Source organism: Asterias amurensis, chromosome 17 (genome assembly GCF_032118995.1).
Source record: "Asterias amurensis chromosome 17, ASM3211899v1".
Taxonomy (NCBI): Eukaryota; Metazoa; Echinodermata; class Asteroidea; order Forcipulatida; family Asteriidae; genus Asterias; species Asterias amurensis.
The window spans coordinates 13127779-13271957 of record NC_092664.1 but is presented as its reverse complement, the minus strand read 5'-3'; the positions used below and the strand labels follow the sequence as shown (position 1 = coordinate 13271957).

General features: G+C 37.1%; 8 protein-coding genes across 12 annotated transcripts in view; 5 read left to right on the top strand and 3 right to left on the bottom strand.

The window, feature by feature from the left end:
* The window catches only part of LOC139949643 (phosphatidylinositol 4-kinase beta-like), a 36189-nt gene extending 16318 nt beyond the window's left edge, over window positions 1-19871 (top strand). The window contains exons 4-15 of the mRNA XM_071948096.1: window positions 1-96; window positions 1683-1861; window positions 2704-2794; window positions 3306-3445; window positions 3898-4131; window positions 4732-4893; window positions 5624-5806; window positions 6422-6553; window positions 7310-7443; window positions 7837-7969; window positions 8813-8933; window positions 15824-19871. The exon at window positions 1-96 is cut by the window's left edge and continues 164 nt beyond it. Of these exons, the coding sequence (XP_071804197.1) occupies window positions 1-96; window positions 1683-1861; window positions 2704-2794; window positions 3306-3445; window positions 3898-4131; window positions 4732-4893; window positions 5624-5806; window positions 6422-6553; window positions 7310-7443; window positions 7837-7969; window positions 8813-8933; window positions 15824-16011 (1793 nt within the window). The 3' untranslated portion in view covers window positions 16012-19871. The remainder of the gene's footprint in view (window positions 97-1682; window positions 1862-2703; window positions 2795-3305; window positions 3446-3897; window positions 4132-4731; window positions 4894-5623; window positions 5807-6421; window positions 6554-7309; window positions 7444-7836; window positions 7970-8812; window positions 8934-15823) is intronic.
* A 4695-nt stretch (window positions 19872-24566) lies between these two features.
* Window positions 24567-30207, top strand: LOC139950067 (uncharacterized). The gene is made up of 2 exons (XM_071948699.1): window positions 24567-24907; window positions 25713-30207. The coding sequence occupies exon 2, from the start codon at window positions 25809-25811 to the stop codon at window positions 26985-26987; it is 1179 nt and encodes a 392-aa protein (XP_071804800.1). The 5' UTR covers window positions 24567-24907; window positions 25713-25808; the 3' UTR covers window positions 26988-30207.
* A 953-nt stretch (window positions 30208-31160) lies between these two features.
* On the top strand, window positions 31161-43809 carry LOC139949952 (60S ribosomal export protein NMD3-like). Its single transcript, XM_071948541.1, has 12 exons — window positions 31161-31347; window positions 32245-32379; window positions 32900-32993; window positions 33910-34119; window positions 34617-34786; window positions 35645-35741; window positions 36404-36521; window positions 37812-37966; window positions 39732-39893; window positions 40548-40687; window positions 41169-41239; window positions 41587-43809. Exons 1-12 carry the CDS (start codon window positions 31304-31306, stop codon window positions 41742-41744), a joined length of 1554 nt encoding a protein of 517 aa, XP_071804642.1. The 5' UTR covers window positions 31161-31303; the 3' UTR covers window positions 41745-43809.
* Window positions 43810-49096: 5287 nt separating this feature from the next.
* LOC139949880 (uncharacterized) lies at window positions 49097-94719 on the bottom strand. Of its 3 annotated transcripts, none has more exons than XM_071948440.1 (4): window positions 94445-94719; window positions 79024-79421; window positions 57666-58009; window positions 49097-55909 (listed from the first exon to the last, which is right to left on the bottom strand). In XM_071948440.1, the coding sequence occupies exons 3-4, from the start codon at window positions 57934-57936 to the stop codon at window positions 55641-55643; spliced, it is 540 nt and encodes a 179-aa protein (XP_071804541.1). In that variant the 5' UTR covers window positions 57937-58009; window positions 79024-79421; window positions 94445-94719; the 3' UTR covers window positions 49097-55640. The 3 variants fall into 3 exon arrangements, with proteins under 3 accessions (XP_071804541.1, XP_071804543.1, XP_071804542.1); XM_071948442.1 differs by having other exon boundaries at window positions 57750-58009; window positions 94445-94708; XM_071948441.1 differs by lacking the exons at window positions 79024-79421; window positions 94445-94719 and adding an exon at window positions 59044-59165.
* Window positions 94720-94962: 243 nt separating this feature from the next.
* Window positions 94963-99880, bottom strand: LOC139949878 (uncharacterized). 2 transcript variants are annotated; one of them, XM_071948439.1, is made up of 3 exons: window positions 99635-99880; window positions 96157-97225; window positions 94963-95605 (listed from the first exon to the last, which is right to left on the bottom strand). In XM_071948439.1, exons 2-3 carry the CDS (start codon window positions 97214-97216, stop codon window positions 95517-95519), a joined length of 1149 nt encoding a protein of 382 aa, XP_071804540.1. In that variant the 5' UTR covers window positions 97217-97225; window positions 99635-99880; the 3' UTR covers window positions 94963-95516. The 2 variants fall into 2 exon arrangements, with proteins under 2 accessions (XP_071804540.1, XP_071804539.1); XM_071948438.1 differs by having other exon boundaries at window positions 96157-97219; window positions 99635-99879.
* A 151-nt stretch (window positions 99881-100031) lies between these two features.
* LOC139949876 (schlafen family member 5-like) lies at window positions 100032-110608 on the top strand. The gene is made up of 4 exons (XM_071948436.1): window positions 100032-101231; window positions 103028-103150; window positions 106092-106839; window positions 107848-110608. Exons 1-4 carry the CDS (start codon window positions 100184-100186, stop codon window positions 109442-109444), a joined length of 3516 nt encoding a protein of 1171 aa, XP_071804537.1. The 5' UTR covers window positions 100032-100183; the 3' UTR covers window positions 109445-110608.
* Window positions 110609-111571: 963 nt separating this feature from the next.
* Window positions 111572-128795, bottom strand: LOC139949877 (signal transducing adapter molecule 2-like). Its single transcript, XM_071948437.1, has 13 exons — window positions 128669-128795; window positions 127341-127425; window positions 125413-125488; window positions 124595-124690; window positions 122589-122668; window positions 121785-121860; window positions 120857-120935; window positions 119508-119718; window positions 119019-119113; window positions 117942-118124; window positions 117164-117402; window positions 115758-115873; window positions 111572-114665 (listed from the first exon to the last, which is right to left on the bottom strand). The coding sequence occupies exons 1-13, from the start codon at window positions 128709-128711 to the stop codon at window positions 114383-114385; spliced, it is 1662 nt and encodes a 553-aa protein (XP_071804538.1). The 5' UTR covers window positions 128712-128795; the 3' UTR covers window positions 111572-114382.
* Window positions 128796-131406: 2611 nt separating this feature from the next.
* LOC139949968 (protein ABHD13-like) lies at window positions 131407-143922 on the top strand. 2 transcript variants are annotated; one of them, XM_071948569.1, is made up of 9 exons: window positions 131407-131487; window positions 132747-133094; window positions 133850-134052; window positions 134424-134655; window positions 135799-135899; window positions 137162-137415; window positions 138260-138364; window positions 138989-139096; window positions 140244-143922. In XM_071948569.1, the coding sequence occupies exons 2-9, from the start codon at window positions 132844-132846 to the stop codon at window positions 140346-140348; spliced, it is 1359 nt and encodes a 452-aa protein (XP_071804670.1). In that variant the 5' UTR covers window positions 131407-131487; window positions 132747-132843; the 3' UTR covers window positions 140349-143922. The 2 variants fall into 2 exon arrangements, with proteins under 2 accessions (XP_071804670.1, XP_071804671.1); XM_071948570.1 differs by having other exon boundaries at window positions 131421-131479.
* Window positions 143923-144179: the final 257 nt, after the last annotated feature.

The window sequence follows — 144179 nt, the reverse complement described above, 5'->3', positions numbered from 1 at the left end:
GCTCGATGAGTAGTGTGAGTAACCCACCTCTGAGTCCTACTGTCCTCTCACCGACGAAGAAGACTCATTCCAGATCAAGATCAGACGCTTCTTGTTGTGAGTATTCAAAACTATCTTCAGTAAAGACACTGGACACTATTGGTTATTGTCCAAGACCAGTCTTCTCACTTGGTGTATCTCAACATATGCATAATGCAACAAACCTGTGCAAGTTTTAGCTCAGTCAGTCATCGAAGTTGCGAGATAAAGATGAAAGAAAAAACACCCTTGTCACTTGAATCTGTGTGCTTTCAGATGCTTGATTTTGAGACCTCAAATTTTAAATCTGAGGTCTTGAAATCAAATTTGTGGAAATTTACTTTTTTCTTGAAAACTACATTACTTCAGAGGGAGCCGTTTCTCACAATTTTTCAGACTATCAACAGCTCCCCATTACTTGTTACAAAGTAAGATTTTATGCTGTTCATTGTTTTGAGTAATTACCAATAATGTCCACTGCCCTTAAGTTGTAATAGATGTTAAATTTGCATCGGGGATAAAGAATATTAATTTTGTTTTTTTACTCATACACCGATGTGTGTTAGCACTGTTTACTCAGTACTTTCCCATGTCCTGTGAAAAAAATATCACAGGCATATTACTCGGGTGGGATTCGAACCTATGACCCTTGCACTGCTCTAGACAGTGGGTCGTGGGCTCAAATCCCACCCGAGTAATATGCCTGTGATATTTTTTTCACAGGACATGGGAAAGTACTGAGCATACAGTGCTACCACACATCGGTGTATGGGTAAAACCAAAATTTAAAAATATTAAGTTGGTTCTCACCCTTACTCCAATGTGTGTTAGCCTGTATACTCAGTACTTTTTCCGAGTTCTGTTTTGTTTCCCAAGTATTTTATGCCTGTGATTTATTTTGCGCAGAACTTGGGGGGAAAGTGCATTGCAGATGCAATTTCAATATTTATGTTTTAAATTGTTGCGGTACCCCTGCTAAAAAATATAGCTTCTCTCCAGTCAGCCGTCACTCTATGCTTGGTCAATATTGGAAGTCGATATTTACTTTCTATTCAAATTTCCTTAATAATCAGTTGTAATTATTTTGAATTTGTGCTTAGCTCCTGTCCAATCAGCGGTCATTCTACCCAGTGTCAATATAGGAAGTCGACATTTAGTAGTTATTCAAATTTCTCTAATAATTAGTTGAAATTTTTTTGAATTTGTATTTAGCTCTTGTCCAATCAGCGGTCACTCTACCCAGTGTCAACATTGGAAGCCGAAATTTAGTAATTATTCAAATTTCTCTAATAATTAGTTGTAATTTTTTTTGAATTTGTGTTTAGCTCTTGTCCAATCAGCGGTCACTCTACCCAGTGTCAATTTTGGAAGTCAACATTTAGTAATTATTCAAATTTCTCTAATAACTAGTTGTAATTTTTTTGAATTTTGTGTTTAGCTCTTGTCCAATCAGCGGTCACTCTACCCAGTGTCAACATTGGAAGTCGGCATTTAGTAATTATTCAAGTTTCTCTATTAATTAGTTGTAATTTTTTTGAATTTGTGTTTAGCTCCTGTCCAATCAGCGGTCATTCTACCCAGTGTCAATATTGGAAGTTGAACATTTAGTAATTATTCAAGTTTCTCTAATAATTAGTTGTAATTTTTTTTGAATTTGTGTTTAGCTCTTGTCCAATCAGCGGTCACTCTTCGCCGGGTCAGCAGCACGACCTCAGCAGCCTCAATGGGCGATCTCTCCTCGGGTCATGCCTTCGATAGTGGCTGCACCTGCTTTGATAACACTGCCAATGTCTTGAACGCCATGAAGGGGAGGTCAAAGGTCAAACTGGAGTGCCATTGTCAGGTGACTATTGTAGATACCATGTGACCATTGTTTGTCATTCGGTAACATGTTAACATTTTTACGTTTCGGCAAAACGTAAAATATGGCAAATATGACAGTGTTCAAAATTGGCTTCAATTCAGGCCTGATACTCTTCCTACTTTAATCTGATTTCCGATTGGTTTGTCCCCAGAAAACAAAATCAGAAAAATTGTTATTTGAAAAGCTCAGGCTCAGTGCCCATAAACATTTTCAAACTCTTTTCTTAAGGCCAAATATCAAGCTGGGCAACATTTGTGATTTTCTCTGCCTAAAGCAGAATGTGGTTAATTCAATCAGTCAATCGTTACGTTTATTTGCTGCCATATTCCAATGGTCATTGCTCATGGCAACGTTCAGTTAGCTCTTGTAAACGGGTGAGATTTGAGTGACGTCTTAAAAATCTGTATTGTAGGTGATTGTCTGATGTTGTTAGAAGACTCTTCCATTTCCTTGGGGCCCAAACGGAAGTTTGGCTTGGTTGGCATGATTGGTTTGTGCGTAAAGCCCTTGCCTCTCACCAAGGTGAATCTGGTTCGATACCCGGCCAGGGCCATATGTGAGTTGAGTTGTGCGTTGTTTTTTTGCTGTGCCACAAGGGTTTTCCAGACCATCCGGTTTTTCTCCCTCGGGAAAATTCAAACACTTTCGATATCTGGCTGTGCTCCCTGGTCATAATGGGTTGATGTGGCTGGCTGCAATAGGTGCCCTTGCATGCCTACTTCTCGAACATGTTGTAGCCGCGTCCTACGCAATTCAGCTCTTAGTTGCGACTAAGGATGATTAGCCTCCCAAATTATATTATTTTATGTTTCTCTGTGTAGGCACCAAGGCTAGCCGTTGAGGTTCAGTTTATCAGTGCACTGATGGCTATTGGCAACAGACTCCAAGGACTACCTACAAGAGAAATGAGAAGTAAGTACAAGTAGAGTCTTAAGAGAAAAAGGAAAGTTAGGAATAGTTGCAAAACTTTTTATTAACGAGAGCAGACAAACAACTCTCCAGACGTTCTTTTAATAAGGAAGCAAAAATAAAGTACAATCTTGTCCCGATGTTAATCTGGACACTATTTGTAATTACTCAAAATAGTTCTTAGCATAAAAACGTACTTGGTAATGAACAATGGAGAGCTGTTGATAGCATTAAGCATTGTGAGCAACGACTCCTTCTGGAGTAACGTGGTTTTTTTCCTACTCTAATAATAAATGGCTTTTGGCCTGAAGTCTGTTTTCTATATTTTTTTAAGCAACTGAAAGCACACATATTTGCGGAACAAGGGTGTTTTTTCTTTCATTATTCTCTTGCAACTTCTATGACCAATTGAGTCAAAATGTCCACAGATTTGTTATTTTATGCATTATATGTCGAGGTGTCCAGTGCCTTTAAGTCTTTTGATTTTTAATCTTTGTGTCTTGTTATTTTTCAGCGAGCAGACTACTAGCAGAATTATCAATGCTTAATATGAATCTTCCAGCTAGGATCTGGCTCCCGACTCACTCCGACTTTGACTATCACATAGTACGCATTCCTCATGCGTCTGGAGTTGTCCTCAATTCCAAAGACAAGGTAAGATAAAGCCCAGCTGATCCTGTTCCTCTACCCGTCTGTGTGCTCCATTTCTTTGGAATAATCTCCCTGTGCATTTTTTGCCAGGCTAGTGTCAATTCAATTTTAATTCAATTTTTTTTATTTCATCACAGTTCTTGTGTGATCTAGCTGCACGCCAAGTTTGCTCGAAGATAAATACGTTATCACACACACGCTCGATGAATGCGAACAAATAAAGCGCGTCTGCGTCCCATATCCAACTCCGCCTTGGCCTTCCGCCTCACTAGATATGTGACGCAGAAGCGCTATATTTTTCTGCTCGCGCTTGTGTGATAACTAAGCAATTGTTTGTTCAACACCCAAAGTCCTTTAAAGATTTGCGCTGTCAGTTTCTCTCGTGGTTGGTATTGATGTGTGATAATATAAATACCTTTTTATCATTAATACTATTATTCTTACCAACCTCTTAGGCTCCATACCTTATCTATGTTGAAGTCCTTGAGTGTGAGAACAAGCACACCTCCCCACTGCCTCAGAAGATCCTGGAGAACACGCTCCGTTACACCAAATCCGAGGAGAATCTTCAGAAGTATTTCCACAGTGACAATCAGATATCGCAGACACCGCCGGGAACCTTCTCTGTCTACCATCAGAATGACTCTGATCACGATTGTTGGTCCCAAGAAGATGATGAGATACTACAGGTGAGACAAGCTCCACACGTAGCTGTCTTGAGATGTAGTAATACAAATAATAATCAAATGCATTTATATGGTGCCTTATTTAAACTACCTTAAGAGGCACTGGACACTATCGGTGAAAATTTGAGCTCAATTGGTTGCCAAAATTGCGAGAAAATAATGGAAGAGAAAAGCGCCCTTGTTGCACAAGTTGTGTGCTTTCATATGCTTGATTTGGAGACCTCAAAATCTTATTCTCAGGTCTCGAAATCAAATTCAAATATTTTAGTGAGAAATTACTTCTTTTTTTTTTCAAAAACTGCATCACTATAGAGGGAGCCGTTTCTCTCAATGTTTTATCTTATCGACAGCTCTCCGTTGCTTGTTACCAAGTCAGTGTTTTATGCTGACACTTATTTTGAGTAATTACCAATAGTGTCCAGTGCCTTTAAAGCGGTTTTGTTAATAATTTTTTCGAATTTCTCAACTGAATTTGAAATTCTTTTGGTATTCAAAGCAGTTATGATCAATCCAGCCTTTTAAAAAAAAATGTTTAAGATTAAACCATGTTCAGAAAGTAAATAAATAAATAATCACCACCGATTTCTCTTTATGTTCCTCCAGTCTTACCAATATTCCAAGAAGAACGGTTCAAGTGATACCATATCCCAGATGTCACATGACAGTATTACGAGTACCGATAGCAGGGAACCAGTGTATATCGCTGCCGGAGACGTCAGACGTAGACTAACTGATTACCTGACAGCACCAAGTACTTACTTCAAGGTAAGAAGAAGATCAGAGCATACTGCAGCCGATTTCACAAAACGCTAGGATTAATCCTATCTCAAGTTAGGACCAGTAGCAATGCATCCTAACGTCTATGGAAACGGAACTTTACTCGTCCTACGTCCTAATATTAATCCTAAGTTTGGAGCATCAAATTGTTGAGTTATCAACCACTCTTGCAAACTTATATTTTTGCACTGCACTGTCTAAAATATTGATGTTGTCTTAAAGGATTTGGGTACTTTTTGTTGGACACAGAACACAATGTCAAAAAATTTACATTGAACTTGCACCGTTTGAAGATATTGATAGTAGAAAGCGTACCTTAAAATATTACTTGCTGGGGTGCTGTAGTTTTTGAGAAACAAGTAAAACAAAGTCACGAAAATTTGTTTTACATGCTAAAATAATTGTCATGACTAGTTTGAATAATTTCTCAAAAACTACTGCACCTCAGCAAGTAATATTTTAAGGTAAGCTCTTTACTATCATAATCTTCAAACTGTGTGAGTTTGATGTAAATCTGTGGACATTGTGTTCGGTGTCCTACAAAAAGTACCCAAACCCTTTAACTTCTTTTTATATTTTGTTGTGTGAGATGGTTAAGAAATTTTAAGAGCTTTAATCAATTTAAGACATGTAAATTTTCCGTTTTTATATTTTTCAAAGATTGGACAATAAAGATTTGAGTTGATGAAAATGAATATTTCCATTTGAATCTTGACAGCGAGATCCTGAGGATCCATCAGCCGCTGCTCTGAAGGAACCTTGGGAGGAGAAAGCTAAGAGGATTCGAGCATCTTCACCTTATGGTCATCTTCCTAACTGGCATCTCAAGTCGGTCATCGTTAAATGTGGAGACGATCTTAGGCTGGAGTTATTGGCTTATCAGCTTCTTAAGCAATTACAGGTACGGTGCTGTCCATTTTATGCAACCGGACTTAGAGGGCGCTTTTCTCTCATTGTGGCATGTCTTGGTCGGGCGGTCTCATTCACCGGACCAAAGCTCTGGTGTTGTCGGCAGTAGAGTGTGGGTTCCAATTCCTGGTCATGACACTTGTGCCCATGAGCGAGACACTTAACCATAATTGCTATGTGAAAAGCCAGGCTCCTAGTGGGTGATACCCAAGACTACATCCTTACAGATTTTGAAGAGGGTAACCCTGTTTCAGCCCACGGAGTAGGAAGCAACCGATGTGTATACTATACACTCAGTACCTTCCCAAAAATGCGTAAATAATGTTTGTCTCATTAAAGACACTGGACACTATTGGTAATTGTCAAAGACCAGTCTTCTCACTTTTTGTATCACAACATATTCATAAAATAACAAACCTGTGAAAATTTGAGCACAATTGGTCGTCAAAGTTGCAAGATATCTATGAAAGAAAAAACACCCTTGTCACATTAAACCGGTTAAGTTTAATGTAAATCTGTGGGCAAATATGTTTTGTGTCAAACAAAAAAGTTTGCAAACCCGCTATCAATTCATTAATTTCTTTGATTTTGTTGTATTCTTGTGTAGAACATCTGGAAGCAGGAGCACGTTCCTCTCTTCGTTCGTCCTTCTCACATCGTTGTGACGTCAAACAACAGTGGACTAATTGAGCCAATCATCAACGCTGTCTCTCTACATCAGATTAAAAAGAACAGCAAGGTCAGTGACATCAAAAACTCTCAGTTCGGTTTCTGAAAAGATTTGTGTGACCTGGGGTCGATTTCACAAAGAACTAAGACTGAATGCTTTTAATAATATTAATACTAAGCAGTTACGTAGTAGGATGTAGTGCTCCAACCCACCAGAAAAAGTAACACAGCGCTAAATGAGGGTTGACTGCATTAGTATCTGAGTTGTGAAAAAAACTTGCTTAGCATAAAACACTTTTGCTTAGCAAAAATAGGTAACCAGCCAGAACACCATACAGTTGCCATTGCTGCGACTGATACCTCGGTTATTTCTTGCTTAGCTAAGAAATTTGCTAAGCAGAATTTTTTATAACGACTTTTAGAAACTGGGCCACGTTCAGTTTCTGCACTGCAAAATTGTCCTCATTTGACCGTTTGATTTTTTAGCTGATGGATTGTTTGTTTGATTGATTGATTGATTGATTGATGCCCCAATCCTTTGGAACAATCTTCCTTGCTATTTCACTTTCTGATTTCAAAACATTGCTTAAAACTCACCTTTTCCAGACTTATTTTGCTTACTAGGCTATTTATTTCATTCTCATTTCTTTGTATTGTTAATTGCTTGATTGCTTGTCATTTTTGTTGTAAATATTGTGGTACCTTTTATGTGTAAGAACAGTATATAAATGCTTATATTTTTATTTCTAGATTATTACTGATTTCATTGAGTGATTGACTGATTGATTGACTGATTGATTTGATTGATTTGATTGATTGATTACAGGTGTCATTGCTCCACTACTTCTATAGTGAGTTCGGTGGGCCTAGCACAGAGGGGTTCCTAACAGCGCAGAAGAACTTTGTACAGAGTTGTGCAGCATACTGCTTGGTCTGTTACCTCATTCAGGTCAAGGATAGGTAAGAATCTTGCACCTCATCAAGTAATATTTTAAGGGAAGCTTTCTACCATCAATATCCGTGTAAGTTTAATGTAAATCTGTGGATGTTTGTGTTTTGTGTCGTACAAAAAGTACCCAAACCCTTTAAAGGTAGACCTTAAAAAATGTAAATGGTCAATGGACCCTTCCCATGTAAATTGCACGTAGCACAGGCGCTCTTACATTTTGGTTAGCAAAATGAGGGAACATCGCGCTGTTTTGTACACCGCTTATGGTTGCGTGACGCCTCTGCTTAGTGCACAACTCTATGACGTTTGCCAACCAATAGGGTCTGTACGCATGCGTGAATTTAATTAGCATATTTCTTGAAAAGGGTCCGTTGATTAATAGTTAATGTTCTCTTGACTATCAGACACAACGGTAACATTCTACTGGATCCTACTGGACACATCATCCATATTGACTTTGGTTTCATCTTGTCGTCATCACCGAGGAATCTTGGCTTTGAAGCGTCCCACTTCAAGCTGACTGCAGAGTTTGTTGAGGTGAGTAGTAAACATTGATCGAGATTAGATGATAGAAAAGGAAATCAAGTTAATAATATCAATCAATCAATTATGTTTATTTCCTTTTGGTAATCAAAGTGATAGAATATAACAAAGTCATAATTGATAGATTAGACTGACTTATTATAGGCTTGAAAAAGCATAGGAATTAAACTGTAAGGATGCCGATTTGAAAAGCCGCGGACAGAGACAAGACTAACAGAGACAAGACAAACGGACAAACAGAGACAGTATGGAGGCTGATTCGAGAAGCCGAGGCTTATAGTAATCAGTCTGTGTCTATATATTGCGTTCCGTAAATTCGCGTAAATGAGCTTTCCGCCTAACACGCGAAGCCAGCCGGTCATAAACAGCTCCAGCTATGTCTTTATCAGATGTTTAAACACCCAATGAAACATGTTCTCCATCAGTAGGAATAGCGAAAAACTGCAGAGGATTGTTTTTATCAGCTGGTGGAAAGACAGAGCCAAGACAAACAGACAAACAGAGCAACGACAAACGGACAAACATAGACAGTATGGAGACTGATTTGATAAGCAGAGGCTAGTAGTAATCAGCTTGTGGACGAACAGAGACATGACTAAAGCACGGTTCATACTCCCTGCGATTGCAAATGCTATGCGAATTTGACGTTAATTTGACGTCACAACTCTGTTTTTGCTGCGATACAAGTCAACCCTGTGAATTGTTCGCTGCGAATTTGTGACGTCAACACTCGTATCGCATTCGCATTCGCAGGAAGTATGAACCAGGCTTTACTGACGATACAAATGTATGAGTGAAAATTAACATGTGTCTCCTGGCTTGATTGTACCTGTGTAGGTGATGGGTGGTCTAGGCAGTGACATGTTTGAATACTTCAAGATCTTGATGCTACAAGGACTGATAGCTGCCAGGAAACACCAAGATAAACTGGTTCAACTAGTAGAGGTCTTGCAGTCAGGTGAGTTCATTAACCACTTAACTAGTAATTGGTTTAGGGCTGATAGCTGCCAGGAAACACCAAGATAAACTGGTTCAAATAGTAGAGGTCTTGCAGTCAGGTGAGTTCATTAAACACTTTACTAGTAATTGGTTTAGTACTGATAGCTGCCAGGAAACACCAAGATAAACTGGTTCAACTAGTAGAGGTCTTGCAGTCAGGTGAGTTCATTAAACACTTTACTAGTAATTGGTTTAGTACTGATAGCTGCCAGGAAACACCAAGATAAACTGGTTCAACTAGTAGAGGTCTTGCAGTCAGGTGAGTTCATTAACCACCTTACTAGTAATTGGTTTAGGACTGTTAGCTGCCAGGAAACACCAAGATAAACTGGTTCAACTAGTAGAGGTCTTGCAGTCAGGTGAGTTCATTAAACACTTAACTAGTAATTGGTTTAGGTCTGTTAGCTGCCAGGAAACACCAAGATAAACTGGTTCAACTAGTAGAGGTCTTGCAGTCAGGTGAGTTCATTGACCACCTTACTAGTATTGTGCCTTAATTTTGACTGAGTGAGGGCGCTCTCAATAGCATTTTTATCACTTCCCGGGGTATAGGCGATTCGTCCTGCACAGTTTTAAAGGCGTTTTGTCACTTCTGTTGCGCTGTAGTTTAAAGTTGCTTTAAAGGTGCATTATAGGGCTCCTTTAAATATCTTTTTGGCCATGATGGAGGAAGATGTCTGTGGTGGTAATGTGTTCCAATCTGTAATAACTGTTTGGGGGTATGAATGAATATTTCCCTGGTAGTGATTGAGAGCGCCCTCACACAGTCAAAAATATGGCGCGGTGGTTTATGTAATTGCTCGAAATAATTGTTAATATAAACACTTGTCATAATTTGTATCTGCAAAATGACAAGTGTGGTAGACAGGATCCCATATGACATCGATGCTGGAGATCAATACATGTGATTTTTCGCAGGTGACACTCTGGAACTCACTTCCGGAATACCTCAGACAAATACTCAACATCCAGCAGAAGTTAAAACACACTTGTTCATGCTTGCTTTCCAACATCTTGACAAAACATTACCTTAAGCTTTTCGGGCGGCTGGGAAGGGGTCTTGGGAGGGTGGTTTGAGGAAGGTGGTTGGCTTGGTGGGGCTGGGTGGTGGTGGTGGTGAGGTGGTGGTGGTGGTGGTGGTGGTGGTGGCTGGTGGAGGTGATGATGATGATGATTATGATGATGATGATTATGATGATGATGATGATGATGATGATCGATGATGATGCATGATCGATGCATGATCGATCATGCATGCATCAGATGCATGCATGCATCATCGATGCATCGATGCATGCATGCATCATCGATGCATGCATCAGCATCGATCATGCATCATGCATCATCGATGCATCATGCATCGATGCATCATCATGCTGTCATCATCATCATCATCATCATCATCATCATCATCATCATCATCATCATCATCATCATCATCATCATCATCATCATCATCATCATCATCATCATCATCATCATCATCATCATCATCATCATCATCATCATCATCATCATCATCATCATCATCATCATCATCATCATCATCATCATCATCATCATCATCATCATCATCATCATCATCATCATCATCATCATCATCATCATCATCATCATCATCATCATCATCATCATCATCATCATCATCATCATCATCATCATCATCATCATCATCATCATCATCATCATCATCATCATCATCATCATCATCATCATCATCATCATCATCATCATCATCATCATCATCATCATCATCATCATCATCATCATCATCATCATCATCATCATCATCATCATCATCATCATCATCATCATCATCATCATCATCATCATCATCATCATCATCATCATCATCATCATCATTTTTATCATTTTTATCATTTTTATCATTTTTATCATTTTTATCATTTTTATTATTTTTATTATTTTTATTATTTTTATTATTTTTATTATTTTTATTATTTTTATTATTTTTATTATTTTTATTATTTTTATTATTTTTATTATTTTTATTATTTTTATTATTTTTATTATTTTTATTATTTTTATTATTTTTATTATTTTTATTATTTTTATTATTTTTATTATTTTTATTATTATTATTTTTATTATTATTATTATTATTATTATTATTATTATTATTATTATTATTATTATTATTATTATTATTATTATTATTATTATTATTATTATTATTATTATTATTATTATTATTATTATTATTATTATTATTATTATTATTATTATTATTATTATTATTATTATTATTATTATTATTATTATTATTATTATTATTATTATTATTATTATTATTATTATTATTATTATTATTATTATTATTATTATTATTATTATTATTATTATTATTATTATTATTATTATTATTATTATTATTATTATTATTATTATTATTATTATTATTATTATTATTATTATTATTATTATTATTATTATTATTATTATTATTATTATTATTATTATTATTATTATTATTATTATTATTATTATTATTATTATTATTATTATTATTATTATTATTATTATTATTATTATTATTATTATTATTATTATTATTATTATTATTATTATTATTATTATTATTATTATTATTATTATTATTATTATTATTATTATTATTATTATTATTATTATTATTATTATTATTATTATTATTATTATTATTATTATTATTATTATTATTATTATTATTATTATTATTATTATTATTATTATTATTATTATTATTATTATTATTATTATTATTATTATTATTATTATTATTATTATTATTATTATTATTATTATTATTATTATTATTATTATTATTATTATTATTATTATTATTATTATTATTATTATTATTATTATTATTATTATTATTATTATTATTATTATTATTATTATTATTATTATTATTATTATTATTATTATTATTATTATTATTATTATTATTATTATTATTATTATTATTATTATTATTATTATTATTATTATTATTATTATTATTATTATTATTATTATTATTATTATTATTATTATTATTATTATTATTATTATTATTATTATTATTATTATTATTATTATTATTATTATTATTATTATTATTATTATTATTATTATTATTATTATTATTATTATTATTATTATTATTATTATTATTATTATTATTATTATTATTATTATTATTATTATTATTATTATTATTATTATTATTATTATTATTATTATTATTATTATTATTATTATTATTATTATTATTATTATTATTATTATTATTATTATTATTATTATTATTATTATTATTATTATTATTATTATTATTATTATTATTATTATTATTATTATTATTATTATTATTATTATTATTATTATTATTATTATTATTATTATTATTATTATTATTATTATTATTATTATTATTATTATTATTATTATTATTATTATTATTATTATTATTATTATTATTATTATTATTATTATTATTATTATTATTATTATTATTATTATTATTATTATTATTATTATTATTATTATTATTATTATTATTATTATTATTATTATTATTATTATTATTATTATTATTATTATTATTATTATTATTATTATTATTATTATTATTATTATTATTATTATTATTATTATTATTATTATTATTATTATTATTATTATTATTATTATTATTATTATTATTATTATTATTATTATTATTATTATTATTATTATTATTATTATTATTATTATTATTATTATTATTATTATTATTATTATTATTATTATTATTATTATTATTATTATTATTATTATTATTATTATTATTATTATTATTATTATTATTATTATTATTATTATTATTATTATTATTATTATTATTATTATTATTATTATTATTATTATTATTATTATTATTATTATTATTATTATTATTATTATTATTATTATTATTATTATTATTATTATTATTATTATTATTATTATTATTATTATTATTATTATTATTATTATTATTATTATTATTATTATTATTATTATTATTATTATTATTATTATTATTATTATTATTATTATTATTATTATTATTATTATTATTATTATTATTATTATTATTATTATTATTATTATTATTATTATTATTATTATTATTATTATTATTATTATTATTATTATTATTATTATTATTATTATTATTATTATTATTATTATTATTATTATTATTATTATTATTATTATTATTATTATTATTATTATTATTATTATTATTATTATTATTATTATTATTATTATTATTATTATTATTATTATTATTATTATTATTATTATTATTATTATTATTATTATTATTATTATTATTATTATTATTATTATTATTATTATTATTATTATTATTATTATTATTATTATTATTATTATTATTATTATTATTATTATTATTATTATTATTATTATTATTATTATTATTATTATTATTATTATTATTATTATTATTATTATTATTATTATTATTATTATTATTATTATTATTATTATTATTATTATTATTATTATTATTATTATTATTATTATTATTATTATTATTATTATTATTATTATTATTATTATTATTATTATTATTATTATTATTATTATTATTATTATTATTATTATTATTATTATTATTATTATTATTATTATTATTATTATTATTATTATTATTATTATTATTATTATTATTATTATTATTATTATTATTATTATTATTATTATTATTATTATTATTATTATTATTATTATTATTATTATTATTATTATTATTATTATTATTATTATTATTATTATTATTATTATTATTATTATTATTATTATTATTATTATTATTATTATTATTATTATTATTATTATTATTATTATTATTATTATTATTATTATTATTATTATTATTATTATTATTATTATTATTATTATTATTATTATTATTATTATTATTATTATTATTATTATTATTATTATTATTATTATTATTATTATTATTATTATTATTATTATTATTATTATTATTATTATTATTATTATTATTATTATTATTATTATTATTATTATTATTATTATTATTATTATTATTATTATTATTATTATTATTATTATTATTATTATTATTATTATTATTATTATTATTATTATTATTATTATTATTATTATTATTATTATTATTATTATTATTATTATTATTATTATTATTATTATTATTATTATTATTATTATTATTATTATTATTATTATTATTATTATTATTATTATTATTATTATTATTATTATTATTATTATTATTATTATTATTATTATTATTATTATTATTATTATTATTATTATTATTATTATTATTATTATTATTATTATTATTATTATTATTATTATTATTATTATTATTATTATTATTATTATTATTATTATTATTATTATTATTATTATTATTATTATTATTATTATTATTATTATTATTATTATTATTATTATTATTATTATTATTATTATTATTATTATTATTATTATTATTATTATTATTATTATTATTATTATTATTATTATTATTATTATTATTATTATTATTATTATTATTATTATTATTATTATTATTATTATTATTATTATTATTATTATTATTATTATTATTATTATTATTATTATTATTATTATTATTATTATTATTATTATTATTATTATTATTATTATTATTATTATTATTATTATTATTATTATTATTATTATTATTATTATTATTATTATTATTATTATTATTATTATTATTATTATTATTATTATTATTATTATTATTATTATTATTATTATTATTATTATTATTATTATTATTATTATTATTATTATTATTATTATTATTATTATTATTATTATTATTATTATTATTATTATTATTATTATTATTATTATTATTATTATTATTATTATTATTATTATTATTATTATTATTATTATTATTATTATTATTATTATTATTATTATTATTATTATTATTATTATTATTATTATTATTATTATTATTATTATTATTATTATTATTATTATTATTATTATTATTATTATTATTATTATTATTATTATTATTATTATTATTATTATTATTATTATTATTATTATTATTATTATTATTATTATTATTATTATTATTATTATTATTATTATTATTATTATTATTATTATTATTATTATTATTATTATTATTATTATTATTATTATTATTATTATTATTATTATTATTATTATTATTATTATTATTATTATTATTATTATTATTATTATTATTATTATTATTATTATTATTATTATTATTATTATTATTATTATTATTATTATTATTATTATTATTATTATTATTATTATTATTATTATTATTATTATTATTATTATTATTATTATTATTATTATTATTATTATTATTATTATTATTATTATTATTATTATTATTATTATTATTATTATTATTATTATTAATTATTATTATTATTATTATTATTATTATTATTATTATTATTATTATTAATTATTATTATTATTATTATTATTATTATTATTAATTATTATTATTATTATTATTATTATTATTATTATTATTATTATTATTAATTATTATTATTATTATTATTATTATTATTATTATTATTATTATTATTATTATTATTATTATTATTATTATTATTATTATTATTATTATTATTATTATTATTATTATTATTATTATTATTATTATTATTATTATTATTATTATTATTATTATTATTATTATTATTATTATTATTATTATTATTATTATTATTATTATTATTGAATAACCTTAACCCTTTGACCTTTAACCCTTGACAGGTTCCCAGTTGACGTGTTTCAAGCAAGGAGCGAGTACAGTCCGAGCCTTCCGCGATCGATTTCACATCAACCTGACCGAGGAACAGCTTCAACTATGGACCCAGAACATGGTGGAATCTAGCATGCATTCACTCACCACTAGACTGTATGATGGATTCCAATATCTCACCAACGGAATCTTCATATGAGTGTCTAGGAATGACCCGGTGAATCATCATTGGGCATGTATGCTTTGTTTTTTAGAGGGCAAGGGCACCAATGCATTTTTTTCCTCGGAAAGGGGAAATGAGGAAATTGTAAATTTCTACTGAAGCATTTCGAGGCCACCAAGGCAATGACCAGGGGGCATGGAGGCAACCAGTGGACGCCCCAAACCACTTACTCTTAGCATGACGCCTGGCACATCAATCTTATCAGAGTCAAAACAATTGGGAGTTGAGTTTACATAGAGTGGGATATTTTGATAGATTTGGCAGTGTACGCCAAAACCACCCACTATTAGCATGCCGCCTGGCACACCAATCTTATCAGGGTCAAAACATTTGGGTGTTGAGTTTCCATAGAGTGGGATATTTTGATGGATTTGTGATACTAAACCCTCTCAACTGCCTATTCTTAGCTTGAGGCCTAGCTGGCACATTTTTGTGTTGAAATGTTGAGTTCCTGTAAATTGGAGCATTTCGATGGAATTAGGGCCGTGCCGAGACACTTTCAAAGTCAACTTCCTCTTTCATCATGAATATTCATGTATTGTAAATAATTAGCATATTGATTACAATTAATTTGCATGTGTATACAGTGTATAGAATGTACAGATATACAGCTACTGATATTTTATATGATGTTATAGGACCCCGTAGGCAATGGGCAGATGATCTTAGTGAATTGAATTTCTAAAAACGACTGGCGGTTTACATCTTCTAGGGGAGTCCACAAAATGCATGGCTGTTCTAAATCCATTTCGGGTATCTAACCACATTTATAAAGAATGCTATTTCATGTATGCATGGCTGTTCTAAATCCAGTGGGGTACGCTTCTCTTTTCTAAAATGTATGCCTTCCTGTTGTTAGTTAATTTTCCTTTAATTGAAAAGGTGTAAATTGTCTGTTAATGGCTTTTCTCAATCCAGAGGAGGGTAGTTTTAACAGGGTTGCAGGAGTGAGTGGATTTAAGAATTTACATGACCACCATGCATTTCAAAATCTGTTATTTATTCTGCAAATAATAAACAAAAGAGGGGAACATCAAACCTGGGCCCAATTTCGTAGAGCTGTTTATGTATAAAAAGTAGCTAAGCACAGCAATACTACGCTTACCAGATTAAGGTTACCAGCCAAAAATACCATGTCACATGTACAATTTGTGATTGGTATCCTGCTCATTTCTGCTAAAACAGGAAAGTGTTAAGCAATTTTTGCTAAAGCAGCTCTATGAAATTGGGCCCTTTAAATGGAGCAGTTAATTGCCGACAATGAAATTGGGCCCTGGAATGGGGCAATTCATTGCCGACAAATGGACTCGACTCCCTCTAGAGTTTGAACTCTCCCCGTCAACTTTGGATGTACAATGTTAAAAAACTAAACAGTGCACTGTTAGTTTTCCTCACACTGTGAGGAAAAACTTGTTGAATTTTGTCAGTTAATTATTCGGTGTCCAGATGGGACAATAATCATCCTATTGGTATTAAATGTTCTTATGTCGGCATTAAATGTTCTTATGTCGGCATTTATGATATAACGGTCCAAGTTGATCATAATATTTGAACATTCTTGATCCGATTTAAACATTTGGCCATCTGTCATTTTATGAATGCACTGTAGATTTGGTCAACTTTGTTTAATGTGTGCCTGTCACAAAAATCAATGAAAATATGTAAAAACAAATAAGTAGTTATTGTAGATGAAAATTGGCAAAAACAATGCAAGAATTTGTGTAAAGAAACTTGAACTGTGGCGATTTAGACGGAGAAACTTGTCCGTCATGATGAGTTGAGATGTTCATTTCTTCCATGTGAGGATATGTGGGTGTAATATCAGATGTTTAAGAATGTTACTTGTAAATCTATGCCCAATTTCATAAAGCCTGTAAGCGTTCAAAAAAAACTTGCTAAGCACAGCATAAATCTTGCTTAACAAGAAGTGGTTACCAGCTAAAATTCCACAATGTTTACATTGTTGCAACTGGTGGCTGGTGCCCTGCTAATGTTTTGCATGTTTACATTGTTGCAACTGGTGGCTGGTGCCCTGCTAATGATTTGCTTTTAAACAAAGACATTTGCTTAGCAGTCTTTTCTGCTTAACAGCTTTATGAAATTGGTCACAGGTCTCATGTTGAGTGGGTCCAAACTTGCCCTAGGCTAGGTTTTCACAAAGCACTTAGATTCCTCTTAAGATGAGTTGTTATTATTACCATAGTGATTTGTATTGTGACAATACATTTTGCTTAGCGATTTAGACTGACATGCAGTTAAGATCAATCTCGGTTCTTTCTGAAATCAAGCCATGAAGTCTTCTAATCTTATTAATTGGCAATTTTGTAAAGTTGGTGAAGTGCATCAATGCAAACATTGCTTGAAAGTTAAGTTAGACAACATTGCAATACCTTTTTATTGCAAGAAAATACGTGATTTTTGTGCCCCTCGATAATTCCCGTTTATGCTATGTCATATTTTGATTTGATGTGACCTTAAAAAATGACCTCCCTGACCTTTGTGAGGGGTCGTGCGAAGGAATGACTTGAGAATGGTTTCAAAATGACCTTGGAGTTGTGATATAGATCAAGGAGGAGTAGACCTGGGTGTATGTGGTCTGAGAATTGCATGTTAATGATTGTCAGGAAAGTGACCCAGGTGGTATGACCTTAAACTGACCCCTGACCTCTAATGATTAGTCTCCTTATGGCCCATCCTTTCTGGTGTGTATTTGTGTTGTGTTTGATAAGTTGGCCCATATTGGAGACTACTTCAGTGGGGGTGTGTTTAGTAGAAACCTTGATCTAGCTGCGGCCATTTTGTTTTTCTCTCTAACCAAAACGAGGCTGAGGAAAAAATAGTCTGGTCCTTATTTGGTACATTGATCCATGTCTGAAATTGCAGACACATGCTCATTTTCATAGCGCTGCTTAGCGGCTGATTTTGTGCTTACTGTGTGATTTCCATTTCATAGCGCTGCTAACGGTAAGCACACGTGGCATGCTAACCTTCCGATGCTTACTGCACAAAAATAAATGACGTCACAATGCAAATCCACGGTGAACCTTTAAGATGGCCGCCTAATTTCCAAATTAACCTGTGAAATACGGTTACACCTTAGCAAACTTTTCTGCTACAGTAAGCACGAAAATTTGTTTACCGTTAAAGCAGTGCTGTGAAATTGGGCAATTTAACTAGACTTAGGAGGTTGCAGCTATATTAAGGTCTTTTTGCATGATATAAAAAAAACAAGTGCATGATTTGTGTTATTGTTGTAGGATTTCTGGAGAGTGTGAAATCATTTTCCAAAGTATGGAATTATAATTTATTTTAGGCTTATGTTAAAAATCTGCAATCTTGTGCTCCGATTGGTCGAGTGTAATTTATTATATTTATCATTTATTTTGTTATAGTGTTATTTTATTTGTGAAACCAGCACAGCTTCATTTTTTTCAAAGGCTAACCAACACTGTATCCTTAAATTTTTATTCTTCGCAAACGTCAAAACTGTTGCCCCAAACTTCGCTTTGCACTACACTTTGCAATTTTTTTGAAGTTCCAGACTCTGGTATAAAGCGGAGAGAAAAAATGCTGATAGGAGATTATGGTTACCAGCCAAAACACCAAATAGTTTACATTTTTCTAACTGGTACCTAGCTACTTATTGGCTAAGAAAGAAATTGTTCTAAGCCTTAAAAAATGGTTTTGGTGTTGTGTTGCTTATAATTTGAAATATTCAGTAAGCTTTTGAGCTGAATACTTGCTGAGCACACTTATTTCTAAGCAAAATGTTGGCAGGCCACCAGTGACAAAGATAACTTCAATGATATTATACTTTTTTTGCTAAGCATGATTTTCCCAATAGTCAGGCAGCTTATGACCATATTTGAGATGGATGTGGACGTTCCGGACAAAAGCACCAAATTTTGTCCACGTGTTCCTTAATACCTAAGCTTTGCATTTTTGATAGGAACCACCTCACCAAGACGTATTATGGCGGCCATCTTGGATTTCCAAGATGGCCGCCATTTAAAAACCTGTTTTTGCCAGTATCTCACCTCCTGAGTCACCTAGGATCACAATTATGGTGTCTAGATATACATTTCCATGGTCAAGGAATACATCTTCACCACTTAGCAAAGCAACAGTGCTTTATTTCCTTTGTATGGCGGCCATCTTGGATTTTTAAGATGGTAACCATATGAAAAACCCATATTTGCCGGTATCTCGCCTCCAAAGTCACATAGAATCACAAATAGTGTGTCCAAATATATATTTCCATGGTCAATGGATCCAACTGTACCACTCAGAAGAGCAGCAGTGCCTTCTTTCTTTTATATAGCGGTCATCTTGGGTTTTCAAGATGGCCGCCATATGAAGAAAACACATATTTTATCAATATCTCACCTTCTAAATCACTTATAATCACAATTATGGTGACCAAATATACATTTTCATGGTCAAGGAATCTAACTGTACCACTCAGAAGAGCAGCAGTGCCTTCTTTGTTTTGGATGGTGGCCATCTTGGGTTTTCAAGATTAACGTCATGTGAAGAAAACCCATATTTTTTATCAATATCACACCTAAATCACTTATAATCACAATTACAATTATGGTGACCAAATAATATACATTTTCATGGTCAAGGAATCCAACTGTACCATTTAGAAGAGCAGTGCTTTCTTTCTTTTATGTAGTGGCCATCTTGGGTTTTCAAGATGGCCGTCATAAGAAGACAAAAACGTATTTGCCAATATATCACCTTTAAGCCACTTAGAGTCACAATAATGGCTTCTTAATATATATTGTTATGGTCAAGGAGTGCAACTGTACCACTTGGCAAAGCAGGCCATCGATCACTTTCAATATTGCTGCCAAGTATAAACCCATTCAATATCTCACCTCCTTCGTTCGTTGATCTGGATCACAAATTTGATATTTGACAACTTGGGTCATACCCCACCTAGTACAACTGCAAAAGGTTAAATTTCATAGCACACTGGTCCAGACGTGGCAGGTGATTTGATGGCATTGTCTTGGCCAGATAATAGTAGATCTGGGCCAGGTATGATGTTAGATCTGAGCTAGGTCTGGCAACACAAGGTGAGATGTTGTTAGATCTGAGCCAGGTCTGGTTACACCAGGTGAGCATCTAGTGCGCATTCTTGATTGGCTGTCGAGAGTCCATGTCTCGGCTCCTTACAGAAGTACAGACTCAACTGTGGCAACTGTTGATGTCACCGTGGAGACCTCACTCGCCTCATGCCATGAAGTGCCTTCCATGCCAAGACTCTCCTTACTCTTAAACTACTTATTGTACAGTATGATACGGCTAGTGACCTTAAACATGTAAATGAAACAAAAGAGGGGTTGAGCCAGAAGAGAGGCAATGGAGATCCCCAGATTATAAGTTATTACGAGTTGCCTAAAAGATTGGAGTGACAGCAGAGTGAAAAAACCCACACATTCCAGTGACTGAGGATGGACTCTCGTTCGAAATATTGGCTGGAGTTCTGCAAGGCGACACGCTGGCTCCATTTCATTGCACTTGACTACGCCCTGAGACGAGCCCTCAAAGAACACGAGGATCTAGGCTTCACCATCACCCAAGAAAGTTTAGAAGAATCGACCCAGTGATCCTCTCCGACCTAGACTTCGCAGATGATATAGTCCTACTGTCTGACAACATCATAGAGGCGCAAGAGCTACTCAGCAGAGTTTAGTCGAAGTGTGAGAAGGTTGGTCTCCATCTCAATGCCAAGAAGACGGAGTATATGGTATACAACATTGGGGATCATGCTCCGCTAAAAGACCTTAGGAGGTTCATCACTAAAGGAGGTGGACGACTTCAAGTACCTCGGCTCCACGATGCAGAGAACAGAGAAAGACATCAAAGTCCATAAGGCGCTTGCATGGAAAGTCCTCCATGCCATGAAGAAGATCTGGACATCTCAGCTCCCAAATGGTTTAAAGCTGAGATTCTTTCATGCGGTAATAGAAACCATCCTGCTGTACGTGTGTGAGTCTTGGACTCTCAACAAGGCGATGACCAAATCTATCAGTGGTTGCTACACCAGGATGCTACACCAGGATGCTACAGATGGCACAGAATGTCTCCTGGAGGGATCACATCACCAACCTTGAGCTGGTCACTGTCTACGGCACCGAGAGCTACCAGCCAATAAAGTCATCATGTGGGAGCCCACTCACGGCAGGTGCGGCCCTAGAAGACCCACCAAGACTATGCTAAAGACCCTGTTTGAAGACGCAGAAGTAATCAACAAGGAGGAGCTATTATCAGCTGTATGCAGGATAGAGTTGTGTGGCGTGTCAGACATAGAGCCTGACTCAAACATGCTGCAACGCGACAACTTGGGTCGACTGAGTGAGTGAGTGAGTGAGTCTCGATGATGACAGCCAATTATTGGTTCCTAGGGGACTTTTTTACCTGGTGCTTTCAAGGCCTTCATTAAAACTTAAAACTCCCAGATAGCCACCATAAAAAAGAAAACATTGCTGCTGTTCTATTTGTATGCATTAGCCATGCAAATGTATGTATTTGACGTGACTTATAAGTTACATGTAGATCTTGAAAACCCAAGATAGCCACTATATATAACAAAGAAGGTACTGCTGCTCTTCTGAGTGGTACAATTAGATTCATTGACCATGATAATGTATATGTGGTCACCATAATTGTGGTTATAGGTGATTTAGAAGGTGAGATATTGATAAAATATGTGTTTTCTTCGTATGGCGGCCATCTTGAAAACCCAAGATGGCCGCTATATAAAAGAAAGAAGGCACTGCTGCTCTTCTGAGTGGTACAGTTGGATCCATTGACCATGGAAATATATATTTGGACACACTATTTGTGATTCCATGTGACTTTGTAGGCGAGATACCGGCAAATATGGGTTTTTCATATGGTTACCATCTTAAAAATCCAAGATGGCCGCCATACAAAGGAAATAAAGCACTGTTGCTTTTCTAAGTGGTGAAGATGTATTCCTTGACCATGGAAATGTATATCTAGACACCATAATTGTGATCCTAGGTGACTCAGGAGGTGAGATACTGGCAAAAACAGGTTTTTAAATGGCGGCCATCTTGGAAATCCAAGATGGCCGCCATAATACGTCTTGGTGAGGTGGTTCCTATCAAAAATGCAAAGCTTAGGTAATAAGGACCACGTGGACAAAATTTGGTGCTTTTGTCCGGAACGTCCACATCCATTCGCTAAGCTGCCTGACTACAATGATAAGCAACTGTTGTGCTTGTGAGCTTTTAGTAGATTGTCAACTGATTTAAAAGACCACACTCAATTCACTCAATCATGGTTTATTTTGTAGTTTGTGAATTAATGTGTTGCTTGTATAGCATGTACATGTAATGCTATTTTGGTAAGCCTCCAGTATGTACAAAAGTGCATTTTTTGTAATAATAACATTATTGAAAATATTAGAAATTGTACATTTGGATTCATTTATTTCTGGCCTTGAACTGAATCGCTTAAAATTTCTAGGGTTCGGTTAGGTTTGATGGCCTAGTACCCCCTCTTTAAACTTCATGGTTAGGGTTGGTGGCCACTCCCCCCCCCCCACCTTGATGAGTACCCACCCCCTTATTTCTTGGAAGGGTCGGCCGGGTTGCAAAATGATTTTTTCCAGGATGGTAAATGCCAATAGATTTGCATACACGCTCCCATTGGCTGCCACTCACTTGACGCTGAATTATTCATCAGTGGGAATACGTGTACAATTGGCCTTTACCATCCTGGGGAAAAAAATCGCGGCCGGGTTGGCTTACCCCCTCTTTTAATTTGTTGGGTTATAGACAATGGACAATATTCATTGGTAATTGTCAAAGACCAGTCTTCTCACTTTGTGAATCTTAACATAATATGCACAAAATAACAAACCTGTAAAAATTTGAGCTCAATCGTTAGTCGAAGTTGCGAGATAATAATGAAAGAAAAAAACACCCTTGTCACACAAAGTTGTGTGCTTTCAGATGCTTGATTTCGAGACCTCAAATTCTCGGTTACGATCACCATTCTCCCTATACATAAGTACATACGAGCGCCAAATTTATGGACTAGAAGTGACACTTTAACTTTTCTCCCTAAGAAGGATTGGAACTTTGAGAAAATAGTGATTTTCTGACCCCTCTCAAAATCGCTAACTTCTGCTGTCAATTTTTGCGCACACCCCACTTGAGTGGTCTGGTGCTAATTTGAACTCCCTCACTGCTATATCTTGGGTGTAATTGAGGATTTTTTTGTCAAAAGGATGACGTCATTGTTTATTTTGAAAAAACAAAGTTCCCCAAATCTTTCGATTTGGGCCAAGTGAAAAAATACACGCTCAGTTTGTAAATCGCCACAGCGCGCCCTCATACGGTATGATTTAACCAACTTGCTGTCCCTCACCTTTCAACCAATCAGCGCGCGATCGTAGCAAGGTGACCCCCATAGAGTCCCCCCGCCTGGTGGTGTCAGAGAGTGTAGGGTCATGTTTACACATCCGTCCATGCTGTTATCACATGGCTGCTAGTTTATGTCGATGGTTTGTGTAACTGTGTAAGAGCGATTTTCACGAGAAAAGAAGAATTGCCTGTGTGTGTTTTGAATGATTTGATAAATAACTTCGTCTCTGAATATAGCCGGGATAGATTCAGTCGTCATAGTTGGTGGATTCAAAGACGAATAACTCAACTGAGGAAGATTGCATTGGCAAACAATTCCGACCGAGGTCCTTTTCTTGCAGCCAGCCCTTTTTCCATACATAGCAAAGGACAAGCTGAGAATTTCCGCACTTGGACTCGGCGCGCGTACTGTCGTCGTGTATGCGGCTATTCATCGACGAGAGTCGTTTTATCACAAAGAAGTGGTGAGTCGAGGGAATCACATTTGTTGTTTTCTGTGTTATTTGTGTAAATATACTGACACTTTTTTACTGGCATTTCGTTCAATCTTTGTAATACTATATATAATAATTAAAAGGCTTTGCTCCCGTCTTGATTTTTATGCAAAAAAATAGTTAAATGATAATGGAATAATGGCCTGACGTTTCGACCCCAGCACAGTTAGTCTTTCCATGCTTTCTCCATGGTCTTTCTCGAAGGCTGATTAATGACAACATAATAATAATTATAATAAAGCGCATTACAAACAGAGTCCTGATGCGCTGTCATGTGACTGTGTCAATTGAGTTTGAGAACATACAAACAAAATTATTCAGTGTTTAACCAATGAGTTTTATTTTGAGAAGGCGTTTAAATTGATCCAGAGTGTGTACATCTTTGATGTTGCATTGCAGGGGAGTTATTACTTCTAAAACTTCTAGAAACTAATAAGGTTCCCCCCATAGTTTCTAGAAGTAGGGAGTTATTAACTGGACCCAGTTACTGGGCTGGGGTGATATAACGTAACCCTCCTCCCTACGGCCGAGGAGGAGGGTTTCGATATGGCAACTAGTGCGCTGTAATTCTTTTAAATTTGTTATTATTGGTCATAGTAGGACCAATAATTCAAAATTTTGAAGAATAAAAAGGATTTCAGCACCCAAGTATAAACTAACTGGGTATAGTTCTATACTGTTACATTCATTCTTTTCTGTTTACATTTATTTCTGCAGACGTGCAATTCTGAGCGTTTTTTTTTTTTAACATTTATTTTAAAAATTCTCTTTTCAGGGGCCCGTTGTCAGGAGAAACATCAACTTTCAGTGAATTGAATGCCACGTTGTTGCTGATCTTCTAAGTTCACTTTAGCCTGGAACTAGGATAGCTATGATGGCTGCCGTGTCAGATGCCACACAAGTCCGTGAAAATATCAAGCATGTTGTTTTGAAAACAAAACTCAAAGATGTGGAAAAGATCCTTGGCTGGCTTGCTGATGATTTGTGCAGCAGAAAGGAAAAGATGGAGCGTGTTATCGTTTACTGCCAGTCTAGAGCAACTTGTGTTGAACTTTACTCTATTTTCGACAGCAGGAATCCACCTGTGGATCCAAAATTTTTTAGTATGTTTCATGAAAATACACACAGTGATGTCAAGGAAGAGGTTCAACACAGTTTTTCAGACCCCAAGGGAGCTCGTCGTATTCTCTTTGCGACAATGGACTTTGGACAGGGGACTGATGTAAAAGGGACCCACAATGTTGTTGTTTTGGGTGCACCAAACGAACTTGCCGACTATGTGCAGCTGAGTGGGAGAGTAGGGCATGATGGGCAACAGGGTTCATCAATCCTCATTAAGTACGGGAGACACAGACAAACACCACTTCAGAAGCAGATGGAAGAGTTCCTTGACACCTCACAATGTAGGAGAGGCGTGCTACATGCAGCATTTCCTGTAGCCGCAGGCTCACAAGAAGTAAAAGAAATTGTGCCGCATAACTGTTGCGACAACTGCGCATCTAACTGCAACTGTGGGGATGATTCTTGCTCTGCCTGTCCAAGCTACTTGGAGGAAAACTTCATGAAGAATCTAGAGGCGGCTAAAGGTTTTGAAATAGTTACTCGTTCGGTATCAGAAGACCAATACACGTCAGTAGAAAAGGGTCTTCAAGAGTTTAGAGATGAACTGATTGGACCTTGCACGCATCTATACACAGGAGTAGATCTAGCTTGTGGCCTGGCAACCTACACAGTAAACCAAATCTTAGATGAGCTATCTTTTTCATTTTCTTATTCTCAATTCTGTGACAGATATTTCTTTGGTACTAAAGTAATAAGAGAGCAAGTCTGGGAGATTGTTAATACCAATCTAGTCGGTTCATCATCTACAGGCAGTGCATTTGTAGCAGCTAGCGACGACGACTCTAGTGATGACGAAGATGAGGCAGACCAGGACGAATATGCCAAAGCATGTTTAGGATACACTGACAGCGAGACTGACAGCGAGAGTGATAGCGAGGCTGAGAGTGATAGCGAGGCTGAGAGTGACAGCGGGGCTGAGTGTGATTAAGGCATTTCAACGTTGATCTGTGTTATTTAAAGGATTTGGGTACTTTTTCAAAATGTCCGTAGATTTACATTAAGCTTACAGGGTTTGAAGATAATGATAGTGGAAAGCTTTCCTTCAAATATTACTTACTGAGGTGCTGTAGTTTTTGAGAAATTAGTAAAAAATGTCATGAAAATACGTTTGTAAATGATTAAAATAATTTTCGTCTCATGAGACGAAAATTATTTTCATGACATCGTTTTACTCATTTCCCCAAAACTACGGCACCTCAGCACGTAATATTTTCAGGGAAGCTTTCTACCATCATTATCTTCAAACTGTGTAAGTTTGGTGTAAATCTTTGGACATTGTGTTTTTTGTTCTACAAAAGTTACATAGACCCTTTAAAGGGAAGGTACATGTTTGGTAATTGTCAAAGACCAGTCTTCTCACTTGGTGTATCCCATCATGTGCATAAAATAACAAGCCTGTGAAAATTTGGCCTCAATCGGTTATCGAAGTTGCGAGAAAATGATGAAAGAAAAAATAACCTTGTTGGACGAATTTGTGTGCTTTCAGATAGGAATAAAAGACTTCTAGCTCGAAGTCTTTTATTATTTAAGTGAGAAATTACCTCTTTGACCTACATACTTCAGAGGGAGTTGTTTCCCACAATGTTTTATACTATCAACAGCTCTCCAATGCTCGTTACCAAGTCAGTTTTTAAGTTAATATTTGTTTTGAGTAATTACCAAAAGTGTACCTTCCCTTTGAGTCTTTGTGCAAGACGTTTCTCGTTTACCTTTCACGCACTGCCTGGCCGACCCGCGCATTCAACTGGCCAATTTGTGCTCGCCACGATCCTGACCTCCATTAACACTATTTGTTTTACTATTTTTTATTTTTGTAGAAAAAAAAAAAATCATGTGTAACCATGTGTTTCATAAAACAATGTTAGTGAATGCCTGCCAGATACCAGCAAATCTTTTTTTAGTGTAATAATCCAACCCTGTTAACACAGGTCCTGCATGCAAATAGATATAAAATAACTTTGCGGTGTTTCAAACTGAAGAATTTGTGGCCTGTTTGATTTCAAATACTAACGGCCATCTTGGGAAAAAAAAAAATATTAAATAAAAATGCCCTTATCCCTGTTTTTTAAAATTTATTTGGGCTTAGCCCACGAACCATTATTCAAGGGGACGGTTCGTTGGCTAAGTCAGGGTGTTATGGACGGTTTGTGCACTATACACCATAAGTTTGTTGTGTGGTCGGTCGCACTGTGAGGAATGTCTTTAACCAAGACTATTATTCAATGAGACAACATCATGATTGTGATGCGATCAAGCTTATAGAAAAGGGTCGTTTGATGAAAATGTCAGTGTTCAGAAACAAGCCAAAACAGTTATTGCCAACAGGGGGTAAATTTTAATTTCTACAACAAATATTTTATTTCTATTGTCTACTTTCTTTTCCTGATAAATAACATTAAAAAGAATTAAAATTATCATTGAAAGAAAAATGTGCCTACTGCAAAATTTTCAGTAAAAGACTTTACTTTTAACCCCCGTTTTGTAGATTATGTTCTCTCACATCTCTTGGTGGTTCTACTTTCACAAGTTGTGGACCAAAAGTCATATCAAAATGTGGTTAAATAGTATTTTTAAAGCAAAGATTTTGCTCTTTTCAAATAAACATTGGCCCAGTTTCATGGAGCTGCTTGAAGCACAAAAAGTAGCTAAGCACAACAAAAGTATGCTTACCAGAATAACAGGATTACCAACCACATTTCCACTTGATTTTCTGGATAACAAACAACAGCTGAATGTCAGCAATACGCTACCAATTACCATTTGGTTCGTAATCTTGTTTTTATCATGGAAGAAATTTCATCTTAAGCATATTTTTTTGTGCTTACAGGCTTAATGAAATTGGGCCCTGCTCATTTCCAATTGGCAGACCTGCCTTTAATAGCAGCTCTATGAAATTGGGCCAATCGAAGTAGTTTTTGCTACATAGCTCAATGCTTTTCTCTTTATAAATGAGTTTGTCTTTAAAGGCAATGTACCTGTTTTGGGTAAAACTTGTGTAGTGTTCACAATTTAAACTAACCTTTGAAAATTTCATTTTAAATAGTGGCTGCGTGTTTTAGATGTTGCCAAAAATGAGAAGAATGATCTCTATAGGAATAACACAATCTGAAAAGCAATACAGGTTCAAATTTTGGGGCAGAACAACATCTCCTTTCATAAGAACCAGGTTACTGCGATGCATGATGTTTTTCCAAAAGGCTTTTTTTTATCAAAGGCTGCTGTTGGCAGCTAATCTATTAAGTGCTAAGTACTGTTTTATAATTTATTTTTAGACACTATTGGTAATTGCCAAAGACCAGTCTTCTCACTTGGTGTATCTCAACATATATGCATAAAATAACAAACCTGTGAAAATTTGAATTCAATTGGTCGGTTGAAGTTGCAAAAAAAAAATGAAAAAGAAAACACACCGCTTCCAAAATTTGCATAATAAAAAGCTTCAGCTGAAGTCTTTCATTATTTGAGTGGGAAATTACCTCTTTCTCAAAAACTATGTTGCTCCGGAGGGAGCTGTTCCTCGCAATATTTTATACTACCAACAGCTCTCCATTGCTTGTTACCAAAATAAGTTTTTTTTTGTGCTACCAATTATTTTGAGTCATTACCAATAGTGTCCAGTGTGAATAATTTATTCTTACTATTTCCTTCTTACATATCTTTGGGGGTGGGGGTCCAGCATGAAGTGATGAATTAAACAGAAAAAGATGCCTCTTTTGGAGAACGATCTTGGGCAGATATGTTGGGGTTCAGTTTTAGAAAGATATTTTAAAAGTAGAATATAATGATCCACACAAGTATCACTCGAAATTGCATGATTTCGACTAACACAATCTGCCATTTATGGGAATCAAATTTTTGACCTCAAATTTTTGACTCCCATACATGGCCAACTGTGTTAGTTCGCAAAGTAAAAGGAAAACCAAGGCAAATTTTAAGGCAAATTTGTGTAGATCATTGTATTCTACTTTCAAAACATCTTTCTAACCATACAACAAATGGTTACAGACGCTTTTCAAAGACCAACTCGATCGATCCAAGGCAACGTGTTCTACGCTGCTCTACACAAGGAAGAAAGTTGGTCTTACGCAATGTATTGCCTGCTTATTAGTAAAGTTCATGTTTTGTTTAACATTGAAAAGTTCTTTTCTTGTTCGTATTTTGTTGAAATAAAAACAAAATTGTACTCCTTTTTAATGAACAACAGCTTTGTCGAAGTGTTTCTTTTTTAAATGATGTTTCCTTTTATCAGTTGGTTTAGCTAAATAATTAAACACATCAATTAGAATTGGAAGAATGAATATTATGCGCTGCTTTAAACTCTAGTGCTTTTCATTTTGCAAACTATACTTTCAAATCAAAATGACTAGAATTGTTTTTAAATAAATTTGGGCTGAAAGTGTGGTTGCAGGTTCAAGTCCTGCTCGAGTCAATGTGACTACATGGTTCAACCATGGAGGCCATTGAACTTCAACCAGTACACCCAGTAACTGGGGCGCTGTATTCCTTTTCGAAATGTTGACATTCTAGTATGACAGAAAATGTCAAAACTTCGAAAAAGGAATACAGCGCCCCAGTTACTGGGTCTAATCAACCAGCATATCCATGGTTCAGCCGTAATGTTTGTGAACCAAGGCAAGGCAAAGCATGCACAAACTCAGTGTATTGAGTAGGGATTGAAGGAATGCAAAGAAGATAAATAAATAAATAGCGGGTTTTTTCCTTTAAAAAAAATGACGTGTATGAACATTTTCTGCAGAAACACCTCCATGCACAGACCATGGACTCCATGGTCGGTGCAGATCAAACGCTTTTTTGTGGCCCCAAAAGTTTCTTCAGGGTTCGAGGGTTGGATGCTGCAACGAGGTTGCATTTATGCTTGTTTTGCCCATCGATTGCAGCGTGTTGTAGTTCCTAAGTATTTATCCAGGGGTTAGTGTTGCACTGTCGCGTGCTGCATGCCCATGGTAGCGAGGTTGCGTGCCACTAGTGTTGACCAACTCGGCACCATCCAATGTAGCCATCTAATTGTACATGTATGTCAAACTCGTCTGGCAATCTTAACGAGCTGTTACTGAGCTGTTGCACCTTACTGACCAACTCGCCCTTGCTTTTAAGGTCGAGTGATATTTAACATTTACACGTGTGTGGTTGATGACCGAAAGTGTTGCACAATCATTTTTCCCCAATAATTTAATAATATCGAGATTAAAACTAGAATAACAGAAAACAGGTGTATTGTTCAACATGGAGTATTTAGATCAACAACAGACGAGTACTGAAGGAACTATGTAAGTAGAAGTATTGGATTTCTCAGATATGCTAGACTTGGTTTGGTCAAAAATAAAACCGCCCCATTTCTTCATCCCCAACCAAGAAGTTTGCCAAATTTAAGGTGAAAGTCCATCCTTCCTCTAGCTAGCTCTACCGACACATGTTTTTGACATGTCAGGAAAATACATGACATTCCGTAATGATATATTTGGGATAACTTTCCGTATGGCGCCACCACCTTTTCACTCATTTTTACAAAAAGGGATATCTTATTGAGGTAAATTAGATACTATATTATTTCATATCGAATGAAAAAGTGGTGGCGCCATACGGAAACTTTTCCTATATTTGTAAGACAAAACTTATTTCAATACCGGATAACTTTCTATATATGGACTCTACTTAGTCTTAGTCTTACTTACTTAGCCCTAGCCCCATAAATCGGTCCAATCCACTCCGGGAGGGGGAGGATGGATGGAGGTTTACGACGTCATGATATTTTCACTCACGCTTTACTCTTGTTTGGTGAGATGACAGTGCCAGGCACTAACTAAACTACATCTCTGACCGCACAAATTTTTATTCACAAACAGATGCCAACGGTGCCAACCCTTGGACATCTGAGAAATGATTCATGCATGAAGCGATTCTCAGTTTAAATTGTTTTTATAAATTTCTCATCTACAGGGGCATTCTAACCAAATTATTTTGCCGGCTACTTCCATAACCATTTGTAAGCTTTCTGATATAAATTACAAACAAATTTCCCGGGTCAAAAACCAAATAATGACCCAACCTTCTAAGAGCAAGGTCTGGATACGATGAGAGTACAAGTACATGTAGGAGTCCATATTAAGTTCTTTTTTTTTCATTTGACAATGTTTGAATTGTAATGTCTTCTTTTTTCTTGATAGTTTGTGTTGCCAGTGCGGTACCCCAATCCAGCCCAACCCGGCTAATATGTGTGTAGCTTGTCTACGAACACAGGTTGATATTACTGAAGGAATCCCAAAGCAAGCTACCCTCTACTTCTGCAAATCATGTGAGAGGTTTGTATAAACACCTTCTTCCACTTTAAGGCACTGGACACTGTTGGTAATTACTCAAACAACTGTTAGCATAAAAACTTAGTTGGTCACCAGCATTGGAGGGATGTTTGTGGAAGTGTCGACAGTCGTGGTCGAGCGGTTATAGGAGCACCGAATTCAAACTCTGGTGTTTCTGATCAGCAGAGTGTGGGTTTGAATCTCCCAGTCGTGACACTTGTGTCCTTTTAAAGCAAGACACTTGACCATTGCTTAGTCGTAAAGCCATTGGTCCCATGTGTTGTGTTACACATGTAACACAACATAATTCATAACTTTAATTACCTATCTTTCTGTACAAATGTATGTATACTAAGCGCCTTGAGTACCTTGTCAGTAGATACGTGCACTATATATTATTAATAAGAACATTGAGAGAAATAGCTCCCTCTATTTCCCCCCAATTCAAGCCATGACAATGCATGAATGTTGACTTATGTATTATAACTGTTAAACCTCATCTTAAACTGTGTGTTGTTTACAGATATCTTCAACCTCCTGCCCATTGGGTAAAGTGTTCCTTGGAGTCGAGAGAACTTCTTGCTTTATGTCTCAAGAAGCTCAAAGGCCTTAGTAAGGTATTGTAAGAACAGTCATTGAGTAGCGTATAATTTGTTATTACCCTTACACCGATGTGTGCAGGCCTGTATGCTTCGTTTTTGAAAGGGCAAGGGCACCAAGGCATTTTCTCTTTGGCAAAGGGCGCCCTATGAGGAAATTGTAAATTTCTACTGGAGCATTTCAAGGGCACCAAGGCAATGACAAGGGGCAACGGAGGCAATCGCCTCCGTTGCCTCCGTGAAGTATCAGGCCTGTGTGTATTAAGCACTGCACACTCAGTACATTCACAAGTTCTGTGAACAGTCACTCGGGTGGGTAAGGGTAAAAACAAATTATGTTCTTTATCCTGATGGGAAAAAAAAGATCTCGGCTGGGGTTAAAATGTCATGCCATTAACTATTTTTTGCATATAATACAACGGGTTCTTTTTAAGCAGTTTACAACAGCTGATTCTACTTTCTCAAGAAACTAAATTGTCAACATGGTTGGACCAACTTTGTTCCAGATGTTTGAATACACACTATGTGGAACAATTCAAAACTTTGTCCCTAATGAGCATAAATTGCAGATATTCAGAAGTGCAAATAATTATATTACATGTGTACATTACCAGATTACAGGAATCCTGAGGTGCAATTTTGAATTTTGTCAAATATAACCACAGATCATTTTCTTACCCAGCACCATTTCTTTGGAATAGTCTTCCTGTGCATATTCGCCAGGCTAGTTCTTTACACAGTTTTAAATCTCCGTTAAAAACTCTTGTTTGAAGCAGCTTATTTGTAACCTGCCTGTATTTAATCATTTTTTCACTCATTGTATATTTTATTGTTCCCTTTATGCGCTCAGAGGCTTTTGCATGAGGCGCTTTACAAATGACTTAATTTTTATTTTGTTTAATAACCTTTAACCTTTGACCCGCCATACCTACAGGTCAGACTGATCGATGCTGGTTTCATCTGGACTGAGCCGCATTCTCGTCGTATCAAGCTCAAGCTGTCCATCCAGATGGAGGTTATGGGCGGGGCCATCTTAGAGCAAGTCTTCGTCGTGGAGTTTGTCGTCAGCACTCAGATGTGTCCTGATTGTCATCGAGTTGAAGCTAAAGACTTCTGGAAAGCTGTTGTCCAACTCAGACAGAAGGTGGTTATCATCTCTACTCTTCTTTAACCTCAGACATTTTGTCTCCTTGTGACCACATGCCTCTTCCGTACAGACTAAGGTCATGTCCGCAACAGCAACTTCGGCTACAGCTACCGCTATATCCTGCGCATCTGCCTATTCTTCTACACTAGTAGAAGTGCTGATCTAGCTGTGTAGCCGGTTTGGACACAGCCTAGAGCTGTTTGGCTAGAGTGCGGCCAACATCCTTGAAAAATGAGTGTATCACAAAACAGAGTTTTACCCTTGGATCCCTTATTTAAAGGGTTTGGTAACCTTTTGTACAACACAAAACTCAAACATCCACAGACTTACACTAAACTTACACGGTTTGAAGATAATGATGGTAGATATCTTCTCTTAAATTATTACTAAAATGAGGTGTTCTAGTTTTTTTAGAAATGAATCACAACAATAATTTTCTGCAGGCACTTCTTTTGAGAAACTTAAATTGATTCCTGTTTGATTTGATTTTCCAGACATCTCACAAGAAGACCTTTTTCTACTTGGAGCAGTACATCCTGAAGCACAGCATGCATGTCAAAACGCTCAACATCAAGCAACATGACGAAGGACTTGACTTCTTTTACACTACTAAGGATCATGCTCGGAAGATGGTGGACTTTCTTATGAACGCTGTACCGTGCAGGTTAGTAACATATATGTGATTGGAAGAAAACTTGGATGTTTATATTTATTTAATTTCTCGCGTGGATAAAGAAGTACAGTCATTTTAGTACAGCACACTAATTAGGTAAAAACATTCAAAGATACAGCAATGAGCAATTAAAATACAGAGGAAGGAAAAGGATTCAGCTTGCCCCTGAATGATTTCCTGAAAGAAACACAGTTTCTGTCTAGAGGCTCTCCTCTTCAACAGGTCCTCAAGAGAACAACTGTATATTATTAACATACAAAAACATACATGTGCATATAGATGTGATTGTAAAATAAACTAGATGTTATGTTAATGAATTTGGGTACTTTTTGTAACACAAAACACAGTGTCCACAGATTTACATCAAACTTACACCGTTTGAAGATAATGATTGTAGAAACCGTACATCAAAATATTAGTTGCTGAGGTGCTGTAGTTTTTGAGAAATGAGTAAAACAGTGTCATAAAAGCACGTTTTTACATGCTAAAATAATCTTTGGTCTCATCACTGAGACGAAAGTTATTTTTATGACATTTTTTTTTCCTCATTCCTCAAAAACTACAGCACCTCAGCAAGTAGTATTTTCAGGGAAGCTCTCTACCATCACTATCTTGATACTGTGTGAGTTTAACGTAAATCTGTGCACATTGTGTTTTGTGTCAAACAAAAAGTACATAGACCCTTTAAGAAACCATCATAGATTATAAATTGTATGTATTCAGTGATGTGTTTTCTCAATTTTTAACCTGATTTTTATTTTATTTTAAACTCATCACCCCTACCCCCCCCCAAAAAAAAATAGAAAATGTATGTTTTTAAATAGATGGTCTTTCAAATTTATTTTTCAGATACAAGACAGCACAGCAGTTGATATCTCATGATATTCATAATAATACATACGTCTATAAGTACACCTTCTCTGTGGAGATTGTGCCAGTATGTAAGGTAAGACAACTCCATGTAGGGGCTTGACTTTCTTATTTCCATTATCCCTTATAAAAAAATACTTGTTTCATGCTTAAAGTAAGGTTTGAGTTAAAATCTCTTGTGTGAGAAGTGCTGATTCTGGTTCTGAGCAGAGTATACTGTTCGAAACTTTGTGACCAAACTGGCTCTTCAGAGCCAACTCCCTCAAAAGAGAATTTTTAGATGGTTCTACCCACAAGTTTACTATTATTTATACTCTATTCTTATCCTTCACACCATGCAATGCTTCAAACATCACTTCAACCCGGTTCATACTTCCTGCAAATTTTAAGCAAATATTGACGTCACAACTCTGTTTTTTGCAAGAGCTGAGCACAGCTGAACTGCTGCAAATGTTTTGTTGCGATCTTGTGATGTCAAAATTTTATTCGCACTCGCAGGAAGTATGAACCAGGATTCCAGGCCTGGAATTACATGAAGGCCATGGAGGCTTTTGCCTCTGTTGCCCCTGGTCTTGGCCTCGGTGCCCCTTCAAAAGTTTCCCATTGATTTTAAGAATTTCCAATGAAAATGGCCTTACCCTTTCAAAGATGAAATTCCAGGCCTGAGCTTTAGACTCCATGGTGTAATACAGATGTCATTTCATGTCTAAAGCGTGATCTTGTATTGCTTTTTTGCAGGATGAGATTGTTTGCCTGCCTAAGAAGGTAGCGAGGTCGCTGGGTAACATTGGCCAGCTTGTTCTCTGCACCAGAGTTACTAGTGGCTTACAGTTCATCGACCCTCTTACATTACAAGGTAAGACGGCCCTTGATTCAACCCTGAATCAATCAGGCCTGAAAATAACCCTCGGCACTCACGTCAAATGTCCTGCCAAAAGGGAACAAACATTTACTTTTTTTTGGAAGCCTTAAGCCCGGTTCATACTTACTGCCAATGCGAATGCGAGGCGAATGTGACGTGAATTTGACATTACGACCCTCCTTTCGCAGCGATATTCGCAAGTGAGTAGAGCAGAGTTCAACTGCTGCCAATTATTCGTTGCGAATTTGTGGAGTCAACATTTGTTTCGCATTCGCATGAAGTATGAACCAGGCTTAACCCTGCTGGCATCAGTAATGTTTTGATCTTTTCATGAGATGGACACCTCTTACCCCACCCAGGCCTCAAAATAACCAACAGCACCCACATCAATTGCTGTGGTGCCCTGTTCTTTTGTTGTGGTGCCCTCTTGTTGCGATTACATTTTTCCTCATAGAAGTGCCCCTTCAAAAACGAAAATTCATGGCCTGCTAAATACAACCCTCCCCCCTCTAATTGGAACTTCCACTACACTGTATTATACAGGATTGGTAGAGCTGACAAAATAGTCTGAAAGCTTGCTGGGTTCGAATTCATGAAGTTGTTAAGCAGAAAACACTGCTTGACAAGTTTCTTTGCTTAGCAATGCTTAGCAAACATTGAGTGGGGCACCGGTCACAGCATTATAACTTAAACCTAATTTTGGCTTGCTAGCTGTTTTCTGTTAAGCAATACTTTTATATGTACATGTAGTAGCTTTTCCTGCTTACAGGCTTTGTCAAATCGGGCTCTGATTATGAAGTTCAGACAAGAACCATCATTATCTTGGAAATATTTCTTTCTGAATTTAAGTCGTGTACAAAAAAATAATAATCTGAAAACTTTTTTTTTTTTTTTTTAAAGGGAAGGTACACGTTTGGTGATCGTCAAAGACCAGTGTTCTCACTTGTTGTATCCCATCATAACCATAAAATAACAAGCCTGTGAAAATTTGGGCTCAATCGATCTTCGAAGTTGCGAGAAAATGATGAAAAAAAAAACACCCTTGTTGGACGAATTTGTTTGCTTTCAGATAAGAATCAAAGACTTCTAGCTAGAAGTCTTTTATTATTTTATGAACTACGTTACTTCCGAGGGAGTCGTTTCCCACATAACTATCAATCAACAGCTCTCCAATGCTCGTTACCAAGTCAGTTTTTAAGTTGATATTTGTTTTGGGTAATTACCAAATGTGTACCTTCCCTTTAATACTGTTATTTTACCTGATTTGTCATTTCTTGTCAATAGTCGCTGATGTTTCTGCCTCCTCATTCTGGCGTAGTCCTTTCAGTAGTTTGTGTGACAACCCTAAACATTTGACTGAATTCACCGTCCTGCAAGTAGAAAGGATTGAGGAGAAGGAACAACCCCATGTGGCTGGCCATGGGTCAAGATCAAACAAGGTGTGATAGGAAAATTATTCCTGAAAATGTTCATTTAAAGGAACATTACAGAATTGGTTTTTGCTAGCAAGACAGTTGCTGGCAGTATAAGCACGTTATGTAATCCACCATATACATAAACTGACAAACCTGTAGAAGTTTGGGATCGATCGACCATCTGGGTCACACACAAAAAAAGTGAAAAAACGATTACACATTTTGCAAGACATCGATTTGAAAAAATTAATAAAACTTACTGAGCGATTAACTTCAAATGGGAAATAATTTTATTTATTTCTCATCAAGTATAACATTTTAGACAGAAACGTTTCAAGGGAAGTTTTCTACTTTCGTCATCATTAGACCGTGTTAGTTTTATGTAAATCTGTGATCTTAAGACAATTTTGTTTTCTTACCAATTCTGTAATGTTCCTTTAACCACCCTCTGACAGTTCTGAAAAGTCTTTCCTGTGTCTCTGCGCAATTGTTTTTTTCTTCTTTTTTTTTCAGAATTTTTCAGTATTTTTTGTAAAGAGAATATTGTGGTCGCAATGAAACGCTGGCTAAACAAAGTAAAGACAACAAACGATCTCCTATTAAATGCACCTGGATTTTTGTTTCTTCTCTTTCATGAAATTGTAGAATGTCTTGCATGTACCATGAATAGGCTCGGACTGTCGCTATAAGCCACGATTGATAAATGGCTATTGTATATTGGAATCCGAGTGTACAGTGATTATCACAACTTGGTAATAATCTTGGTTGCACCATTTAGGAGTCAAAATCCCCATGTGTTATACAAGCCCACTCTTCTCTTACCTCTTCAGTCTCCTGACGATAGCTAGAGCAAGCTAGTCGAAACGTTGAGACCAATTAAAGAACTGACTCCACGGTAGTACAGTTAATCATGAGCCTATAAGCTGAAGAAGTAGTCCCAGTCTATTTTCTATACCATCCGCCCTGGTAATAGTTAAAAAGCAGGACAGTTCTTTTCAGATCTGAGAAGTCTCCCGAACCCCCGAACACCCCAGAATAAAGCAAGACAGTTCTCTAAGAACAAAATCTACCTGGCAAGTAGCTACACACATGGTGTACCGCATACCAAATATATATTGATACCTCACCATGCAATGCCTCAAATCCTATTATCCTATACAGTGCTTCTGCAGAATTTAGGTGATGTGGTGTTTTCATGCGTACATTAATATTGACCTGACATCATCAAACTTACTGAGAAACCAGTTTCATTGTGCAACTTTATGTACTTCTGGGTACATATCTTTTTGTTTTAAATCCTTTGTTGTTATTTCATTGTGTTTTCTTCAAGTTGTACAGTTTTATTGTTTACTTGCAAATCGGTTGATGTCGTGAATTGTAAATGTTTACAAAACCATGAGTAAGTTGATGAATGAATGAATATTTATGTGCAATTTCGTTCCTGAAGTGGCAAGCGAATACGATTCTCCTGATGTGTCAGACATTAGCTGCATGTACATGTATGACATTAATGCAAAGGGTAACAAGCTAAAACACTCAAACTGTAGTGTGAAAGTTCATCTGTGTTGGTAGTTAGATACATTAGGTAAACTCTTGATCGAAACACTGAAAATATTTTCATATGGTCTTGGGATCACGTGTCCGCAAGGTCACGGGTTCAACATCCTGCTGATGAAGACAGAAGTGTTGGTCGAAAATTTCAGGTATGAAAATATTTTCAGTGTTGTGATCAAGAGTTTACCTAAATTGTACACTCAAACTTTGTTTCATTTTTCTTCCTTCTTTGCAGCATTTACTGGCTGATGTGTGGGTGATGCGTACTCAGGATATGGGTGTATGTGATACTCAGTATCATTGCCGTAGCCATCTTGGGCACCTGCTGCGTGCCGGGGACCTGGCAATTGGCTTTGATTTCACCAGAACCAACGTCAACAATTCGTACCTTGCAGAGGTAAGTGGATCAGGGCTCAACATTTTTTTTTGCTTAGTAGAAATGAGCAGGATACCAGTCACAAATTGTGCATGTTACATAGTACATTGGCTGGTAACCCCTTATTTTGGTAAGCATATTTTGTGTGTGCTTAGCTACTTTTTGTGCTTAAGCAGCTTTATGAAATTTAGTCCAGGGGGGAGAGTCACTACTGACAAAAAAAACTTTAACTAACAGCCAAATATTAGGATTTTTTAGATTTAAAAAAAATGATATTGCCTATTATGTCACAAGGTCCCCCACCCAAATTTTGTCGATCCGTCTAATTTTATACAGGATTTGAGGCATTGCATAGTGAGGCATCAATATTATTTGGTTTACGGTAACACCATGTGTGTATCGACTTGCAAGGTAGAGTTTGTTTTTAGAGAACTGTCTTGCTTTATTCTACTACCGCGGAGTAGATTTATCAGAAAAGAACTGTCCTGCTTTTTTAAGTATTACCCGGGCGGAAGGTGTAGAAAATAGGCTTGGACTACTACTGTAGCTTATAAGATCGTATTGCACTACTGCACAGTAAGTTTTTGAATTGGTCTCAACGTTTTGACTAGCTTGCTCTAGCTTGCTCTAGTCAACGTCAGGAGACTAATTTTCTTTCATTCTTTCTCTCTGCAGATGAGAGCTGATTTACTTCCCGATGTTGTTCTGATCAAGAAATACTACGGCAATCGTCAGAAGCGTAATCGTAAACGCAACTGGAAACTGAAGATGCTCCGTAAGGATGAAGAGGGAGTGAATACTGACAGAGCAGACAGGTAAGAAGTGTGGTTCGAATCCCACCGAGGCCTGCAGCTAACATGTCTGATATTGATCTTTATTGAAAATAATATCCTCTCCTACTGTTCATCTCTGTGAAGTGTGGTTCCAATCCCACCGAGGCCTGCAGCTAACATGTCTGATATTGATCTTTATTGAAGATCATATCTTCTCCTATTTTTCATCTTTGTGTAGTGTGGTTTGAATCCCAGGAAGAATAGTCCGAAATTGAAATACTAGTTTGAGAAATGCTTCGTGCTCAGATTGTAATGTCGTTGAATCCCTCTCTCTTAATCCACATTCCTTTGAAGGGAATCATTTCTCAAAATGTCACACATATCAACAGCTGCATTGCTTCCTCCCAAGTGCGTTTTTATGTCGCATATTTTATTTTTCAAAGGTATACCCTCCCTTTAAGAAGAAATAGTAAACAACTTCTTGTTGGAATGAACCTAATATTTTGGTTTCTTTTCTTGTCAGGGATTACATGGGTTTCCTGGAAGACCTTGAAGAAGATACAGACTACAGAAAGAATGTCAACATCTACTTGGGTAAGTCATCTTGATTGTCAGTTATTTTTGATATCAGGGCCCAACTGCTTGGCTCTGCTAACCGCCGAATTCTGCACGGCAAGCGCCAAATTTCTGCGCTAGTAGCATTGTCTCTTCATGATTAAAGACACTCGACACTATTGGTAATTGTCAATGACCAGTCTTCTCACTTGGTGTATCTCAACATATGCATAAAAGGTCATACCATATCCTTTTGGTTATTAAGCAGTTTGCAACAGCTAATGCTATTCTTTGTTTTGTGCATAGCTTATTTGCTTGTCCGAGTTAACAATGTTCCGACTTTGATTGATATCTTGATGGTCCTTATTGTCTTGGTTGTCATGCAGATCGTGATAAGGACATTGCCGTGGAATCAAGCGACGAGGATGATGCTCCTCGTATCAGTCTACAGGAGATGCTGGATGATTTGCGTCTTACTGATGCAGAAGATGATCAGGAGAATATGGAAGGTGGAGGAGCAGCCGGATCAATGGCTACAGCTTAAGATGTTAAGAGCAAGTTCGAGTGTGCACAATGGTTAACTAAAGGTTGACTACTTTGACTCGGTGTGGTCGACCATTTGGAACCAGCCTCAAGCCCATGGTTTCTTAACTGGTCCCAACAGCATGTTCTATTCTAATATGTGTTAAGCGCAGAGGGGCCCCAGTGACACTATAGCGAAAAGGTGGAAGGTTGACTGGACTTCCAAACGAGTCGTTCGATTGAGTGCGTCACTGCGCATGTACGTTGCTGGTCTGTAGTCAACCACGGGTCGTCTGAATGTGCCCACTTAAACTTGCTCTATGATGGTCTGTATCAACCGGCTACCACTATTGGCTGCAGAGATAGCATTGACTAGAGCCTTGTTCATACTTCCTGCAAATGTTTCCTGCGAAGACTTTCCTTCGAATGCGATACAAATTCTTTACATCACAAATGCAGAGCGAGTAATTCGCATCAGTTGACTTGAACTCAACTCCTGTGAAACATTTGCTGTGAAAACAGCCCTGTAACGCCAAAATTTATATCACATTCGCAGAAAGTATGAACCGGGCTGAACAGGACTGGTCAGCATTCCGATGTGGCAGGAGATTCTGTGTTCCCCCCCCCCCCCCCGCCCATATTGAGAATTGTGTAAGATAAAATAGAACTGGATCTATCTGGATCCATGGCTTGCTCATAAAGATAAGGCTTGCGTATTGTAAGATAAACAATTATTATTTTCTAGTATTCCATCTGGATCCACCTGGTTCTATCTGGATCCACCTGGTTCTATCTGGATCTATCTGGATCCATCTGGCTCCATCTGAATCAAATCTGGATCTATCTGGATCTATTGCTTGCTTATAAAGGTATGGCTTGCTTATTGTAAGATAAACAATTATTTCAGGTAATTATTTCAATTATTCAATCTGGATACATCTGGATCCATTTGTTGCTTGTTAAGATGTGGCTAGCTTAAAATGTAAGATTATAAAAATTATTTCAAGTAAAAAAAAAAGAAAAATCAGGTCAGAATATCTTGTATGGAATCAAAAGATACATGTACATGCTTACAAAAACAAGGGATAAATAGCTCAGTTGGATGAAGGTTGTGGGTTCAACTTGACATTGGTGTGAATATATGATATATTTCCAAAATATTGAAGGCACTGGTCACAAACGGTAATTACTCAAAATAGTTGTAAGCATAAAAACTTGAGGTTACGTAGTTGTGCAACCTTACAACGAGGGTGTGTTTTATTTTATTATTCTCTTGCAACTTCGATGACCAATATCAGATGTGTTATTTTATGCAAATGTTGGCAAACACCAAGTGAGAATACTGGTCTTTGACAATCACCAAAGGTGTCCAGCAGTCATTGACCAGTGCTTTTCAAGAGCCAATAAAGGATGATCTCAATATTTCAACTATTACCTTTTTATGGCCAAAAAGACATGTTACTCTCAAAATTTGCATTTAGTAACGAATAACTTGAGTCAAAAATGCATCCGTTCTCCAGCTTTGTCAAACTGAGGGCGCTATTTTCCACACCAAATAGCCGCCACTGACGTCACGATTTCTTTGTCGCGCAGGTTTGTTTGACCCCGCGTTTTTCAGAAATTTGGCTAGAAGCGTTCTGTAGAAAAAACATTTTTACCATGTTTTAACGTGAGGTAAGAGACTCGTTATATTTTTTTTATGTTTCCTATGGACTCCAGCTATTAGAAAACTGTTATATCTATATATTTGAGATCATCCTTTATTGGCTGTTTAACATACGCCCTTGTTGAACTTTTGTAAAGTTGCATTCACATTGGTGTGTGAAGTGATATGTACTATGGTCGTCACAAGTGACAGAAAACACTGGAATCAAACACCCATTGTACAGTTGGTTAAATTTACTATTAAGGCATCCTTGTCATCATTTATAGAACGGTGTGATAATGTTAATATGGAAATCATAAAATGGCGCGATACTAAAACAAACCATGAATTGTAACAGACCTGTAACAGTTAATACTGGAATCAGATACTAATGTACTGTAACAAATGTATTCACAATTAATATAGACTGTGAAGAAAAGATGATCTTATGATTCGTGTGTACTTGTTAAATTTTGCCTGAAAATGTGTATATTTGTCAAATTTTGGCTAAAAATGTGTACAAGGCTATAGTCTTGTATATTTGTCAAATTTTGGCTAAAAATGTGTACAAGGCTATAGTCTTGTATATTTGTCAAATTTTGGCTAAAAATGTGTACCAGGCTATAAGTCTTGTATATTTGTCAAATTTTGGCTAAAAATGTGTACAAGGCTATATAGTCTTGTATATTTGTCAAATTTTGGCTAAAAATGTGTACAAGGCTATAGTCTTGTATATTTGTCAAATTTTGCCTAAAAATGTGTACAAGGCTACAGTCTTGATTATTTGTCAAATTTTGCCTAAACATGTGTACAAGGCTATAGTCTTGTATATTTGTCAAAATTTGCCTAAAAATATGTACAAGGCTACAGTCTTGTATATTTGTCAAATTTTGCATGAAAATCTGACAAGGCTAGTCTTGTATATTTGTCAAATTTTGGCTAAAAATGTGTACAAGGCTATAGTCTTGTATATTTGTCAAATTTTGGCTAAAAATGTGTACAAGGCTTATAGTCTTGTATATTTGTCAAAATTTGCCTAAAAATATGTACAAGGCTATAGTCTTGTATATTTGTCAAATTTTGCATGAAAATATGTACAAGGCTATAGTCTTGTATATTTGTCAAATTTTGCATGAAAATATGTACAAGGCTATAGTCTTGTATATTTGTCAAAATTTTGGCTAAAAATGTGTACAAGGCTATAGTCTTGTATATTTGTCAAAATTTGGCTAAAAATGTGTACAAGGCTATAGTCTTGTATATTTGTCAAAATTTGCCTAAAAATATGTACAAGGCTATAGTCTTGTACATTTGTCAAATTTTGGCTAAAAGTGTGTACAAGCCTGTAGTCTTGTATATTTGTCAAATTTTGCATGAAAATATGTACAAGGCTATAGTCTTGTATATTTGTCAAATTTTGGCTAAAAATGTGTACAAGGCTATAGTCTTGTATATTTGTCAAATTTTGCAGGAAAATATGTACAAGGCTACAGTCTTGTATATTTGTCAAATTTGGCATGAAAATATGTACAAGGCTATAGTCTTGTATATTTGTCAAAATTTGCCTAAAAATATGTACAAGGCTATAGTCTTGTATATTTGTCAAATTTTGCCTAAAATAGTGTACAAGGCTATAGTCTTGTATATTTATCAAATTTTGCCTGAAAGTTTACAAGGCTAAATATAGTCTTGTATATTTGTCAAATTTTGCATGAAAATGTGCACAAGGCTATAGTCTTGTATATTTGTCAAATATTGCCTGATAATGTGTACAAGGCTATAGTCTTGTATATTTGTCAAATTTGGCTAAAAATGTGTACAAGGCTATAGTCTTGTATATTTGTCAAATTTTGGCTAAAAATGTGTACAAGGCTTATAGTCTTGTATATTTGTCAAAATTTGCCTAAAAATATGTACAAGGCTATAGTCTTGTATATTTGTCAAATTTTTGCTAAAAATGTGTACAAGGCTATAGTCTTGTATATTTGTCAAATTTTGCAGGAAAATATGTACAAGGCTATAGTCTTGTATATTTGTCAAATTTTGCATGAAAATATGTACAAGCCTGTAGTCTTGTATATTTGTCAAATTTTGCATGAAAATATGTACAAGGCTATAGTCTTGTATATTTGTCAAATTTTGCATGAAAATATGTACAAGGCTATAGTCTTGTATATTTGTCAAAATTTGCCTAAAAATATGTACAAGCCTGTAGTCTTGTATATTTGTCAAATTTTGCATGAAAATATGTACAAGGCTATAGTCTTGTATATTTGTCAAATTTTGGCTAAAAATGTGTACAAGGCTATAGTCTTGTATATTTGTCAAATTTTGCAGGAAAATATGTACAAGGCTACAGTCTTGTATATTTGTCAAATTTTGGCTAAAAATGTGTACAAGGCTATAGTCTTGTATATTTGTCAAAATTTGCCTAAAAATATGTACAAGGCTATAGTCTTGTATATTTGTCAAATTTTGGCTAAAAATGTGTACAAGGCTATAGTCTTGTATATTTGTCAAAATTTGCCTAAAAATATGTACAAGGCTATAGTCTTGTATATTTGTCAAATTTTGCATGAAAATATGTACAAGGCTATAGTCTTGTATATTTGTCAAATTTTGGCTAAAAATGTGTACAAGGCTATAGTCTTGTATATTTGTCAAAATTTGCCTAAAAATATGTACAAGGCTATAGTCTTGTATATTAGTCGAATTTGGCATGAAAATATGTACAAGGCTATAGTCTTGTATATTTGTCAAATTTTGGCTAAAAATGTGTACAAGGCTATAGTCTTGTATATTTGTCAAAATTTGCCTAAAAATATGTACAAGGCTATAGTCTTGTATATTTGTCAAATTTTGGCTAAAAATGTGTACAAGGCTATAGTCTTGTATATTTGTCAAAATTTGCCTAAAAATATGTACAAGGCTATAGTCTTGTATATTTGTCAAATTTTGCATGAAAATATGTACAAGGCTGTAGTCTTGTATATTTGTCAAAATGTGCCTGAAAATATGACAAGGCTATAGTCTTGTATATTTGTCAAATTTTGCATGAAAATGTGTACAAGCCTATAGTCTTGTACATTTGTCCAATTTTGCATAAAAATGTGTACAAGGCTATAGTTTTGTACATTTGTCCAATTTTGCATAAAAATGTGTACAAGGCTATAGTCTTGTACATTCGTCAAATTTTGCATAAAAATGTGTACAAGGCTATAGTCTTGTATATTCGTCAAATTTTGCATAAAAATGTGTACAAGGCTATAGTCTTGTATATTTGTCAAATTTTGCCTGAAAATGTGTACAAGCCTGTAGTCTTGTATATTTGTCAAAATTTGCCTGAAAATGTGTACAAGGCTATAGTCTTGTATATTTGTCAAATTTTGCATAAAAATGTGTACAAGGCTATAGTCTTGTACATTTATCCAATTTTGCATAAAAATGTGTACAAGGCTATATATAGTCTTGTATATTTGTCAAATTTTGCATAAAAATGTGTACAAGGCTATAGTCTTGTATATTTGTCAAATTTTGCATAAAAATGTGTACAAGGCTATAGTCTTGTATATTTGTCAAATTTTGCATAAAAATGTGTACAAGGCTATAGTCTTGTACATTTGTCAAATTTTGCATAAAAATGTGTACAAGGCTATAGCCTTGTATATTCGTCAAATTTGGCCTGAAAATGTGTACAAGGCTATAGTCTTGTATATTCGTCAAATTTGGCCTGAAAATGTGTACATTTGTCAAATTTTGCATAAAAATGTGTACAAGCCTATAGTCTTGTATATTTGTCAAATTTTGCCTGAAAATGTGTGCAAGGCTATAGTCTTGTATATTTGGCCTGAAAATTCGACATTTGTCCAATTTTGCATAAAAATGTTTACAAGGCTATAGTCTTGTAGATTTGTCAAATTTTGCATAAAAATGTGTACAAGGCTATAGTCTTGTATATTTATCAAATTTTGCATGAAAATGTGTACAAGGCTTTAGGGAGGTTTAGCTGCACACTAAAAAAATTGTGTCGTTAAAATCTCATGTTTTGAGCGTACCTAAAGTTAACATTTTTATGCCCGGTATGTACTAGCACGCAGACGTCCCACGTGAGAATGAAATAAGCCAAAAGTGGTGACGTCTCCTAGAAGTAATCAATTTTCTGACGTTTACGCTTTTGCTCGTGTAAAATGCAGCTTAAAGGAACACGTTGTCTAGGATCGGTCGAGTTGGTCTCTGAAAAGCGTTTGTAACCGTTTTTTTATAAAATACATATGGGTAGACAGATGTTGTATAAGTAGAATACAATGATCCACACAAACATGCCTCGCATTGCACGGTTTCCTTTTACCTCGTCGACTTACACGGTCGGCCATTTATGGGAGTCAAATTTTTGACTCTCATAAATGGCCGACCGTGTTAGTTCGCACAGTAAAAGGAAAGCCACGCAATTTCGAGGCAAACATGTGTGGACCAACTCGTCCGATCCAAGGCAACGTGTTCCTTTAACCGGCCAATAACCACAGGTTCTTCTCAGAATCAACACTAATCAAAAGAGATTTTCACAATGTGTTAACGAAAACCTCACCTAGTGATACTTGCATCAAAATTATGAAAGACAGTGGCACCAAATAACCTAGCCCTTTTAATAGTCATCAACAAATATTTGCGAGGTTGAAAAAATGTAACTGACAGTTTCTTTGGCTCCATATGATTTATGAGAACCAACACCCATTGAAAGATATAACTTTCATAGCTGAAAGGAAAGGAAAATGAAGTCCTGAACTTATCCATTAACACCGCCATCTTGTCTATAATTATAAACAAACTTGATTAACGATGGGTTTATCATACACTGATGACAGATATAAAAATGTTGTTGTGAAATTCTGGTCTCCGACAAAGTTAACCTTTGATTTTAGCTTAGCACAAAAGTAGTACCAAACCTAGTCTTGAAATCAAGTCTGTAATTGTTAAGCGATGTAGTTACAGGGACGGTATACACATCCTCGATCCCAGTATGTGCGTGAGTTAGTGGTTAGAGCTGTGTGCTGACTGACCTTGCCACGTGCTACCTACAACCGTTGCATGAACGATAATCGCACTGCGACTGTTGCATTAACAGCAGAATGTGTGTTAGGGGCAGCGATAACGAATTGTCGTCGAGTCTATACCAAACCAGGTGCAGTGTTCATATCATTTGGCATAATAGTAGCCAGTAACAAATCATACCAAGATTAATGTTATTTTAGCTGGTAGTCTGCAATGTTAGAACCACATTCAACATTAGTTTGAACAACTTGTCCATAACCAGAGATATTTTCAAATGTGTTCATCAAAACATGGAAAGATTATTTTATTTTCAGGGAACTTTCTTCAGAATCAGGGAGAGATTGAAGCTCTGTTCTGGGTGTGTGTGAGTAGACAGCAACTAGTAAACAGACTCTAATTTGAATCATTCTTAATCATAATTAAGACATTTATCAAGTGCAAAAAAAAAAACATCAAGCGGTGATCAAGGTAAGTAATTAAAAATGGCGTGTCATAAGGATTCAATTTGGTCATGAAACTATCAACAGTCCCACATGTCTTCACTGCGTTGGGAAGTTTGTTCCACATGCCAGGAGCTGCGGGGGCAATTGCTTTGCTCAATCACACCGTGATTTTTTTGATTAAGGGACAACAAGTGATACATTAGATAAGATCACTAAAGGCAGAGGAAACAATAAATGTGCTGTGTCTGTATTTAACACACTTATTTTATTTAGCATGTATTCGAAAACAAAAAAAACATCTGTTAATGTTTAAAGTTTGAAATAAACATGTGAGAGAGAACAGTTAATTTTTTATGACTAAAATAAGATCACACAAAATAAACAAATTAAGATTAAAGGAGCACGTTGCCTTGGATCGGATGAGTTGGCCTACACAAAGCGTTTGTAACCGTTTGGTTATAAAATGCATATGGTTGGAAAGATGTTTTAAAAGTAGAATACAATGATCCACACAAATTCGCCTCGAAATTGCATGGTTTTCCTTTTACTTTACGAACTAACGTGGTCGGCCATTTATGGGAGTAAAACAATTTGACTCCCATAAATGGCCGACCATGTTAGTCGACGAGGTAAAAGGTAAACCACCCACATTTGCGGCATGTTATTGTGGATCATTGTATTCTACTTATACAACATCTTTCTAACCATATGCATTTTATAACAAACGCTTTTCAAAGACCAACTCGACTGATCCAAGGCAACGTGTTCCTTTAAGGCAGCAATGCAATTACAACTTTGGTTCATGAACTACAAGTACCAAAAAAAGGACTTGTTCTCGTGATATCACACTCAAAAAACAATTTGCAAAAAGCATTTCAGAAATGAATATGAATACATGGTGTGTCATGGTTAGAACCTATTGTTTGTAAACCCAAACAAAAAATGGGGATATGTTTGGCTTGGACCAGGGGCCAAATTCATAGAGCAGACATGAGCAGAATACCAGTCACTATGATGCGTGTGACATGGTATTTTTGCTGGTAACCCTGTTCTGGTAAGCGCAATTTTTTAGTGCTTAGCTACATTTTGTGCTTAAGCAGCTCTATGAAATTGAGCTGTGATTGACTCAGTGCGATATTACCAGACACACTTGAGACCAACTCAAGACCAGGGCCTAACTTTATAGCTCTGCTTACCGCTGAATTCCACGCTTACGATCACCATTCTTTGCTTACATGGCAAGCTTCACATTTATGTGCTAGTTGTGTAAGCAGAGAATGCCTAGTAGTGTGGAGTACGCAAGCGCACAAGCAAAAATTCCCAGCTAACCCGCGAAATGCACTTGACTACAGCGCGGAATTTCCTGCTTTTGTAAGCGCTGATTCTTTGCTTAGGGTAAGCGCATAAAATTGGACCCAGGTCCGTGGTAGGGATGTGAAATGCAAATTTATCATGTTTTAGTCATGCTGCATTTTGCACAGAATTTCTTAAATTATTAAACCACAAGCTTCCTTGTCTACATTCAAATTTTCTACTTTAATCAAACCAATTAAAAACCTGGGTGCTTAATCAACCTTGACTCTAGCCCCCAGCCTAAACCGCCAATTGGACGCAATGTAGTGATAGATAACGGCTTGAATGGAGGCTATGCTGGGGCAGGAGACTAAAGGTGTAAAAGACCCCTTATGTTACAATGTAAAAGACCCCTTATGTTACAATATTTTTGGTACAATGATACATGTTAAAGGTAAGGTACTAAATGTCAATGTTTTGAAAAATTAATAAAGTTAATAAATCTTGCAAAAGTGCGCTCAATAAGCAATCTCTGTGGTCTAGTTGGTAAGACACTGCTTTAGAGTTGCAAAGGCACGACCTTTCGAATCCCACCTGAAAAATATGGCTGTGATTTGTCCATAGAGCTCGGGAAAGTACTGAGTATACTTACGAGTATACATCGGTGTATATGGGTAAAGCCAAATGAATAATCTTCATCCCGATAGGTTTTCATCTAGTGCTAAATGCTTACTTTTCTAACAATATTTCAAGATGCACATTTAAAATTATTTGTTAACCCTTATATGAAATGTTTACTAAGCCCTCAATGTGGACGATATAAGTTATCAAGGGGCGAGTGGATTACAGAAAAAAATTGCGCTTCTGGGTTTCATATCCAACGACTACCATTCATAACACTTGAGCATCATGCTTTACTTAAATTGCTTCTGTTCACCTAGGGTACATGTATAAATGGGTACCTGAGAGGGTAGAGGTTGAAAAAAAAAACGTGGAGTGCAAAAGCAGCCAGGGGTTGTATACTCCCCAGGAAGCTGAGAAAGATTACATGAATATAATTATTGACCCCTCATGTAAAGCGCCTTGTAATGCACTACAACATTTTGTCCATTCCTGTTAGTGAATGAAACCTCCTCATTCGTTAGAAAGCAGACATGCAACTTGTTATAAGCAAAAAGAAAAAGAGCCCAACTCGAACAAAAATATATGATATTTTTCAGTTTTCTATAGAACGAAGACACAAAAAAAACACTTGAATTAGGAGGAACTCAACTTATCCACTGAGAAGTTCAATGCTAGACACTACCAGACTCTGAGTAGTTGTGAACAAGATATTGCGAAGTTCAACAGTTATTTTAACATTTTCAACGACTAGTTATTTATAGTATACCTGTACCTTACCTTTAACCAATAAACATATATATTTAAATAATAAAAAAATAATAAAAAATAAACAAAGCCTGCATTGATACAAGCATTTATAAGCACACTCTTCAACATGTTTTATATTAACATATTTGGTATATTTTCAGTAAACCAATTAACTAATTTTGCACCTGTGAAGTTAAACATATAATTTAATGTTTCGTCCCTCACTTTAAAGGAACATTACAGAATTGGTTTTTGCTTAAAAACGAAAAAAGTGGTGGGCAGTGTAAGCTTTTATACAACCCACCAAAATATATAAACTGACAAACCTTTAGGAGATTGAGATCAATTGGCCATCTGGGTCACGCAAAAATAGTAAAAAAAACCTATAACACAGTTTGCATGACATTGCTTAAAAATAAATAAAATAAAAGGCTCACTGAGCGATAAACTCCAAGTAGGAAATTTGTTTTATTTATTTCTTACCAAATATGACATTTCAGACAGAAATATTTCAAGGGATGTTTTCTACTATTGAAATCAGTTGATTGTGTAAGTTTTTGTAAATCTGTGACTTTCTTTATTTGTTTTATTAAATACCAATTCTGTAATATTCCTGTCAGTACTTGTAAATAAGTAGTTCACTGATAACCAACATGTGGTCATTGGACATAAGACATGCTTAACATCCTTCTATGAAAAAACCCACAACATTTTGGTGCAGGTGTTTTTGTTTCTTCTTCTTCATTTTTTGTTCTATTTGATAATTTGGGGTTGAACAAAGAAAATGTAACAAATTGTTCAACCCAATATTATGTTTAAAAAAAATAACCCAGTCAGTTTCCCTTCTGGTTTACTAATTGAAAAGCTTACGTTGTATCCCTCAAAACCTTTCTTTGAAATCCTCATCTGAATCTGTCGATTTTAAGGACCTTTAAACAACGACTTTACAGGGAAAAAAAAGTTCTTCAAAAAAATTCACCCTCTGTCTCGCCCACCATATTTCTGGGTTCTTTCTTTCGCTTTAAGAACCCCAACACAATGTACAATAACTTGAATAAAGACAGGAAATTCTGCCTTTATCCTTTTTATAAGTTGAATGACATAACTTTATATATACAATCCAGAAATTAACCAAACAATTTAGTTCTAACTTCAGTTACATTGGCATATCTAGCATAAGCGGTTGCAGAGTCTAGACTAGCCTCCTGTCAAGGTACTCTCCATAAGGTTTGTCGTGATTAGAAGGGGCAGTTTGCTCTGCGGTGTATGTTGTCATGCACGACTCGCGTACGCAACGCCTATATCTTTGTGTGGGTTAAACAGCGCCCTCTCTTGATATTTTGCTCTGCGCAATAAACCTTATTTCCTGGATTGTACCCAACAGGAACAAGGCCACCCCCTACGCAAAGATTCAAGAAGACTGGTGCAAGCACTGGAGTCGGCTGCCGCAAGAATAGTTCTCTTTCTATATCCACAACAGGCACTGGTTTCACAGACAAATTGATTTTATTGGATACAATGTTTTCATTGGATTATTGTGCAGTGACGTATCTGTATCTGTGTTGTGATTCATCCGAGGTGATGTTTGTCAGCTGCAACTTCAGTCGTCTGCTCGAGCATGCATAAAAATGTGTACATGTACATTTGTTCTACCTAAACATGTACAGAGGATTTGACTGTGAATCTCCAAGTGAAATGAGTGCAAGGTCAAAGGTGCATTTGGAAGGGGATTGATGTAGGCTCAGGGCAGGTGTCCGGCGTCATGCATGAGCCTCGAAGTGTGACATAAGATGTTCAGACTACGCTGTCGCTCGCACCAGTATTTTTACATGTTAGCGATGGCGGCACTGTTTGTGGTGAATACCATCAGAGAGAAATGCAAACGTCTTGAGAGAAGGCTATATCATCTAGACCTTAGCAACAAACTTACTGGCACTGTGAATAATAGGCCGTGTCCGAAACGGCGACTTCGGCTACAGCTACGGCTAGATCGGGCGAGTCTGCCTATTCTTCAACACTGGCAGACATGCTGATCTAGCCATAAATGTAGCCAAAGTCGCCAGTCAAACTCGGCTTTACACTTCATTTCATTTGAGTGTTTTCACTTTGTCCTTTCTGTGTACAAACTTATTTCTTAACTGTATATTAAAATGAATTTTAATAAAATTCAGATAGCAGCGAGTATATGTCTTTTTACGTTTCCTCTTAAATAATTTGTTATTTTACAACAATTCTTAAGATTAAATACTATATCTATAGACAACGACAGTCGCATGTAGGTTGTTCAGAAATGTCCAGAACTTCCTTAAGAATTGCCAAACTTCACTTTAAAGTGAAAGTAAAAGTCATGAACTAATATTTTGAATGTTTCAAATGTTGATATAATAATTCAACAACAACAAAAGTTCTGTTAAATAAAAAAATTGCAAAAACCTTTTTGCATAAAGTGCTAATAATATTAGCAATATCTGGACGTATAGTGATGATAATAAAGAAATGAATTGTCTCTTTAGAGTTAAAAGTAAAGAGTTTTCAAGTAAAAAACACATGTTGATTGTAGTGGTACAAACAACTTCTTACTTTTTTAAATGAAATGTTTAATTCAACTCTAATCCTGGTTAACATGCTAATAGTGTCCCATTATCAACAACTGTACAATAATCATCTAATTATTATTCACACAAACTTATTTTGGCACACTAAGTTCACAATCTTATTTACATATTTATAAATAACCTCATTCAAAAAATAAACTGGTCATCGTTTGCATTTCTCATTTCTTAAAAAACCGCCTCTAAACATTTTTGGAGATGCAACTACAATAGACCCTTAAGCTGTAGCCATCTTTGTTAGTACCCAGTGTTCAGTGCTGATATTGAATACTGTTATACCAGTAGGAAGCAGACTATTTTGTTTCCTCAATCTCAGGGGTGCGATTCGGCAGCAGTAAGTAACAAATAACTGTTTTGGTTTAATTGGCTATTGATTAATCACTGGGCCAATGAATGAAACAGCTATTGGTAAGGGCCACAAAAACAAAACCTTGAGGCCTACCCGTACTGCCGCTGGTAGTTACATGTACGGCTAGATCACTACTTCACATGCATTGAGGCATAGGCTACCCAACGCACTTAGCAACAGACAGTCACTAATAGACCTTATGCCGTGTCCAAAATGACGACTCCGGCTACAGCTACAGCTAGATCAGCACGTCTGCCTATTCTTCAACACTTGCAGACGTGCTGATCTAGCTGTAGATGTAGTCGAAGTTGCCGTTTTTCAGACACAGCTTTATGCACTAATGTTATTTGTATTAACGTGCCCTCTGCTTAAAGCCAAAAGGAGGTTCCTTATTGGCTCATCTTGTGCTGGGATGGTTATTAATTATTGGTTATTGGTTATAAAATTTTGTTTTGTACAAATAATTATCCGGCAATTTTATCCCACTACACCATGAAGTTAAAATCACCACAAATTAAGATTCAAATGTGCTCTAGGAAGATGTTATTTGCCAATGGGGCATCATTATTTTCAAAGAACAGCTAATAATGGAAATATTATTTTTCCACCTTGTCTTAGGTCTTATAAGACAATAATATTTCCCTTTAAAGGCAAAATTTCAGAAAAAATTTCAATCAGAAAAGTTCAGCTTTTGCCTTAAAAGCTTAATGATATTTTGAACAAAATGTACATTGAAAACTCTAGTCATAAACATGAAATAATGGAGAAAATTACAAAATGCTAAAAGAGAAGAAAATACTACTGGCAAAGAGTTTTCAAATGGAATTTGATTTCACAGGTCTCTTAGTTGAAGGGAGTGAATTTTTCTCAGTGCAATTTTTTGAGTCAACCTGTAACATATAATCTTCATAAAATCTTCACTCAAAACTCATTTGTTCAATAATCACTTTTCTGTTTGAATTACGTTTTTTTTTTCTCTTTAATGCGCAATGAGTGTCATGCTTTACGGCGCTTTACAAGTATTCATTATTATTATTATTGTTGTTGTTATTATTTGAATAATAACGCCAACTAAGAAACCTCTTATACCTCATCCTTACTTACTACTGTCGAATCCTAACTCCTTGAGAGAAGTCTAACTCACCCCTGCACTCACTCACAATGACTGAGACAGACTGTTCCGATTAGACTTGGCCTCAACTGTTTCTACACCGGACTCGGCGTCCTTGCTAAGAGGAGATACAAATGGAGGCTTGAGCGGAGACTGTTTCCGCGGAGTTAAGAAAGGAGACGGCGGTGGAGTCTCTCCGTCCAGGTAACCAGGAAATTTCCGTGGCGATATACACGGTGACAATGGCGGGGTACCAGGAGGAGTACTGTTGCTGCGAGAACGAGAAAACATCTCGGAGAATCTCAAGGGAGCATCTAAAAACGAAGAGGGAAGAATTAGCAAAAGAAAATGGGGAAAAAATTTCACAAAGAGTGAAAAGGTTGTAATGGCTGAGTGGTTTAGCGCATCAAATTTAAGTTCTAGTGGTTAAGTCATTGGAGTGCAGGCTCAAATCCCGGTCACGACACTTGTGTCTATCCTTGAGCAAGATGCTTTACTAATTTTGCTTCTCTTTACCCCGTGGTAGAATTTGGTACTTGCAAGGGTACAGGTTGATATTGTGTTTGAAAAAGCCTTCGAAGCGCCACGACGGCCCGCTATTATTAAGACTTCAAATTGATCTGAAGACAAAATCAATCTTAATAGACCCTTCCCATGAAATATGTAAATTGCACATAGCACGTGCGCACTAACATTTTGGTTGGCAAAATGAGGGAATATCGCGCTGTTTTGTACACGGCTAATGGCTGCGTGACGCAGGCGCGATCGCGCGTCTGCTTAGTGCACAACTCTATGGCGTTTGCCAACCAACAGAGTCTCAGGGCTGTATGCTTCGTTTTTGAAAGGGCAAGGGCACCAAGGCATTTTCTCTTTGGCAAAGGGCACCTTATGAGGAAATTGTAAATTTCTACTGCAGCATTTCAAGGGCACCAAGGCAATGGCAAGGGGCAACGGAGGCAATCGCCTTCATTGCCTCCGTGAAGTATCAGGCCTGGGGTCTGTGCGCATGCGTGAAGGTAATTAGCATATTTCATGGGAAGGGTCCATTACTAAGCAAAGGGTGATGTCAATACAAATGGTAAAGAATCTTGTTGGTGAAACAGAAACCTTCGCAATTCCACAAAGACCTGAGATTGACACTACTACATTGATTTGGTTTGATAAGAAACATTCATGCTAATACAGTGATAATAAAGTGAACACTACACACTAAAAACTGACATCACCATGTAGTGATTTTTGTTGAGGGGGAAAATGAGCATCGGGCGTCAAATATCAAGGGTCAAAGACATGTTATTGTACACAAATTGGTTCAAATTTCACATTAAGGGTTTTTACATGTATGTACCACTGTTCTTTTACTTGCTGGCTTTGCGTTAAAGGCACTGGACACTTTGAGTAATTACTCGAAATAATTGTTAGCATCAAAACTTACTTGGAAACAAGCAATAGAGAGCTATAATCTAGATGTTAAATTTGCATCAGGGATAAAGAATATAAATTTAGGTTTTTTTACCCATACCCAGTGTGTTAGCACTGTATACTCAGTACTTTTCCGAGTCCTGTGAAAAAATATCACAGGCATGTTACTCGGGTGGGATTTGAACCCACGACTCTTGCAATTCTAGAGCAGTGTCTTACCAACTAGACTACCGAGGTTGCCCGGCAGCTAGAGGCAGTTCGAATCCTATGTTTTGGCAGCGGGTACCGCAGCGATATAATAGATGTTAAATTTGCATTTGGATAAAGAATACTAATTTAGGTTTTTTTACCCATACACCGATGTGTGTTAGCACTGTATACTCATAATAGAGAGCTGTTGATAGTATAAAACACTGTGAGAAATGACTCCTCTGAAGTAACGTAGAGACCAGAAGTAATTCACATTGATTACGATTGATGTTAAAATGGTGTCAGAAGTTGGATGAAGAGTGAGCGTGTTAGCAAACAGACAGTGACTGACCATTCATGCATTTCCTAAACCTACTAGAGCCAAATATGGTCAGCCTGGCATGCGGTTGTCATCCCACTACAGTGAGGTTCTATAAAGCCACAACAGTAAGGGCTTACCATCAAAGGATCCAATTTCTGGTACGTAAAAGTCTGCGCATGTTTTCCACGAATTCCATACAAAAAAAGTCCAAAATGTCTTACTTGTGATAAACTTGGCCAGTGAGGGTGACGTAGGAACTTCTGCAGGGGGTGAGAGAGGGGGAGAGAGGGGAGGTGATTGGGATCCACTACTGGCCTGCTGCTGCTTGGCTTGGCGGGCATGTTGCTTCTGGTTGAGACGTCGAAGGCTATCTGGGGCAACAAAGCAACCACCTGGAATTGTCGACATAATTTTCTCTTCAGGAGTTCTGGACTGACTTGAGGAGGGCTTCTATTGGAAGCGACTTGTGATAAAGGGAAGCCTGTATTAAAAGACACAAAGGTTGAGAAGGTTGAGAAGGTTATTAGAAAAAGAGAATTGCTGTCCTGTTGCCGAAATTGTTCAAATTGTTGAGGACTGGAAAACACCTACATTTGTAAGTCACATAAACAAAAACAACAACCATTTGTCCATTTAGTTGTTTATAAAACATCGTGCTGCCACGACCCAGCAATTGCGCACAGCCACTGGCAGTAAACAGCACTTACGCATGCAGGCTAAAATGGAACGGTATATAAACGCGTATCGAATATGATGTTACCATTCAAATACCTGTCCCACAACATGGCGTCTGTAAGCGTTGTGTGTGATGGTGCATGCTTTTGCCATAGAAATCAAACCGGGAATGCTGCGTGCTGCATCGGTGTACCCGTTTAGAAGTGCAAACGGCCTGCCCTACATTATGGCCACTTTCATAGCAACAAAAGGTTTTTTTTTTTTTTCGATATTAATAATAAGCTAGCATTTATATAGCGCCTTTTCATAGGTTACCAAGCGCTTGGATATGTCCAACACAGATCAAAAGTCAAAATCAAAGACAAAACAAGTGAGTCTTTAGCAATTTCTTGAATGAATCAACTGAGCTTGCTTTTCTGCAGCTATCAGGAAGTGAGTTCCACAGAGCTGGGCCTGCATTTGAGAAGGCTCGGTCTCATGCACTAGTTCTTGTCCTATGCTCAGTGAGAAGGTTGCGTGAGGAAGAATGCAGCATGCGTGATGGTTGATGTTGCTGAAGCCTTTCACAGATGTTTACTGGGTGTTTCAGAATGTGTGCCTTGAAGATATGTAGACAGATTTTGAAGACAACGCTTATTAACAGGTAACCAGTGGAGTTTCTTCAAGAGAGGGGTAGCACTATCACAACGACGCTTCATGAAAACAATACGTGCAGCCTTATTCTGTAATTTCTGTAGGTGGGTCAGAGAGCGTTTGGATATGCCATAAAAAAGGGAATTATAGTAATCCAATCTTGATAAAACTAGGGCTCGCACAACGGTCTTTTATGTGTACACTCACCATTCCGTGGTCATGGTTGACTTGATAAAAACCCAACAAGAAAAATATAAAGAGCTCTTGCAGTGTGTAAAAAAGTTGTAGCAAACTTTCAAAACAACTTTATTAACAGCTGCTAAACAACTCCAAAAACTCAACACTCTGTAAGATGTTCCAAACACACTGTACTAATCAAGCAGTTCTTATATCAATTAATGAAGGACAGTACACCATAAACTTGTTAATAATTAACAAAATGGTGATGAATATTGCCATATTTCTAATTACAGTCCACATGTATCTGTGGTTTACAGATAAGACTAAGGGGAAGGACCTGATAACATTAGGCTTACATTTTAGTATCAAAAACTGTTCCAAGTACAAGGTGCACTTGTTCAGGGTGAACAGTCTGGGCCCAATTTCATAGTGCTGCTAAGTTAACAAATTTGCTTAGCGTGAAATTTCTCCCTTGATGAAAACAGGAATGCCAACAAAATTTCCACTTGATTTTCAGGACAAGCAAACAACAGCTGAATACCAGTAAGAAGCAACATGCAACAAATTTAAATTTGGATGATAATCCTGTTTTTACTCAAGGAAGAAATTTCATGCTAAGCAAATTTTTGTGCTGAGCAGCTCTATGAAATCGGGCCCTGGGCCCTATTTCATAAAGCTGTTATAAGCCGAATAAACTGCTTGACAAACTTCTTTGCTAAGCAAAAAATTTAGCGGCGGCTCAATGCTGCAGGCTTTGCCTGGTCGTGGTTTTCCGGTTGGTTTTTTATTTCATTCCCATTGTTGTTGTTTTTTCTTGTCATTCTCTGAGTGCTTTGCAACTTTAGGAAAAGGCGCTATAAATGGTGTTATTATTATTATTTACAAAGAAACCTTAATGTAACTTTGAAACCTAATGAAACCCAGTTTCTGCTAAGTGATACTATTCTATGCTTAGCAAATTTTTGAAATTGGGCCCTGGTAATTTCTCAACACGCTTTACCATGAAATTTGGAAAGCAAAAATTTAGTGGGGCACCAGCCACAACACAGCAAACTTAATGTAATTTTGGCTGGTAACCTGTTTCTGCTTAGCAATACTATTCTATGCTAAGTAACTTTTCACCACGCTTGACCATGGGATTGGGTGTCATTAAACCTTGGCATAATATTATTTGTTTACTTAGATCTGTACGTATGTATGTAATCAAATGTGCAAACAAATTGGAGGACATGCAATTCACACCCATGTTAAAGTCACCTGGAAATAGATTTTTTTCAAACATAAGAGTATATGCTTATGAACAATAAAACAATTTTTTTAGTAATTGTTTGTCACAATTTATATGTTTAAAAAACATATAAAGTTGTTTGGGGGGCTGACTCCGCCTACCCCTTTTGTGACGTCAATCGAGGCAGACTTTGCCTGCAATGCGTATAGTAAATACACGTGCAAAGTACATGTACGTCCAAGTCGTGAGTTGGTACATGTCAAAAAGTGTTTTTCTGCATTCAGCAGCAATACACCTGGTCGGCAAAAAAGATTTTTTTTTTTTGAAACGTACAAACTCACGATTTGGTCCGTACATGTACTTTGTAATTTTGTTTACTCTACGCATTACAGGCAAAGTCTGCCTCGATTGACGCCACGAACAGCGCCCTCTCGGGTCGGGGTCTACTCTTAAATTTGTAAATAACATAAGAACTGATTTTTTAAAACCTTAGTTAACTGTTTGTTCACATTCCACTCATCAAAACACATATATTAGTGACAAAAGCTTTATTTTGAAAAAATACCACTTCCAGGTGACTTTAAGCCAAAACAGTGCTTTGGAAAAAAGTAGGAATTTTTGATTGAGTACAAGTACATGTACACATGGTGTATGCTCTCATACAAATGTACATTTCAGGCTATTTAAACACAATTTGTCTTATTTTTTCAAGGGCAACAAAATCAGAAAAACAAACTTAACTTTTAAGTACTTTTTTGTAGGAAAAATATCATGCCTGCTAAAACCCCCAAAATAAGTTTTTTTTTTTAACTGACGATTTGATCCAAATGCAGACTCAATCAATCTACAACATGTTAACAAACTAGTACAGGACAAGCCAGCTGGCTCCATTTTCATGGCTCTGCTAACTGAGCTTACGATCACCATTCTGAGCTTGCACGGCAAGCACAGAATGTCTGCGCTAGCCTTGTTAAGCATAGAATGCCTATTAACACGTTGAGTACGCACGCGCAGAACGCAAAATTCCCTGCGAACCAGTGAAGAATTCCCCTGCTTCCGTAAGCTCCGACGACTTTTTGCTAATGGTAAGCAGAGCCATGAAATTTGGCCCAAGTCCCGCTGGTTATTCACTGAAAACATTAAGATCAAACCCTGCAATGTTCATTCCAACCCCATCCAGCCATCGTCCTGCAGGTACAACCATGGACTATGGAGGTACCTCCATGGTACCTCCATGGTACAAGTGTCATCACTTTTTTTAACTCCACGGTATCATTACATAGCTTGTTTATCAAGATAATGCCTAAGGTGCAAAGTTGAAGTTAACCATGAGTTAACCAAACACATACATGTACATGCCATCAGTGCATGTGATGGTAAAATTGAAGTGTGCATTCCATACCCCCATCATGTAGTATAGGTTGTTAGGAATCCTACATACATTGTGTACACAAATGTATTCCATGGGGATAAGAGATGCAGTGTGAAAAGGGCTCATGTGATAGTGAAATTAACATGTGCAGTGTGCACTCAACCCCCCCCCCCCCCCCTCCCAAATGGATGGTATTATGCAGGTTGATCATCGTACATTGCTCATTGTACCGAAGGGTGAAGTTTTATGAAAGTTAATAGCAGTGGACACTATTAGTAATTACTCAAAATAATTATTAACATAAATCCTTTCTTGATAACGAGTAATGGGGAGATCAGGTTGATAGTATAAAATAGTGTGAGAAACGGCTCCCTCTGAATTAATGTAGTTTTCGAGAAAGGAGCAATTTTCCACGAATTTTATTTCGAGACCTCAGATTTAGAATTTGAGGTCTCGAAATCAAGCATCTGAAAGCACACAACTCTGTGTGCCAAGGGTGTTTTTTCTTTCATTATTATCTCACAACTTCGACGACCAATTTAGCTCAAATTTTCACAGGTTTGTTATTTTATACATATGTTGAGATACACCAAGTGAGAAGACTGGTCTTTGACAATTACCAAAAGTGTCCAGGGTCTGTAAGTGCACATTCAGACCCCCCCCCCCCCCAACAATCCTTCCTCATGGCCTGTACCACAGAGCTGTATGCCTGTACAGCCTACAGGTATCAGGATGTTAATTGTACTTTGCCCATGGTACAAGATTGAAGTTTACCAAACACATATCAGTGCATGTAAAATTAATACCCGATGTCATTATAATATTTGACACTTGATCTTGTCTGGATCGACACCCTGGGAATAAACTGAATAATGAACATGGTTAGCACCAAACTGAATAATGAACATGGTTAGCACCAAACTGAATAATGAACATGGTTAGCACCAAACTGAATAATGAACATGGTTAGCACCAAACTGAATAATGAACATGGTTAGCACCAAACTGAATAATGAACATGGTTAGCACCAAACTGAATAATGAACATGGTTAGCACCAAACTGAATAATGAACATGGTTAGCACCAAACTGAATAATGAACATGGTTAGCACCAAACTGAATAATGAACATGGTTAGCACCAAACTGAATAATGAACACGGTTAGCACCAAACTGAATAATGAACATGGTTAGCACCAAACTGAATAATGAACATGGTTAGCACCAAACTGAATAATGGACATGGTTTGCACGACACCATACAAGACTACCCTGCAAATACTTCCCTGTGCGCTTCGTTTACAAACCCACTCAGAGTTGGTTACCGGCCAAACTTTATGATGTGCCTTGTTGAAGGCAGAGGAGTGGATTTCACAAAGAGTTGAGGCTAGTCTTATCTCCAGTTAGGATGAGTAACTATGACTAGCCTTAAAGGAACACGTTGCCTTGGATCGGTCGAGTTGGTCTTTGAAAAGCGTTTTGTAACCGTTTGTTGTAAAATGTATATGGTTAGAAAGATATTGTAAAAGTAGAATACAATGATCTACACAAATATGCCTCGCAATTGCGTGGTTTTCTTTTTACCCTGTCGACTAACACGGTCGGCCATTTATGGGAGTCAAAATTTTGACTCCCATAAATGGCCAACCGTGATAGTTCGCGACGTAAAAGGAAAACCGTGCAGTTTCGTGTGATACTTGTGTGGATTATATATTCTACTTTTAAAACATCTTTCTAACCATATGCATTTCATAGTAAACGCTTTTAATAGACCAACTCGTCCGATCCAAGGCAACTTGTTCCTTTAAGTTTTCAACCTAAAGAGACTTAGGACTAGTTTTTTGTGTAATCGACCCAAGCACACTTTTGGTATTTACTCAAAATATATATTAGCATAAAAACTTTCTTGGTAACAAGCAATGGAGAGCTGTTAATGTACATGTAGTTTAAAACATTGAGAGAAACGACTCCTTCTGGAGTATTGTAGTTTTTGAGAACGAGGTAATTTCTAACTTGCATATATTTGAATCTGAAAAAGACTTCAGCCCTGAAGCTTTTTATTTGGGCATTTGAAAGCACACACTATTGTGCAACAAGGGTGTTTTTTCTTTCACTGTTCTCTTGCTACTTCAAAGACCAGTTGAATCCAAATTGGCACAGATTTGTTATTTTATGCATGTTGAGATACATTCACCAAGTGAGAATACTGGTCTTTGACAACTACCAAACGTGTCCGGTGTCTTCAAACAGAAACTCAGAGTTGGTTACTGGCCAAATGATGTGCCTTGTTAATGTGGAGTTGAGCCTAGCATAATAACAAATCATGCTGGTCTATGTGATTGTGGGCAAAGGATCAGATATCAACGTTGTCTAAATTGGTTGCAACTGTTTCTTCAATCAATATTGGTCAAAACTTGTCCTGTGACATTTGTTGCTTCGCAGTTTTCTGATATCAGGTCCTACTGTCTGCCTCTGACTAATACCTCTATTGAAATCAAAATAAAACCCCAGCATTAAAGGCATGGACACTATTGGTAATTACCCAAAATAATTGTTGGCCTAACTTACTTGGTAACTAATATGGAGAGCTGTTGATAGTATAAAACATTGTGAGAAACGGCTCACTCTGAAGTAACATAGTTTTTCAAGAAAGAGGTAATTTTTACTCAAATAATAAAAGACTTCCAGGCCTGAAGCCATTTATGTTGTGCAACAAGGATGTTTTTTGTTTCAATATTTTCTTGCAAATGTGATGACTAATTGAGTCCAAATTTTCACAGATTTTTTGTTCTACAGCATATGATGGGATTACACCCAGTGAGAATACACATCAGTCTTTGACAATTACCAAAGGTGTCAAGTTTGTCTTCAAAGGAATTGAAGACGAAGAATTAGGGCAGTTCCTTATTGAAACTAGTCTTCAAGGATGAGGACCCTTTGATGGTTGACACACATCATCATGAAAAGCTTTTTAAGAAAGACAAAAGAGGTTTCACCCCGCTGTATTTTAAGATTAAAAAACAAAAATGTGAGTGAGTTCCTTATTGAACCTATAGTCTTCAGGGATGAGGTTCCTTTGATGGTTGACATGCAGCATCTTGAAAGCATTTTGCTCTTGTTTAAAGGAACACGTTGCCTCGGATCGGACGAGTTGGCAGTATAAAAAGCATTTGTTCAAAATGTTTTAAAAGTAGAATACAATGATCCACACAAATTTGTCTTGAAATTGCGTGGTTTTCCTTTTGCTTTGCGAACTAACACGGTCGGATCATTGAATTCTACCTTTAAAACATCTTTCCAACCATCTAGCATTTTATAACAAAGTTACACTTTTCAAAGACCAACTAGACCGGTCCAAGGCAACTTGTTCCTTTAAGAAAGACAAAACGAGGTGTCACGTCACTTTTATACTATCATCAAAAGCTGCTGTGGACTTTGAACCAATATATATATTTTTTGCAATCAAATTTAAGAGGGATCACCAAATATATCCTTAGGATTTGGGTACTTTTTGTAACACAAAACACAATGTCCACATATTTACATTAAACTTACACAGTTTGAAGATAATGATAGTAGAAAGCGTACCTTAAAATATTAGTTGCTGAGGTGCTGTAGTTTTTTAGAAATGAGTAAAACAAGGTCATGAAAATGAGTTTTTACATGCTAAAATAATTTCGTCTCACGATCTGCACTGAGAGAAAAATTATTTTCATGAAATTGATTTACTAATTTCTCAAAAACTACAGCACCTCCGCAAGTAATATTTTCAGGGAAGCTTTCCACTATCATTATCTTCAAACTGTGTAAGTTTAATGTAAATCTGTGGACATTGTGTTTTTCGTCCTACAAAAAGTAAATAGACCCTAAGCAATTTGGAAGGGATATCTTCAAAGCTACGCTTTACTAAACCCACCTCGTACTAAAGTAGTCTAATCAGAGCAGGGTAATCTGGTGACAATTCCTTTTATGTTGCAGGGTCATGTTCGTGGAATCAAGTTTGTGGTCATGAAATTAATCCCTACTCACTGTAAATGATGGCGTAATGTACGCACCGGTAACACAACTCACATATGGAGAAGTTTCAGCTTTTATCAGTCTTCAAGTTTTTGAAGAAAAAAAAAGTGAATATTTTTTTTCAGGAGAGTTGTGTAAATCCGTTAAAACTACAGCAACTTGCAGTGAGTAATATTTAAAGGGAAGTTTTTTACATGTTCTATCATCTTTAAACCTTACATGTATGTAAGTTTAATGTAAATCTTTGGTGTAATTTTGTGTTTTGTGTCACATAAACAGTACCCAAGTCCTTTAAAAAGCAGCTCTCTGAAATTGGGCCCAGGTCTCAACATGTTAACCGAGTTGGCTGTAATTCAGAAACTCTTAACATTTTTTTGGAATCAATACCTTCTGCTGCTTCAATGCACTCACTACATGCTCAATGTAGTATTGATACCTTACAAATCGATACACACGATTACTACCCACAACATCCGCAATGTGCCTACGTGCATTTTAGGAGACCGTTCTCATTTATAATTCAATGTGCTGGCTGGCTGACATTAATGGGCTATTCATGTCAATGACTCAAGTCCGTCATGTTTGTACTGCGGGGAAATAATTAGAGCATATCGAACAGCATGCAACAATGATATCTCTGATACAATTGTAAAGGAAAGGAAAATTAGGTTTTCCAAAAAGTATGGAATTTGAGGTATTGCATGGTGAGGTATCAATGTAAATATATTTGGTACCCCTCGATCCACTTATATCCACTACAAAGCCAAAGTAGTAGTCCCAGACGATTTTCTACCTTCCGCGGAGGTACAATGTAGTTAATAAGCCGGATAGTTCTTTCCACAACTGAGAAGTCTCCTTAAATCCGAAAATCTACCTCGCGAAACTGGAATATTAAGCCAGACAAGATGTCAAAAGAACTAATCTACCTGGAAAGTAGATACACACATGGCGTTACCAGGCCAAATATATATTTCTCTCAGTAGAAAAACCAAAAACCAAAACAAGCTTGGCTCGATTCTACCCTGGACCGCAGGTCGGGCTAGTAAACTCATGACCTAACAACTTTTTTAAAAGATTGGGGTTTTTTTTTTAAATAAAAACTGAATAAAAACCAATGTGTACATGTGTAATTTTGTCAATGTGTGTTACACAGAGGAAAAGCCAATGGTTTTGTGAAATTTAAATAAAGAATGGTGGCAATCTATATAATAAAAAAACGGGGGGGGGGGGGGGAATATAAAAAAACTCCTGCTTCCCTTTTTCAGGAATTCTGGATATTTTTTACCTCTGCCTATAAATAAAACTCTAACATGTAAATCATGGTTCATACTTCCTGCAAATATGATTTTTGACATCACAAATTCGTGATGAATAATTATTCACAACAGCAAATGTGCTGAACTGCTGCAAAACCTTCGTTGCGAAGACAGCCATGTGACGTCAAAAGTCGCTTCACATTCGCATGAAGTACATGTATGAACCGGGCTTTACAAGGGGAGCAAGTTTGCGTGAAGTGGGCCGTGATTTACCTTGAAAGTACATCACACTTAAGATAGATTTTGTTTCCATGTCCCCTGTGAAAAAGAACCTATGGTGTACCATGGGTGTACCAACTCAACGACCACTTGACCAGTGTAGTGTCTTGCCTGCCAGGATGTGCCACGGAATATTAACAAGGTCATTCCTTTCACAAACAGGGTTTTTGTGGTTGAGAAAAATGTAAAAGAACATGTGTCATGGTGTGGTCTGATACAACTATTTCTGGCGATAATGCTCCTTTATTTAAAAGGCAGTGGACACTATTGGTAACTACTAAAAGTATGTATTAGCATAAAACCGTACTTGCTAACAAGTAATAGGGAGAGGTTGGTAGTATGAAACATTGTGAGAAAGGCTCCCTCTGAAATGGAGTAGTTTTCGAGAAAGAAGTAATTTTCCACGATTTAGATTTCGAGACCTCAAGTTTAGAATTTGAGGTCTCGAAATCAAGCATCTAAAAGCACATAACTTCGTGTGACAAGGGTGTTTTTTCTTTCATTATTATCTCGCAATTTTGACAACCGAGATTGAGCTCAAATTTTTACAGGTTTGTTATTTTATGCATATGTTGAGATACAGCAAGCGAGAAGACTGGTCTTTGATAATTACCAAAGGTGTCCAGTGGCTTTAAAGGCCAAGTGTTTTTTGGGGGGTTTTAGGAAACCATTTGATTGTTTTGAATGGTAATACATTTTCAAAAGGTAGACATATTTTTTAGCCCCGAAAATCCGGAGCAAATATGTCCATGCCGGAAGAATAATCCCAACTACACAATCTGAGCAAAAACGCATCTCAGATTCAAATTTTCAATCTTTTCTTTTTACATAAACTATAACCACATTCATTTGAAGTAAAATGTCTCAAAATGCTTTTAATGTGCATAAACTATTATCAAAAGCTTGCATTGCAGTTAATTTCCAGAGTGATTTTACCAAACGTATATACCGTCCCTTAACGAGCGAAGTCTTTGCATTACATTAGCCTAAATCTTCACGGATGCTTGCATCTCGTATTTTCAGTCAGTCATTAAACTCCACTCTGAACTGATCCATTGATATCCACATTGGAACGAACTTTCAATACCTCTTCACGATGTCGTTACCATGGATACAAAAACCCACATGAAAAGGCTTAAGAAGTGCAGTTAACTATCCAGAGCTGATGGTACTTTGCATTCAAATTAGGCCGGATCCGAATTGGCAGCTACAGCCACGGCTACGGCCGGAACGCCGCGTCATCAAGCATTGAAGTATAGAACGCCCTTAGCAACACCCCTGGCAACGGTCGTAGCCGCAGCCATAGCCACCAATTCGGAAGTGGCCTTAGTTTGACTCAAAAGACGTTAATCCAAAGAGAAAAGCAGTCATGGAGGTTTTTCTACGAATAATCAGACACAAAATAAAAGACTGATGAACCACAGTCATCAAACTTACTACTGATTCTAAAAATCCAGATCTGGAAATACATGAAGGCCAAGGATTAGTTTTGGCTGCAGTGCCCCTTTTTGTACTTAAGTGTTTTGTTTGCATGTGGCGCTAGCTAATGGTCACCTTGCCAGTTAGTTTATTTTTTTTACATTAGTAGGCATGCCTTTAACTTCGCTCAAGAAGGACTAAGCAACTTTTCTCTTTTCTCCAAAGAACTGTATTTTTTATTTTTTTTACATTTTATAATCCTCATTTCAATGCAAACAAAGTGAAAAGTATGCCAATATGCAGTTGACCGAGATACTTTATTTAGCCTGTGCAGCTGGTTCAATGCTTTGCCCCATTGGTTCTTTTTACAAATACCCCAAGGGGCATAATAAGTACAGTAAAAATTACTAGCCTTCCAATATGAAATTTAACAAACAAACATTTATTTTAAATTTTGTCAAAAAAATTTGCGAAAACAACCTCAACAAGATACATAAATATATGTTTGAATTACTTCTTAAACTGCATGTTAACTGCATGTTTTTCCTTTGACTGGCGAGGCAACAGCAACCCTTCAGATTAGAAGTGTAATCCGATATCATTTTTAAAAAGCTTGTTTGTCTAAAAGCTTTCCTTCGACTTGAACAATTTTTAAATGTACAAGTGTTGTTTGAAAAATGAAAATGGCCTTGTCCTCTCAAAGGGTGAAAACTCCCAGACCTGATGGTCGCTACAGACATAATCCTCCACATTCAGAAAAAAACACACAACAACAACAACAACAACAACAACTGATATCATAGTTAAAGACACTGGACACTATTGGTTATTGTCAATGACTAGCCTTCACAGTTAGTGTATCTCAACATATGCATAAAATAACAAACCTGTGAAAATTTGAGCTCAATCGGTCGACAAAGTTGCAAGATGTTAATTAAAGAAAAAACACCTTTGTCGCACCATGGTCACACGAAGGTGTGTGGTTTCAGATGCTTGATTTTGAGACCTCAAATTCTAAATCTGAGGTCTCGAAATCAAATTTGTGGAAAATTTCTCGTAAAACTATGTCACTTCAGAGGGAGCTGTTTCTCACAATTTTTTGTTCTATTAACCTCTCCCCATTACTCGTAATCAAGAAAGGTTTTATGATAATAATTATTTTGAGTAATTACCAATAGTGTCCACTGCCTTTAAAAATCAAACGAATTGTAAACAACAGTGTTTTCATAAACAGAAATATTGCTTCACTTTTCCCCAGGCACATCCAACAGGAATGTAAATACATCTACCTGGTAGTACCATCATAAAACAACCTGGGACCCAGGGCTCTTCAAGATGTTGCACAAGGCCCTGGAATCGACCAACAGTACAGTGCGCACGATCAAGACAATGTACCCTGTGGGGTGCATTTATAACTTGTATTCCCCTCAGCCAGGTAGCCGATCTTTGTAGCAAATCACTTGGATCTCGTCCAATAAAAATTCACAATCTATTACCGTTTTATAACAGCCAAACATGTAACACTCATCCTTCATACCAGAACATTTAACTTTTGTTGAACTTGCAGTGTAAATACACACTGAGTACAGAGTGGAATCATTATGTTGACAGTCTTGTCATTCACTCCAGGGGTGGGTTTCAGCCATGGAATTTTATCTGTAAAAGGGCAAGGTCATTTTCATTTTGCAAAGGCCCTTTTATAGGAAAATCTTAAAGTCAATGGGAAAACTTTAGAAGGGGCACAAAGGCCAAGACCAGGGGCAACCGAGGACATGGCCTTCGTTCGTGGCCTGCCTGTAATAGACTGATCCATTAAGCTCCGCCCCATTGTGTATTGACCAATCACAACCCAGCGAAGGTCCGACACTAAGGTCCGACATGCGTGCACGTATGCTTGGCGCGCGCGGCAGAGTTGTGCAGAAAGGCATTGGAGAGCCCCACGTGTTCTTGCTCGCGGAGCCTACTGGATCGGTGTATTCCCAGCCTGGGATTTCACAAAGAGTTAAGATTAGTCTTATCCCGAGTTAGGACGAGTTACTCGTTCTAAATTAGGAATAGCCTATCTCCTACATGTACATGTTGGACAAGTCCTAACTTAGGAGATGGAGGAAAAAATAGATTGGTTAGGACATGGAGGAAATAAGCTTGGGCGATACCACGATATTATCGAATATCGCAATACTAAATTGGAAACGTTTTTGATATCGTATCGATTTAGTTTAAATAAAAATATCGATATATCGCGATATATCGCAATATCGATTAAGTATCGCAGTATCGCGATGTATTTCCTGGCTAAGACATCTTGCACCCCATATAGGTTTGGAGTAAAACCAGAAGAATAGGTCATTTAATAGAACACCTCTCTTATGCTATGAATGTCTCTTCTACAACTTTCACTGGGTTTGTAGACTGATCATGTCAAATTTAATTAATCGCGATTACATCGAATATCGCGATTTGTTGTCGGCGATATATCGTGATTAAAATAAATCGATATCGCCCAAGCTTAGGAGGAAAAAATAGATTGTTTAGGACTAGTCCTAACTCTTTGTGAAATCGACTCCTGGTTTCCATGCATGGCAACCTAGGAAAATTTCCCTTTTTCTAAAAGGTCAGCGGGTAACTGACAAATTTATCTGAATTTAGGATCTAGTGGTAATGAAATTAATCATGGTCCAGTTAATTTTCATGCCTTATGAATTTAAAGCCATTATACACTTTCAGTACAAAACAAAAAAAAAGTTCACAGATTTTCAAATATGTACAGGGTTTACAGAAGGTAATGGTGAAAGACTTCTCTCGAAATATTGTTTCATGACATGCTTTACATTTTGAGAAAACATTAAAACAATATCAATTCTCGATAGCGTGAATTACGGATTTATTCTAGACACATGTCATGATATGGCGAAAAGCGCTAAAACAGGAGTGGGTTTTCCCATTATTTTCTCCCAACTCCGATTACCGATTGAGCCTAAATTTTCACAGGTTTGTTATTTTATATATAAGTTGTGATACACAAAGTGTGGGACTTGGACAACACTGCTTACCGAAAGTGTATTATGGCTTTAACACACTGTATGGAGAGGAATTTAATTATTAATCTACCAACACAGTTGTGCTGGTTGTTCAACTTGCTGGACAGGACTCTATAAAATACAAGATATTAATTTTATAATATACACATCGCAACCCTCGTAATCTAGGCTCTGACAGAGAGCTGAGTGTTATTATCACGCAATCGCCGCAACTCGACAACAATTTATTAACAGCTTGTCCACAAGTGTAAAGTGAGAGTTGTTGATGACGACCAAAAGAATCTCTAAGAGCAAGTTCGGGTGAGCGATTAGACTAAACAGTGACGTAGCTCTCGAAATGAGCAAATTGACCATGCTCCAGTGTATGATTCGATAAAGTCAGTCTCCCTGTGCTCCATGGTTTCTTGTTAGTCGAGTCGTTCTAGTCACCACCTGAACTTGCTTGCTCACTAATGACATCCATATGCCAGACTAACATACATGTATAATGAGTAACCTTGTACTACCAGTGTGTCAAGCTGATTGTATATTTATGTTGAGAAACGAAATGTTTTGTTAACCATTTATAAATACATACAACCGGCCATGACCACACACTGAGACATTAAATTACAGGAATTCTATATGGCTGTTGAAAAAACTTCTGAAATAGCCTTTCTCTTCGGTCAGGACCCCACGAAGGTAACATGCTATCAAATTTTCCATACTGATTTACGTGTTGCTTAAAGGCAGTGGACACTATTGGTAATTACTCAAAATAATTATAAGCATGAAACCTTTCTTGGTGACGAGTAATGGGGAGATGAAACATTGTGAGAAACGGCTCCCTCTGAAGTGCCTTAGTTTTCAAGAAAGAAGAAATTTTCCACGATCTTGATTTCGAGACCTCAGATTTAGAACTTAACGTCTCGAAATCAACCATCTAAACGCACACAACTTAGTGTGACAAGGGTGTTTTTTTTTCTTTCATTATTATCCGCCAGCTCAGGAGATTGCAATATAAGCAACATTGGTTGGTGCTTAATAATTAGTACATACTGTATGTGTAATAAGCAGCTACGTACAGATTGTGCCCAAATTCATGGCACTCCCGTACACTTCAGCACTACACCCTGCCATGGCTCATATCATATTAGGGCGTCATAAGCGCAAACATATTTGGTTAAGCAGTACTATGAAAGTGGGCCCAAATTCATCATTTTGGAAAGCAAAATTGAGCAGATTACCATTCACTGAAGATATATTTAGTACAATGAACAGCATGTGAATGTGAAACGGTAAATTTAGCTGGGATTCTTTTCTGAAACAAATTACCTGGTTGTGGAGTTCGGCCCGAGAAATGACTAGAGAGAAGGGGTTACTGACTTCACATCAGCCTCCGTCCTCTCTTACACCCCCCCCCCCCCCCATCAGTCAGTCCAGAGTCCTGCAAGACGCTGAACGTGACAGGACAAGAACAATACTCTGATTAAAAGAAATGCATTCTGTCTTCATCTCCCTGAGATGTGATTAATTTCTAGAGTGCCAAGTGAAGAGAACACCGGCGGTAAATGCACTCAGATCCCATTAAGGAATGAATGACGTTTTCTTTTTTTACTAATGGGATAATGGACGACATTCCTACCATGGACAAGAAGAACGCACTAACCAAGGACAAGTAGTAAACACAAATACTATCCATAGAATCACTGAGCTGGCTCGCAGTACCAATACTAAGCCCTGATGGCATTACACTTTCGTATCATACTACAGTGACATCCCGGATAACAGGGTCCATTTCTGGGGGCGGAAATTTTTTAAAGCTTCATAACTCAAATCTTACTTGCAAGAAGCCACTAATTTCAAAAGATTCACATTGTTTTTCATGGCAGCATACATTTTTCCTACATGTACAGCACAGACGAAGGGTCCTATAGGGCTATAGCAATACATACATGTAGATGTACATGCATGTAGGTTACATAGCAGCAAGAAAGCCATTCAATTTTATTTCTTTAGCAGGGAACGACTCATCTAGCAATTTGGCATAGCCAAGTATTTCGACTGAACAGATTTTGGGCACTGTGAATGCTATGAGTAGAAAATTATGATTTTTCAGTAGCAACTGACACATTTTGCTCCGCTATACAAACAAGGGAAATCGTTTACTGTACAGTTGTCGTCAGTTCATGATTTGTTTTGAGTGGCATACTTGTATGGGGGTTTGCCTTTCGCATTTTCAGTGACTGGCCAGCAGTATCATCTTGTCATTTCACAAGTCCAGGAGCTTTTTCACTGGTCCCTATTTCTTAAAGGTTTTCTTGTAACACTGTCATTTCTACCGTGGGCTTGCATTTGAAACCATGATTATTCGGAGTAGGCAGCTGGTTTTATTAACTTATAGTGTTACCCCAGCCACACCACACTATCTGTACTAGCTGTGTAGATAATATGTAATATAATATGTTCTTTAAATGAGAACTCAATGTCACGCTATAAATTCTACTGCTGCAGATTTTTTCGGATAGATTTTTCGAAAAGAATTGTCCCACTAGACTTTAATAAGTGCCTTGTTAAAGGCTCTGCCTGGGCGGAAGGTAGAAAATCGACCGAGACGACTGTACTATTGCTTAGTGGATCGAGGGGACTTCTAGTTATTAACAACACTGTCTTTTCTAAATGAAATTTGCTTTAGTGTGTATGAAGCCTACTTGTAAAATGAGAAAGTGCAACCTTTGTCTTTTCTTTATGATATTTGCTTTAGTGGGTATGAAGCTTACTAGCAAAAAGAGAAAGTACCAGCTTGGTCTTTTCTCTACATGTATTTGCTTTATCGGGTAGGAAGCTTACTTGCAATAATAGAAAGTACATGTACCATATGTATGTTCCACCGTTGTCTTTTTTCTCTGTTTGCTTTAGTGGGTATGAAGCCTACTTGGGTAATTTGGTCCTCTCTCTTTTATATAAAGAGAAAGGACCACATTATTTGCTCTATGGTATTTGCTCTTTAGCATTATCAAACACTTGCCAATCAGTGATCCAATTACCTAAACGACACCAGTAACTGGACCAAGGGACCTTCTTTCATGGTTATGAAAGCCGACAATGGACATCAATGCCTTGTATTCATAGACCCCCTGGGGTGTATCCTGCCATTAGATCAATAATTGACCTCCAAATCAATAGAAAACTGACCCCAACAGTATGTATCAATTGATCCGTTACACAAGCTTTATGGCTTCCAAAGGTGCAATCCTTGACTTGCTTCAGATTCAGACAGAGAGAAAGGTGTCTGGACACTTCATACCTTTGCCACTTCGTACCCCGCCCACCAAGGTACGAAGTGGCAAATTTGGTAACGTTACAAAGGTACAAAGTGTCCACGGTACGAAGTGGAAAAGGTACGAAGGGTTCGACATCCTAGAGTTTTCTAATCTAACATTAAGGGGCCATTCGGAATGTCAATTTTAAACAAAAAAGTCCATCCAAATTTTGATTTTAAAATAATTGAATGGCTTCAAAAATCCATACAATGTACATGTATAGTGACTCAAATGAACCAATTTGTTTTAGATCATCATCTCCAATATACATGTATGAGTAGTTTCCTGGCTTAAACCCTCAAACAGACACATCTGTACACAAAAAATTGTTTTAAAATCATGCGCCTTGACTTGCTTCAGATGGGTTTTCTAAACTACAGATCGGCATTAAGGGCCATTCACAATGGTCAATGTTAAAAACAATATCCCACCCCAGATTTTGATTTTAAAGTATTGAATGGACGATGTTACCTGTGACATCACATGTTTACAAAAGAGCCACAGAGCCTGGACTTCCTCCAGGCACGATTTGTACACAGCCTAATGGAAGAAAACATAAAATCTTGCATTTCATGGAGATTGCACAGTCTAATTTCTATCAACTTTTGATAAAAGGGGGCACATCTCAAAACTTGTCCAGCTTTTACTTTCAAAATTCTTGGATATATGTGGAAATTATGACACAAAATGTAAACTTTCCCATAGGACCAGTGTAGTATCTTGCCTGCCGGAATACTCAAAGAATGCACCAGGTCACACTTATGCTAAACAAAGTTCACATGGTCTGATAGCATATTTAGATCACTATAATCTAACAATAAGGTTTGTACACTAGTTTAAAATCAGAAATGAAATAAATTTTATGATCTTGGCCAGCTGAGTATTTTATCTGAATTTTGATTTTCAGTTATTTATTTTCAAAACAAATTTGTTAAAATTACTTTTATTTGATCAAATCACATGACAAACTTTTTCCTTCCGAAAAAACAACACCTTGACGTCAGATAAACTTCAGATTCAGACAGAGAGAAAGGTGTCTGGACACTTCGTAACTTTGCCACTTCGTACCCCGCCCAAGGTACGTAGTGACAAATTTAGTTATGTTACGAAGGTACAAAGTGTCCAGGGTACGCAGAGGGAAAAGTACGAAGGGTCCGACATCCTAGAGAAAGGCTTCACTTGGGTTTTTGAATCTAACATTAAGGGGGCCATTCGGAATGTCAATGTTAAACAAAAAAGTCCCACCCCAAATTTTGATTTAAAAATAATTGAATGGCTTCAAAAATCCACACAATGTATAGTGACTCAAATGAACCAATTTTTTTTACATCATCATCTCCAAATACATGTATGAGTAGTTTCCTGGCTTAAACCCTCAAACAGACACGTCTGTACAAAAAGAAAAATGTTTTAAAATCATGAGCCTTGACTTGCTTCAGATGGGTTTTCTAAACTACAGATCGGCAGTAAGGGCCATTCACAATGGTCAATTTTAAAAAAATATCCCACCCCAGATTTCGATTTTAAAGTATTGAATGGACGATGTTACCTGTGACATCACATGTTTACAAAAGAGCCACAGAGCCTGGACTTCCTCCAGGCACGATTTTCACACAGCCTAATGGAAGAAAACATCAAATCTTGCATTTCATGGAGATTGCACAGTCTAATTTCTATCAACTTTTGATATGATGAAAGGGGGCACATCTCAAAACTTGTCCAGCTTTTACTTTCAAAATTCTTGGATATATGTGGAAATTATGACACAAAATGTAAACTTTCCCATAGGACCTGTGTAGTAACTTGCCTGCCGGAATACTCAAAGAATGCACCAGGTCACACTTATGCTAAACAAAGTTCACATGGTCTGATAGCATATTTAGATCACTATAATCTAACAATAAGGTTTGTACACTAGTTTAAAATCAAAAATGAAATAAATTTTATGATCTTGGCCAGCTGAGTATTTTATCTGAATTTTAATTTTCAGTTATTTATTTTCAAAACAAATTTGTTAAAATTACTTTTATTTAACAATCAAATCACATGACAAACTTTTTCCTTCCAAAAAACAACACCTTGACGTCAGATAAACTTTTTTCCAGATAACATCTCAGCCTCCGAAAAAAATCAATCAAGTGCAGATTTGTCTTGAAGAGATGAGAGCAATAACATCATGCAGGTGAAAATACCTTATCCCTAATCTTAGAACGACGGTCAAAAGCAAGTTGACGATGCACACAATGTTCAAACCCCTTGGGCTTTTAATCGACAATCCACTCGCACGCTCTACTACCTTTCCGGTTTTAACGCTAAATCCAAGATTAAGTACCGCCGCGTAGCAGCGTTTTACAACGGAACTTTATTAAAATGCACGTACACTCTTATTTTGCGGTTGTACAGTTAATTTGGTCGCGGTGTGCGCTTGGCGCCACGGTGATTTGTTAATAAACACTTGCTCCGAGTGAGCAGTTGGATGTTTGTTTGGAATTCTATTATTTCCTGCCCGAATGCAGAAGAATCCCATGTTCTATAAATATTATGGTAAGGGGAAATGAAGTGGAAGTTGGGCAAATTGATTTTTTGAGAAACGGAACTCGGTGTGCAGTAGTACGAAGATTATCAGTCAGACAATCAAATAAACCAATACAGATGATCCTCTTTCATTTTGGAGTTGAATTTGTTGAGACATTGTGTAATAATCTGATTTTCTTCATTGATATCCATCTCCTAAACCTGCATGTACCTGTTCCCCAGATTGTTTGAGAACAGACCATTGATGAACAGTAGCTGCTACATGTAAATCAATGTATTTATAATAAATCGAGGGGGAGGGGGAGCCGAGTCAAAACCCTTCCTTTCCTTGTTTGCTCAGCTTATAACCCATTCATGGGCTCAAAGCATTCCTTATAATGTAACTAACTAAACTCCTTAGGACTATGCAGCAACATTTAACAAACATTTAACAGAATTGACAAGATAATACTAATGCCGTGTCCGAAACGACGACTTCGGCTACAGCTAGGTCTAGATCAGCGCGTCTACCAGTGTTGAAGAATAGGCAGACGCGCGCGATCTAGCCGTAGCTGTAGCCGAAGTCGCCGTTTCGGACACGGCCTAATACTGATAGAAGGTTCATTGTAGAAACATTATTTCGGTGCAATATTTCCTTCTGAAATGAACTTACATGTATTTAAAGATATTGGACACTATTGGTAATAGTCAAAGACCAGTCTCCTCACTTGGTGTATCTCATGCATATCATAACCAACCTGTGAAAATTTTAGCTCAATTGGTCGTCAATAAAGTTGCATCGTCTTAATCTGAGGTCTTGAAATCAAATTCATGGAAAATTACGTCTTTCTCGAAAACTACGTCACTTCAAGGTGAGCCGTTTCTCACAATGTTTTATACTATCAACTTCTCCCTATTACTTGTTACCAGGTAAGGTTTTATGCTATAATTACTTTGAGTAATTACCAATAGTGTCCACTGCCTTTAAGAAAACCTGAAACCCCCCAAAAACGCAAACAGCTGATTTCGGTTGTAAAACATTAAGGACAATGTGTTCACATGCTGAAAATTGCACATGTTTTTTAAAAACTATTTTCTGTTGACTCACGCTGCTTAATCTACTGTGTGACACAACAGATAAAGCTTGAATTGTCATTGTTATTTCATGTATGGTTAATCACACAAACAAAAAACACTGTCTGCAACTATTTTGTCAGCTCTACTCACACTGTTTTACTACCTTTGGTGGTTAGACTGCAAGACTAAAGCTACATAATGTAACCGCTGGGTTCAAAATGACTCGAACTTAAATAAATGTTGTCGTCTAGAACCAGTACAAAGTGACCAATTTGGTTACGGTACGAAGTGTCCCGAAGGTACGAAGTGTCCAGGGTACGAAGTGGCAAAGGTACGTCCGACATCCTTAAAATCCCCTTGTGGGATCAAGCTTTGCCAAGTTTGCTCGACGGGAAGATTATCTTAACAAAAAACAAACAAACAAAAACAAAAACAAACAAACAAACAACCTAACAAGCAAACAAATAAACAAATACTAGTTTGAAAGGGCAATTCAACTTACCTGACTTAAGATGGTAATGCAACCGATGTCAAGTTTAGTTTTCTTGCAGTAGGTCTAAACCTACAAAGTATCTACACAATGTTTTCGTCAAGTTCACCCTTTTTTTCAGGGAACTTGTTCGGAGACTATTAGTCCAAGATTTTAATGATAACTTGCAGGAGCATTTCAAAGTAGCCCGGATTCATTCTTGAAGTTCTTAGCGTTAACCGCTCCAATACTTGCACCAGCTACAAAAAAACGTGGGTAGATGAGGATCCCGGCTCGTCAACTTGATATGTGAAGCTTATCTAGCCAAGCACTGTGAGGGTTCTGCACTGTGAGGGTTCTGTTCTAATAGTGACTTCCTTTATGTGATGCAACAATGCTGGGTCGCAATGCTGGTAGTCCAGGGGGTAGCCCTGTAAGGAACAAGAGAACAAAAGACGGGTGGTTGTTAGTTAACAAATAGTGTAGTCACATTTCACTTGCTATCAGGAAACCTCAAGGTTTCAATGCAGGGTTGAAAAGTTCTGTGCAGCGTTCCATAAGGGAAGGCATTGTAGACATGGTTTGATTTGAGTGATTATATGCCTCTTTTAATATTCATGCATGAGTACGTCACAATTCTAACCCAAAACAAGGCCATAGGCACAGCCGCTGCAAGTGGTGGCGGACGTGCGCCAATAGCCTCATTTTGGGTAGGAGTTATGCCGTCATGCATTTATATTAAGAGAGGCGTATTAAATGCCGAGTTGATTTTTTTCATGCATGTCGCCAGACACACGAGGAAGGAAGGCCACTTCAAGATGGGCTACAATGTTTTCCCAGGGCCCATTGTCACCTACACCTTGGGCTGAAACAGTGTTACCCTCTTCACAGTCCATACGAATGTAGGCATGGGTATCATATTTTATTGTGCAATTGTTAATATTGTGTACACTTTTTAAATTCTGCAAAAGAAATACAAATAGTAAATGGCCTGACGTTTCAACCGAAGCAAAGTCTTTCTTAAAGCCATTAGCCACTTTCGGTAAACAGTATTGTCCAAAGGCCCACACTTCGTGTATCACAACTTATATATAAGATAACAAACCTGTGAAAATTTAGGCTCAATCGGTCATCGGAGTCGGGAGAACGGGAAAACCCACCCTTGTTTCCCCACGCTTCGCCATTTCACGACATGTGTTTAAAATAAATCCGTAATTCTCGCTATCGAGAATTGATACAGCGAGAATTGATACTGTTTTAATGTTTTCTCAAAAAGTAAAGCTTTTCAAGGAATAATATTTCAAGAGAAGTCTTTCACCGTTACCTTCTGTAAACCCTACAATACATTTGTAAATCTGTGAACTTTTAACTTTGTTTCTGTACCGAAAGTGTATAATGGCTTTTAAGCATTGAGGAGTCAGAAATTACACCGAAAAAAAGCAAGACGTGAACAATGAATAGGGAGACAAAAGGGGGTGGAGGGAAGGGGTTTTTGAAATTGCAAAATTTGATAAGCGCGTTGAGTGTCTCTTTAGGCTGGCTTTGTTTGATGAACCACCCCAACTCACTTAGAGATTGTTATTACATGGTGTTACCGCAAACTCTTCTATATCTTATCTCCACCATGCAAAGTTTCAAATCCTACTGATATTATTATAAACAAAAGAAGTCACAACTGAAAGAATTTTAAAATCTTGCCATCCTAAATTGTCAATATCATTGGAATAATTGCTGCTTGTACTGCGATCAAAACACACAACTATCAGTTCCAGAACAACAGAACAAATCATATTTGTTTTTGTGCTACTGTACTGTCCATTCGATAAACTACAAAGTGCTTTTTGCAAATTACACCGACAACTTTGAAGTAGACGTTTCAAAGACCATTATTTAAAAAAAAAATTACACAAAAGAGCTGCTCAGGTAGATGGACTGGATGAGAACCTTACATTAGGAATGAAAGAAGTACGTGTACATCCCTAGAAAATGGCTTGCGACCTTCGATTCCTCTTCCCCCTGTTTTAGACCCTGAACTTCCCAGACATCTTGTTTTGGACACGATGTGGACTTATTCTCTCTCCCTTTAGCAAATCCCATGTACTTCTTTCATGGAAATTTGCATGCATTGAGAGTTTTAGAAAACATAATGATATGCCTGCAATTTCATCTTTGAGACGGCAAGGTCATTTTCATTTTGCAAAACTCACTTCCATTTGAAAAACTTAAAAGTCTTGGAAACTTTAAAAGGGGCACCAAGGCCAAGACTGGGGCATTAGCCTCCACAATTTCGGGCCCTTTGAAGAAACATCCTGAGAAATCGCAGCCTGCTTTATATCGTTTTGAAAATGTTTCATGCCAGTAAGATCTACATAGGCACCTGTGAATACAACTTGAAGTGGCTGGTAGAGTCAAAGAGCAAACTGTGACAATCAAATTCAGATCAAACCTTGGCTAGGGGGTGGGGTTATTGAAGAGGTCAGCAATTGCTAAGCTAAGTTCAACCCTACGGGTATCATTCATGATTTCTAAGGTATTCTAGGGTATCATTCATGATTTATGATGGCTTGATCCATCCATTGCCATAGAGACTCCATAGACTTGTAAAGAAGCTGTTAAATGTCCGTAGCAACGATAGCAAAATGGCTCTCTCATAATTATCTGCTCTACGTAAGACGACTTTGTGTTCATCAATTCCAAAATTCAACTACATGTATAGTACACTCAGAAAAATATTTACACAAGTTGTGTAAAAAAACATGTTTTAGAGGCAGGGGGTGAACCTGCTAACAGTTAGGTAAACTTTTACCAGTTCGTTGCAGGGTAAAACTTACACAACAAAGACTTACAAACTTACTTCGTTTAGGAGTAAACATATTTACCTAAATTTTAAGTAAACGCTAGATATGTAAAATATTACACAATGATTATTACATGTAAAACTATTCCGCGTTACCCTTTTAATGGGTAAAAACTTTGATTTACCTTATAGCTGTGTAATTATTATTATTTTACCGTTTGTTTAGATAAAATGTTTACTTGGATTGTTTGTAGTCGTACAAAATTGCATATTTTTACCGTTGTACGTACCCTTTTCCCGTCTGAACGTTTGAGTTTGTTCTAACACGACCCTAAGGCCTTACTGCCTGTTCGTGCTCATCGAGCAAAAGTTACAAGCATGGGGATTTTGCTCCTTGATGATGGACGTATTGAAAGGTGAGTTTCTCAAAAAAATTGCGATCTTCAGTCATATACAGACACTGATCTGGTCGTATTATTATTTGTTAGTTTTATACAACCATTTCGGCCTACATGTTTGCCACAAACTTGAACATGTCTGCAGCGCTATAAAGTGAGCATGTTTTGTAACGTGTTGCAACATGTTGTCTTGCTATATCGGCACTATAGCGCTGTATACATCTTCAAGTTCATGGCAAACATGTAGGCCAAATTTTAATGGTTGTAAAACTAACAAAAAATAATACGACACGCATCAGTAGATATGGCTGATAACAACTTTTGAGAAACTCACCTTTTAATATGTCCACCTAGGGGCACAAATCCCCATTCTTTTGCTCGCCGAGCACGAACGACATGACTGCATGGACTGAGACGTTAGCAACTTGTCACCACGCAGACACGCGCGTGCGCACACGCGGGGAAAAAACATAACTTGCATGTAAACACCGGATTCTTTTTACAGTTCCTTGTAAGACCTACCAATGCCATGTAAAGTTTCTCTTTACTTCGGTAAATCTTACATAACTTTGATTAACTGCAATACTTACTCTCAAAACATGTATATATTTTTTTACATTACAAATCAGTATATATTTTTGGCCGTGTTTTACTTTTAAAGTTAGGTAGTTTTTACATAACTTTTTTTACAAAACATCTTTTTACCATTTGTTTTCTGAATGTACGCTTTAGTCTAAAATTTAGACCACGTCGCAGAAGACAATTGGGAGCAACCAAATGCACTGCTTGCCAATTGATGCTTTGACAGTACAGGACACATTCTTCTATCTGTAACCCCAGGAAATAAAAAGAGAATTGAAATTGTCAGAAACTTCTTAGAACTGTAAATTGCCAAAACTCAACTAGGCTGAAGGCCTTGTTGCAGAGGACAAGTTTTTCAGGCAAGTTCGAGGCAACAAACTGCACTGCTTGCTCAACAAACCCTTTGGCAGCAAAAGAGACATTCTGCAGCCTGTAATCCCAGGAAAATATTAAGAGAACTGAAATGTGAATTAATTTTCTAGTCAGAGACTGCCTGAAACTGGTTGCCTATAAATTGCGTGGAATGTGACACTACCCTTGAGCTATCGTTTTCCCTGCAAGTTGAAATTGGCGTTTTCAAACGAAAACACTTCTCGAGTTTCGCATTAAAATTGGACGGAGTATTACTCACGACTGTAGCGTCCGATCTACATTTAGCCATTTGCCCCCTGAGCGCTTCGGATTCCAGGGCCTGTAATAGACTGCTTCTCATAACATTCTGCTCTGATTTCATCGGCTATAATTCTAGTTCTACATTTCCCACCAAGCCGGGAATATCGGTCAATGTATTAATATCAGCTCAGGTTGTGTCTACATAATAGGGTTTGGTCGGTAACCAGTTATAAACAACTGTTGAAATTCGAATCACGAATTTCCTTTAAGTTAAACGAAGCCGACAGTAACGAAAAATTACACTTTTTTTGTTTTAAATGTTAGCCCAGACACTCCCCAAGGAGAACGATTGACATGCTTTTTGTTGGTAATTTTCTTTAAGTTAAACGAAGCCGACAGTAACGAAAAATTACACTTTTTTTGTTTTAAATGTTAGCCCAGACACTCCCCAAGGAGAACGATTGACATGCTTTTTGTTGGTAATTGGTACTTGTAGAATTTTGAATCCCCTGCAATTTGTTATAGTATGCTACCCCACTGTGATATTGTGGTTTTAAACTAGTTCTAACAGGATACCAATGACAACGCGCTTTACATTAGTCGTTGGGCCTAGTCATTGGGCCTTAAAGCCATTGGACACTTTCTGAAAAGAACAAAAATTTAAAGTTCACAGATTTACAAATAGTTTACAGGGTTTACAGAAGGTAATGGTGAAAGACTTCTCTTGGAATATTATTCCATGAAATGCTTTAGCCTACTTTTTGAGAAAATATAAAAACAATTATCAATTCTCAATATCGAGAATAACAGATTTATTTTAAACACATGTCATGACACGGCGAAACATGCGAAAACAAGGGTGTGTTTTCCCTGTTATTTTCTCCCGACTCCGATGACTGATTAAGCCTTAAATTTTCACAGGTTTGTTAACGAAGTGTGGGCCTTTGGACAATACTGTTTACCGATGTTGTGCGATTGCTTTAATTGGGCCAATAACATTTCCGTTATCTTTGAGTATGTAACCCTGTATTGTGTATTCCCCTATAAACACACAGACCTGAGCTGCCGCAGCTCTCCAAAGGCTTTTTCAAAAATGAAATCAACCTGTATCCTCCCAGGTACCCATTTATACGGCCTGGATGAAGAGAAGCAATTTTAGTGAAGCATCTTGCTCAAGAACACAAGTGTCATGACCGGGATTCGAACCCAAACTCCCATGACTTAACAACCAAAACTTGAATTTCAAGGCTGTATGCTTCGTTTTTGAAAGGGCAAGGGCACCAAGGCATTTTCTCTATGGCAAAGGGCACCCTATGAGGAAATTGTAAATTTCTACTGGAGCATTTTAAGTGCACCAAGGCAATGACCAGGGGGCATGGAGGCAATCGCCTTCGTTGCCTCCGTGAAGTATCAGGCCTGGAATTTGATGCTCTTTTAAGTTAAAACTGCTGGGCCATGCCTCCGGGGCGACATTGGGTCACAGCTTTTATTATATTTGAACATGTGTTGACATCTGTTCCTTTTTACAGATGGTCTAATGGTTCCCATTGGAATCAGCAGACAAGGTTAAACGGTTAAAGCCATTATACACTTTCGGTAAACATTATTGTCCAAGTCCCACACTTCGACGTTCATGTATTACAACTTATATATAAAATAACAAACCTGTGAAAATTTAGGTTCAATCGGTCATCGGAGTCGGGAGAAAAGAACAGGAAAACCCACTCTTGTTTCCGCGCATTTCGCCGTGTCATGACATATGATTAAAATAAATCTGTAATTCTCGCTATTGAGAATTGATATGTTTTAATGTTTTCTCAAAAAGTAAAGCATTTCATGGAACAATATTTCAAGAGAAGTCTTTGACCATTATCTTCTGTAAACCCTGTAAATTATTTGTAAATCTGTGAACTTTTTTTTTTTTTCTGTACTGAAAGTGTATAATGGATTCAAACGGAAGTCACAAGTTCAGTGTTTTCAACGCTAATGAAAATAAATATTGCACGACTCAAAACACATGATACAGTATGCACCATAATGTACTTCTCGCCAATATCTGCTTTGGGGACGTTCTAAACAAAATTGATGGGCATGGAAAAGTTTAACACTATGGTCACTATACACCAAAATTCTAGCCCAGTATTGCCTAGCCCAGTGATAAGCAACTCATATTATGATATAAAGTCCTGCATCCTCCGCAATCAGAGGGGATGCATTGAAAAATCGATCAGACTCGACACCCCTGGTTTTCAATTTTCATCAGTCCTGCCTTCAGGGTCATAGTAAGGCTAAAAAATAAAAACATGTTTTATAGCATCCCTGCCAGCCTCCTTTTTAGAGGCCATCTTCTTTTTTTCCCTCTTTTTCTTTACGAAAACATTTTACTTTTTTACCTCAGCTGAAAAAAAAATCATTTAGAAAAATAGCCCAGCTTTTTGTCTTTAAAAACGTATCGTCGGCCATTTAAAAAAAATGAAAAAAAGAGACAAAAATGGCCCTCCCCCTTCCTTTAAAAAAGAAAAAGGCAAAATTCTTATTATGTTTTTTGTTTTATTTGGCCTTAACCCTTACCATGACGTAAATAAACAAGCTCCAGTTTCCAGCAGAGTCATCAATATTGATAACTGCTGGAATGTTGCTCAAGGGTGTCATATTTCAACTACGGTCCAATTTTTTTCATCAAAAATCTTGACACTCCGTGATTTGATCCCCTAATTATAGGTATACGACTAATAACAAAGTAAATGACTCTCGGGGTCTAGGGCTAATTACAGGTGTTTAGGGCAAATAAGACCCTTTCCATGAAACATGCTAATCACCTTCAAGCATTTTTTCGTTCCATTCATCATGCTATTTTCGTTTGATCTGATTTGTTCTATTGCATGGTGCATACCACATCACTACGTGCGCGTGTCTTTGATAATACATAGATACTGCGAGGCTGCACATTTAGTACATGTGTACATTACAGCCCCTGCATGTCTCAAAATACGCAGCAGTACAGAGCGCACTTAGCCACTGTTAACTCCAAAATAATTAGCTAAACCATGTTGTAACCAATTGTGTAATCAATTAAATATTGCTCGCTTTGTTTGTTTAGAAAGTTGTGTCCTCCAATGTTTATTAAAAAACAAATAATGAATGTTTTTCATTCATGAAAAAGTAAGTACATTTTCATTCGTTTTAAGATGGAATGTTCCACTCAACTCGACTCCGCCTCGTTGAAAAGAACATTCCATCTTCTCACCATTGCACTCATAAACATTTGTTTTTTTGTCAACGCTAACTGTTCATGCGAACTGCAGTGCTTTCCTTTCCTATAATATTGGACCGCTGCCCAAACGTTAATTAAAATATCTACGGATCAGGCGAAATTCTCACCAAGTGGTCCAGCTGGCTTGTCCAGTGTTGAAAAGGATCCCTTTATTATTACAAAGGATGGTAAAGCTGGGAGACTAATGAAATGACAAACTATAGTACATGTACGTGTTCATGGTTTAGCCAATAGGGTGTCTCAAATCTTGATGCATTCACCCTGAAAGAACCAGGACAACAAAAATAATATACAGTGTAGGCGTGTGAATATTCTACAAGTGAACATTTCAAACATTTGGGTTTGTTGCATAGCCACAATCATGGGTAAATTTTTGCTACAAAGACACCAAATGAAGAATCTAGATTGACAAAACTCAAGCACTTATATTCATTATTCACATAGCGATTGTTTAATTTGATATTTATATGAATTTTAACACTGGGATCAAATCTATCAGTGGTTTTTAAAGTGTCAAGATTTGTAAAATGAAAACAATATGAACCCATGAATTTAGCGGAGCACTTAAACAAATTTTTTAAAAACCTTTAAAGTGTTATTCTTGCAATTTTTCTTCGTGTGAACAGTGAACATGTACTCCCACAGGTGTGAACACATCAGACTTGTCGATGACAATGGTAATTATATTTTAAATACAAGTATCAAATGTTTTAAATAAGTGCAATGGTACGAATATTTTCATTTGTTGAAAGATGGAAAGTTCTATTTAATGAGGCTTTAAAATCTTTCAACTCCAACAGGCTTTTTCTCACTGATTAATATTTGCCAATCCTGACCCTGACCATAATCTCTGCAAGACGATACCCTAATCCATGAATGCCAACTTTCTTCTCGACTATCGGGCCTGATACTTCCCTAGGCAACCCGTATACGCAGAAAATGTAAATTTCCTTTTGGAATAATTTCAAGGGGCACTGAGGGCGCAATGACCAGTGTGCTTGTGGACCTTATACACCTATGCCATTTGAGTAGGGCGCCCTCGGGGTCGGAGGAAAGTTGTGCGTATAATAGATGTGCGTTTTCTAATGTGCCCTCAGCTAGAGGTCAAAACAACATTGCACACTGTGTGCTTTTTCTAATTGCATTATCATTTTATCTAGAAAAGCACTGAGACACTATTGGTAAATTACTCAAAAATAGTTGTTTGCATAAAAATTTACTCTGTAACGAGAGACTGAGAGCTGTTGATAGTATAAAACATTGTGAGAAATGGCTCCCTCTGAAGTAATGTACATAGGTACATCTCATTCAAATAAATGACTTCAGGTGTCAACCCTTTCATTAGGCATCTGAAAGCACACAGACATTTGTGCAACAAGGATTTTTATCTTTCAATATTCTCTTGCATTTTCGATGACCAATTGAGTCAAAATTTTCACATGTTGCATTGTTGGGACACATCCAGTGAGAATGCTGGTCTTTGACATTACTAAATGTGTCCAGTGCCTTTAAGATGGCAGCATGATGATGTCAATTCAAATGGTCTACAGAGGCAATCATTGCGTCAACGAAGTGTTAAGCCTTCATTATTCCATAATTCTACCTCCAGGATCAGATGTAGCACTATGGCAATCTGGATTATCACCCACATCATTATCATTTTGTTGGACTCCTTGCAAATGGTCGTGGGCATGGAAGAAGAATGCAGGCCTGATGATACATGCTTTATTTTTGAATTTAAAAGGACAAGAGCACCCAGGCATTTTCTCTAACTAGTTAAGGGCACCCTATAGATGAGGACATTGTAAATTTGTACTGGAGCATTTAAAGGGCACCACGGCAATGACCAGGGGGCATGGAGGTAATTGCCTTCGCTGCCCCCGTGAAGTATCAGGGCTGATCCTACATGTAGTGCTACAGTGTATGGCAATCTGTACTGTATTATAAACCACATCATTATCATTTTATTGGATTTCTTGCAATGTCAAGTGCATGAAAGGACGTAACGAAAAGTTACCGGAGATTGGGTGAAAATAAGATAATGAGCAAAATTATGTTTCAAGACAACTGAGTGTAAAGGATTGATCAGTTTTCTACCATTCATTAGTCATCATACAAAGGTTCAGTTCTGCATGGGAATGAGAATTGGAAACAGTAATTCTAGCAACTAAAGTGTAACACTAACAGTAATGCCAGATCTTTGTCAGCAGCCATTTTATTGCTTACGTTACAGCTTTTTATTTTGGGAAAAGTACTTGTTCTTGTGTCCAAAAATACCTTTTTATAGGCAATATTATTTAAATTAATTGTATTTTCTTTCCTTTTTAACCGTATTTGTAGAGTTGTTTCTAATTTTTCACTGGCTGGTCCAGATTTGGGTATTTTCTTAAACTGCCTTTTTTTTATATTTGTTTTTTTAAATTGTTTTCTTCGGAAACCCTCTGTATTGTAATGTTGTATTTGGGAAATTGCTTTTTACCTTTGTATCTAGCGCTTTGAGGCCTTTTTGGCAATTTGGGGCTTTATAAATGTCTTTTTATTATTATTATTATTATTATTATTATTTGCCCTTGTAATGTAGTTCCGCGATCATGACGATACAACTGCAAGTATGTAGGTTTTGTTGTCTACATGTATGATGTATCTTTAATTCCACTCTGCATGTCACACTCACCCTCTACATTACAGATATATCAAGGAGCCATGACAAAATGCGAACACACATTGTATCGAAACATTCATGTGATACATTCATGGATGATGTATAGTCATGGGAAAGTGAATACTTTATGATTTAGGTTTCTGGGTTACCACACAATGATGGGGACTGTATTTTTTTCCCTTAACAAACTAGAACAAGGAATTGAAGGTCACTGGTGCAGGTGTTTCCTGTTATGTAGTTCCTGGAATGGGCATGATGTGAAATTCAGACAAGCAGGCATCTGATAGCACACCAAATGGCTGACAATTCAATATAAAGTGTTGTTAAAGTAACATTTGGTAGTTGAGCCCCCCCCCCCCAAAAAAAAAAAAAAAAAAAAGTTAAAACGAAAAAAGGGATTCACTTCAATGATCTCAGAGTCAGACAAAGAAAACAAATTTTGAAATACAAAAAAGTCAATAAAAATAGGTGTGTGTCACATTGTTTCATTTTAATGTTATGGTACTCCGCATTCAGACAGTACCATATGCTTTTCTGACAGCAATCATCAGCCACGTACATGTACCACCTACATACAATGTACATGAACTGCCAGGACTAGGGGTGAGGGTTTTGATATCTTTTTTAGTACATGTAGATCATGGTCCAATTTCATAGCACTGCTTAGCGCCCGATTTTGTGCTTACTTTGCAATTTCTATTTCATAGCGCTGCTAACTGTAAGCACACGAAAAGGCATGCTAACCTTCCGGTGCTTACCGCACGAAAATAAATGACGTCACAATGCAAATCCGCGGTAAACACGCAATATGGACGCCCAATTTTTCTGCTAACCTGTGAAATACGCTAAGGCTTAAGCAAATTTGTCTGCTACAGTAGGCATGCAAATTTGCTTACTGTTAAGCAGCGCTATGAAATTGGGCCCTAGTTTTTGGCCATGACATGAATCCCTACTTACTCACTGCTAATGGAGATGTACATCATGTATGTAATTTACATGAAGAGGTTTCAGCTTCATTGTGGTCGGAAAGTTTTTGAAAAAAGTGAAAATCACTGAGCAATATTTTCAGGAAAGGAGAATCGTGTTAATAATAATAATTTAGGGGCTCATCATCCTTACTCGCAGCTAAGAGCTGAATTGCGAAAGACATGGCTACAAGTGTTCGAGAAGCAGGCCATGCAAGGGCGCCTATGGCAGCCAGCCACAACAACCCATTATGACCACGGAGCACATCCAAGATCGAAAGTGTTTGATTTTTTACCGAGGGAGGTCTGGATAACCCTTGAGGCACAGCAGAGAACCAACGCACAACTCAACTCACATACGGCCCTGGCCGGGAATCGAACCGGGGTCACCTTGGTGAGCGGCGAGCGCTTTACTCACAAGCTGACCATGCCACCCAATTGATACGATGTATGCTAAAACAATTTTTGTCTCCCCAGACATAAATTATTTTCTTGACATTAGTTTACCACTTTCTCAAAAACCCTTTATAGAGGTTGGATGAATCATACTTTCACAGTGTCAGTGTGGACAGGTTTAGTTGGACTCAAGAAGAATTGTGTGAATTAATGGAAAGGGCTACATCGTAACTACGCAGTCAGAGCCATGACATTCAGCCCAGTACACTAAAGTCCGCTTCATACTTCCTGCAAGTACAAAACGAATTTCGACGAAACAACCTGTGTTTCGGTGCAAGGGTTTCGCATCAGTTGAGCACAGCTTCTCTTCCTAGTTGCAAATTTGCGACGTCAAATTTCACAAGAAGTATAAACTCCAATCGCGCATAACAATATTGTCTGCACTGCTTTAGAATTGCAAAGGTCGTGGGTTCGAATCACACCCGAGTAATCTGTGATTTCTTTTCGCAGAATTCGAAAAAGAGTATACAGTGGACACACATGTGACATCAGTGTATAGGTAAAACCAAAATGAATTTTGTATGCATCCCACCAACTCCAATCAGTACACACTCCCAGGGGTTTGTGTCTAGAATAGCCTACCAGTACCATCCGTATCAAATATCATGTATTCGTAGGCCCTAATTAGAAGCAACCAGGCACCCATGATTATCAACAGCGCAATACCATTGTCAGTGTCATGAAGGCGTCAGACTGTCTATGCTGGAATCTTCTCATCAGCAAGATCAGGGGGCCTTCAATAGTAGACATACAGAGGTGAACATTTAGCAATTCAAATTTAAAGGCACTGGACACCTTGGTAATTGTCAAAAACCAGTATACTCACTTGGTGTATTCAAACAAGTATAAAATAACAAATCTGTAAACACAAATTCTCAAATGGTCATTGAATTTGCAAGAGAATAATGAAAGAAAAAACACTCTTGTTGCATTACTTTGTGTGTTAAAAACTATGTTACTTCAGGGGGAGCCGTTTCTCACATACCATCAACAGCTCTCCATTGCTCATTACCAAGTAAGTTTTTATGCTAACAATTCGTTTCGAGTAATTATGTACCAATAGTTCATGTCTACAGTGATGGCCATTTGTAGAAAAGATTAAAAGCCATCCACCTTGGCTGCTAAACCAGTTTCTGTAAAGTAACATTTTTCTGTGCCAGCAATCCTTTGCTTACAGGCTATGAAATTGAGGCCAGATAGAACTGGTTAGAACTGGGTAACCAAAGGAACCGATTCTCTGTGAAAAACATGACTGGCTATTGTGGCTCAATACAGCCAGCTGTCACTGACATTCAGTGGACCATGCCATCAAGTTCAATCTCTACAGTGAGCAAGGTCATTCATATCCCATGTGCTGCTGGGTGCTATCTGTAGCCTACACCCATCCATGGATGATGGCCGATAGCCTCTGTATACTGACCATGCCATAACACGTGTACAGCGTGCACCAGTTCAATGATCAAGGGGAGTACATGGTGTAGAATACAACTTGTAGTGCTCAGAGCTGCCAACATTTGCATCTTTCAATCAGAACGATTTTGTACAACAGTCAGGGACTCAGGGAGATATTTAGATATTTTCATGTACATTCAATATTAATCATAGAAAACTAGTTTTTAGAAACAGAGAATTCACAAATTGATCATCCGAACAAGGAAATACTAGTTTACTTTGCATCCTGCATTCAGGAAGAAAGATTTTTAAAACAATCAACAAAAAAGGGGAAATGTGTCCATAATCAGGCAAGATTTTCAAATGTTTTTCATCAAAACATGAAAAATATTGGGGGGTTTTCAGGGAAATTTCTGCAGAATCAAGGAGAGTTGACACTCAGCTAAAGATAAGCTTTTAATTTAAAACAGAGCTACCAAGAACTTTCATCTTGCAATCAAGGAAATTTAATATAGACCAGAACTTAGCACTGTTTATAAAGGGTATATTCTTCCTTTGTTTGATTAATGCTGATGTTGTATGGCACTCCTCTATTACACTTAAACAATCTTCACAATTAGAAACTCTTCAATGGCGAGCATAACTTTTCGAGTAACTTACATTTAAAATTAAATAATATAAAAACCGTACGAATTACATAATTATTAAAAACTAAAGAAAGGAAATTAATGTTTGGTTAAATTATAAAGAAAACTTTCAAGTTAACTTATAATAATAATAAATAAGATACAAAATCTACTAATTATTAATAATAATAATAAACAAGACTTATTAAGCGCATTTTACAAGATATCGTAGCGTCATACGTTATCGACCCTCATATGTTTTCGGTCCCCAACTCTGATTCCCGTTTACCGCGAAATTGTGCAAGCTGCACCGGTGACAGAAGCTATGCAGTTTACTCACGGTCTGTATTTTCATCAGGCTTAATCATGCTGAGAATAAAGTTTCCTGTCGTTGGTTATGCTCAAACATTTATAAAATGATTGATTTTTGGTACTAATCACTAGTGCATTATTATGCCAACATTCAAGTGAGTCAAAGAAACATCATCCAACCTCGAAAGTTCAAAACAAAATTACTATCTGCTAGATTGAGTTTCATTCTGCTTTAGTCACTAGATGGATCATGTGAGGTGGTTACTATTTGGGATTCTATGGTGTGCAAATGTGGGGAAAATATTAAAATATTTTAAGTGAAAAGGACAACAATTTTTTTTATTTATTTACTGCATACTGTAATAAATTCCGATAAGCGTAATAAATATTAAGTCTACATTAAATTTAAAGAGAAAATATCATAGATTGGTTTCTTATCTCCTGAAACCAAACATTACTGGTCTGAAATGGGGGAAAAAGGATTTGTTATGAAGTGTGAGTGCATCAAGGATGGGTGGGGTGTTTTACTTTCATGCCTTATGATATCTCTGGATTTTAATATAGTAGCCATAATTCCTTAGGACAAAAAATGTAATTAAATTTGTTAAGTAGTAATTAAATAATATTTTTGATTTATTTTGCAAACATACTAGCTTCTGAATATTCAATAAAATACCAACCAATGAAAGGTGTGAAAACATATGACGTTGCTCCAATGTCGTGCATGCATTTAAGCACTGTTAATGGCGGACTGTCTCTCGCAACATAAAACCAAAACTTTAAATATTTCAACACACCATGAAGTGCAATGGTTATTGTTAAAAAATTGGATAGATGATTTGAAAAAAAAATATTAAGTTTTTGATTGTGAACAATTTTCCTGTTATCCTACTCTACTGAAAACACATGACACCAGGATACAATATAAAAACTAAAACTATAGCCTATTAATTTAAGGAAATTAATGTTTGGTCGTAAATAAATTGTCAAATAACTTGGGTTAATTGTTAATCAGATTACTCCTCAGTCAACATGGTCATAAGTGACATAATGGAGGAAGAAATATTTCTTCCTCCATGACATGATGATGACATTGAGTTCACTAGCCCTGGTAGGACGTCAGTCAGCGTTGCCTGCAACCATGGAGGAATAAATTATTCCTCCATGCTGCAACGGAGGAGTCCAACCTGGGCTATAAGTTCACATGCACAAACTTACACAACAAAACAGTGCCGTCTTCAAAGATAACGGAATTTTAAAAAATAAAACACAAATCGAAACCGACAGAAACTACCGTTTTAAACACAAGAAGAAGGTTCAGTTATATCTATTATTTAAACAACTGTTCACAATACGTATGCTTCTAAAGAATAATTACCTTTATAATTGGAGAAATTCCCTCAAGTTCTTGGCAATCAAAGACGGAGTGCCTAAGCCGAAAAATGCACGTACGCCGTACTGCACCAAATTGACGAAGTGTGTACTCTTAAAATTGTGTGTGTGTATTTTATTATTTCAGGTCGATAATCGACGCTTCATATGTAACCCGTTTACGCAAGTATAGAGGGCGCAATTCACTTTGGGTTTGAGCTGCACGAAAAATCTGTCCCAGCAGCTAGCAGTGGTGTGGGAATTTTGTCCCAGGAATTCTGACCGCCGGAGATTCGGTCCTCCAATGATTCAAAAGAGGGCGCTATCAGAAGAGGTTTGTACACCGTTTGCCATAATATGGGGGCGGGGGGGGGGGGAGGGGATCTCCGGGGCACCACACTCTAAAAATATGTTAGTCAAAACAACACTAATTAGTCGTAGGGAGACATGATTTTTAATCTAAGTTAGTCAAAACATGTCTCATATGACTAATTAGTGTTGTTGTTTTTACTAACATATTTTTAGAGTGACTAAACAAAAGTGCTGCGACAAAAGGTACACACATAGCCCATCGCAATAATTATGGGGTGTTTTTTTTCTGTGTTTCGTTTTGAATCAAACACCTAGATTCCTCTGTAGTCTATGGTAGAGTCTGTGCACCAAAGGGAGTCCAGTCCTCCCTCCTTCCCCTGCTACCATAAGACAACAATACGTCGCAGTGGCAGCAGAGATTCGGTCCCCCACGGAAAACATGGGTACCAATTTCTCCTGAGAGCTGTTTTGAATCACCATCCTCCATCCAGCCCATGGCCACTTTTCGTGAAAAAAAGTAAAACATATAAAAAACATAAAATCTGCTTTTCTGCTATTCTGATATACCAGAAAAGCAGATGGCCACTTTTCGTCCTCCATAACCAATGTGAAACCTTACTCGTACTTTTTAATATAATAGGTATTGCACGGCCCGTCGCGGCGGGCCGCGTCGTGTTATTTGCATCCAATAAAAAATAAATTTAGGCGCATATATACAGTGGAAGTTCAATTCATCAGTCACAGCACGTGAGTTTCAAAATATGACGTCACTCTCTTGATGATCCGCACGCTTTGTTGGAGCTTCGTTCTTCGATGTTACGTAACTTTGTGGCTGCTTCGTTTTTTAATTCTTTATCTGCGATTAGGCAAAACCAATAAAAGACACAAATACAAAGAATGGTCAATATTATGCACTTATTATTAAAAAAAGAAAGTGAAAATGAAATGAAAGACTACAAAGTAGATAACTTCTGATCTGTGCTGAGATAGATACCAACCACCGCTTCTTTTCACAACCAACAGTACTTAAAAGAGATTTACCCATGGTGCTGCCACAAACATCACAGGACACATGGGATGTCCTCATGGTTAGCGTCTGGATGGTCTGGAACCAATTTCATAGCGCTGCTTAACGGCGAGCAAATTTTCAAAAAGAAATTGTCGACAAGGTGTAATTCGTATCTTTTCACAGGTTATCAAGAAAATTAGGCGCCCATCTTGCTCTTCACCCCCGCGTTCACAATGTACTTGCATTGTTACGTCATTAATTTTCGTACAGTAAGTACCGGTAGGTTAGCACGCCCTTTCGTGTACTTACGGTATAAGCAGCGCTATTTAATAATTGTAAATTTCCAAGTAAGCTCATGAAATTGGGCAATGCACAAACAGCGCTAGCCTTATACTTACTTTCCAAGTGTCGTTTCATCATGGATACGAACCAATCTTCAAAATTCATCTTGATGACTTTAAATAACCCAGATGTCTCCGCCATTGTGAAAGCCATTGGCGCAGCCTCAAACACACCGCCGTAGAAAGCCAAAACACGGACAGTGAAAACAATCTTTTCTACACCAACGATCGGGAACTGGACGTCCCAATTTTCCCTCCTTGTAGGAGATGCGTTCATCCTCCCCCATATCTTCTTTCTTATGTGTTCTTCAAGACATTCAGTGACAAGATCTTGGTATTTCTTGCTGAGTTTTCCATCTTCTACCTCGAAGACGTTTCTATCATCAACAGCAATTATGACACCACCACTGGAGTTTGCCAAAGCACTGATAAGGTTTGATAAAACTTTATCAAATATTTGTGTAATTTCTTCTCGCTCAAGGAAAAGGTTCTCACTTTTGCCTTTATCTTTGTAAATGAAAATAGTCTTTTGGAAAATCTGTAACTGTGCATTTGCGGTTGTTTTTAAGTCATGACAAAGTTGACATGCGGAGTTGGAGTGGTTGCGGTTGAATTCAAAATCCAATTGCTGCGATTCTATTGGTTTAGAGTGTCTCTCCGATAGTTCCTTGCGTATCAGAATAGCCAATGCCTCTTCAAAGTTCCTGACTACGCGCGTGACGTCAGCGGCAGCTGATAGCACGTGAAGGTTGTACTCCAATGTTATTGGTCGAACGGAAGGCGTCACGTGACAGAATAGATATTCTTCGTCTTGTGATTGGCTGCAGAACTCAAAAATATCCCAGTCATCAGGTATGAGCTTTAAAGCTTCTTGATCAATAATCATCTTCCATTGGTCAAGGTGCTTCGCTGTCACTTTTTCATGGAGGCCACTCTTTCTGGTGTGCCCGTCACGTTGTAAGTTTCGCATTCTGATGACACCACGCCTTTGGTAATTTGAGATAGCAGTTATTTTTCTTATGATATCTTCCTTTTCTTGTCTTAATTCGTCTTTCTTTTTCATTATATGTACGTCGATTGTAATTTCAAGCAGTTTATTGTCGGTTCTGTCGGCCATGTTCTGCACCTCGACAAACAAAACAGTAAATACTGTAAACATGGCGTTTGATGCTTTGCATTGTGTGAAGAATAAGAGGTAACTACCCTGACGACGAGCAGAGTATACTTGTTCGAAACGTCGAGACCACACCGGCTCTTTTCAGAGCCAAACCCATATGATATTATGGTTGTACCCGCAAGTTTACTTATATAGGTTTTCTCGGTCAATTTCGGCGAGAGCAGCCAATTTAACCACCAAGCTATTCTATTTCGCGCGAAATCGAATGCTACTGAAAAGGATTATTCGATTTCGTTTTATGATTAGTCAAATGTAATGTTGCGTCATTCGATTTAACAAAATATTCATTTAACTTATCAATTCATCAAAGCAGCATTCAAATTCGCAGACGCTTCTTGAGGAAGGCACTAAAAACTAACCTCTACAGCGGTTCGGAACTTTTCGTGTGCTCTCGGAACATTCCGGCACGGTTCGCGACGATCCCCCACGCATCAGGTTTGGGGAGTTGTTACATAAGAGTGGACTAACCACTAGGACCTGGTTGTTAATGATTTCATGTCTAAAAGATGCAAGTACTGCTTCAGACCTCTTTATTCAAGTACATTTGTAGCAGCAGGTTTGGGGAGTTGTTACATAAGAGTGGACTAACCACTAGGACCTGGTTGTTAATATTTTCATAGATGTTAAATTTGCATCGGGGATAATGAATATTAATTTTTGGTTTTTACCCATTGTACACCGATGTGTGTAGCACTGTATACTCAGTACTTTCCCGAGTCCTGTGAAAAAAATCACAGGTATTTTACTCGGGTGGGATTCGAACCCACGACCTTTGCAATTCTAGAGCAGTGTCATACCATGGAGCAATAGCTCCATGGTCATACCAACTAGACCACCGAGATTGCCCGGTAGCTAGAGGCAGTTCGAATCCTATGTTTTAGCAGCGGGTACTGCAAACGATTTAATAGATGTTAAATTTGCATCGGGGATAAAGAATATTAATTTTTGGTTTTTACCCATATACACCGATGTGTAGCACTGTATACTCAGTACTTTCCCGAGTCCTGTGAAAAAAATCACAGGCATTTTACTCGGGTTGGATTCGAACCCACGACCTTTGCAATTCTAGAGCAGTGTCATACCAACTAGACCACCGAGATTGCCCGGTAGCTAGAGGCAGTTCGAATCCTATGTCTTAGCAGCGGGTACTGCAAATATTTTCATGTCTAAAAGATCATTTCTGCTTCAGACCTCTATATTAAAGTACATTTGTAGCAGCAGGTTTGGGGAGTTGTTACATAAGAGTGGACTAACCACTGGGACCTGGTTGTTTATATTTTCATGTTTAAAAGATGCAAGCACTGCTTCAGACCTCTTTATTCAAGTACATTTGTAGCAGCAGGTTTGGGGAGTTGTAACATAAGAGTGGACAACCATAGGACCTGGTTGTTAATATTTTCATGTCTAAAAGATGCAAGCATATGCAACTTCTTGAGGCGTGTGTGTCACGAAAAGGAATGCAATACACTCAATTGAACAGAGTGCTAAAGGAATTTGACTCGACTCTAAACGAAATTAAATGGCCGAATTCTGCATTTGAAACGCAGTAACAACTGGAGAGGCAAAACAGCTTTAATTCGAACGCATGAAAATGAAATTGACTGCTCATTTGCCGAATTTGACCGAGAAAACCTATATTTAAGTTACTTCTTAGCAATCCTTAAAGTCCGGATTGCCTGCCCGGTTTCAGAATCATCTTCTTGGTTTAAAAAAACCCTCAGATAAATGGAAGCAGATTGTGTATTCTAATAACGGATTCATTCTTCCTGCGCGGGGACATGACCGCTCCAGAATTGTCGGCAACAACTCAAAAACGCTACTATACCTTTTGAAAGTGGGTTTTATTGTAGATAGGCCTATCTACATTTATTATTCAAACAATCGAACGGTTCCAAAATCAACATGTATAAATACCTTGCCTTTCAAAAAGCTGGAGCTCTTCATTGCTCGTTACCAAGTCAGTTTTTATGCTAATAATTATTTTGAGTAATAACCAATGTTGGTAATGGTTATAAAGACCAGTCTTTCCACTTGGTGTATTTCAACATATGCATAAAATAACAAACCTGTGGAAATTTGAGCTCAATTGGTCGTCAAAGTTGCGAGATATGAATGAAATAAAAAAAACACCCTTGTCACACGAAGTTGTGTGCTTGCAGATGCTTGATTTCGAGACCTCAAAATCTAATTCTGAGGTCTCAAAATCAAATTTGTGGACAATTACTTCTTTCTCGAAAACTACGTTATTTCAGAGGGAGCCGTTTCTCACAGTGTTTTATAGGCCTACCATCAACAGCTCTCCATTACTCGTTTATACCAAGTAAGTTTTTATGCTTAAAATTATTTTGAGTAATTTACCAATAGTGTCCACTGCCTTTAACGAGATGAGTTGAGGGAGCGAGTATATAATTATATTGGAGAACCGTGCTGGGAAAACATGGATGCAAGCACCAGGCCCGTCAGAGCAAGATTCTTCCGTTCAATCTATGGTTCCTGCTTTGAGTTGAGGCAAATTTAATTCATACAATGTTGAGTCAGGTCACCATCATGAACAACGATGTCGCAATATACCCTGCTGTTCAATGACACGTATACCCAGACATTGTTAGCATTTGTGAATATTTATTATGTTTGTCTGTAATGAATAATGTTGTATTGTGGGCTTCCATTTACCACTGTTGAGACGAAGGGCGAAGTGCATGTCAAGTTCAAAGGTGGAAATTGCTCCATCAGATAATAGCTCTTTCATTGCACGCAAACAACAGTCTACACTAACAATACATTCCAGGAACTTTGGAAGTTGGAAATACCCGTTGAATTACATCCTTATAAAAAAAATACCTTGAACAGTCTCTGTTTTATTTCGGTTTCGATTTTAATCTTATTTGAGCTTGTGTTAGAAACAACATGGCTGCCCGTGGCGAATTTGCTCCCAGTGGTTTCACTATGGATATTCACATCACGCTTTCCATGGCAAAACCGAGTAACGACGAAGCACTGCTGATGAAAACGGAGCGGGAGAAGTTTGTGCGTGCTGCATGCGCAGCCTTCAACTCGAAACAACGAGAAGTTCTGAAACTGGGAATTGTTACCAGGGGTGTGGCACAGGAAAGCATTGACCAATGGAGGGAAGGCACTTGGGGAGAACTCTGTAAGAGACTCAAGCCTCCTCAGTGGCAGAAGTGTCTTGATTTCAGTCGTCCCTCATCGGAGTTTTTGTATTATTATACCAAACCAACTTCACAACCGACCACTTTGAGCTATAACATCAGGATACCAACAGACACGAGTACAGAGCTTGTGGAAGGCTACCACCAGGTGATGACGATCTTGTCGAGGGGGGACGGAGGAGCGGCAGCAGGTCGCCCATACTTTGATTTCGATGAACACTTACCTCAAGTCGAGAGCCCAGAGCTGCCAGAAGTTGCATCTAATGACGATCGATGTCATATCATTGGACTTATAGAACTCAAATTGGGTGACACCTTCAACACACCGGAGTCTAAGACAGTCCAGTTTAAGAAGTTGAAAGACGGAAAGGCGCTGGCTGCTAACATTGACAAACATGCATCAGACTACATGGGTGCATTCGCAAACCACGAGGGAGGTTGGATAATCGTGGGTATTGAAGACACCAATTGTAAAGTGATTGGTCAGGAGGTTTCTGAAGAAACAAAATCTAAGATTATAAGTCATCTTGACAAATGTGCCAAACGGAAAATCTGGGGGAGTAAGCAGGAGGTTCCAACACGAGGGAAGCACTGGGACATCTTCTTTCAGCCCTTGGGAGAAGAGAAGTATCTTGTTGAGATTCGAGTGAATCCTTTCTATGGAGGGGTATTTCAGAAAAAGCCTGAATCTTATATTTTCGAGGTTAATGAAGATGGAGAAAAGGTGGTTGAGGAAATGAAGTTTGGAGTTTGGATAGAGGCAACGATGCGGGAGAAATTAGCTGGTATGTAGACAATTCAGATTGAACCAGGCAGGACTGGCAATGGATATTAGGGGAATCAAAATAATCTGAAACCTCATCTTATTCAAGTTTATACAATGCAGTACGGTACCAATCTTCCAGAGAGGTATTTCCATCCAAAGTTCATACCAGTATCAATCCTCTGTTAAATGTTTCCATCTAAAACCTCACTGATTCTAAAGTTTAAACTAGAATTAGCTGTTGCAAACTGCTTACCAACCAAAAGGACCTAAAGCCTGTGCGGTATTGAAGGCTGATTCTAAGTTCATACTAGTTTCATCCAATCCTCAAGAGAACTAAAACTGTATTTTCATCTAAAAGCTGACTTATTCTAAAAAATGGTTAAAGTAGATTGATTCTAAAGTTCATACCAGTACCAATTCTCTATAGAGCAATATTTCCATCTGAAATCTCACTGGTTCTAAAGTTCATACCAATACCAATCCTCTATAGAGTAATATTTCCATCTGAAATCTCACTGGTTCTAAAGTTCATACCAATACCAATCCTCTATAGAGTAATATTTCCATCTGAAACCTCACTGGTTCTAAAGTTCATACCAGTACCAATCCTCTATAGAGCAATATTTCCATCTGAAATCTCACTGGTTCTAAAGTTCATACCAATACCAATCCTCTATAGAGTAATATTTCCATCTGAAATCTCACTGGTTCTAAAGTTCATACCAATACCAATCCTCTATAGAGTAATATTTCCATCTGAAATCTCACTGGTTCTAAAGTTCATACCAATACCAATCCTCTATAGAGTAATATTTCCATCTGAAATCTCACTGGTTCTAAAGTTCATACCAGTACCAATCCTCTATAGAGCAATATTCCATCTGAAATCTCACTGGTTCTAAAGTTCATACCAGTACCAATCCTCTATAGAGTAATATTTCCATCTGAAATCTCACTGGTTCTAAAGTTCATACCAGTACCAATCCTCTATAGAGCAATATTTCCATCTGAAATCTCACTGGTTCTAAAGTTCATACCAATACCAATCCTCTATAGAGTAATATTTCCATCTGAAATCTCACTGGTTCTAAAGTTCATACCAATACCAATCCTCTATAGAGTAATATTTCCATCTGAAACCTCACTGGTTCTAAAGTTCATACCAATACCAATCCTCTATAGAGTAATATTTCCATCTGAAATCTCACTGGTTCTAAAGTTCATACCAATACCAATCCTCTATAGAGTAATATTTCCATCTGAAATCTCACTGGTTCTAAAGTTCATACCAATACCAATCCTCTATAGAGTAATATTTCCATCTGAAATCTCACTGGTTCTAAAGTTCATACCAGTACCAATCCTCTATAGAGCAATATTCCATCTGAAACCTCACTGGTTCTAAAGTTCATACCAGTACCAATCCTCTATAGAGTAATATTTCCATCTGAAATCTCACTGGTTCTAAAGTTCATACCAGTACCAATCCTCTATAGAGCAATATTTCCATCTGAAACCTCACCAGTACAATCCTCCCGAGAAATATATTCGCCTGAAAACTATGTTAGTAAACAAATTAGCAATCATCCAAATCATTCATAACTCTTTTAACCTTCGAGAAAGACTCTGCCCTTTTTTTTTTTCTTTTTTTGCATTTATACCCTCGGTCCTTTTGGTTGGTAAGTTAATTCTTTTGGTTGCAACAGCTAATTCTACTTTCTCTTTTATTAATCAGATTGAGATGATAACTATCTTCCTCCCTTTAATATTTTAACACTTCATCACTGTGGCTAATTATTCTTTTTTGTTCCCCAGAGGAACGATGCAGTTACGAGATGCAACAGAAGTTTGAAAAGCTGAGTACTTACACGGCCGGTGGCTGCCAAGTGTTTGCTCTAAAAAACTCACACAGAGACATTCAAGAAAGAATGTTTACAAGTAAGGATGGTATATATTTATTTTGCATCAGGATAAAGACAACTATTTGGTTTTTTACACCATTGTGTATTACAGGTTTTCTCGGCCAATTTCAGTAAATGAGCAGCCAATTTTATTTTAACCACCAAGCTATTCTATTTCGCCCGAAATCGAATGCCACTGAAAAGGGTCATTCGATTTCGTTTTGTGATTAGTCAAATGTAATGTCACGTCATTCGATTTAACAAAATAGTCTTTCAATTTAACAATTCATCAAAGCAGCATCCAAATTCGCAGACGCTTCTTGGGGCGTGTGTGTCATGAAAAAGAATGACAATACGCTAAACTTGACCTAGTGCCCAAGGAATTTGACTCGACTCAAAACGAAATTGAATGGCCGAATTCTGAATTTGATATGCAGTAACAACTGGAGAGGCAAAACAGCTTTAATTCGAACGCATGAAAGTGAAACTGGCTGCTTATTTGCCGAATTTGACCGAGAAAACCTATTATTATACTCGGTACTTTCCTAAGTCCTCTAAAAAAAAAAACCCACACATGCATGTTGATCGGGTAGGGTTCAAATCAACGACCTTTGCCAAGTGAAGCTACAGCACATCTTAGTACACAGAGCTAGATCGGTGGCTTTTTCATTTCCTATGTTTTTAGCAGCTGGCCGTGGGTTCAAATCCCACCAGTGGTATGCTTATACGGATTTTGTTCACAGGACTCCAAGATTTCAGACATTCGCTCATCATTTTCATCAGTCCCTTACAACATACCGCAGACATTGCCACATCTTCAACCAGAGTGTAGACTATCTGTGTTTGAGCCTGCCACTGTTGCTGAGATTCAAAGGGTTATTATGAAATCTCCTTCAAAATCCTGTGAGCTGGATCCAGTATCAACATCCATGATAAAGCAAAACATTGATATATTTGTACCCTACATCACTAAGCTTGTAAACGAATCTCTCAGTTCCGGTTGTATCCCCGATAGCCTCAAAGTTTCCTACATCAGGCCGCTCATCAAGAAACCAAACCTGGACAAGGAGATATTCAAAAACTACAGACCGGTTGCAAACTTAAAATATCTTGGAAAAGTCATCGAACAAGTAGTGTCATCACGTATTTCTGATCACATTCATACTTTCAACCTGTCCGACGTGTTCCAGTCAGCATACAAGCCTTTCCATGGGACCGAGGCTGCACTAGTCCGTGTGAGCAACGATATTCTCTCTTCTATGGACAATGGTAACCTTACAGCACTAGTCCTGCTAGACTTGAGTGCTGCTTTTGACACTGTTGATCATAACATCCTTCTCTCTCGGCTCCAGAATCACCTTGGCATAGAGGACACAGCCCTAGCATGGTGCAAATCGTATCTCCACAACAGAACTCAGCATGTATGTATTGGCACTGCAATATCCGACCCTGTTGTTTTGAACTACTCTGTGCCACAGGGGTCGGTACTCGGCCCGCAGTGGTTTACGCTGTACACTTTACCGATTCGTGACATCATCCTCAAATTTAATCTGAATTACCATGTGTACGCAGACGACACTCAGCTATACATCACGTTTAAATCTTCTCAAGAAAACGCCAATGCATCTATTGCAAGACTTGAGAAATGCATCCAAGAGATTCGACGTTGGACACAACAAAACTTCCTGAAGTTAAATGATGATAAGACAGAGTTCCTTTTATTTGGGTCACGTCAACAGTTAACTAAGGTTTCAGTGCCATACATCTCCATCGGTGATGCTCGGATAGCTCCCTCGCTGAAAGCTCGGAACTTAGGGGTTATTTTTGATTCATCGATGACACTTCAGCCACACATCAACAACATTGTTCGTTTATCATCATATCACATCAGGAATATAGGTAAGATTCGCAAGTACTTGGACAAAAGTGCCACTGAAAAGGTCATTCACGCATTTGTTACTTCTCGTCTTGACAACGGCAATGCTCTTCTCTACAGTCTTCCTAACAATCAGATTTCCCGACTTCAACGGCTCCAAAATACTGCTGCCCGCATTGTGACACTGTCTAGAAAATCCTGTTCTATCACCCCCATTCTGAAACAACTACACTGGCTCCCTATCTCTCAACGAATCATCTTCAAGCTGATGCTCATTGTCCACAAAGCTCTCAATGGCAAGGCTCCCCACTATATTTCTGAACTGCTTCAAGTTTACACTCCATCAAGGAATCTTCGATCAAGTTCCATGCTTCTCCTCATTGAACCCAAGTCTCGACACTCATGGGGTGACAGGTCTTTTTCTGTAGCCGCGCCACGCATCTGGAACTCTCTACCACTTAATCTTCGATCTTGTCTTTGTACCGCAAAATTCAAGTCTCTTCTCAAAACTTATCTTATGTCACAGGTTTTCAATGACTAATTTTGTTCTGTCTGTTTTTCTTTGTGTTGTGTTTTTGTTTTGTTTTGTTTTGGTTTACTGCGCCTTGAACACCCAGCAGGGTGGATATGTGCGCATTACAAGTCTTATTATTATTATTATTATTATTATTATTATTATTAAAGTATTACAGTGCTTAAAATTCACACCAGTGCAAGGGCAAAAACAAATTTTTCTCAACTAGTATTACATTAGCATACTTAAAGGAACACGTTGCCTTGGATCGGTCGAGTTGGTCTTTGAAAAGCGTTTGTTATAAAATGTATATAGGTAGAAAGATGCTGTAAAAGTAGAATACAATGATCCACACAAACATGCCTCGAAATTGTACGGGTTTCCTTTTACCTCGTCGACTAACACAGTCGGCCATTTATGGGAGTCAAATTTTTGACTCCCACTTTTAAAACATCTTTCCAACCATATGCTTTTTATAACAAATGGTTAAATACGCTTTTTTATAGACCAACTCGTCCGATCCAAGGCAACGTGTTCCTTTAATGCTCCAGGTGTAGATTAATCAAACAATGTATGTTATATTTTCAGTAAAGAAAGGTCTACACATTTGGCCAGAGACTTACAACAGTCTGGTGCATAACACGGCTGCTCCATTTCTCCAAAACGTCATCCAAGCTTTGAAGGACAGGTTTACGACCACTAAGGGAGTATGTGTTGTTTCTCAGTGTATACTCTCTGACATAGGCATTCGAAGACCTACAACGGCTGCAGGTGTAAAATGTGATGTTTTAGTCTTCACTGAAACTGATGTTCCATTTATAATAAGCTTAGGGTCATCAGAGGATGGGGAGCGATATTGTAGAAGAGCAGCAGCAGAGCTTGATGATCTTCTAACTAAACACAGCGGAGAAGGTCGGTTCTTCACGAAGAGCTGCTGGTGTGACCTCTCAACAGATCAAGACTGTATTCCAGGCCTCCTTGAGAGTCTCCTCTGTTACCATCCTGCAGACAAACCAGCCAGCTACCACCAGATGCATCTCCAGAAACTACAAGCATTAGTCAGTGGCCTTGTCATCGCCATAGCAGCATTCACACCCGAGACTTACTTATACATGAACGACTTGATGGGAGTCCAGGTAATGAACCTCTTGACTCCATCTCAGCTCTTGGCTCTGAAGACGTGTCAGGAGGTCCCCTATGTCTGCATCCAGGGCTACCCAGGGACCGGGAAGACGGTAGTTGGCATTGAGAGAGCCAAGCAGCTACGTCTGGATGGAGCTGAGGTTGAAGAGGTCTTGTATATCCCATCAAATGGACAGATGGCACGATATGTAAGGTGAGTGACCTGTCCCATAAATCTAGCCCCACAGAAGTGTGGGGATTTGTCAGAGTTGGCCACATAGTTGGTGGGGCTTATATAAACCCAGCATCTCATCCTCTGAACAACCTCCCTCCTAAGAAGTTTAAGGAGGAGAAGTGATCATAGTGGCATCCTTGCATCCAGTAGTGCATTCTAAGAGTAGCTCGACAAATCAGCGACTTTGCATTGAATACTAAATGTCTGAAAAAGGGTTAGTCCTCTGCACCCAGCCCCCCCCCCCTCCTCCATCCAAGCAGCATCGGAGATTGTCCTGCATGTACCACCGCTAGTTAAAAATTATGCTACCACCAATTAGCAAAAACAACTGATGACCTGTCCTATTTTGAGACAAACTTACTGAGCTGAATTCTAATCCTGCCCGAAGTGATAACTCATGTGCCCTCTAAAAACTCCAGGGTCATTATTGGCCCTTGATTCGGGTAACAGTGAGGCCAGTCCCTTTTCTGGGTCAGTATGACCCAATCTGTGTTAAATGACCCATCAATGGGTCAAACTTACTCAGAAAAACATGTCATTTTTGAAACCAGTTTCTGTGTCAGTCTGACCCCCCTCCCCCCCCCACAAAAAAATAAATAATAATAAATGGGTCAGGTACCCTGCTGTGAGATCTGAGCTCAATTTCATGGCTCTGCTTACCGCCGAATTATGTCCTTACGATCACGATTCCCCGCTTACGTGCAAGCGCCGAATTTCTGTGCTAGCTTTGTAAGCGTAGAATGCCTATAGTAACAGGGAATACGCACGCGCAGAAGCCTAAGTTCGCCGCTAACCCGTGAAATACGCTTGCCATAAGCACAGATATCCCTGCTTCCGTTAGCGCTGATGCATACGGTATGCAGAGCTATGAAATTGGGCCCTGGACTCTGGCAGCCCGGAACTATTCAAAGAGCAGGCACTAGGTTTGAGATACTACCATTTAAATAATTGATGGAAACTTCCTGTTTTTATTCTGCTTTCTCCTAGAGAATTGACGTTTCCAAAGAACTCATCTCTACATGGGAGTAAAATTTGTCTCTCGGAGGCATTTAAGGACATCATCCAGAAGTTGAAAGATGGGACGATGCCTCAGACAGTCAAATACCTAATATTGGATGACACACAAAACTTACTCAGTAGGAGAAACGTTCCAGCAACAAACTTAGAGGAAGATATTAAGAATTTCACACCGGATATGAAACACCTTGCCGTGAGGAAGACAGAACCGTTTGGGCTATTGAGAATTGAGAACTATCATGTTGACTGGTTGAGATGTGTTTGCATCTGGGTTTGCACAAAGCAAGACTCTAAGATTGTGATCATATGCGACGAATCACAGAGCCTTGAGAAAGAACATTACTACAAAACATTACAAGAATTCATCAAGGAATCAAATGGTTCAACAGTGACGTTGAATGTCGTCATAAGAAACTCTGAAGAAATTACCAAGTTCTTTCAGCATTTTGTCTCCACAGAGGCCTACGGTGAACTCCCAACAACAGCCCATGACTTCAAGGGTAAACCACCTGTTCTAAGACCAACTTTGTTATCAACAGAATCACTGCACAAGACCATCAACAAATTCATCTCAATGGGATACAGTCCAAGTGAGATTTCCCTTATTCGTCATGAAAAAAGCAGCGACAGAGCTGCACCAGACAGGTGTTTGACAACACCACAGCAAAAAGAGTGCATGACTCTGTACCGAGATATAAACCAACAGTTGATAGAGATGGGTATAGGACACAATGGCATACCACACCCACAAGTCCTTCATGCTGTTCTCTTCTTTTGCCTTCTCACACAAGAATTACAAGTAAGTCAAGAAGACGGTGATCAAGATGCTACATTTAAAATCAGCCTCGCATCATCTTGCTTTGCGAGAGGAGAGCACGCAGTGACTCCTCCAATCTTCTTGCAACATCTTCTTGGTGACAGAAGTAGATATGATGCCCCTGTCAGGGATGCTGTGGTGTGTCTTTTAGAAAAGAGATGGCAGTATCTTTGTACACTTTACAAGACGTTTTTAAGTCAAGATCATCCCCTCTCAACTGACGAAGATCTGTTGGAGGAGAGAAAAGTATCCCTTCTCGGTTATGGGAAACAGAAGCTAACAAATCTTCAGAAGTTGTATGTTATTTCTGAGTTTCTTTTAGGTCCTGTCACCATTCCAGAACACATCTTTCGCATAGTTGATGTCCAGCATGCAGGTTTCTACAGCTTGATCATTTTTCACATTCTCCCAAATGTTCATGCCATACAAGGCACACACGAAGTCCCTGCGCGTGGCCAATGTATACGTATTGAGAGTTTAGAAGGTTTTGCAGGGCGGGAGAACCAAGTGGTGATTGGCTTAATGCCAAGTGAAGACACACTTAAGACTTACAGATATGCAAATTATATAGCAGCCTTGGTATCTAGGGCCAGAACCAAGTGTGAAATCTTGAGTTTTGACATTTGTTTATTCATAACCGAGATGAAACGTGATAAGATAAAATTGAAAATGGTCGAAACATACTTCGAGGATGATGAAGATGGCTCCTCTGAAGATGACAAACTCCTGGCCATGATGGGTTTGATCTAATCAGATGGAGTCTGAACTGCTCAGCCAAAATCATAACCATGCTTAGCATTAAACCTTCTCTGAGATTACCCGAGTTTGATGGATTCAGTGTGTAAGGGGAAAGGGAAACCATACATGTAGACCGGTGCAAACAGACCAGGCCCAATTTCAAAGACCTGCTAAGCACAAAAATTTGCTTAGCATGAAATTTCTTTCTGGATAAAAACAGGATTACCAACTAAATTTCCATTTGTTGCATATGGCTTGTTGCTGGTATTCAGCTGTTGTTTGCTTATCCTGAAAATCACGTAGAAATTAGGTTGGTAAGCCTGTTTTTATCAAGGAAGAAATTTCATGCTAAGCAAATTTGTGTGCTTAGCAGCTCTATGAAATTGGGCCCAGGAGATGAGAACAAAGTGACCACAAAAAAACTGTTTTGATGGACAAAAACATATGTTCATCATATGAATGTGTTTACAGGACCCGGGACGAACTCAACACATTCAAAAAGCAATGAATATCAGAGCATGCTTATCAGAGTCTTAACTTTGAGCCAAAAAATCGGCCCAAATGACCTCCCTATACTATTATTTGAATAGTTCCCGTTTTTTTCCTTTAAACTGCTAAAGGCGCTTACTGTAGGCTCCTATAGTAAAGGAAATAAAATTTTGTCACAGATTAGGATAATTGTTATTTGGAGAAAGGAGTAGGATTTTTGTTTTAATATTTTTTGTATAATAATTTGTAAATAATAATACAGAAAAATACAAAATCACAAACCAAATTAAAGACACTGGACACTATTAGTAATTGTCAAAGACCAGTCTTCCCACTTGGTGTATCTAAACATACGCATATATAAAAAAAACTGTGAAAATTTCAGCTCAATTGGTCTTCGAAGTTGCGAGATAACTATGAAAGAAAAATCACCATTGTCACACGAAGTTGTGTGCATTTTGATTTCGAGAAATCAAGTTCTAAATCGGAGGTCTCAAAATCAAATTTGTTGAAAATTACTTCTTGCTCGAAAACTACGACACTTCAGAGGGAGCCGTTTCTCACAGTGTTTTATACTATCATCCTCTCTCCATTACTCGTTACCAAGTAAGGTTTTATGCTTATAATTATTTTGAGTAATTACCAATAGTGTCCACTGCCTTTAAAGTAGAGAGAATTTCAAGCCTGTTATATTAATGTGTTTTTGTTTCTTCAATAAAGAAATGGCACAGCATTGGTTGAAAAGTAACACACTTTTGCCATTGTTCAAAAGTCTGATTATTCTAAAGCTCAATAAATATGTGAAATGCTTCAAGTCTGTGCCCTCACATTGACTATCATCGTTGTGTCAGTCATCTGCTTGCAAGAACTGGGCCCAATCTCATAATGCTGTTAAGCAGAAAATACTGCTTAGCAAATTGCTTTGATTAGCACACACTTTATAGTTGCAGCAAATGTAAACTTTATGGATTTTTGGCTGGTAACCAGTTTTGCTTTAAAAGCAAGATTTGTCTGTGCTTAGCATGTTTGTATGCTTACAGGCTTTATGAAATGGCAAGTTATGTGCCTTTTCCTTTGCTTACAGTTAGCAACAATTATAACTGCTATTGGGTGCCTGGTAAGCAGATAATATCTGCGCACCTTTTTAAGAATTTGGGTCTAAATATTTGTATTTTGAGTTATCAGAATCTTTCAAAGGATTTGGGAGAGCATCTCCCATGGTCACAAAGGGAGCTACGATGGCAGTAATACATGTGATAGACTACATGTGTTGCACACTAAATCATAATGACAAATTTTGTCAAAATAATAATCTATGTGAGGGGGGATAAGATCCTCTTTTGGAGAAAATTTCCTGAATTAATTTTATATCATTAATTGTATGGACTCTTCTATAAACCAATGCTATAGACCTTCATCATGGGCAGCCATCTTGAATTTCTCCTGTTGATATCAATGTAACCAAACCGAGGCTGGAAGGACAAAATAGTCTGGTTCCTGTTTGCAAATTATAATAGCATTCATTATTGTTATTCTATATGAGGAACATGACCAAGATGGAGGGGGCATGACAAAGGTCAATACTTTCTTCTTATTGCATAAGTGGTAAACATTCCCACGACGAAAAATGCACAATACCTTCCAAAAGAATGGCATACCTATTTGTTTATTCATTACCTTATGACATGGGTGACACAAATTCTGCTTAATAATATAATAAAATTATTTAACATTTTTATACATAAAATTATGCTTCCAGATATATTTATGTACAGTGGAAAATGGAAACAATACATGCAAGTATCTGAGGGTCAGTTTCGCTTTATTAAAAAAAAAACTGTTAAAATAACTTTTTCTTGCAAACATTTTCAAGTAAGGAGAAGGCTTGCGATACAGCACTGGGTCTGATTTTTAATGTAATACTTTCCCAATCAAAGAAACAAATCACTTTTCAGAAATGTGTCGTTATGTAAAATACCATGCTATGCAAAACAGTTTGAGAAAATAAGAATTGTATGTAGCTTTTGAAAAATGCTTAGCAATTTTAATGGTTAATACCAACAAAAAGGACCTATGGTATAAATGCAAAAAAATAGTTAACGGCCTGGGCCCAATTTCATGGCTCTGCTTACCGCCGAATTCCAAGCTTACGATCACTATTCCCCGCTTACATGCAAGCGCCGAATTTCTGCGCTAGCCTTGTAAGCGTAGAATGCCTAGTTACATTGACTACGCACGGGCAGAAGCCAAAACTTGCCGCTAACCCGTGAAATAGGCTTAAATAAGCACAGAATTCCCTGCTTCCGTAAGTGCTGATTCTGTGCTTACGGTAAGCAGAGCCGTGAAATTGGGCCCGGATGTTTCGACCCAAGCAGAGTCTACTGGGGTTGTCAAACATCGGGCTATTAATAAGGTAAAATATACCTTTGGTAATTACTCTTAAAATAAATGGCAATATAAGTTACCCTATTTGGTTAGAAGTACAGCAGTTTTTGATTTAGTATAAAGCATTTTGTGAATCATTCCACTTCGAATGAATGTGGTTATGGAAAAATATATCGCTTTTTATCCCCAAAAATTTGAATTTGAGAAGCTTATTGACTGAATGTGCGCGAGTGCAGTTACTGGGTGAGAGTTCATGATTTCATGTGTAGCCACAAGCATGTTATGATCAATGATAGCAGGGAGTCCCCCTTAAAGTAGTCTTGAAATCAAGTTGGTAATTGTGCGGTCTTATTTGGCACCCACTGCTCTGTGTATTGTTCCCTCTGTAGTTGCAGGGGACGGTACTCACATCCTCGATCCCAACGTGTGTGTGAGGACAACGCCACGTGCTACCTACGACCATTGTAATCGCACTGCGACTGTTGAATGAATGATTATAAATGTGTTATGGAGATGCATGTGCATGTAATAGGCAGCACTGGCAGATAAATAGACACCGACTAGCGACTTGTCATCAAGTCTACCCTTAAAGGAAAGAAGCAACAGTTCTAACAATTTGAAAGGTGTTTTCTATAGACTGCGCTAGTCTTAAGCATAACCAAACATTGGGACTGATAAAGCGTGTCCTTTGCGTTTTAAAGCCATGTACAGGAGACCAAAGTGGTCCCAAAAATATTTGAATACGCTTGAGGCTTGCACAGTCTATTGAACCATGCGGTTTCCATTATGAGTTAAGGTAATGTTCCTCCCATTAGTTAAATAAAATAAAACTACCCAGAATTATAAGTTAATGTTTGATGCTTTAATTCATCTCCTATTAAAGATTAATTCAAGCATAAAGTGACAATTAAAGTGAATGGAAATTGTTAGTCCATCATCATGTTGCTGCCATTAAGTCTTGCTCCTTGTACAAAAAAGCAATATTGATTCTCATCCTACTAGAAGGTACCAGACTATGTTTTCCCCATGGCCTCCTATTGGATTACTTTTTGAGTGGTAGGAAAAACAAAATGGCGACTAGCCTGACTGACTAGTGAAATTTACTTCTCAACAAGTCGTCCCGCCTCAAATAAGTGCGACTTTGACACTTGTGACGACTAACTTTTAATTCTCAAGAAGCATTGCGGGGCACAATAAAGTGAAATTCATGCTGAAATGATTGAAGGATTGTGTCACTGATGTCTGATTGTGTTTCGTATAAAGTAAACTATGTTTTTGTTATGTGAATAGTCGTGAGCAACATAAATGGTTCATTAAACAGGTAGTCATGACTATTTCGTAATAGTCATGGCGGCACGATGAAGTGAGTAGTTCAAAAACGATAGTCCTGACACGAATAAACAGTCAATAGTTGTGACGACGACACTAGTTGCACCAGTCGCCCAGGCTTAATGGCGACACCATGATAGAGGTCTAAGACCTAATGTTGGAGTATGATATTCAAGACAACATTGAAATACTTACATATCTTTTAATATTTACAAAATAACTGTGGAGATAATTCCGTGGCTACACAGTTGGAGTGAATTTCATGACTTGATTTATTACAATGTTATTTATACAAATTATTTAACCTTAAATTCTCAAGACCTCTCAAATTCTCCTTGAGTTACGGTACCGAGGCTGAATGTAATGTGAGTCGTGTTAGTGGTGTTACTAGAGTAACAGTAGCTATGACACTGGCTGCCTACAAACAATTCTTCAGATTTAATAGATGTCAGGTTTGCATCAGGGATAAAGAATATAATTTGTTTTTACCCATTACACCGATGTGTATTACGCACCGTTTACTTTCCCACAATTTCTGTGAAAACAAATCCACAGGCAAATCACTCGGTTAAATTAACTTAATGCTTGTAAGACACTACCCCCCCCCCCCAGTGTTCCAGTACATGTACCTAGTTACACCACAGGATAAATAACCAACATTTGTTTCCCGATCAACAACCCCATAATTTGGCGTTTTTTTTTATGCTTACGCAGCTCTGTAGGCCCTGTCGACATTTACTTGGAGGATCACATATTATACATTGGCTGCTGCTGTTGCTGCAGCGGTTGCTGCTGCTGCTGCTGTCCAGCCATGAGTTGCTGTGCACCTGCAGGTGCTATGTAATTCTGTGTCATTACTGGAGGTCCCTGCACACCTGCAGGTACACTCCCCTGAGCTGTGTAGGACGTTGATGTAGTGACACCCATCTGATGAATGGAATTGACTGGCATGGCTTGGTATTGGGTCATGTTGTTGGGGCCCTGGGGTTGCTGGCCTGGTAGGGTCTGGTAGGCAGGGGTAGCTCCAGGACTGCAAATAAAAACAACAAACAGTTTTTTACATTCTGCAACTCTGTTTTCCTTTCATCAAACAATAAAAAGATTTAATAGATGGAAATTCGCATCGGGGATAAGAATACCAATTATGGTTTTACGTGTTGCACTGTATACTCTGTACAATGTATTGCTTTCCCGAGTTCTGTGAACAAAATCACAGGCATTACATTATTCGGGTGGATTCGAACCCACGACCTTTGCAATTCTAGAGCAGTGTTTTACCACATAGACCACCGAGATTGCCCGGTGGCTAAAAAATATTAAACATCATTTATATAGCGCATTATGATTCATAGATTTCTCAGTGACCTTAACGATAGGAGCAAAAGCTAAAATATATTAAACAAAAGCCCATATTACTATATTATAAAATTACCAAACAGTATTTATTGACAACTACATTGTGAGAAATAACCTCTTTCTCAAAAACTATGTATCTCACAATGTTTTATACTACCAACCTCTGCTCTGTACCAAGTAAAGTTTTTATGCTAACAATTATTTAAAGGCAGTGGACACTTTTGGCAATTACTCAAAATAATTATTATCATAAAACCTCACTTGGTAACGAGTAATGGGGAGAGGTTGATAGTATAGAACATTGTGAGAAACGGCTCTCTCTGACGTGACATAGTTTTCGAGAAAGAAGTAATTTTCCATGAATTTGATTTCGAGACCTCAGATTTAGAATTTGAGGTCTCGAAATCAAGCATCTGAAAGCACACAACACCGTCTGACATGGGTGATTCTCCTTTCATAGTTATCTCGCAACTTCCACGACCAATTGAGCTCAAATTTTCACAGGTTGGTTACTTAATGCATATGTTGAGATATACAAGTGAGAAGACTGGTCTTTGACAATTACCAATAGTGTCCAGTGTCTTTAAAATAATTACCAAAAAGTGACCAGTACCTTTAAGCACACAAAATGTAGCTAAGCAACATTTTCAATAACTGGGTAAGTGAATAAGGTAACCAGCTAAAATATCATTCGTCATGCAAAGTCAGTGACTGGTTTCCTGCCGAGTTTAGTTTAGCGGATAAGACGAGAGAGAGATAGACTTACTGTGAATACATTGCTTGACCAGGTTGTGCCATCGTCATCTGCCCCTGCTGCATAATGGGCTGGCCCATCTGACCTGGTGCCCCTTGTGGTACGTACATACCCTGGGGTTGACCATACTTGAAGGAGGGTGGAAAATAAAGCAGAATATAACGTCAGAGGTGTAACTTGAAAAGGAAAACAAAGTTGGGGCTGGGTCTATCTATATGGGTGCAGTGTTCATTCCATGCACAAGCTAGCTTATTGGGTCGATATGCGACAATCACATGCCAATAGGAGAGAATTGCAAAAATTTTCTAAATTATGTCTTTCTTTCTGAAAGTTTGTATATACTCAGCGCATTGAGGACCTTGTTTGGTAGATATGCGCGCTATATACAGGCCTGTGAGCGGGTCATGAAAAAAAAAGCGGAAAATTGTTGTCCGGATTTTGGGCCAGCACTACGAACGTAATAAAAGGCTTTAATTAAAAACTGAAGCGTAGACAACACATTCACAGAAACATAGGCCACAATTCTTACATGTAACAATGTGTTGTGCATCCTCATTTTCAATATATTTTTGTAGCATTCCTTTAGGAATAAATCCACAAGCGCGATGAGTCCTCGTCGTCGACTGCCATTTATTTTACTTCTCGCCAAAAATTACACACTGTACACATCACAACGTACATCGCGTGGTGGAAAAACATGTGTGCCTAATCTTGTCTCAAGGTGTTGGCTTTTTAGTTAAGCGCCCTCTATTGGCACAATGGACCAATGACATTGAAGTACATGTAAAATAAATACATGCGCTAAACGAAAAAGCAGGTACGTGCTGCTTGACGATCTATTTCGAATGTCAAAAAAAAGAAGATAAAAACGGAACGGGAAAAAAGCGGAGCCCGCAAGAAAAACAACAGGAAAAAAGCGGAACCCAAGAAAAATGCGGACGGGAAAAATTAAAAAGAGCGGAAATCCGCTTTAAAGCGGAGATTTCACAGGCCTGTATATAAGACTTCAAAAGTTTTCAGAATTATTTCTTGCTTTCTGAAAGTTTGTATATACTCAGCGCCTTGAGTACCTTGTTTAGTAAATACGTGCGCTATATAAGACTTCAAAAGTTTTCAGAATTATTTCTTTCTTTCTGAAAATTTGTATACTCGGCGCCTTGAGTACCTTGTTTGGTAGATACGCGCGCCATATAAAACTTATACATTTACTATTATTATTATTATTTACTTCAGATCAAATTCACAAAAATCACAAATATAAAACCATTTAGAATATCCCAAATTGCTCATTAGGGCAGGTTAAAACCAAAAATAAATACAAAGAAAAAAAAATATTCTGAATTCAGCTTCCTTTGGCCAAACCACACAATTGTTACAAAAAACCTATGATTTCCAGTTAAAATTGAAGAAATATTTACAGGTTGTTCAGCATATCCAGGCATGCCTTGAGCAGGCATTCCTTGTGGGTACTGCTGTGCGCCAGTCATCATGTTAGTGTTCTTGAGGGAGTAACCGTAGACAGGTGCCTCCTTCATTAACTTGTGATACATCTCAAATGCATCTACTAGCTTGCCGTTGAGAACGGTAAGATCCATGTGTTTCCGATCCACGGATTCAAGTTCTTGATCGATGAGAGGGTTCATTCTCTTGCAGGTATCTGTAAAGATTAAGAAAATATTAATATAATAATAGGAATGAAAGCTTTAACAGCACACAAACCCATCAAAGTGCTCTTGGCGCTATAACAAACAATAACATACATATTTACCAAAATTGAAACTTGAGCCTAAGCTATGGAGAAATCTAGAACATGTGGTCAAGAAATAGAATACAAATGCGATATCTAAGAAAAAATCGAAGGGTAAAAATCAATAACATACACAAGTACAAAAACCAAAATTGAAAGTAAGCCTAAGCTAAGAACTTGTGGTATAGAAATGCAATACAAATGCACTATTTAAGAAAACATTGGTGGGTAAACAAAATCAAACCATTAACTCAAATTTCAAAATGGGTTCAAGAAACAGATGATATTACTAGTGCTGGCAATTTGTTCCAAAGGAGAAGGAGATGTTAGAAAGCAAAAACACCCAAGTAATCAGAGCTAAACATTTGTTTAAATAAAAGTCTGAAATCAGACAAAAGTCTGAAAAATCTCAACCCAGACAACAAGATATTAGACTTGCTTGGACTGACCTTCTAAGACGAGCATTTCTTGTGTATCTGGTCTCTGCTCCGTTGGATCAGCATTCTGTAACATCTCAATACATTTATCCATCTGATCTTCGTTAATGTCAACGACCTCTGGAGTCATCGCTTCAATCGTCCGAACCTCAACCTCCTCATCGAACGACACTTTCTTTTCCCGTTCCCGAATATCTAATTGGAAAAGAAAGTTAGGAGTAACGTTATTTGCTTGTTAAGTAAAAGTTAACATTAAACGCAGAACATCCTAACGGCGCCTTTGTGTTTGAACCAGCGCCGCCACAGCTGAAGTACAGTTTTAGTGTGCACACCAGCGATGGTAATTATTGCAATTCTGGGAAAACCTTTTCCCGAGCATGCGCAGACATATCAAGTCTTTGGACGAGGCGTTAGTTGTATCTCTCACGTAATGCATCAAGGTATTTCACCAATAGAGGGTGTTTATTATCATTAAATCGCATTGTTCTGAAAAGCCTTCAAGCATTCAATGTTTCTTGCCTTTGTTGTAGAACGCAAAGTAATTGAGTTAATTAACACTGTGACCCTGTAATAGACCCTTCCCATGAAATATGTAAATTGCACATAGCGCGTGCGCACTAACGTTTTGGTTGGCAAAATGAGGGAACATCGTGCTGTTTTGTACACGGCTAATGGGTGCGTGACGTAGACGCGATTGGGCGTCTGCTTTTTAGTGCACAACTCTATGGCGTTTGCCAACCAACAGGGTCTGTACGCATGCGTGAATGTAATTAGCATATTTCATGGGAAGGGTCCATTGGAACTCATGCGATGTCAACCCATTAACTATTGTCATGGAAAGCAGAAGCTAGACCAACTTGGTGGGCTCTAAATCTAATTTAGTCCACCAAGGGCGACCGATCCAACAAAAAATCTCATGTTTAGATATGGGGCCGTCATTGCTGGAGTGCAATTCTAGGGGAAATTTGTGCTGGACAGCACAGTGTATTTTGCTGTGTGAACTTTGTAAGCTCTATGCAGGCCCGCCTGGCACCGCCCACCATGGCTACAACATTGGTTACTTCCCTAGCTTATTCCGACTGAACTTACCTGCATCGGTCTCAGCTGTCAGATCTGCAGTCACAAAGTTTGATGGCAAGAGTCCCGTCCCTCTGAAGTTCTCCCCTTTCCACCAATTAGAATCACTGCAAACAAATAACAAATTACAAAATTAATTGTCATTGCTTATATTTGTTTGAATACTTTGATGTTGAATTTCATACAGCCAAACTAGAAAGCACTTAATAGAGTGTCCACGTCCACCATTTTAAGGGACAAAAGCCATGGACTTGCCCCAAAATTTGTATGGCACGCGCATTTTCAGGAAGAATTCTATGACCTTTAACCTCAAACAACAAATATATTTCCTATTGGAAAACAACAGGAGACTTCGGAACGCTAGGTGGCAGCAGACCTACCAGGTCAATTTCCATTGTTTACGTAGTTCTGAGCACACGCACATTACCGAGAACAATGAATTTTACCTGGTAAGTCTGCTGCCACCAAGCGTCCTGAAAGTCCCCTATTATTGAACCTTACCTATCATCTAAAATGCTAATAAGTTCTCCCGCTTTGAACGTCAGCTCGTTATCCTCCGCAGCCTCAAAGTCATAGAGTGCTTTGACCTTTCTAGGTTCCCTCTTTGGTGATGATGTAGTGTGTGTTGGCGTCACGCTGGCATACATACTGGCAGAGGGGTAAAGGCTGGATGTTTTCGCTTTATCGTTCTCTTGTAACGAGAGTCGAATAGCTGTGGAAAGTAGGAACAAATTCGTATCAATTTATTATCAATACAAATTAGTGGGCTGACATTTCCATCCCAGTAGAGTCTTTCTCAAAGGCTAAACGTTTTAGTGAATTAAAAGATTCGTTTTTACAAATCGGGAGGCCATTTGGATCAGACGTAGGGGGAGAACACTCTCAACATAGCTTACAAGCTCCAGAACATTTAGGACCAATAAGTCCAAACCATGCCTACAACGCCCTCTATGTCCACCAAGAAAGAGTATAAAAGGCAGTTCGGTTTTGGACTCGGTCACCAGTCTGACGAAGCTCCTAGCTTAGGAGTGAAACGTAATTACTAAATTAAAAGTAACATCATACATAGTTTTGGATTTGTAAAAACAAATCTTTGAATTCATGATCATCAACAATCCAGATGAACTGATTTAAATAAGGCTTTAGTGTTTTTATGTTTCGATTTGTTAGTGTATTTAAGATTGGTGCTTTTGTCAAAAAAACATTTGGGCCCCAAAAGACCCTAAAGCATACAAATTTGACGAGCAAAATGCAAAATATTCCAAATTGACAAAGCGCTATATAAGAACCCAGCCATCGATTTCACCATACTCTTCCTAACTTAAGATTAATCTTAGAACTAAGGATGAGTTCCAACCCTGCACTGTAGCATGCAGACCTTAAAGGAACACTTTGCCTTGTATCGGACGAGTTGGTCTATAAAAAGCGTTTGTAACCGTTTGTTATAAAATGCATAATGGTTAGAAAGATGTTGTAAAAGTAGAATACAATGATCTACACAAATATGCCTCGAAATTGCACGGTTTCCTTTTACCTCGTCGACTAACACGGTCGGCCATTTATGGGAGTCAAATTGTTCACTCCCATAAATGGCCGACCGTGTTTCTACGTGACGTAAAAGGAAAACCTTGAAATTCCGAGGAATGTTTGTGTGGATCAATATATTCTACTCTTGGGTTATCTTTCTAACCATATGCATTTTGTAACAAACGGTTTCAAACGCTTTTCAAAGACCAACTCGACCGATCCAAGGCAACGTGTTCCTTTAAGATTAATCCTAAGTTAGGACGAGTTACTTGAGATAGGATTAATCCTAGCGTTTTGTGAAGTAGTATTATATAATTGTTTACCTTTTGCAATGTCGTCTTCCTCTTGTTGGGTTGACACAACATCTGGGTTACTTGATGGAGCGGGTCGCGGTGACGGTGCCTAAAAAAAACAAAAATTAGGAAATAATTTTAGCTGAAAATAGTGATGATTTTCGCTGAGGAGCAGTAGGTCACATTTAAGTGATGCTTAACACCATGGGGCTGCTTCCTGCTAGCCCTGAAAGTGTATAAATCTACAGGCAGTAAGCGCAGAATTTCATCATAAACAGAACCATGAAATATACAATCTGAGAAATGTTTCACCAATGAAACATTTCATAGAATCAAATAATGTTCGATCCCCCCTTTCTCTACAATCACATTCCTGAGAGCGGCATCATTTCTTAAAATGTTCTACAGCTGCACTTCTTTGCACCAAGTTCATTTTTACGCTCATTAATTTTTTGCTGTGATTACCAAAGGTATACCCTCCCTAGAATGCTGGGGTTGCGTTCCACCAGCGCAAACATTGCCAACGTTTGTGCACGGTAGCCAACAATTTAAATTGGAACGAGTTGTGCGCCGTCACCGTTTGGCGAACGTTGGCAACTTTACGCGAACACACTTCTGAGGTGTTGGCAAGTGGTTTTTAAAATGACGGACAAACATACAGTATTATTTCTTTGTCACAAACATAATTACATTGTACTTTCGGTTGTTGATATTGAAGATTTGAAATAACACAGCTAGTTAGTTGATGTAATGATGTACAGAAGGGGACTACATACAGCAGAAACAAAGTTTTAAAAAATACTAGTACAGTGCACGCCATCTTCATTTCAGGGCACCGCCGTATTGAGTTCCAAAAACAAAAAACGTTCCAAAAAATAAAAAAACGTTTGCGCGAACAGTTGCGATAGGTTCGCGCGAGTGGAACGCACCCCTGATTATACCTACTTACAGAACTTACCTTTGAGCTTTGCTGGTCTGTTGATGGAAAGTCTATTCCTTCAGATTTTAAACTGTTGTAAAGTTGTACTATCAGGCTGAATGTAAAAGAAAAAGAAAAAGTAAATAAATTACCTGGGGTGGATTTCACAAAGAGTTAAGACTAGTCTTATCTCGAATTAGGATAAGTTACTTGTTCTTACTTTGGACTAGACTTAAAGGCAGTGGACATTATTGGTAATTACTCAAAATTATTATTAGCATAAAACCTTACTTGGTAACGAGTTATGGGGTTGAAAGTATAAAACATTGTGAAAAACACTTCGTGTATGATCTCAACATATCATATGCATAAAATAACAAACCTGTGAACATTTGAGCTCAATTGGTCATTGAAGTTGTGAGATAATAATGAAAGAACAAACACCCTTGTTAACGAAGTTGTGTGCTTTCTGATGCTTGATTTTAAGGCCTCAAATTCTAAATCTGAGGTCTCGAAATCAAATTCGTGGAAAATTACTTCTTTCTCGAAAACTACATTACATCAGAGGGAGCCATTTCCCTCAATGTTTTATACTATCAACCTCTCCCCATTACTCGTTACCAAGTAAGGTTTTGTGCTAATAATTATTTTGAAAAATTACCAATAGTGTCCACTGCCTTTAAAAAAGGAAAAACGCAATTCGTCTAAAGCTTTCTTCTGCTTAAACATGTTGAATTGATTCTGCTGCAAACTACTGTTTAGATTTGTGCTGACACAAATAGTATTTAATGTCATTAAGGATGTCATTTTAAACGAAAGAATTTTTTTTTTCTCAAATCTTACTTTAATTGTGGATCGTTCTTGAACTCCTCCGCCCACTCCTTGATTAAACCCTTCATCTTTTCAGAAACTTTAGGGTGACCCTTCAGGAAAGAACAAATAATTACAAAATATTAGTTTGTATTGGTGTCTAGATATCTAAGCATACTTATTTAATTGTGAATTGTTGGCAACAAACTTTTCCACCTTCTTAGAAGATGTGGAAAGACACATTTTTGGGCATTTCTGGTTTTAGCTAAATGCGTGTGTGTCTGTTTACACAGGCCTCAACCTTTAGCTTCAGAGGGGCAAGGCCGCTTGGCCTCAAAAGCTCTCAAAAAGAAAGGGGCACCAAGGCCAACTGAAAGGGCACCAAGGCCATTTTCAAACCTTTATTTGTTGATGATTATGTTAAAATACTTTCCACTGATTTCAAGATGGTGGTCAACTTTCCAACCCATATTTATTTCATTGTCGCTGAAATTGAATATAAGTTTAAAAATATTTGTTTCTGAATTATTTACAGTTTTTTTGCAGCGCTCGAATTGCAAACGATTACCCCAGTAATTAACTTACCCCCTAACCCTTATTCATCGACTTAATTAAACTCCCTTCTGCTCATCTGAAAACAAATCATTGCTCCAGAACAAAGAATTGTTGAAAAAATCATACAGAAAAAATATTAAGAAAAATAATTCCCTGCGTGCTAATCTGAAGAAAAAAGATCAATTAGTCTCTGGCTCACCACTACCCCAACTCTGCGAGACAAACGAGCCCAACCCACCCCACGCCAACAACCCCCATCATACACCAACAACCCGGAGGCTCAGCTAAATCCGATGATTTGGAAAAATATTTATTTCTTTTTTTTCCCTTCTTTTTTTATATAAATATGATTAAGAAAATTAAAAACGAACCCCCAACCCCTTAGCACAAAATAATTGGCCTAGCATTTAGCTAAACTTGTAAGTTGTATTTTGCATGCCGGCGTTTATGCCATGCTAGACTGCGCTTAATAATTACTATAAAAAAAGTAAACAAACACACCTAATTAAAAAATGCTTCTAAAGTTGGCACTTTGCTACCACTCTAGCCCTTTCGCCTCCCTGCTTATCTTGCATCTTTTGTGGGATGGCATGCTGATTAATCCATAATTAACTTGATGGAGTATGATGGTTGCCAAATTAGGGCTCTGCCGTTTGACATTTTACAATTCCACGCTTGTTGTGTGTACACAAACATGTGTTTGGCAATGAAAAACAAAGTCGCAAGGCAGGCAGATCACTGGTAGTGGTTGGTCACAAACATTAATCCAGTACAAGCCTTGGACACCAGCGAAATAGCCAGGGGAAAAACATAGACTGTATCCAGCCCCCGGCCGCGCGCCTCCCCCGCCCCATCCGCTACAAATACAGATCTCAATGGACAAAATCAGTGCGAACATGCGTAATTTAATGTAGGGACTTGTAGCAAGTTTATACATTGGAGTAGTCTGGTGCTGCGTTTTTAGTAGTAAACAGCTCAACTACGTTTGATATGGTTACCATGCCACATTCTCGACACATTTTTTATTGCACAGAAGCAGCATTGTGAAAAACTAGTGTGCGGGTTCGTACGTTCCGAATTTTACCTCCATATAAATTAAATGGGTCACAATGTTAACATTAAATAACTTTTTCAAATAAATAATGTTATGGAATCAATGGAAAAGGGCACGACGGCCAAGTGGCTGTAAGGTACGTGATTTTTAAAAGGGCTTCACGGCAATTGGCTGGGGCATCGCGGCAATGGCCGCTGGTGGTCGCTGTAGAGGTCGAGGCCTGTTTACATGCACAAAAGCCTACCTTGGATAGCCAGCAACTTTGTTTTTAATTACCCATGCTGTGAAGTCTTATTAAATATTTATCTTTCCTTCGCCTCATGTATGTTCAAATGGACCAACCAATAATGTACAAATATTAAGCACACTTTAATTGTGGATTGTTGGCTTTAGCTTAGATTGGGACAACGTTGGAACATTGCTATCTCACCTTGTTTATTATTGTCCGAGCTTCTGAAGTGAAATCTCTTGAGCTAACCTCTAGATGGAACACCTTCCCGCAGTTACTGACGCATGCACCCAAGAGCTACAATAAAAATAAACAAAACCATAGTTATCCATTTTAACCAAACCTTCCTCCATGTTTCATTGAGACAACAAGTCCAATTAGGAAGGTGCCAAATTCACCACATGAAGTTATTCTTTTTCCAGTCTTTCACAGATGCATTAATTTACGTTGTGGCTCATGCACCAGTGGTCGAAGAGTCCTCGTAGATATTACCAACTCCATCCTAACTCGCTAGTCTTAACTCTTTGTGACATCCACATCCACGGGCCTTCTCAAACCTCAGCTTTGGCTACGGCCCCAGGCTCCTTCTGCTGATGTCCGAATCACAGCGTGCAATACTCCCAGCTCCAAACATGCAGGTTAAAAGCATATTAATTGCGTACGCAGCACGCGAAGGCTAAGCTTGAACCCAAGCCCAAGCCAAGGTTTGAGAAAGGCCTCTGGTTTTAACAAAATGTTATTGGGCAAAAATAAGTAAACACGAATTACCACTAGTTTGTTGTAAAGAATGTCAAAGATAAGCATACATAAAGATAGAGCATGAAAGAGAGACAATTAACCAAAAATCCTTTAAAAAAAGGGGGGAACTGTCGGTCACCTGTACATTCAAGTTCGTACCAATCTGATCCCAGTCCAAAATTGTTGGTGTGAGGTGACATAAGAGTGGAAGATAATGGATGATTGAGGTCACCTCTATTAAAGCTGTAAGGTGCTGAACACTATTTTGAATTGTGACTTACCGTGATCGCCTTCAGGCACACAAGTGGAACTGGATTCCTTATCCTCTTCATTATAGATTTTAAGACATCTTTAGCTCTGTTGTTATAGAAATAAATGAAGCAGAACGCATGGAATTGAAAAGGTTAAAAATCTGAGAAATTTACTCATGACACAAAAAGTATCTTTACATTCGTAGGCTTCATACACCTTGACCAGTAAACATCAAATCAATCTGTTTTTTAATTTCAAATGTCCATGAGAAACCCCAAAACAAAATATTTAACATCTAGCATATAATATTGTGTTCTCCATCGTGGTATATTCAGGGATTTTTTTCTTCATGGATTTATCTTTCCAAGGTATGCACATTTTTGTTGCTATTAAATTATTCATATAAACAACATGAAGTATTTAATAGCATGAAGTGTTGTTCTCCCTTAAAAGCAAGTGATCCACTGGCTAAAATGCCAGTTCAAACATCTGAGGACAAGTCAGAATTCTCTCCAAGTGGTTCAGCTGGCTTGTTAAAAATCATCTATAAATATTTAATTTGAAATATTGACTACTGAAACAGCTGATGGAACAATAAAATCAAATTAACTTCTGGCTAGTAGTCACTAGGGGCAAACCCTGGAACGGTAGAAGGACATGGCCAAGTGGTCCACTGTACCGAACTTGAGCTCTTGGGGTCAAGTCATTGGAGTTTGGGTTTAAACTCCGTCATAATTAGGGCAAGAGCTCAGGAGAAAATCCACAAGACTACAGGGCTTGTGGCTCAAAACGTTTACTGGACCAGAAATTTGTGTACAAGACCTGAATCAAAATGAGAAAAAAATTCCCCAGTCCTGACACAGCCACAACCTAATATGCATGTTTTTATTTGAACTACTAAACTTTTAAGAGAGACACCTTTTTGTTGATCTCAGACTTTTGTTAATTGGTGTACATGTTTGGTACAGCCACAAACCTTCCTGGGATTAACCAGTATTGCTTTTAATCACATACCCAAGCTCTGGGGTCACAAGGATTTCTCTTTCTTTCACCTCTTGTATTTTCAAATGGACCAATCAACTTTACGGCACTGAGTGTTATTATTTAAAGACAATGGACACTATTGTTAAGTGTCAAAGACCAGTCTTCTCACTTGGTGTATCTCAACATGGGCATAAAATAACAAACCTGTGAAAATTTGAGCTCGATTGGTCGTCGGAGTTGTGAGATAACTATGAAAGAAAAAACACCCTTGTCACACAAAGTTGTGTGCTTTCAGATGTTTGATTTCGAGACCTCAAATTCTAAACTTGAGGTCTCGAAATCAAATTCGTGGAAAACTACCTCTTTCTCAAAAACTATGTCACTTCAGAGGGAGCCATTTCTCACGATGTTTTATACTATCAACCTCTACCCATTACTCATTAATAAGTAAGGTTTTAAGCTAATAATTATTTTGAGTAATTACCAATAGTCTTTAAGCTGCCTTTAAGCTGTTCAGCAAGTGATAATTATACTTATTCAATTGAAAGATATTTTAGAGACTCAAAGTCAACATTTGTGCAAAAATTGTTTGTTATTCAATTGAACTACACAAGGCCACCAGAATTGACCAGTCATAAGTTTACTGGCCTGACAGTGACACTATCAACTCAGTGTAAACTCAGGCCTGATACTTCACAGAGGCAACGGAGGCGATTGCCTCCATTGCCCCTTGCCATTGCCTTGGTGCCCTTGAAATGCTCCAGTAGAAATTTACAATTTCCTCATAGGGTGCCCTTTGCTGAAGAGAAAATGCCTTGATGCCCTTGCCCTTTCAAAAACGAAGCTCACAGGCCTGTAAACTTCTAGCCCTGGTGATACTTGTGTCCTTTTAAGAGCAAGTACTTTCACTCAAGGTTTCTTTCCACTGAGTAAGTTATGACAGTAGAAAGGTTATGTTTGAAATGTAACTTACGCTTGTGGACTGCCGGCAACTTTATCGCATATATCTAATATCACACCCCAATCCTCAGCAACATTGTTGTCATTTGTTGCTTTCTCTGTAGGGTTAAACAAAATTACATTATACCTTTTATTTAAAAACATTACACACAACCTGGGAAGCAGAGGGATCACCTTCAGGGGATGTTTTGTCACCTTTCATTTCTACTGAAAATACTTTGGTCTTCTGATAATTAAAAGTGTGAATGAGACATATTGCCACAAACCATAGAGGAAAAATGCACAAACACATTCACATGACTGTGACTCGCGAGTGAGGTTAGACAGATACAGCAAGATGATTCCTCCATGAGTCTGAGTCATCATAATTGTCGATAATATAAATTAATTTATTATCAATCAATTTATTTGCAACCGCGGTAAACAACAGAGCTTTGATTTGATCGAGTCTTTTGTAAACAGGACGAGATGACCCAGGGTTTTTCTTCGGTCGGGGGATTTGAGAATGCTCCAACAATGCGCATGGATGTACACCCTCATCAGCTCACTCATCCCAGCATGCCCGTTGTTGGATGGATGAGGCACTCCCGAGTGGTGGGACCGTCTACCTCCATGAGAAAACTTAAGTCCACTGTATTTTATTTTTAAGACTTAAGAGCTGCAAAGAGTGTACTGTAAGTCATATCATCAGTGAGAGGGTTTTGGTTAGGTTGGCCCTCTATGGTTGGTTGGCCCATGTTGGCATCAGTTTAGTTATAAATTAAAAGGAAAAGTTTCTGTATGGCGCCACCACTTTTTCATTCGAAATAAAATAATATAGTATCTAATTTACCTGATTGATATATCCCTTTTTGTAAAAATGAGTGAAAAAGTGGTGGCGCCATACGGAAAGTTATCCAATTAAAAAGAGGTTTTTTTTATAGAATTTACTAGCTGTGTAGATTATATTTGGATGGTTGGAGTTTTAAATTTTATCAACATGAATCCCTTTAACAAAAATCTTTGTTTAATCTCGTCATGAATAAACAATCCACATCAAAATGTGCGGATCATTAAATGGAAATTATTAACAAAACCAATCCCTTATCCACGCAACTGGACCGGTCCCACACTCACGAAAAACTATTGTCTTATCAAATTATCTTTTATGTCATGTATGCAACCTGCAGTTCATGAGGATAGCTCTATCGTTTATAAAACGGGAAACACAGCGACAGTTTTTATATATTCCGTAAGTCAACTCTAGTCTCTAAATCAAACAAAAACGCATCCATAAATATCCAAGTAACTTAGGAAATCACTGACATAGTATTTATCTACTCTACTTCAATTTCAACTTACCAACACTTTGGTCAAAAGGTGAGGAACCCCCAAAAAGCGGCATTTTGTAAGGAAGTTTTTGACGCTATACTGCTGAGTAATTTACTCTCAGACGTCCGTGACCATCAGATTCACAGGTCACGCAATGCACTTGTGCGCATGATCACATCTACCCTTTCTAGCCATGACGTCATCGTAAACATTACAAAACAACACATGATCAAAATGTGGTCGGTGAGGGGGGAGATGACGAGCAAATTTTTAAACAATGACTTTGTCCATTCTTTAAAATTTCAACAAAAACCGTATGCCGATATGGGCATCCACGCATATTATTTGGGTAAGAAACATAGAAATAGAATTCACGGCTATCGGCTCATTAGTCTTACTTCAATACGCCAATATTATTAATTTCCGTGAACGGTCTCTCCCGCGGTTGTGGATTATGAACAAGATCGTCTCGAATCAAGACTATCAACAAGGACACAGTACCATTGATCTCCATTATACTGACTGGATAGGACATTGCGCTATGCTGCGTGCATAAACACGCGGCCCAACAATGGCGGCGCAATTCTCCTTCAAACGGGTTAAACTAATGCGGTCCTACTAAAAGCCGACAACAAGCCGACAACGCCGACAACAAGTCCAGAGCGCCGCCAACACGCCGCCAACACGTTTTAAATACCTCAAAAATGGCAAATAAACCATATACATTTTAGAACTATATGTGTTCTGTAATATAAACATAAAGTTAATGTAAAAACTTCACAAAAAGTGTGAATTTTTAACCAGAAAAAAACTTCACTTGCACGGAAAGCGGTCGGACGCCATCTTGGCTTAAAAACCGTGTTTGGACCAGACCATTATGATACGGGTAGATTTAGCACTTGTCAACAACAGAGGGCGGGCTTCATTTGAAGACCTTCACTGCAGTGTGCACAGTGCATGACGCCTGCCCTCTATTGCTAAGTCTGACTCACCCGCATCATAATGGACTGGTCCAAACACGATTTTAAGCCAAGATGGCGTCCGACCGTTCTCCGTGAACGTTAAGTTTTTTTTTCTGGTTAAAAATTCACACTTTTCGTGAAGTTTTTCCATTAAATTTATGTTTATATTACAAAACACACATAGTTCTAAAATTTATATGGTTTATTTGCCATTTTTGAGGTATTTAAAACTTGTTGGCGGCGTGTTGGCGGCGCTCTGGACTTGTTGTCGGCGTTGTCGGCTTGTTGTCGGCTTTTAGTAGGACCCAACTAATGTGCACTTGGTCGGGTTTGAGTCTGTCAGTTGAAGTTGTAAATTGAGAATAGAAATGTGGGGAAAACATGACGATCGATAGTTTGAAGTATGAAAAAGTTTCTGAGTGAAATGCAATAAAGCAAACTAACTTTACACTTGTTTCTATCAAATGCCCTATTAGTATTATGATAATGATATTTAAATTTCTAAACAAACACTCGGCCGAGAAACTGTAATGGGATTCAGGTACATGTTTTTTTTTATTCTTTCAGTTCATTGAGAAAATGGCAATAAACCATATAAAGACAAAACAAGAGTCGCTCCTACAATAAACAATTCGAGTAGGCACTAGAGTGAGAACTACATACTCGCTAAAATCGAGGGAAAAGAACAAGAAAGATGAAAACAAAATACAATGTGATAAGTGAGAGTTGACTCCATTAACAAATTTAAACTTTTTATTGTGAAGCTTCTATTCATCATGTTAATTGAAAAACAATCCCAACAGCAAAACTTCCATAACCGTTTTACTGTTCCGCCAGAAATAAATATTTTTATTTTGGTCACAAATAACGAAGTCGGCTATTTCCGAGATGACTGATCCTCTCAACGAACTTGTATCGTCTGTACATAATTCGCATATACTTGTCGCTTTCCCGAACCTTTTAATAATTGATGCTATGACAAACATCTGTTGAAATCCGGGCTTCCCGTCCTCGTCGATTCCAGAAAACCATCTGTAACGGAGCGAAAACAAAAATAGTATTGCTCGGTAAAAATAACAAATACTTGGTCTATAATAATTATTTTATGAAAGATAGTTTAAATTTCCGGCTTATATTTGTAATATAAGATTATTAGATATAATAATAATAATAATATGAATCGCTAAAAAAATGCAAAAAAGGCCTACCTACTTATGGAAAGCCGACAATCCCTTTGCCGACTCAGTTTTCCCTCCTCCAGTGATTGACAGCCGCGCACGACTTCACCATCAGCATTTTTAGTTTGTTTGATCCAATTCCAATTGTATTTATCCCCAAATGACAATTAAAAGGACGAAAACTTCTCTCTGCTTGCAGCAACTCCGTTTAAAAGTGTACAACGCATTTTGTGTGACGAACGGTCTTCACCCGTTTGAAAAAATACGCGCGCGGCCTGCGTTTAGACGCGATGTCCTATCCAGTCAGTATAATGGAGATCAATGCACAGGGGCCAATTTCATAGAGCTGCTTAAGCAAAAAATGTGCTTAAGCACGAAAATAGCTCGCTTATTTTACACATGTTACTGGCCAAAATTTCATGCCATATACATTGCTTATGACTAGTATTTAGCTGTTGTTTACTTAGCATAACAATTGAGTGGAGTCTTGGACGGTAATCTGATTTTACTAAGCAATGAATTTTTTGCTTAAGCAAAATTTTTTGCTTAAGCAGCTCTATGAAATTGGGCCCAGTACACGTACAAAAATAGAAAGCGAAGCTTCACAAGGACGCCCTCTAGAGTTGAAATTTAACCATGTAAAAAACACATCCGACGATACTTTTCCCGAACTCCTAAAATCCCCATGGCCTGATCACAATGCATTAATGTAAGTTTCACTTTTGTCTTGGAACCTTTAGTTTTCCTGAATGGAGACAATTTTGATGAAGAATGTACTAATTAATATAAACAATTAATGGTTTGCCTAAGGGAAGTTTGGCTTGAGAGCTTCCAATGTGAAAGTCGACTACGCTTCATGTTTCGAAGTTCTTATGTTTAGCGCAAATCAAAAACCCGCGCAAGCCTGAATTTCGTGCGCTAGTTTTGATATTGTGTTGAGTTGTATACAGGCAAGTTCTAAACTTGCGTGCGCAAAAGCTTTACTTTTGCGCTCAATATCACCATTTTGTTTTATTAATAAAATAAATTAACTATTTTAACCTTCCACTCCAAGTCCAAGTTCCACACCAAATTACTCCAGGGTCCACACCCACTTTTTAATATTCTATGCAAGCAGGAAATTAATCTAAGTAGGGCCCTAATCGTTTTATAGGCTAAAGTAAATTGTTTGCTTGTTATCTTATATCGATATATTTATAAAAAATATGTACATGATCATGATGTAATTGTAAGTTGTATTGCTTCAGTGCTGGGCTGGTAGAGTACGACTTACGAGTAGTACTACTATTTGTACTAAGTACTACTCCTTTTTAGTTTAGTTACGATCGATATTCAATAACGTAAAACGATAAAGTTTGGCCCTACTTCTAGAAACTATAAGGCTCCCCCGCTCATGGGGATAGTTTCTATAGTATTAGTAGTTTGACACTATGGTTTGACATCACGACCATGATGATATGTACATGGAGGTAGAAAACGTTTAGCTAGGACAACTTTTCGTATGGCGCCACCACTTTTTCACTAATTTTACAAAAAGGGATCTCTCTAGCGACTGATAATAATGACAAATTAAAAGAAAAAGGAGTACAGCGCCCCAGTTACTGGGTCTACCTTTGAACAACAGCAAATTTTGTCAAAAAGTTTATTTCTCGATACACATATGCCTGTATAAAATTTATTCATAATTACGATGTTATTTGGAGAAAATAGAAAAACTGATTGTAAATTGCTTATTAACCAAAGGGACCCATGAACTGGTATAATTATTAATAGGTTGACGTCATTTCGAAGGCTAAATGATAACACAACACACAAGAACAGGTAAAATAGGTGTAACAGAAGCTGTCAAGTTGAAATACATGATTTAAGACAGATAGAGAGGGGCAAAAAAAGACCTTAAACAAGGGGTAAACAATGATTAGATGTAATGATATTTTTATTGATTCTGATTTTATTTTTATGTTTCAGCTCTGGGATTCCTATCTTGAAAGTATCCTCATGTACCAGCTCCCCTGCAGTTCAATCCTGGACTCTCTAAAAGAGGTTTTATCATCAAAGCCTTTGTATGCACCAGAAAGAAACCCACACCTTCCCTCATCACCAGATCCGTTCAGAGTGCGGCAATGTACCCTGGACTAGAACAGCGATGAGACGTCCAATTTTGGCCGGTGATTTTGACCAGCGAGGGCCGTACATGGACAGTATGGAACGACCGAATTACAACCAGAGTTCTATTGAGTATCAAGAAATGCAACAACACGCTAGCAATGTTGAATCTAACAATGCAGGTCCAGCCAATGCAACACACAGACGCAGGTCAGTCTGCACTGCCCAAATCAAGTTAGCCCATTAGATCGACCAAACTGCAGTTGGATCGGCCCAGCTGTAGTTAGATCGACCCAACTGTAATTAGGTCGGCCCAACTGTAGTTGGATCAACCCAACTGCAAGTGGATTGGCCCAGATGTAATTGGACTGGCCCAGCTGTAGTTGGATCATATCAAGTGTAGTTCGGATTGGCCCAAGTTATGGTTGAATTTGACCCCAATTTGGGTCCATTGTGTAAGGCAGATACGACATTATTGCAACTGATGCCCTACTAATTTTTTGCTTTAATAGCAAATGAAATTGCTAGGTATTATTCTGTGCTTAACAGCTTTTTGAAATTGGGCCCTTGTCTTTGCATACACCCTGATTAATATAAAAACCAACTTGTGGTCTTTATCCACCGCTGCCTCTCCCCTATAGAATGGCCTTCCTGTTCCCATTAAAATTGCTCAGATGGTTCTGTCTTCCAAAAAAAGGGACTTAGACTTTTCTGTTTTCAAATCTGTAGCTGTAAGAGATGTTAAACTTGCATCAGGGATAAAGAATATTAATTTTGGGTTTTTACCCATACACCGATGTGTGTATACTCGGTACTTTCCCGAGTCCTATGGTAAAAAAAAATATATAATCTGTCGCTGGTTGTCACCATCCCTTTGGTCTTTCGTTTTTCACTTATAAGCGCATTGCGCCCTTCGGTAATTTTCCACTATATAAATCCATTATATTATTATTGTTATATCTTAGGCCAAATGCGAGCCCTAAAGGACAACTTAAGAGCAGGTCACCGTCTCGATTGGTCCTTCTCTGTCAGCTGGTCTACAGCTTAGTGTCTTATATCATTGCAACATTCTGGGGGTTATGTACACCGTGGATACTGGTACTTGTGTTGTGCTACTGTATGTATGACTCAACGCTGGTATTGCTGTTGGTGCTAGCTGCTTTGCTTGGTGAGTCTCTATCGTCCAATCTTGTTTTGGATATTCAATTCAGTTCACATTCATTCCAATACTTTCCATAATAAATTGTACTCAATTGGTCGCCGAAGTTGCGAGACAATAATGGAAGTAAAACACCCTTGTCACACGAAGTTGTGTGCTTTCAGATGCTGATTTTGAGACCTCAAAATCTAATTCGAATATTTTAGTGGGAAATTACTTCTTTCTCGATAACTACATTAATTCAGAGGGAGCCGTTTCACACAATGTTTTATACTATCCACAGATCGATACTATTAACAAGTAAGTTTTTATGCTAACAATTATTTTGAGTAATTATCAAACCTGTCCAGTGCCTTTAAAACCTACATTTGAATTTTCAGGACTTGCCTACAATGTACAGGATAACCTTCTGTATTTTCCTGACGAGCCGATAACATCTCGTTACTACGTTGCCTCGGCTGCCTCAACTGGCCTACCTCATGAGAACCTCTACATTCAGACCTCAGATAGAATCAAAATCCATGCTGTACTCTTCAAGCAAAAGGAACCACTGTTCAGCAGAGCACCGACGGTTTTATTCTTTCACGGAAATGCTGGAAATATTGCGCATCGGTAAGTCCTTAAAGGCAGTGGACACTATTGGTAATTGTCAAAGACTAGCCTTCACAGTTGGTGTTTCTCAACGTACAATAACGAACCTGTGAAAATTTGAGCTCAATCGGTCATCAAAGTTGTGAGATAATGAAAGAAGAAGTTGTGTGCGTTTAGATGGTTGTTTTCAAGACCTCAAGTTCTAAATCTGAGGTCTTGAAATCAAATTCGTGGAAAATTACTTCTTTCTCGAAAACTATGGCACTTCAGAGGGAGCCGTGTCTCACAACGTTTTATACCATCAACCTCTCCCCATTACTTGTCACCAAGAAAGGTTTTATGCTAATAATTATTTTGAGTAATTACCAATAGTGCCCACTGCCTTTAACATGGGTGTTGTGTTAATGCTCCTCGGAACATTATCAGTACGTACGATTCACTTAATTCAAAGACTCACGGAAGATGATTTGTTGTTAGTCTATTTATTTATACAGCTTTTCATACAGTAGTGCACCGCACCATCAGGTGCCCAAGATAAGAGTATAACACTTACTTTCCCCATCCCATTTGCAGGGTTGTAGCTAGACCAATTCTAGTGGTGGGCAATCAATCAAATTTTCGGGAAGTCTACCGAGGGCAAGGGGATCAGCAAAATTATTCATGTTTAATTATGGGCCATTATGGCTGAAGTGGGGGGCCAGGTTGCCAAACTGTTTGTGTTATGGGGCCATGCAATAAGCTGATGGCCTTTTTTGATTGTGTTCTTTCTCTGTGACGTGTGATACTCTTTATCGTTAGTTTTGTCTCAGATCAATGCAAAAGGGACAATATTTGAAATCTGTGCTGGGCAGGGTAGTGTATTTTGCTCAGAGTGCTGGGCAAAAATTGTGAGTTCTAGGCAGTCCTGCCCAGCAGCTCACCGTGGCTACAACGCTGCCCACTTGTATTTCCCCTCAAATCATTAAGAAGTCACCCAAGCTCTGGGTGAAAGTTTGACACGACTAATAATGAAATTACGATGGGTTTCTTTGAGAAACTGTTCTACTCTACCGTAATTTCCTGTGGATTATCTGACTTTCAAAGGTAAAAAAAAATTACTAGGACTGAAAATGTAAATTTAGTTAATTTCTCTAATTATTTTTTTTTCTCGTAATTTTTTTGTAGGTTTTTCAATGCGCATGGGTTGTATCACATGACCGGGTGTAATATTCTATTTTTAGAATACAGAGGATACGGAAGGAGTGAGGGACGCGTTAGTGAAGAAGGTGAGTGTTCGCCCTGTGTACCTCATACAAACCCATTGGTACCCAGATTAATGCCCTGTAAATCGCCCTGTGTACCTCATACAAACCCATTGGTACCCAGATTAATGCCCTGTAAATCGCCCTGTGTACCTCATACAAACCCATTGGTACCCAGATTAATGCCCTGTAAATCGCCCTGTGTACCTCATACAAACCCATTGGTACCCAGATTAATGCCCTGTAAATCGCCGTGTACCTCATACAAACCCATTGGTACCCAGATTAATGCCCTGTAAATCGCCCTGTGTACCTCATACAAACCCATTGGTACCCAGATTAATGCCCTGTAAATCGCCCTGTGTACCTCATACAAACCCATTGGTACCCAGATTAATGCCCTGTAAATCGCCCTGTGTACCTCATACAAACCCATTTGTACCCAGATTCATGCCCTGTAAATCGCCCCATGTACCTCATACAAACCCATTTGTACCCAGATTAATGCCCTGTAAATCGCCCTGTGTACCTCATACAAACCCATTTGTACCCAGATTCATGCCCTGTAAATCGCCCTGTGTACCTCATACAAACCCATTTGTACCCAGATTCATGCCCTGTAAATCGCCCTGTGTACCTCATACCAACCCATTGGTACCCAGATTAATGCCCTGTAAATCGCCCTGTGTACCTCGTACAAACCCATTGGTACCCAGATTAATGCCCTGTAAATCGCTCTGTGTACCTCATACAAACCCATTGGTACCCAGATTAATGCCTTGTAAATCGCCCTGTGTACCTCATACAAACCCATTTGTACCCAGATTTACACCCTGTGAAACATAAATCATTGCTGCCCTAACCCTTTTCAAATCTTCCCCGTTTGTATGTTTGCACTGAAGTAATATTATGTCACCTACCCTGTCTAAATCTACTCTGAGAATCAAGAAGTTTAGAAGGCTGAACATTCTTCACTGTTACCCTACCCCTTCTCTTCTTAAAAGAACCTCATATAGACTGGTGACCTGTAATAACAAAAAGAGTGACCTTGCACATTTGATGCCATTTCCTGGTAGGCTAGATACTGCACGGGTCATATGGTAAATTTTACATTTTGTGTGATAACTCTTTCTACTTAAGTCTGATTTCTACTTTTAACAGCCAGGTAGTCTGCAGCTTTTTGACCTCTTGACCAGGTGTTCAACTTTCAAGCACACCCCTGCATTTGACCCCTACCTTCTTCTTCATTTTGCATCTCTGATTCTTCTTATCTCTTACCACCACAGGTCTCTACCTCGATGCACAAGCAGGTCTCGACTATCTTCACAAACGAGGTGACATCGACAAACGACGCATTGTTGTCTTCGGTCGGTCACTAGGGGGCGCTGTAGCCATTCATGTAGCATCTCAATCCTGCAATAAGGGACGGATAGCTGGTGTGATTGTAGAGAATACGTTTACAAGTATTCCTGATATGGGCTCTGTGCTCTTCAAGATGGAGTTTTTAAGATGGATTCCTCTATTTATTGTTAAAAATAAAGTAAGTTGGCGACATTCAAGTTCAATTATTTGTGGTTGGTTCTCTTGCTAATTTTCTTGAGCAAGATACTTTAACATAACTGTTAAAAGCTTCAACAATGTATATACTTATATAATTACAAAGTGAGTAGGGTAGATGGCCTTATTTTTCGATCCAAACCGAACCTTCTCCAGAGGCATAAGCAAATGCAAACAAATCCATATCCATTTATAGAAAAAAGAGGAGCAAAGGATTAAGGGAAGGAAGGGATCCAGAAAAAGTGGGAAAATTATAGCCTTTCAAAGTTTCTACTTAAGAAATAATTGGTGGCTAAGAACCACAAGGAGTAAAGTGGTGAGGACAAAGGATGTTCAGTATGAAAGGGTGGATTACTGGACCATAACAAAATAATTGGTCATAAAACCTGCACAAAAATGTCAAGTTTTTACAATAATAATAATAATAATAGACCATTTTTCTATAGCGCTTTTCATGCCCGAGGGGTGTCTCAAAGCACTTTACATTACATGTACTATCCCTGGTCACTGGGCCTTAAATCATTCCTTAAACCATCTCAGCTCCCTGGGGAGTATACAGCCTGTGCGCAATGCGCTACTCGGCTAAACCAATCACAAGAATCATCGCTGCCCTCACAGGTACCCATTTACCCCTGGGTGGAGAGAAGCAATTATAGTGTCTTGCTCAGGGACACAAGTGTCACGGCTGGGATTCGAACCCACACTCTGCTGAACAGAAACACCAGAGCTTGAGTTCGGTGCTCTTATCCACTCGGCCACAACACACCATGTAAGGAGAAAAAGTAAAGGTATATAATTATACAAACTTTGTTTTTATCTCTCTACAGTATTTTTCTATCAACAAGACAAAGCATATACGCTCATCATCTCTCTTCATCTCAGGCATTGAAGATGAGTTAGTACCAGCAAGAATGATGAGTGATTTATTCCGTGTAAGTCATCCTCCAAACTTTAAAACCAGGGCCCATTTTTCATAGAGCTGCTGAGCGGCCGATTTTGTGCTCACTGTGCAATTTCTATTTCATAGTGCTGCTAACCGTAAGCATATCAAAAGGCACAAAAATGAATGATGCCACAACGCAAATCCATGGCAAACGCGCAATATGACCGCCTAATTTTTCTGCTATTCCTCAAAATACGCTTGCACCTTAGCAAATGTTTCGGCTACAGTAAGCACAAAAATTTGCTTACCGTTAAGCAATGCCATGAAATGGGCCCTGTTCCTCAGACCTGGGTACAATGGTACATTGTCATGGCTTTGCTTACTCTAAGCAAAGAATCGGCCTATTCAGAAGGAGGGAATGCCATGAAAAATTGACTAGAGCAGGATTTGAACCAAGGACCTCAGGATTAATGTGCCGGCTCTCTACCATCTGAGCTATCCATGGGTTATTCAAATCCTGCTCTAGTCAATTTGTCTTTGTTCAATCCCAAATCATTAAAAAATGTACCCAATCTGTTTAAATTGTGGTTCAATATTTGGTACTCTTATTATTGTTTAATACAGAATACTGTACCCTACCTTTTACTTTTTATCTATTTTTTGTATGGTACAGAAATGCGGCACAAGACACAAGCAGCTGATTCGGTTTGAGGGCGGTACACACAACGAGACGTGGCGTTGCAATGGCTACTTCACTGTCATCCGAGAATTCCTTACAAAGGTACAGAGAGTAGCTTGATTATGAAGTTTCCATTTGCACATTTGATTTTTTTAAAATTAAGTTCGGAGCTATGACTTCATTACTCGCAAGTTACCGTATAAATTTTAGAAAGTTGCTATGTCAAATGGTTGGTGGCAAGCTTTTAAAGCCATTATACACTTTCAGTACAGGAAAAAAAAAAAAGTTCACAGATTTACAAATAATTTACAGGGTTTACAGATGGTAATGATGAAAGACTTCTCTTGAAATATTGTTCCATGAAATGCTTTACTTTTTGAGAAAACATTAAAACAATATTAATTCTCGATAGCGAGAATCCCAGATTTATTTGAAACACATGTCATTACACGGCGAAACGCGCGAAAACAAGAGTGGGTTTTCTCATTATTTTCTCCCGACTCCGATGACCGATTGAGCGTAAATTTTCACAGGTTTGTTGATTTGTGGGACTTGGACAATACTGTTTACTGAAAGTCTATAATGGCTTTAAATAGCAACCTGTAGATGAGCAAATCCTGGTCATACACATTCATTTGGTTTCCATTGACTCTTCCGTAACTATGCAGAAGCTTGCCCCAAATCATCTAACATAGCAACATTAGTCTGAGGAATTTAAATTTAAGAATGAACTTTTGAGTTTTTGAGGCATCGCAGTTACACAATGTGTATATGTGACCCACTCTGAAAATGAGTCACATGTCGCCCAATGCAATATTAAGTTATGGACAGTTTAATGTGGAAAATGTAAAAAAAAAAAAAACCACTTAGAACACTTACTTTTAGGCAATAAAGCTATGAATACAACAATTTTGTGATCATAATTATGTCTAATTTGTATCCATTTGCACACAATGGTAGTTTAAAATATCATTTTACTTGTAATTCAAAAAATGGTGTAGTGGCTAATTTCAAACAGGAGTAACTCAGCAACGCGATACACCCCAAAGCTTAGACATATACCAAATTACTGCTGCTGATGTGTTCTTTCCATCCATGCATATAACTCAATACATCTGACTCATTTTCACAGAGCGGGTCACATATACACTTTGCTGTGTAGATTTGGGAACTGGGTCTTGTAACAAGAAAATGAAAACCAGGATTGGAGTGAAAATATTTGTCTTTTCATTGTTTTTTTTCCCCTCAGGTAACATATCGAGAAACTGATCCTATCACAGTCTTACCTTCTGGTGCTCATTGTGTTCAAGACATCAATGCAACCTCCTCAAGACATCCTGTAGAAACAGTATGATACAATTGTCTCTTCAAGTTTAGAGGGACAACATTAATTTACATAATTACATGCTTGACAGTTGTTAATCTCTTTAGTAAAATTTAACCTCTGAAAGGCTCTGGACACTATTGGTAATTACTCAAAATAACTGTTAGCATAAAAATGTTCTTGGTAACAAGCAATGGCGAGCTGTTGATAGTGCAACGTATACAAATTTTTTGAAACGGCTCCCTCTGAAGTAACATAGTTTTAAAAAAACAACGTAATTTCTCACTCAAATAATAAAAGACTTCAGGCCTGAAGTCTTTTATTATGCATCTGAAAGCACACAAAGTTGTGCACCAGTGGTGTTTTTTTTCTTGCAACTTCGATGACCTATTGAGCCAAAATTTTCACAGGTTTGTTATTTTATGCATATGTTGGGATACACTGAGAATACTGGTCTTTGACAATTGCCAAACGTGTCCAGTGCCTTGAAACACAAAAATTAGATTTGTTTTGTAAAACAATTTGTCTTAATTTTCATGAAGACACTTCTTGGTGTAGTTTTGGAGCTCTGTAATATTTGTTTCATTTAAAGGAACGTTACAGAATTGGTAAGAAAACAATCGTGAAGATCACAGATTTACATCAAACTTACATGGTCTAATGATGATGATAGTAGAAAACATCCCTTGAAATATTTCTGACTGAAATGTCATATTTGATGAGAAATAAATAATCTAACTTCGCGTTTGGAGTTTATCGCTCAGTGAGCGTTTTATTCATTTTTGTTTTGGCATCGATGCAATGCAAAATTTGTAATAGTTTTTTTCACTATTTTCTCGTGACCCAGATGGCCGATCGATCTCAAACTTCTACAGGTTTGTCAGTTTATGTATATGGTGGATTACATAAAGTGCTTACACTGCCAGCAACTGTTTTGCTAGCAAAAACCAATTCTTAAATGTTCCTTTAAGCTTCTTTAACTGTAAAGTATAAGTTTTAAGATGCTGTCTCTAAACAACATGTATAAGGAAGATACATCATAAATAAGGTGAAAGCAATGAGATTAGAAAAGCAATTATTGTTATTATTATAATTTGTTTTCCTCTAAAGAAATATAGTTACTAGTGCCAGGCCTAGAATTTTAACTTTGAGAGGGCAAGGCTGTTTTCATTTTGCAAAGGGCACTTCCATTGGGAAATCTCAAAGTCATGAGGGTGCACCAAGGCTAATACCAGGGGGGGTGGCAACAGAGGCCCGGTGTAGTTCAAGGCATGAACTACATTTGAGTTGTGGATGAAATACAACAGTTATTTACTTTTGTCCAATCTATGGTTTTGATATTGAATGACTCACTGTACTAGTTGTTTTTGGATGCATAGACAAATAGACTATACTAGTTTGATCCAAATAAGTTTGGGTTTCAGACAAGCAAAGTTTAACATTAACATTTACATTAGGTTCGGCTCAAGACAAGATCACCGCCTGAAACCAAGGCGCTCCAGAGTCGTTTCGAACTCATGCAAGTGTTGGATTTAACTCTATAGTTTTTATAGTGTAGTTTATTTAAATTATTAGTTTATTAAAAGTAATTCATCTATTACATTTGCTTATTAAACAAAGTTATGAACAGAAGGTTGCAAACTAGCAAGACTTATTAGCTCATATTTTGCCTCTTTTTTTTTCCCCCTGTAAATAATGCAAAATAAAAGTTATTATTATGCAGATTTTTATATAAAAAGTACAGTACTTTCTGTCAATGATAGGTAGGCCCCTTCCGGTTTAGTCATCACTCTTAAAATTAACGAATGGCAATAAAAAACCTACTTGGCTAGAAGTACAGCAGCTTTGAATAGTATTTTTTAATCAGTTTATATCCCCAAACATTTTAATCTGAGAAACGTTACTTATCAGCAGCACACTCGTAAAAAGTGGGACTTATTTCAGCCTCTGTGAAAAACCTCAACGCATTGGGGTTTTGTTTAGAGAAACATAAGAAAATATCACTCTCAAGTTCACACATTACACTGGGTTAGCAGATTGGTTTGTTCTCAGAGTTTGTTTCCAATTACGGATCATTCTTTCTGCATTATGGACATGACCCACCTCCATGCATAACCGCTCCAAACTCATTGGCCTCTAAAAAACTACCGACTTTTGAAATAAAATTTTCACATTATTGTATATATCTACATTTCTATAGGATTCAAACAATGTAATGGTTAAAGAAAAAAGGATTACTTTGCTTTTAAGGGTTAAGAAGCATCTTGTTATAAATTTACAAAAATAATGATAATTTTGACTTTGGCATTTTTGTGTAATAATGGACACTGGACACTATTGGTAATTACTCAAAATAATTGTTAGCAAAACAAACTTACTTGGTAACGAGCAATGGAGAGCTGTTGATAGATGGTATGACGAACATTGTGAGATGGGCTCCCTTGAAGTAAAGTAGTTTTTGAGAAAGAGGTAATTTCTTACTAAATTAATATTAAGTCTTTGAAAGCATCTGAAAGCACAAAAAAACCCGCAACAAGGGTGTTTTTTCTTTCATTATTCTCTTGCAACAAATGGTGTCCAAATTTTCACAGATTGATTGTTATTTTATGCATATGTTGGGATAAGTGAGAATACTGGTCTTTGACAACTACCGCGCAGTACGTACATTTACAACAACTTGAAGGAGAGAAAAAGAATGTGTCCAGTGCCTGAAGTACGGAAACTAAACTGTATTTTATCAAACGAGGGCGCTATATATAAGCTGCTCTAATGTTGAGAAATTGACACGAACTGTTGTGCAGGAGCATACAGCAAGAAACCTCTATGCTTCGAAGTCCCTGCACTGTGCTTTTTAGCATGGATATCATTGGGATCAAAGTGTTCAGTCACGTAGAAAAGAATCATGGACGAAAGAAGATTATGGCTGCTGAAGGGGCCGAGATAGTCAAATAAATGATATCATTAACATTTTCTATTATGTCAAAATTTGCGTTGGGGATAAAGAAGTAATCATAATCTTGGTTTTACCCATGTATTATATACACCGATGTGTGTGTTTGCACCTACTACTTTCCCAAGTAGGCTGTGGAAAAAAACATGTATAGTATTACCATAGAGCTAACTCGGTGGTATTCGAACCCACGGCCTTTGCAATTGTATAGTAGAGCAGTTAATTCGCATAGTGTATAAAGACCATATCTTTTTGCTTGATGACCTGACCTTAAAAATCATTATAGGATTATATTTTTTACAAATTCGGGAAATTCATGGGGGATTTATAATTATCTACATTAAATATTTATTCGCGGTTTTGACAGAGGCCCCTACACCGACCACCCATAGCCAATCAATTTTATCTGTCGACCGCCGTCACAAAGTGGCGATAAAAAAGATTGGGAGCAAACAAACAACCAGATTATAACAAAAACTAAGTGATGATCTACTGATGTTCAATCTATTTTGCTAAAGATTTTTTATGGAGGCATAATATTTATAAAACTGTCACTGAACAAGTAACAGTCTTGTTCTATGCATATGTGCATACGAAAGAACATAATTATGTGTAACAATGGGAGTTACGGGAATCGTAAAAACGAACAGAGAAAAACCGTCACCGACTACTTTTACTTTATTTAAAAAATATTTATGTTGATCTGTATCTTGTATTGTGTAAAACACAGACTCTTATCTCAAAAAATATGATTCGTATTTGTCTTGTATTTCACGTTATGAGTCCAAATTCTTCAGTTATTTTCCAGCTTGACTTCGTGTTTTTATCAATTTAGCTCCATATTTGGGGAACATTTTTGTTTAAACTTGTATAATTTACTGTTTAGAAATGTACACTACACAAACACCGAC

Bases quoted from the DNA above. Each gene is read 5' to 3' on its own strand.
- LOC139950067 (XM_071948699.1), top strand. From the start codon at position 25,809: ATGATGGCTGCCGTGTCAGATGCCACACAAGTCCGTGAAAATATCAAG.
- LOC139949952 (XM_071948541.1), top strand. From the start codon at position 31,304: ATGGAGTATTTAGATCAACAACAGACGAGTACTGAAGGAACTAT. The intron at 32,994-33,909 runs GTATTGTAAGAA...CCATACCTACAG, and splicing joins AGCTCAAAGGCCTTAGTAAG to GTCAGACTGATCGATGCTGG. The intron at 35,742-36,403 runs GTAAGACAACTC...GCTTTTTTGCAG, and splicing joins AGATTGTGCCAGTATGTAAG to GATGAGATTGTTTGCCTGCC.
- LOC139949880 (XM_071948440.1), bottom strand. From the start codon at position 57,936: ATGTCGACAATTCCAGGTGGTTGCTTTGTTGCCCCAGATAGCCTTCGA. The intron at 55,910-57,665 runs GTAAGCCCTTAC...CTTCGTTTTTAG, and splicing joins AGAAATTGGATCCTTTGATG to ATGCTCCCTTGAGATTCTCC.
- LOC139949878 (XM_071948439.1), bottom strand. From the start codon at position 97,216: ATGGCCGACAGAACCGACAATAAACTGCTTGAAATTACAATCGACGTA. The intron at 95,606-96,156 runs GTAAGTATAAGG...GCCTAATCGCAG, and splicing joins GATGAAACGACACTTGGAAA to ATAAAGAATTAAAAAACGAA.
- LOC139949876 (XM_071948436.1), top strand. From the start codon at position 100,184: ATGGCTGCCCGTGGCGAATTTGCTCCCAGTGGTTTCACTATGGATATT. The intron at 101,232-103,027 runs GTATGTAGACAA...TTTGTTCCCCAG, and splicing joins GATGCGGGAGAAATTAGCTG to AGGAACGATGCAGTTACGAG. The intron at 106,840-107,847 runs GTGAGTGACCTG...GCTTTCTCCTAG, and splicing joins CAGATGGCACGATATGTAAG to AGAATTGACGTTTCCAAAGA.
- LOC139949877 (XM_071948437.1), bottom strand. From the start codon at position 128,711: ATGCCGCTTTTTGGGGGTTCCTCACCTTTTGACCAAAGTGTTG. The intron at 124,691-125,412 runs GTAAGTCACAAT...TTTTTATTGTAG, and splicing joins TGTGCCTGAAGGCGATCACG to CTCTTGGGTGCATGCGTCAG. The intron at 115,874-117,163 runs GTAAATATTTCT...CCCTCCTTCAAG, and splicing joins CTGGATATGCTGAACAACCT to TATGGTCAACCCCAGGGTAT.
- LOC139949968 (XM_071948569.1), top strand. From the start codon at position 132,844: ATGCACCAGAAAGAAACCCACACCTTCCCTCATCACCAGATCCGTTCA. The intron at 134,656-135,798 runs GTAAGTCCTTAA...ATTTTTTTGTAG, and splicing joins GCTGGAAATATTGCGCATCG to GTTTTTCAATGCGCATGGGT. The intron at 135,900-137,161 runs GTGAGTGTTCGC...TTACCACCACAG, and splicing joins GGGACGCGTTAGTGAAGAAG to GTCTCTACCTCGATGCACAA.